Source organism: Hippoglossus stenolepis, chromosome 8 (assembly GCF_022539355.2).
Source record: "Hippoglossus stenolepis isolate QCI-W04-F060 chromosome 8, HSTE1.2, whole genome shotgun sequence".
In the NCBI taxonomy this organism is placed as follows: domain Eukaryota; kingdom Metazoa; phylum Chordata; class Actinopteri; order Pleuronectiformes; family Pleuronectidae; genus Hippoglossus; species Hippoglossus stenolepis.
Window position 1 is genome coordinate 15,619,517 of NC_061490.1, and position 121,896 is coordinate 15,741,412.

Below are 121,896 nucleotides of genomic sequence, written 5' to 3' on the forward strand. Positions count from 1 at the left end.
TGTGGTTTCAATAGGACAGAGAGCAGTGATGGACACACGCAGAGGGAGGAGAGAGAGACTGAGTACTTTAGTAATGTGGTTTGTAACTTCTACTTTTACTTATAACTTCTACAGCCTTTCTGGACTGTAAATTGAATCCTCGGAAAACCTTGTGCACTTTAATACTACAACTAAAGGCTGAGGTTGGGTGGGCATCAAGAGTCTGGACCAAGCTTGCTCACTGAAAACAGGTGGAAGTTATCCAAGAGGTTGAATCAGGCGTGTAGATAGAAAACTGGAATACTGTCATATATTTAGCTCCTTAGGAAAACTAAAGACACCCTGGATACAATTAGAACTTAGTGGAACACAAGCCGTCTCAAAAATGAGGCAGACTTTACTGTGGGACCTCTCAGCCTCCGAGTTGTTATCAGTCACTGTGCGCACGTAACAACTGACTCCATCTAGATGCAGCACCGGTGATCCAATCACCACCATATCACCCCCTTCAGGGGATGTAACACATAAATTCACAAGATGAGATACATATAATCTAAAGTACCCACTATCCTCGACCAATTAATTGCACAATTATTGCAAATCAATCGTGAATACTTGGTCTTACTGTGATTAAAACATTGACACAAATGAAACTTGGTGGAAGGATGTGGGTCAGAGAAGAACCCATTACATTCTGTTGCGGTGTCAGATCCAGAATTTTGTTTCACTTTCTTTAACTTTATGAGAGCGTTTCTCAACATTTTCACCACTTTCCCAGAGAACAATTCATGAATCGTGATGGGGGAAAAAAATCTGGGATCTTTAGGGGACTAATATCTACGAGTCTGTGAAATTTGGTGCAGCTTGATTGAATTTAACCGTTTCAACAAAAGTGAAATTCATTTGATTAAATAGACTGTATAAAATAAAGAATCTGTATGTATAGACATTAGGCTGAAGTGGAAAAATAAACCCTTTCAACTGCTTTTTACTGAAAAGGTTAAAGCAACACTGCATTAGTAGAGTATTTCGTTTTTTAGAATCGTGGGCTGTTGATCATAAAGTGTCATGATTTAAAATGTTACAAGTTAAATGTTTATATGGTACCTTTCATATCTTCTGTATAGTCATCTACTATTAATCAAACATTTTCAACAGGTTTTTCAATGTAATTTGACTGAGGAGTACAATATATTTATTGGCATAGAATTGAACTTTCATTAAACGCATTTGCTAAATTTGAAGTATAGATTATAAAAATGTCTGGTTGATTTTAAACAAAACTGTTGAGCTGCATAAACATTTTCATCCTCAGCAGTAATTAACTGGTTCGTGGTGAACTATGTGGCCAAATCCCAGGTGTATAAAATAATTGAGGCATTCAGAGGTCACAGTCATTATTTATATTCACAACCAAACACAGTCATTATTCCAAAAGGTGCATTTACATATTTTAAGAATAAGAGGGTTTAAGCATTAACACTACAGAAAATGGGGGATATGTATTAAGTCCGTATTACTGCTTCCATTGCACAGTCTGGATTGTTTGAAATATAACTGATACACACCATAAACAGAGACTGGGTGGGATTCGTTTCCAGTCTCAGTGTGATGTGATTTAAAGGTGAATGCTTTCTGATTATGAATGAGAAATATATTTATTTACGTTATGATTGAGAAACGCGGTATATTAATTGAGACCCAGTGGTGGTGGGATAATTGTAGAGTTCAATTTATTCATATTCATTACTCCATAATGTGCTGTATATATAATCTGTGAGAGCCGAGCTGGAGATGCAAACAAGCTCCCAGTGAAATGTTTTAATTGGCCTGTTCTATTTCCATTTCAATAGGATATCCCCTCCCCTCCTCTCCCCCTTTGTCCCCTCCACTTCTCTCAAGTTGTCCTGTCTGATATTTGACATGTTGCCGCTCTCCCTGCTTCCTGTTAATGGATCGTTTAACTCCACAATTTGGAGCCGTACGGTGCGCGGGGAGATAAAGATGAGTGATTGTGAATAAGGGAGTTTGTGTGCCACTGGATGCAGCAGGACAGGGCTAGCGCCGGAAGTTGAAAGAGGAGGAGATGGCAAAATGAAAGGGGAGACATGAAAGGAGTTGAGAAAAAGTTGAGATTTCATGAATACCGCAAGTGGAGCTCTGGCAACTGAGATGAGATGTGCTTGTGATCAGATATCATTCCAGACTGACGCCACCAAAACTGTAACCCAAAGTGATTCTCGGCAAGGCCGTCTTATCACCACTGCAATTCAAACATCAAGGCAGGTTGGGGTTTGAGGGTTTTAAAACTTTGTTAAAATTTAAAGCTATTTTAGACTAGTGTGATATATAATTTGTGACAGTATTCACACTGAGTCACATTGAAAGATTTTCACAGTCGCTCTCGTTAACGGTGAGCAAATCGTGAATCGTGAATACATTCGGGAAATGCAGATAAAACCTGAACCTGAAACACATGAAGAGCATAATCATCCAGCATGATGTAAATCAAGTGATCTGAGAGAAAACTAGGCTCCTGCACTTCCTCTAGGCTCTGTTTACAGCCTTGGGGAAATCTGGCTCATGACGGGAGACTTTGACCAATTACAGGGCAATTCAGAAAGAGGGCGCTTCTATTGGCTGTTAAACTGAGCAGCTGCATGTGCATGTCTCTGCATTGGAACCCCTGCCCTGAATCAATGGCAGATAATCTTACAGGATCGGTCACTATTCCAGCATTGGCAACAACTGTGGACACTTCAAAGCAACCCAAAAAAACGAATTATTAGAAAAAAAGAGAGTTGGACAATAAATGCAATAAAACTTTGGTTATCTGTCACATACATATATGAAGTGCATGTATCTGCTCGTCTAATGGAAGGGGCTCAGGACAGTGAGACGCCATCACAAATTGTTATTACATTATAGTCCTGGGGAGGAGAATAGACTAATTTTCTATAGCGATGCCACCTCCTGCAACTTTAATAATGCATAAACCTGAGCCAGGAAATAAAAACATTGTTACTGCTCATATTTAATTGAAACATCAAGCTTGGGAAGTGATAACTTAAAGCATAAACAAAACAAAAAAGGAATAAAAGTGTTTCATGGATGGGATAATTAAAAAGAGGGGGTGAATTATAAATACAAACAACTAACAACTATTAATGTAAAGACAGAGTTTTCATTTAAGATATTGCAAGAACTACAAAAATGCTGTAAACAAAACCACACAAATTGTTTCTAAAATACACACTTGAATTAATAGCTGTAAACAAAATAAGAGGAAAAGTATGAAAAAAAAAAAAGAAAGTCACAAGAAAAGAAATGACACTAAGAACACAAACCAAAGAAGGGAGAAGTCAATAACCTCATGGAAAAAGCATGGAAGCAGCAACATTCACAACTTCTTAATGCTGGAGTCCCATCATGTCTGCACCACAACTACTTAACAGTCTCTGGTCAGCACAGGAATCATCTCAGTCTGATTGCAGATATTTAGATGCAGATGAAGAGGAAATAGGGGTGTGTGTGTGTGTGTGTGGGGGTGGAAGAGAAGGAGAGATAGATTAAAGTGAACAGGGTGGAGAGGGAAGAAAACCCTGTCCTGTCTCCTGATGCAAAACTCCTCTTCCATAACTTCCCCTGTTTTTGTCTAATATCTATTTCTCATTTATGTATTTCTTTACTTTACATCGACTACTTTTCATTTATTCCATCAATCTATAAACTGCTCTTGTTGAACCCTTTAACCCTCATATTTCTCGCTCCAGCTTTCTCCCCTCATTTTTCCCTCCTTACTGCGATGGATTCCCTCATTTCTCTTCTTTTTTTTTTAACCCTCTGCCCCCTTTGTCATCCCTCTTTCTCCTTCCACCTCGGCTTCTCCTCATTCGTTACCCCCTCTCTCTGTTCGTCTGTGTGTGCCCTGCCATTCACCGTGCTGCCCCGGGCTCAGACATATGGTGCTCTGCTCTCTGCTATTGTCATCCATTAACACAGTTGTCAGTGGAATTACAGGCACATAGCGCAACATGCCAGGCTGTGTTTTTGATTCTGATGCTGGAGACAAAACGAGGCAGCGAAAGACGTCAGGTGTCCTAAAGGCAGAGAAGAGAAATGCGGTGTACTGCAGTTTAAACATTAACCCTCACAAGAAATGTGCCAAATCTATGGTGAGATGACAAAATAAAATATAAATAATGCTGCTTTTAGTGCATTCACTAGCTATCTAAACAATGTATACCAAGTTAATGAAAATGTTCAACTTCACTTTACTGTGATAAAATAATATGCCACATCCAACTGGTATATCAAGTATGTAAATCTCTACTGCAACAGCTACAATGGCTGAACACACAAATAATAGACATCATCGGCATCCGAGAAAGAGGGTCACAATGTTTAAGTGACACTCTGACAAACTGTCCAACGCTCACCGCCCGATGGTCGAGGGTGACAAGGTCTGGTCCTTGACAGAGGACGACAGCTGCTGTCAGCTTAGATTTAAAAAAGCTGCAGTTTTATTGCAAATTCAACAGATGCCAGAGTAATGAAAACATCCATAGAAACCACTCGTTGCATAATCTACTTAAGATGCTTTCAGACATGCACCGAACTGCACAGATCATCCGTATTTTCTCTGGAGGAGGTGCATGTGTGAATGCAAATGTCCGACAGAGACACTCCGCTGTTTCTACAGACTTTTATCTGCCTGGCCTCCTAGTATGAAGTCTGTAGAAATCCATGGGAAGTTAATGTGTGAACACAACGGGGGATCCTCCACTGGATTCACCACGGGCGAGTGGGGGGTTATCACGCTTCTAATGATGAAAAAACAAAAAGAAAAAGAAATATCTCCCGGTGAAAAAGCGGCGTCATACGCGTAGAAGAAACCGACAAAGATGTCAAGAGAGGTTGTGGTGATAAGAGCCAACGACAACAAAATCACATGATCTCTGCAGCGGACTTATTACGTCACTTCCTGCCTCTGTCTGCTGCACCCGGTGGCTCCACCTCTCGTTAATAAATATATTTGTCATTCATAATCAAAACGCATTCACCTTTAAATCACATCCCACTGAGACTGAAAACGACACCAAACTCGTGATGTGCCACTTAACCTACTAGTGACCAGGCTGTTAGCCAACATTTGAAATGGTTTCTTCATAGCCAGCTAGCTACTGTACATTCCTTTTCACAAATGTAAAACTAAGGTTTAAGGTCAATGGCCGTTTCCTGTTTAGCACCAGATCCTGTGACTTCACATTTTAGGTTTTGTGTAGAACAGGACTGGAGGCCCATCCACTTTCAACTCCACCAGCTGGTAGTTCAGTAGGTATTGATTTCCCAGGGGACTCGCCCAATTTCTGGCTTGTTACAAAAAGAGAAAACAAACAATAATAGTTCCTGAAAGCTCTATGAACCTTTGCTCTATGCTCACTGACTGAAAATGACGTCAACACTTGTGCTTTTCTTTCCACATTCAACACCAATCCTTTCACTGCAGCGTCACAGCACAGTGAACACAGCTGCTGCTCAGAACATGTTTTATGGCCTAAGTTTGATTCAGGTGTGCCAGTCAGCGAGCAGTGGAAATGCTACTAATGAATTCAGCTAACTTGCTCATTAGATCCCCCTTACACACACACACACAGACCACTGTAATGTAACTGTTAGTAAAGCTGCTTTAAGTATGATAAACAGTTTGCATATCGATATGATTAAAAGTTTCTTCAAAGTTTGCTTTTACAACATGAATGTACAAAAGGTGTATTTGATCTCATACATCCTGGATTGGTGCTTGAAAGAAATCAAGATGTGGGCTTTGTGTACAACATAAAAAACAAGATGTGGCCACTCTGATTAGACGCCTCTGTCAGATATAAAACTAAAGTTTGCATCTTTTCTGTCAGCAACAGCCTTGATTACCGTCAGCCTGATTAGACTGGATAGAAAAATCACAGCACTCACACTCACACACACATACACGCAGACAAACACACACATGCACGCACAAACTCGCACACACACACACACACTTCTAAGAAGTTCTAATTAAAGTGGTTGTGATGACAGAGCTCTGGGTGTGATGTACAGTATTGCACAGCAGACAGTATCACAACTGTGTGTGCGCGCGTGTGTGTGTGTGTGTGTTCAATTTTCGTATTGCTCATGTTGTGGGGACCTCAATCTTTCACATTACGGGGACCTTTTTCCCTTTGGCGTCAAAAATCAAGTTCCCTTTTTCCAAATCCTTACATTTTAAGGTGAATACATGCTTTAATTGTGGAGTGGGTAGAAGTCATGGTTAAGGTTAGAGTACGTCTGCAGAAAATGAATGTAAGTCAATGTAATGTCCTCTCAAGTCATGGAGGCATGAGTATGAAATACAGACACAAAGAGAGGGAGTGTGAGATAACGGCTCTATAATAATGTGTCCATAGGGAACAGCAGAGCAGAGAGCTGTGACAGCTTGTCCGCCAGCAAACTGTCAGTTACACAAACACACTCATACACACAGACACACATGCACACAACGATTCTAATCAAACCTTACAGTTGTTACATCTGATCCGATGTCAAAGTCCTGTTTAATGATATTTTTACTTTGTTATGTGGTATGCCGTGGAGATGTGGGAATTGTGGATGTTTGTGAGATAATATGAAGCAGCCGAATGGGAAACAGGTTTTTAATGACAACTTGACAGCTGATCTCTAATTTGCAACACAAGAGCACCAATCGGCTGCAGCTGCTGCAACAGCAGTGCTGCAGGATAGATGCCACTTTATGAAAACAGGTAGATGATAAAGTGAGAGGTAGGCAGACAGACAGACAGTCAGGTATGAAGATAGAGAGACAGACAGACATACAGGCAGACAGAGCCTGGGGTGGCGTGTTTGCATCTCTCCTTCATCGTCTGCAGGTTTTGATTCTGTTTGAAGTTTTCCTTTCCTGCGATGGGTTTTGTTAAGTCTTGTCAGATTGTTCTCTCGCTTTTTTTCCCTGAGTTGTCAGGACAAGTAGTCTTTAATCTTCCTTATCTACCATATCTGCAAAGAAAAGACAAATACAGCTCTTTTCCTTTTTTCCGCTCACAATAAGATGACACCCACCGGCTGTGTCCATGTTCCAACAATCTGAGGCTCACTTTGATACCATAGTTGTTAGGGCGGATGTTAAAGAAAGTGACATTTCAGATCTTTAACTGTGTGAGCAGACAGGAGGTATGTGGAGGAGAAAATTAAATCATTATTTTTGTCTTTTACATTATCTCACTCTCAGCTGGGAATTAAATCACACGCAGGCTTTAAAAAAAATTACACATTAAACAAAACAAAGCTGTAGACTGTCGAGTTTGCATATCTAATGGAAGGTTATATTGTTAAGCAAGAGATTTCCGTATCATATATTACATACTTTGCATATAACAACTGTTACAAAGTTTAAGTTCTTTCTTATGAGTGAAAAATGTAACTAGTATAAGTACATATATCATATTGCAGAACATAATATTACTCTTTAACAAGCCTGTAGAAGCAATTATGTTTCTTAGTTTAATACAAATGAGTGTTTGCAAGAGATAACTATCAACATAAGTATACAGCCGAATGGTGGAACCAATATTTCAATGGAATACTAAAGTAAATATACTTTCAGCTGCTGTAAACCACAGTTTAATGAGCACATGTACAAACTAGAATGACCCTCAGTAGAGAGCATAACGCTGCCAATGCCCAAGTCTCCTTAAATTCAATCAAGCTGCACCAAATTACACAAACGTATAGAAATCAGTGAAAATGTCCCAAAAAATCCCCTCGAACAATCGTCAATGTACTAAAAAGAGTTTTAAACTGGTTCTGAAACAGTTTTATTTTAATGCTCTTTGCGACCTAAAGTAAAGGAGACAATCAGGGAGAAAATTGTTTTTTTCTATAAACTATTCTCAATGTCTTTAGTCGGGTCGGAACCACCGGCGAGGTCAGACAAAACCATTTACATTGGGGTTAGTGTATGAACGGTACTCAAACAAAATTTGAATGTTTTCATATTAAAGTTATCAATTACACAGAAACAAAAAGATGCATTACCTCAACGCTATACATCTTTCAATCAGCTGTGTGTCTTTTTTTCACTCCTTCCCAAACCAGATTGAGGTTTTTACGACAGGAGACGGTGGAAACACTACCGCTGTTATCCACAGAGGCGCCAATATCAACGAAAATGAAAAAGTCCTATTTTTAATGGGTTCTTCCCTGAACCATAGCACATCCTTCCACCAAGTTTCATGGTCATCCGTCCAGTAGTTTTTACTTTATCTTGCTTACTAACAAACGGATAGGGATGAAAACATAACCTCCTTTGGCGAAGGTAACTGTTCAATTTTGGTCATCCTTTAAGGTTGTCAAATTGTAGTAGGATGTATTACAGCTGTTAACTGGGTGGACAATAGATCATTCTTTCTTGAACAAACATTACTCATATCATGTTTATATTTGGTTATTTAGTAGTGGACAGTAGAGGAGAGAAAACCGTATGGGGCTCAACTGAAGTGGAAACTACGCAAGTGCAGAGCAGAGAAAAGCGTCATTGAACATCCTAATCTTCAGTGACTTTGTAGGAAAGATCTGGAATCCTTGACCGTTAAAGTTAATCTCATCATAATATGGGTCTATTTTCCAGCTCACAGTTTGCTGACAGAGGAAATCATCATGCTGAGGAGAAACCAAGCGTTCACACTTCAAATTACTGGTGACCCCAAAGCACATACACACACACACACACACACACACACACACACGCGCGCGCGCACACACACACACAATACAAAGACAAGTGCACAATCGCACGCCCACACATTAACAGAGAAAGAGATACAGTAAATGAACAGATGTACAAAGAGCACATGCTGACATGCATATGCAATCATGCAGTCATGAACATGCACATATGGACACAAAACACACAAACACACACTTATGTTCATACCCAAAAACACTACTCTGCAGTTTAGTGCATTTATTATTAGTAAACCTAAAAAGAGTAATATTGAGGAAATGCCCTTCGTGTTTCTTTGAAGGTTTCAGAGTTGACCTTGTGCAGCACGATCAACAAAGGCAGGTTTTCCTTAAAGATACTACGAAGAGTATCTTCATTCACCTACATGTATCTCGCGACCCCTAAACAATTAATATGATAATACTATAAACAGAACAGCTTGTAGATGTTGACATGCTGTAACCTAATTATTTTTCTTATATTCAAATGTAATCCTTACATTTCCACGCTGCCTGCTCACATGCGTAGGAATGTAAATAACCTGATTCATAGCTTGCTTTAGAAACAGTCAACAGGGGTGTTGCAGAACAATTAAGCAGAGCACCACACTCCAGTGTCTGCTAAATGTTTTTGGAGACCTTGTGCAGTCAAACAGGGATTTTGATTTTCCTTTCTAACAATAAGAAGAGCAGTTCTCTTGGAAAGTTTTCTTGGTCTTGCGGACCTCAACTTGACCTCCACCATCCCTGTTATCTGCCATTTCTTCTTTACATTACAATCTGAGGAAGCAGCTCCCTGAAAATGGTTTGCTATCTCCTCCGAGTCTTCTCCTACTTTGTGGGAATCAGCTATGTTATTTTTGTGCTGGGCAGCTGCTTAGATGAGCCCATTGCTTCCGATTGCTGGGACTAGATTCAGAGTATTTATAAAGCGTTCCATCACTATGTCTTTCCAAGTGATGATTGTCAACAAGTCATATTCCTACCAGGCTAATTAAGGTCTGAGACCTTGGTAAAAGTTATCTGACAGCTCCAATCTCCTGCTGTGCCCAACCTTTTGCATGGTGCTCCTTTCCTTATCAAAACAAAAACAATACATTAATCTAATATAATATTGAAAATAATTACTTTATGCCTTTTGAAGATCTGTTCATCTTCTACTCACTTAGCTATTCACAGATATTTTGACTTGGTGTGCCCAAACTCTTTCATGCCCCTGCAGACACAGACACATACAGTATAAGCTTCACACACAGGGGCCGGGCCACTGTAGGAGAGAATGTGGCATAATGGGCGAATTCAGAGGGAAGCAGAGTGCTCTGAAAATCACCGACAATATGGAGAGCTACTTAGTCAAGGTTATTATTGTACACAGTCTGTGCCTGTGTGTGTGAATGTTCCTATGTGCATGTGTGTGTCTCTTGAAAACAATAGGGCAGATATTTTCAGTTATACCAGAGTACAACCATTAGGTGTCTGATAGAAGTGATGACCGGAGATCACAGCGGCTCCAAACCTCTGCCTGGCTTCGCTCAACACCACTCGATGTTATTTTCAACACTTGTGAATGCAGCAATGTAAACTTACATCAAGCACTTACTTATTCCAGTCAATATTCCAGAGTAGAAACATGCATCGTGCTGCCACACATTGATAATGGGGAAGGTGTCCTTGAGCTGATCTAAAATTAACACACAGCACATACATGTCTCAATTTGCATGTTATTTTGTAGAAGAGAACAGAGTGTGTTGCCGTATATAGTTTGTGTTCACATCTTCAATACAACAATGGCATTCAGAGAGACCATTCCTCCACCAAAGCCCAACAGTTCCCTTGTGAATCCACATTTAAATTCACTAGATTCAGAGTTTTGTTTGCCTCTGCACTAAATTGCACACACTCATACATATCAGTCCCCTAAACACAACCTAAACACAACGAAAATGTTGAAAAACCCGCAAATCTTGCAATGTAAAGACAGTGGAGAAAAAAAAAATCTGGAAAAACCACTTGATCCAGATCCACACCAAAATTTAATGGATTTTTCCTTGGGTAATGAGTATTTTTTGTGCAATCCAGTCAACTATCAAACAAAAAAAAAACGCAGATGAAAGCATAACCTCCCTTGCAGAGGTATCGCTTACAGTACAAAAAGGCTTCCCCGACTTTTTGTCGTTATTTAACCAAAATGCTACAACGTAAGAATGACAACCAAAATAAATGCATGAAATCAACATATCAACAACATGTACTACATCTAAAAAAGCATGTGTCTTGTTGATACAATCCTATTTGAGATTTTTAATTGAAAAATGTTGATTCTTGGTAGATGGGATGAAAGATTATACGCCCTACACCTGCCTGGAAATCGTTAACGTGACATTATGTACGAATAAAGCTGGAAATTCAAATGGTTTCAAGTAAATCATATTCTTTAAAAAACATACATGACTATAAGAGCTTATACCCTGAAGTAAAAAGTCAAATTTTTGGGGCTGTAATGACATTCTGTCCATGTATCAAAAGAGTTAATTTTCATAATGGCCAACATCCTGTTTTGAAAAACAACTTATGTGGTCTCCCAGCTTCCCTCCCAATAAACATGTATTGAATATATAATAACCTGCCATAAACTGTGACTATGAATGATGAATACACCCGTGCAATCATTTACAACACAACAGAAGCTCCCTTTAATGCGTTTCTGCTCTGCACTGTAGTACGATTAAATCATAACTCAAGTGTAACAAAACCACTGGAGACGGGGATTCCTTACAGCCTGAGCAAAGACAGGAGTGGCTCTGTGCTAATGGTTTGGATGCACAGTCTACAAATCCCCGCCTGGCGATTTCCTGTTGGCGATCAAATGTTAGAGAGATGATTGATCTCAAGTTCACTCCAACAGCTACGCCGGGAGGGAGCGAGGGGAGGAAAGAGAGCGAGACAAAAGGCTGTGTGGAGAGAGAGAGAGAGAGAGAGAGAGGGTGAGAATGCAGTTGGGGTCGAGAAAGAGAGAGATAAGCAGCATGTGTGAGCCTCTAACCACCAGCTGACACTCTTCATCTGTTGTGTTGTGTCTGCACGGCTGTTTCACCATCGTCGCACTGTGGGTTTGTCTGAATACATCAAAACAGCCAGAAGAACAGAGAGTGAGAGGGAGACAGAGGGGGAAAGAAAGAACGTTTTCTTAGAGAGACTCCGGCATCAGCTTTCTGTCTCACTTTCTCTTTCTTTCATTTCACTCTGTGTAATATAATTTTCACACTCTGTCCTGCTTTTATCCTCTACCCGCATCCATTCCCACTTTCTCTCTCCGTCTCTCTCTCAGCGCCTCCTCTCAGAAGTAGAGTTGGGAGTTGGGAGCAAAAGGCAGGAGACAGACAAGATAAAAGCTGTTTCCTGATTCTTCAGCTCCCAGCTTCTCTGCTGTCAAGCAAGAAGACAGCTAGTCAAGACAGAGAATTTCCTGCTAGATGTAAGCCTGCACAGTGGCTGTCGCTAACAGGCAGACAGGCGGCGGGGGGGAAAGAAAAGAGGAGGAGAAGGACAGACAGGAGGACAGATAAGAGGCAGAAAGACTGGTAAGCAGATATGTAGATGGGGTAATGAGTCAGACGGAGGAGGATCCAGCTCCATGACCCCTTTTCTAAAACGCAGGCAGGGTTTGTGTTTCATATTGAACAAAGATAAACAGAAAGATTTCTCAGGTGGAAAACAGAGATAAAACATGTGTAAAACAAACAACAATAATATTCTGATCTGGTGTCAGGGTCATAAATGCTGATCCACATAGAGATGTATTGATGTAAGAGGGACACAAGATCAGGAAACACTCTCACAGAGACACACACACACAGACACACAAACATTTTAATAGTCATCATGATAGACATCAGGTTAATGCTTCCTTTATGTGATAGTGTCTCTGTCTTTGTCTGTGGCTTGTGTACTGTATGTGCACACACACACACTGGCATACGCACACACACAAACATTTCTACCCTGACTATCTTTCAAAGCGCTGGCCTGAAGCTTGTTGTCTTGTTGCAATTTGTTTGCTTTGTCTGTGGGGGCAGTGTCTCTAACTCTCCGGATACACAGTAGATGAAGTGGAAGCACGGAAATGTTTACAAGCTCACAGAGCAGACTGGTGGTCTGATGACAGTCTGGCTGCAGAGTCACAAAGTTCACTTTAACACCTGTGATGAAGGTTTGCTTCACTTTGCAATGACTGCCCCCAGGAAGAAAATATCTTGCTTCGTGGGAAACATTTCATGACATGGCAATTTAATCTATTTCCACATTTCTTTGTGTTTTCACTGATTTCAGGTTAACCACGCTGACTCATCATGTTATGGTCCTGCATAGGTCTATGCCCTCAATCAAGCTAGGCTGACTTCTTAAGGACCAAGTGTGTGTTTGGCAAAGGTTATACTGGAATGATCTTTTTTTAGAATTGTATTCAACTTTACTGAAAATGAAGTGTTGACAGTTCTAGTTGCTTCCTCCAGTGAGTCATCTAAATGCTCTTCGTCGTGATGCAGCTGCAGGAAGTGCTGACTTAATCAGGGGGTAATGACTCTTTGTTCCAGGAAATGTGTGACAGATTTGAGCCAAGTGGTGACCCAATGTGACGTCACCCATTGGTTTGTGAACTACCCTTCAGAAGCCTTGATTTTTTGGTATTTTGTCCAGCACCATCTTGGGTTTTTGAAGTACCCATGATTGGAGGGGCAGGGGGTGAGCCTGACTGAGGGCTCGATGCCACTGCACTCCCACCTCCACCTGTGACCTGCACACATTGGACGGTACTAGCTGTTAATCACAAGGTATCCACACCCCAATGCATAGCATGCATAGCCTAAGCCTGTTTTATTGGCTATTTTACTCTAAATGGGCCTCTCGCACTCAAACACAGTTCTAAATCACTAAAGCAGAGTGCACATTTTCAAGAAGTCTGTTGCTTTGTGTAATGAGGATGCACCAGACACAACAACAACAGTGGCGACTTGATTCTGCTCTCTCCGCATTTGGTGAGCACTGCCACAACAGCTCTAAAAACAAGCATCCACAGGCATCTGCCTCGCCCGATATTACTTGGACCACAGCGTTTTTTAAACTTTTTCTTACTAAGTTAATATTGTCACCTACTGGCCCGACATGCTTGTTTGACCATTAACAGTCCTTTTTGTGTTCTCGTCCAGACGGAGATATTTTTTTAAATGAAGGTTGTGCGGACAGAGATTTGTTTTCAAAATGGAGAGGAAAATATTCCCCTCAAAAACAATATTACCAGTAGTGTAGACAAGGCAGAAAAGGGTGGAGGCAACAGATATTGTTGCATTTTGGATTATTGCTTAAATACTTGAATTTAGTCAATGACTTTTTCTCTGCCCTTGTCTAGAAACTGTCTGAGAAAAGTGACGGAGGCAGAGTGCATTTATTCAGCCTGATGAACATTCAACACTTGTTTCACATTTATTGCATTTTACGTCCCATCCGTTGCTGCTTCTCTCTCAGTGCTTGCCTTACATAACGATGCATTTTAGCACTGCCACTCTGTTTGATGAGTACACACCTGAGTACACATGTACATGCTGCCTCTGTCACACACAAACAAACACACACATTAAGAGCGAGTCTCACGCTCCTGCTAGCAGATGCCATACAAATACACATCAGTCACGCTGTTCACTTCAATCTCACATGTTCCGCCTTAATTATTCAATAACAATTTCTCAGTTTGGTCATGTGTGGTGACATTGATGGTTTTCTAAAGCACTGCAGAAAAGACAAGCCTACTAAGTGATTTATCTTGTATTCTCTGTCATGGAGATTGTGTCGAGACACTTAAATTCACATTACACCGCCGCACACGCCATTATCAGCAAATTTCCGAGCCTCGCAGGACAAACAAGACCACACAAGTTGATCACAGCATGATACGTGTCGGCACATTCTCTGCCTGATAATGATTTAAATCAGGTTTGATGCCACTTTGAATGATGCCAAACAGTCAGACCAAGCAGTGTGACACATTTCGTGTAAGCCAGGTGCGGTGACAAAAGTCGGTCCACACGGTGAGATTACCTGCTGAGGCTGCTGGCCTGTATTACTCATGCATTAACCTTTCGCGTTTGTCCATGTCGGTCAACGGTCTGACCTCTCTCTCCACGAGAGGAGGCCACACAGTCATTTGTTCTTGTTTAAAATGTTCTTTGACTTTCAGGTGTGTACGGGCTGCCTGCAGCTACTGTACATGAAGACTCTCCTGTAAAACAGAGATAGATATTCTGTCACTGGCCCAAAGTATCAGAAAATGGAAGGGCCAAGAAATGTCTTTGCTTATCCTTAACTTTTTTTTACCAGACAGGACGGCCGGACATGTCCCGTGAGAGCACAGCTTTCCATTCTTTTATGATTTACTTCACTTGACACCAGTGCGTTTTGTTCTGACACTGTGAGCTACAGTTGTCGACATGGAAGAACAGTCTCCCATTAGACCTTGCTGTTCTCTCTCAGTGGAGCTTGCATCATTTCTGTCATCCCCTCTCTTGTGTCTGTCCTATATATTGTGATTTTCTGACTGTGAACTGTCCCTCTCTATCTCTAAACTCTCTGCCTTAAGGATGTGGGCCCTTGTTTTTTTGTGTCTCTCTGTGTACGTGTGTGCGTGCATGCGTAGCTTTGTGTGTGCATGTATGTCATGTATGTGTATCCCCTCCAACCCAGTAGGGGCTTGTATACGAGTCTGGCCCTCTCTGCCTGCCATTTTTATTCCAGCTTTGTGCCTTTGAGCAGCTGTGTGTGTGTGTGTTGAATGTGTGTATGTCTATAACCGGTGCATATGCAAGTGTGTATGAGCCTTTGCACCGTATGTGCATTTGCATACCGTATGTGTATACATGTTTATTGTGTGTGTGTGTGTGTGTGTGTGTGTGTGTGTGTGTGTGTGTGTGTGTGTGTGTGTGTGTGTGTGTGTGTGTGTGTGTGTCTCCTCTCTGCCAACACCCAGCTCCTCTCTGTGTCTATCCATTGTGTATTGTGTTGTGTTCAGTGGCTCTGGGCATTTGGCTGCTATAGAGGACAATGCAGAACGGACAATAGTCGGACAATAGGAAGGATACTCTGTGGGACAGCGGGATGTGGCACCTATCATGTACTTACAGCATCACGAGTTTGAGTGCTCAACTGGTTCTCACGTACCGCCACGCCAAACCCCTCAGCCATTCTCTCTTGTGTATCAGATTAAATGTTCAAAACATGGCATGTCATGATACGTCATTAATTATGCAGCATACTGCAGTGCATAAAAAGCATCCAGTCCAATGCTGACTGGCAGCCTATGCTAGGAGCTATTTAGCCACCTAGCCCCCATGCCCCACACCCCTCCCTCCCTCCTCCTCCAATGAACTACTTGGTCCAGCAGCAGCAGAAGCCAACCAGCACCCTGTATCTAAGATCTATTAGTCAATCTATCTCCATCACTCCATCCATCTCTCTGTCTCAATAAGCCATCAGTGGTTTTGGTTCTGATCCAAATCAATCCTGCTCTGACACTGACCCGAATCATTCATCTCTCCCTGCTGTCTCTCTCTATCTTTCCGCCCCTCTAACAGTAGGAGTGTGTAGCCGGCTGCCAGCTAGCATCAGTCATGTTGTCAGGGTCTGGCTCTGGGGCTGCTGTTGGCTGTGAGGGCAAGCTCTCCAACGACTTTCTCTTCGACTCCTTCCCTAAGCAGCACTGATGCACTGACAGCATTTAGCAGAGTTGGCCTTGTCACATGGTTTTGGAGCAGAATTTTAGACTGTGAAAGCAAAAACCTGAATTATTTCAATGCATGGTATTTGGTACACCTTAAAACCTAAGTAAATACAACTATTAGTATTAAGGTACAGGGTAACAGTTAGAACACTTTAACATGTATTTGAAAGAAACATCAAGAGCAAATGACTACATTAGCTCTGGTTTGGTCTAGTGAACTCACGGATGTACTTGTTTTTCATGTTTACTTTTTTCCATAGGTATTGTTGTAAAGGGTTTATATAAACAAGATATTTATATATATTAATACAGGAGTCAGATATAGCGGCGAAGTGGTGTCATCAGCAAAGAATAAAGTCAGTCTGGGTTCGCATTTATGTTAATTCATGTGCATGTTATGTACATATATGATATGTCTTGTTCGAGAATGCAGCGTTTGTGTCTGTGTGTAAGCTCGCAAAGACGCTGACACAGTTTTTTTCAGGTTAAACAATTCATAATGCTTGGTTTTGCTGTCTTTGCTAGTCCCAAGAAATACTGTATTGCAAAATATATAATGCACTGTTAAGCATGTTTAAATAAAAACGGTGAAATCTGCATTTCAAATAGGACTTTGCTGTCTTTATGTTGTGTTTTAAGTTGATTGCTTTAAAAAAGTTATAATTTCATATTACACAAATGTGCAGGTGTTAATTAGGATTCTGGAGTTTATAATACAAAACATGAGGATTGTTACTTGCTGATGATATGTGTTGATCAAACCTTGTTGAATAGATAGTGTCACTTGACCTTTTGCAGTACTCCTCTACTTGAGTCTTTTTGTGATTCAAGTGGTTGGTTAAGTTTCCCTGCTGGCAGGCAAACTCTTTTTGCTGATGTGGCTGCTATGGTAATGCACAGCGTGAACAGCTGTTTCAGGTTCATAAAGGCACAGACAGTGATATCGCACTGAAAATAAGCTGAGCTTCCTCTTAGAGTCTGGCTGCCTCATACATTATTTTGAGAGGTTAGTGTTTGGTTTTTTTAACATATCGTTGAATCACATAAGTTCATTGTCTTGACCTGTGCGTCAAGCTGTGCGCTTAGTGAAACAGCTGTCAAACTTCTCAGATTCAGAGCCAGAGGGAACATCTGCTTCTTCAACACAATGTTTAGCTAAGTACCCAAACTAACACCGTGTTCGCCGCTCCACAGATCAGAGTCACATTCACTTAGAATTAGATTTAGACTCTGTATAAGCAGCTGCATTGTGTAGTTATGAGATTAATATTTTTCCTTTGCTCTGGATAATCCTCTCTTTTCCTCTCAAGCAACAGACGTCTTTTACCTGCTGTCTACTCTTCAGGGACTCAAAAAAAGGTAAAATTAGGGAAAGATCCCCCCCCCGACACTTACTGTATGTTGTCTCTCTTCCTCATTTGTCCTCTCCATCTCACTCCAGACCTCCACACTGTCCTTTTTTTCTTCCTCCCTCCTTCCTTTTGCTCTTCAAATACAATCTATCTACTCAACACGACGAGCAGTTTACAGCTCTTGCAGGCCTTCAAGATAAAAAAAAAAAAATGCAAAACTATTCTGCTTTCTTAGACGTATTTTCCACCAAAGCTTACCATCTCCTCCAGATTTAATTGGCCCTATAAATAAACCGTTCTGCTGCAGTAGTCGTTTAGAGGGAGAGAAATGGTCGGGAACACACACACACACACAGAGAGGGATGGTGGGATGCGGAGACAGAAAGACAGACAAAGAGTGAGGGTGAGAATTACCACAGTAGATGAATGCAATTCTCTAAGTCTTGCCTGAGCAAAGTTCAGAGAAGTGACTTAGGATGTAGACTGACAGTGAGGGCTTCATCAGAGCAGCTGAGAGAAGGAGGGCGATGCATGCAGGAGAGAGAAAGGATCCGTGTGTGTGGCTCAAGGAGACGGAGGTGACGAAGGAAAACAGATGCAAAGTGAGGAAAAGACCAACTTGTGAAAAAAAAGAGCAAGAGGAAGCAAGATGGAGAAGTCAAATGAATCAAAGAAAAATGAAAAGAAATAATGAACTTAAGTTTGTATTTTGTTGCGACTGCCAAAAATGACACTTTTAGAATAAATCCAGTTCATACTCTTGTGGCCCAAATCTGATTTCAGTGTGAACAGCACAATTCAAGTAGAATCTGATCTTTTCCTATTCAAGCCACTTTCAGAAGTGGTCCAAATCGGATACAGGTTGGACCAATGCAACCGTGAACTGCCAAAACTAAAAATTGGATCTGAAGAATAAATCTGAATAGAGCACTAAGGCTTACAGTGTGAATGTAGCCTGTGTGGTCAACAGTGTGTCTGTTTTCCATGCTGGGCCGGGTCCTACTCCACAACGAGCCAATATAGTGGCAACTATAGAAAATCTTGTCCAATCAGAGATAGTCAAAAAGTAAAAAATGAAAACACATTCAATATGCAGTCCTCGTTCCAATCCAACAAACCCCCACTGCTCCAGCATACAATGATTTCGACTTTTCGTGTTTGCAGTCTATTTGTGTTTGTTTATACTCTTTTTGAGAGTTTATTAAATTAATGTCGCTAGGCCGGTAAAACTGTGAATCTCAGGTACAAAGGAATCTGTACACAAATGACTCATTAAGTAGAAAACCAATAAGCGGAATTTGTGAGCTTTGATGGAGGGTTGAGAAAATAACATAACATAAAGGTATCTTACACACAATGCTAGATATATAGCTGCCTGAATTGCTTCCGCATCACTTACAATCATAAAAATACTCGTGTAATGTAGGAAAAGGAAATGCTAAAGACATATGAGGACATAAGTCAAACAATACAATTTTAAATAGAGTCTGTATGCATGAATATATCAGTTTATCTGTGTGAGACATCTGTATATTTGCATCCATATGTTTATGTAGAAGAAAAATCTGAAAGACAGCAGGAATGACTGGGAGACCTGTGTATGTTTGTGAGTGTGTGAGACAGAAACAGAGAGTATTCATTGTCGTGCAGCGTGTTGACTCTACAGGGATGTGCAGGAACACGCCGTCTAATTAACAGTGTCCTCTCCGTGTTGAGGCTGGTTCCCACAGCCCCAGCAGCCATGATTAAAAGAGACGCTCTCAAAGGACGGGTAGCTCTTCCAATTCACTCCAGATACTTTCGGGATGCCGTCCACACGCAATCAACCATCTCATCTTGACCGGGACGGACGTTCTTTTAACTCTGCGTCTCAATCTGTGGCTGGGCCCTTCTCAAGTACACACACACACACACACACTTTTTCTCTCATCCGACTTTCTCGCTCGGTCCCTTCATCTGTGTGCCGTTTTTTTTTTTTTTTGCCGGTTCCTCGTTTCCTACAAACACTCCTTCCCTTCCCTCCCCTCTCACTTCTCTCACCCTCGCTGTCTGCCAAGGCTTCACATCAAAGCCGATGATTGGTTTCTAACTGTTCAGCAGGCAGTATTTTATCCTGCTTTGTGTGAAGAGACCAAAATAATCAGCATGAATATGGAAAAACCTGCTTCTATGGTAATATCCAGCCCAGTAATATCCATATCAGTCAAACTAACTTGGCTTAATTTGACTTACACACAAACGGATGGCAGCACTTTACTCCAAAGTCCCCTTGGCTTGGAGTCACATTGTAAACACTGCCTTTGACTTGTGTGTATAAATATAGCAACTTGTCAAGGTTGTTGGCTCCGTGTTGAAACTGTCTCTCGTACAGAAAGCAACAATTTACTTAATTTCTGTGAATTTTTTTTTTTTTTTTTGGTAGCACCTCCACCTCATCGTGTAAAGTCTGTTCAGGCTCTTCACCTTGGATTTGACTCCTCCATACACCGACACTACCTCAAGGTTGTTGGCTAAGTGTTGTGAGGCTTTTTTAACAAGTTTCTTCGGCAAGGTCCCCAACTGTAATTTAATAGTTACGTTGAATTAAATTAGTCTTTTGTCCTTGGGCTCAGGTTTTCTGAAAATATGCTCATTCGGGACAAGATATCAAGATTTACATGCCGAGCTTTAGAATCTCTGTCCTTGTATCAGTGCTTTAATGAACCGTGTTGACGTCCACAGGCCTGATTTACATTTCTGAGTCGAGTGGATGATGACAAACATTGACAGTTACACTTAAAACTAATTATTGTGAAAATAGTGTTAAAATGGTAACTGTTAGTTAGCATCTAGCTTGCTTGATTAATAACGATAATATTATTCACCATGCTGTACTCTATGGATGGATGTGCTAGTCTTAGCAATTATGTCAAAATGAATGAATCAGTGTGTAAGATTTAGGTGAAAGGGATCTATTGGCAGAAATTGAATATAAAATAATCCTAGTGATGTTTTCACTAGTGTTTATCATCTAAATTTGTATGAATTGTTGTTTTCTTTACTCTAGAATCGGCCCATTATATTCAAATACTTCATATTTACATCAGGAGTGGGACCTCTCTATGGAGGCTGCCATGTTTTTGACAGTAGTCCAGACTGGAACAACTAAACACCTTTTGAGTTTTTATGACAACTGAAGGTTACCACAGGTTCTATTTCATGTTTGGAAGGGGAGGGGTGATCGGCTGCAACATGCAACTTCACCACTATATATCACTAAATCCTACCTATTAGTTTCTGCTCTGAATTGTTATTTAGAATGTTAATCAACGGCAAATCCCACCTATAGATTTCAACATACAGATGGTACGTAAAGATGGCACACCGTTGAAGCACTGACAGAAGTGTGTAAAACACTTTACAGACGTTGGCCTGTAAAAAAGTGTTGCTACCTGTTACTGTGCTGAAATAAAGCAGCTGCTGACACTTCACATCTGCCACCTGCAGCGTGTCATAGAAGCCTCAGATTAGCAGCAACAGATGACGCATTTCAGTAAATTGCTTCCAGTGTGCTTGGGCTTTAACTTCAATCAAAGTCTCCTGCAAACCTTGGCCTCACTGTTAAGCTATACCCTGGTTTCATAAATTCTATGGGGGAGATGACAAACTGTCTAAAAGGAAGGGAAGGTACCTGCCATTTGGGGTCTTCATTCCAAGAAATAATAAGGTCTGAGTAAGCACATTTAGATACAGCAGTATTAGGAGGAATCCCTATGGCTCAGTGGATTAAGTCTTGTGACATGATATGAATCCTCCCAATTTTTTTCACATTGTCCCTTTTTTCCTGTTGCTCAGTGAAATGAATTGAGCAGAAATGCTCGTATGTAGTAGAAAACACAGGACTCGAACAGATTGAGGGAGAAATGGGGAGGGCGGAAAGAGATATTTCTCCCTCAAAGATTGATAAAAGAGAGATATTTCTGTAACTCCGGGCTAATTCAATGAGTGGAGCCAGATCTCACTGGGGGATTTGCAGCCCAGGCTTCAAAACAATTAGCTGGAGAATGGCAGCCGTTTAAAAGACAAGGAGACGAGGAAATCTTAATACAGCTGTGGGTATTTCCCCATGGAGGAGTCATTTTTACAACCTCCTTACAGAGTGTCTCTTTCTCTCACCCGAATACTGCGAGCCAATCTCCTCTGTCTCGTTTCACACAGAAGACAATTTTCTGAAAGCTGCTGTAGGGAAAAAGGAAGGGGGGAGAGAGGAAGAGAAAAGAACACTGGTGTCGACAGAAAGTGAGGAGGAATATAAAAAAACAAAAAAAAGGAAGATATGAGAGTGTGAGGTCTAAGATGCTGTTAGAGAGAGACGAACGGAGAAAGTTATAGAGACAGAAAGAGGGAGAGAGAGAGAGATAAAAACATGATTGGAGGAAGGGAGTATGGAGACAAGGGAGGCGGCGGAGGGGTGGGAGGTGGGTGGAGGCGAGCTTAAACAGTTAGACAAACACGAATGAAAAGAGACAGAAAGAGAAAGCAACACACCCGTAGAAATAGATAAGGCTCAGCAGAAGTTAGCTTGTTGTTGTCTGGGGAGCTGGAAGATTGAACATCCCTCTCGCTTTATGAGGACTTCCTGCTTACTGGCCTCTGTGTGCCGAGAGCCAATCAGTGAGTGCATCTGTCCGTAGGGGCCCCAATCAGTCAGAGCGCAGAAGAACTAAGTCAGCATGTCCTTGTCGACACAGGTAATCAAAGACACTGTTAAACCTTGACCACTTTTCACATGGTCTTAAGCTGCAGGGTTATTCATGGAGCACTCACAGAGGAGGATGCCTCGGGGTCGTTTAGCCCCATTTTACATGGCTGTAGTAGCTGTGGGCTGAGTTACTGTACTGTAAACCCCTGGACTTCACTAAGGGCCCGTGGCTGCGTTCATGTCGATAAAACTGTACAGTCCACATTAAGAATCCAGTTAATGTGTTAACAGCTTGGCAATGAATAATATAGAGGCATCTTAAAAAGGTGAAAATACGCCTTGAGTAGGACAAATTCAGTCACTCCAGGAAATTAACTGCTCATTAACAGCTTCCCTGTTCAGTACTGTCAGGGGCGCTTTCATACCAGCTTCTTTGGTCCAACCAGAGGAGGCGGCCTTTTTTAGATATTGGACTTTTGGATCAACTGCAGTAAGTGAAAGATATTGTTCACCGAAATATGAAAATTCACTCATTATCTACTCACAACTATGCCGATGGAGGGATGGAGGAAGTGTTTGAGTCCACAAAACACTTTTGGAGTGTTGCAGCCAAATCCAATACAATTAAGGTAACTGTTGATCAATTCTTAAAACGTAGAATATCAACAGAAAGAAAACATAACATGCCTCCATACTGCTCCTGTGGTGTCATCCAAGTGTCCATAAGCACAAAAATTCTAATTAGACATGAAACGGCATCATTTACACCTGTATGTCCGCTACCAGAACTAGCAATGCTACCGCGCACCCTGCGTATGCCCTTGGGCAAGAGCCAGTGAATATGAGTGAATATTCATTTTTCGGTGAACCATCCCTTTTATTTGTCCTGCCTTTGTATTTTGACACATTTTCATGGTTATTATAAATATTATCAATATTTCTCAGTAACAAATGTGTTTTCTGCAAATCCTTCCAGCAGTATACACACACAGCGGTTTAGTTCTGTGCGGTGCAGCAGCCCATGTCATCAGACGACTCCCACTCACACCTCCTCCTCCTCTCAGTATGATAAATGGACTCCTCTATGGAGAGTAAACAATAAAGTCATCCAACCTCAACCCTACCAGTCACTGTCACTTTCAGGGATACACAGTCGCAGGGTTACATGTAGCAGATACACACTTATTAGACATTTAGAAAAATTGCGGTGAAAATATGTGACAATGTCAAACCAGAAGGTGACAATGACCTGGGGCTGACTTTTGAACTGCAGCGTGCATTCAGGAAAAAAATGTCCTTGTAAATGCAGAGCTGACATTTATTTAGACAGCACCTTCACTTCTCCATCTTTCCTGCCTCACAATGCACAAAAGCTTTTAACAGTTTCTGCTGTAAGAGTATTTTAATTCTGACACCAAACCGTTTTTGGTTTTGAAAGAAACATTACATTTTATTGTTGTTGTTGTTTTTACTTGTTAATTACGGGTATCTGATGATACACAGACCCATCATGTGGCCCCCTGGTGGTTAGCTGCAGTATAGGTTATAAATACCGCCTCCTCTTTGTTGGTGGATGGGACATGGGCCAAATTTTGTCAAAGAACAGGTCAAATACATTTTTCTCAAAGAAAGTTTCTGTTATTTTAGGTAGTGCTTATCACACTGATAATTTAAATAGTTTAAATTAATTATTAGATGCTATAAAACTGCCGTGAAATATCATGATTGACAGCTGAGACAGACTTTTAGTTGAGCATGTGTATCGGCGAGACCTTTGACCACGGCTCCCTCCCACAATCACTACTGCACAGACTCAAATGCACAAGATGGCGGTGTTCGTATCCAGAATATTCCAACTTCTTTTCTGGATAGTGTGAGGAAATGAGATGCGTCGTCCGTACAGTCTGTGCTCTGAACATCACCTTAAATACTGAACTTGAGAACTTCCGTTAACCTGCAAACAAATTGAAGGGAGAGTACCACCGCTGTCAGACAACCACTTGTATTCTCACTGTGTATTCTGCATTTAATTCAGGGTTGCTGAATTATTTGCATGTTTAGGTGTCTCTTTCACTGAGGACCAATTAAATGATAAAGCAGTGCTGTTACAGGTTTATGTAAATCCACAGTGCAAGAGGCTTGTATTGATAAATGGCGTGGAATTACAGAACAGCAAATACCTGCGGGTGCTGTACATTATTTTCCCTTTTTTTTTTAATTGATAAGGTAGCAGAGGAAAATTTAGTGTCTTAAGGTGAACGGCAAGTGTTTCTCAAGGGGTGTTATTTTTAAAGAGAAAATAAGGGAGCACAATGAGAGAAGTACAGAGGGGAGGAAGGAGAGGAAGAAGCACATACACTCTAAACTAATGCAGTGCCGCAACAGCTTGTTCTGCTCAGGACACACGTGAAAAATGGAGGCTCTTATTGTGGCAGCCAACATCATTAAAGCTGCATTAAGAAATATTTTTTACATTAACACTGGATCAGATGGCTCCCTGAATCAACGACCCAGTCTGCTCCGCCGCTTTCAGACGCTTTTTCAGCTCAGTCTCTCGCGCTGTCGACCAACTGAACCAAGACACTCCTGGGTCCTGGTATTACATCAGGGACAGATGCTCTCAGCTCAAGAGCTCCCGGGAAGAAGATTCAACATTTAGCAATAAACCAAAAAAGACTTACTGGTGGTGAACCAAACCTGTTGATGTCAACATCAGCCAAAAGTAATAATGATAATCTATAATATATACAACTGTTATAATAACAACAACAGTAGTTATATTAATAATAATATGAAAGAAATCAGTCAAATTCATCTTTCATTTTCTTTATTGTGTGGTTTATGTCTTTTTTCGTAAATTACGCTAAAAATACTAATATATATTAAGCCAATTATTGAGTCAACCAGATATTTACTGCAGCAGCAAGAAATGGAAATTATTCAAGATGCATTGGATTATTTTCTCAATATTTGCATTATTGAAATCGTGAAATCAACAAGTAATTAAAAAAATACATCAAATGACAAATATCATCGTCAGTACCAGTATAACACAACACACCTAATGTCAGGAATATGGACTAATGTTATCTGGGTAGGAAATGAAAATAACAATATGAATGTCACAAAAAGATAGAGATTAAATAAATAGTTTATTAATGGAATGTTACTTAATGGAAAATTACAATCACTCAAAGCTACATTATCTTACTTACAAATAGGTTCTTCCTAAATAACAAGAACTGATTCATACCAAAGCATCTGGAAGTTTCTCTGAAGTGTCATCCACTTAGAAAAGACTGACAAGTACTGCGACAGACAGACAAACCAAAACATACACACACACGCACATAAACACACACAGTCAGCCATGAGTCAGAAAGGCCCCTTGATGTTCTCATCAAGGCTCAGCAGGGACTGACGATTCACTGTCAAGAGACAAATCAGCGCACACAAATACTCTACACACACACACACACACACACACACACACACACACACACACGCACACGCACGCAGGACGGGGAGTGTGATGTCTAAACATTTCCCCCTGAGAGCAGCGCTTCTTTCATCAAGAAGTTAACTGTTTGTGATTCCGTGAGGACGGATTTTCAGAGATACGAGTGTGAACACTTTTGTGTCAGTGCAGAAGCAGACAGCGATTGTTTTCTTGTTTTCTTCATAAATCAGTTCCACATCATTTGAAAGTTTATCAATGACAAAACTATTTGAGGGACAGAAAAAGGCTGAGCTGTAATCACTGAGTAATCAGTCAACGTTTGTTGTTCAACAAGGATGAAACAAGTCTGTAACACAAAACCGGTTGAATGATTTTTGGTTGAGTGGTTTCTTAAGTGCTGTAAACTTCACAGATTTGTGATATCATTCCTGTAACAGTAAATCTTCGGCATTCACACCGACTGCCTCACCAGCTCCTCAGAGGCAAAATCACTTATAAGTCTGCAAGACACGTTGGATCTGAGCCCACAGCCGGGGCCATACATCAGTCTTGGTTATCTCTGAAGGTCTTAGCGTTACTTAATGTCTTACGTCTTTCCTGCTGTATTTTATGACGTTGGTGCAGTTTAGCTGCAACCTGGATCAGACGATCACTGTAGGAACTGTCAAGACCCATCTACAAAACCACCACTGATTTCAGAAGTTGATGCTGCACCCATTTCCCATATTTTAATGTTATTCAACACAGAACAGAATATGTAATTAATTAGTCAGATTGGTGACGTAAAATGATCCTTGAAATTTCAATGTAGCAAAGATGCTGTCAAAGAAAGACCACAGGAAAGCAATGAGGGTTTTAAGGGCACTTTCGCCCCTACCTTGTTGGAGGTGGACCTTCTTTTCAAGATTTAAGAGTGAATAATTTATTGCCAGACAACTCAGTTGTTTGACAACAATCACAGCATAACACATAAAAACAAAACAAAACAAAATCCATAAAAACATTACATACATCTGTTGATGTCAAATACAGAATAAATACAGTAAAAACTAGTATATCCGGTCCTTAGAAATACACTGAAATACACAATACAATAAAATTCAGTGTTAGTTACTGCTTTGCGTTTGTAAAGTGCTGATGCAGGACTGAGGAGCCATTTAGGGATTTGATAGTTCTACAGTAGGTTCTGTTGAGGAAATGGGAAGTCTTAGTTTTGATGGCCCTGAGTCTTTTCCCTGAGGGGAGAGTTATTAAGATGGGGTTGGCAGGGTGCGTAGAGTCCTGTAGTATTTTTAGACCCCTAAGCTGAGTGGAAGGTTCGTATATGTAAGAGATGGGGGTGAGTTTGCAATTGATGATTTTTGAGGCGGTGCAAACGATTCTATCAATGTAAAGTATAGTTAGACACAGCCTACGTACATGTCGGTGATGGCGACAAGACTACGTATGTCACACAAAAGCCTGACGTGCGCTCCCTCAATTGCAAGGTGAAACCAAAACTAACCAGATCAAATGTAATCAGTGTAACAAAGAGATGAGCCTGGGTCTTTTCAAAAAACAACTTATATCACAGGACAAAAAGCGCAGGTGTGATTTCCATTAGCGACCTCACCATCAGTATAAGAATAAAGTTAATACTGGCACCTTCAGATGATCGTGGCTTAGTGCGACACTTTAATAGAACTCCACCAGTGCTAATAGTCAAAGTCAAAGTGGCAGGTTTGAAAAAGGCGGATATTTTCTATGTTACGAATCATTTTGAAAACCTGAAGCCTGTATATTGTTTAGATTCTTCTCTCGCTTTATCTTTAATGGTGTATCTGTCATCAGCAGGGAGCATCAACATGCATTGCCAGCCTCTGCGCTCAGAGAACCTTAGAGATAACAACCTATGCATTGGCTTAACTGCTCCATGATAGGAAACCTCAGCGTTCACCTCTTGTGCTTGAAGTATTTTCACACAGTTGTGTTTGTGATATTAAAAAACGATAAAAAGCATAAAGCTTCAGTGATGCTGCAGGTCAGCTCCTCCATTCATCCCTTCTCTTCATTTCCCACAATGTTTATACAGTGTGTGCGTGTAATTGCCTGTATTTCAGGACTGGTCATAGTGAATGCCTGTGTCTATATTAAGTGCTGTTATCGCAGTGCTTACAGTAAGAGCAGCCTCTGTTTTCACTGAGTACATATCGATGTGATCAGAATCTGCCTGTAAGAACAATAGCATCTTCAATAATGCCCCAAATACCAGTACCACTTTTTTCGAACTATTTTAAAATAGTCCACTTCTATCGCAAGTTGGTATCCATATACTTTTTAATATTAGAATATGTTTAATATTACCATAATTACAATTTGGTTGATAAAAGTGAGATGATTTCACTTTCTCTGACCTATAAGACCTCCTCTCAGGAAATTGCAACATCTCCCATACTACATTATTGTTATTGGTACATGGAGTTTGGTGACCTGCCCACTTTCAACCTGAGCAGAGGTCCAGTCAGGTCTGGGTAATGGTAACCAATTCAATTTTCCATATGAAAAATTGGATTAAAATGTTCTTGTTTGTCAGAACAAGTAAAGATTAAGATTTGGAAGCTTTATTTTCCAATTTCCCATTTTTTTAAAATGCTGGACAGAAATAATAGATAAATAGAAAATCTGAAAGTTTAGAGTCTTCTGCTTCCTAGGTGGGCGGGATCTAAGTGTCCTACTCAACTCACATATGATTGGCTGACGGGTGCTGTAATGCTTTATATATCTTTATATTGTGGTTATTGGCACTTGGCAGCATTGTGCAGTGCCATTTTGTTGAAGCGGATGAGGCCTCATGCACCACTGACCTGGAGGGTGACTCCTGTAGACTTTGTCTCAGACCAAACAGTTCTAAAGTATATTGTCTGTGACGCTCTTGTCAGAGTGCTCTCTACACAGGTGGGCATTTTTTCCGCACCAGCTCAGCGAGGGCAGCATGAGCTTTTGACTTTCATCTTTCCAGCTCGTGAACTGTGACAGTGTGAGTTCCTGTTTCTCTTTCAAGTCCCTCTTGACGAACAAATGAGGAGAATCATTTTTCTTCTGATGACTCCAATCTCTAGAGTTCGACCGATAAACCTTTCAGCCTCTCACAGATATATCGATATCAGCATTTACGTTTGCCAATATGCCGAAATGAAAGTTCTTATAATACTGAATAAAGAATGCGGACATGTATATTTTACATCTATATTTGTATAAAATTTGTATTTTACAAATTATTTGTAATAAAGTTTAAGGTTAAAATGTAAAAATATAAGTCTCAACTACAATTCTTTGTTTGTTTGAGATTTTGAAAACAACATCTTAGGGATCATTGTCAAAATCTTTTTTTTTTTTTTTAAATGTAACAATTCTTCATTTTAATGTCTCAAACTGACCTCTTTTATATATTTTGTTGACTTACATTAACCAAAATGTTTCCAACAATATTCAAACCCAGAGAAATCCACAATTTTAGGCAACGGGACGTTTCATTGCATATCAGCTTTACATGAGGCTTTGCTCGTCTCTCTCTAACTTCCCGGAAATATGATATTTGGCGAAAGGGAAAACTAACTGCTAGCCAGTTAGCCAGACGGCTGCTTATCACTTCCACTGTATTTATTGGTCGCTCGTAATGGATCACAATTATTTATCACCATTTGCTGTGGAACGTGAATAAAACTTTAAACTTTAAACTTTAATACATTACCTCATCCATAAACTGAACTGATCACTACTGCCCAGGTCACGTCATATACTCCCATGATCCCACGCTGCTTCACTACGTCATCAAACTAGGTCCTCGCAGCCAAAGCATATAATATATATATATATATATTGGTTGATGCATCAGAATAAGAAATGTTTTACTCCCAAACAATGGAATCCGTATCAGCCCCTAAAATCCATACACAGTATCTGTCGGGTTCACTGAACTCTGGTTTCGGATCGTTTATGCAGCCATAGCTACAGAGCGGTGGTGCAACAAAATGACTCAACGGGTGAGACTGTCTTCACACTGACAGCAGACGTGGATGAGATGATGCTCTGTGGATTTGTTATCAGCAGCTTGTTTATCCTGGTGAAGCTCTTAAAACTTTCACAAAGACTGAACCAAAAAGCAAGAAATTGCTTTTTCATTTAGATTTTAAAAGTAGCCATGCCATGATTTAATCTTATATTCATATTGATCAGGACTGCAGGACAAAATCATCAGTGTAAGTGGCCTTACTGCTGTATACTGCCTTAGTCAGAAACTCCTGTAGTGAGTAATGGGTATAGAAAAGTGTGTTACAAACATCGTTTTGCCCAGGGCATCACTATGAGCGCACGCACCTCATGGCAGCGAGAGTGATAGAGGAGACAATTGATGAAGATGGGGAAGGAGTTCTTCATCAGATAGAACATTCAGAGGAAACATTTGAAGGTGAGAGTGTGTGCGTTCAGTGAATAAAGCGTTCAGAGAATAAATGTCTCCATTCAAACACAGACTCGCAGTTAAACTGTAAAATCATATCATTTCTCTACACTCCTCCATAAGTCATTCATTTATTCAGCAGGTCTGTTCTGCTTTCAAATAACTGAATCTTATCATTAATTGTCGCTTTTGAAAATGACGAAGCAGAAAGTCCATTGAGTGAAAATCTTCTTGGGCTTTCGGTCACATCTCGTTTTCTACATCAGCAGACAGAGTTTACTCTGTCGTCATGGAGATGGCTCAGATAATATAATATGATTTGTACTACTTTTTTTTTTCTATCTACTTTCATGTACTTTTGTTTTGCCTTTTTTCTCCATTTACTGTATATGAAGCACACTCTTGTCTATAAATGTGTTATACAAACACTGTCTGGCTCAGGTTGACTAAAGGTGAAACAGGCAGCACTCTTTACATTTTAGACAGTCGTGTGTGTGTGTGTGTGTGTGTGTGTGTGTGTGTGTGTGTGTGTGTGTGTGTGTGTGTGTGTGTGTGTGTGTGTGTGCGTGCATGTCTAGCTAAGGAGGAAACTCAGGGAGACAGTTGCCACCACCATTTCAGCACCCAGCAGTAAAGTATTGATCTCTTGTTTCAGCAGCCCTCTCTTTTTCCATCTCCCCCTCATCATTCTTTCTGCTCCTGTCTTCCATCTCTCCCCTCACTCTTTCTCTATCAACCATTTAATTGCCACAGTGTTTTATTTAATTTTCTTTTTATTGTACTTTCCATTTCAATATATTTTACATTTCACCTTGCCCTGACAGTCCATGAAAATCCCTCTTCTTCAATCATTTCTCTTCATCCTGTTCTCGTTTCACTTTTTCAAAGCCTCCCCAGTTCTTTCCCATCCGCTCCTCATTCTATTTTTCCTCTCCTTTCATCCCTTTCTTTCTAATTCCTACAGATGTTAACCTTGTAGCACAGCTTCCTCAGGTTGGAGGCAGAGAACGAGAGAAGCAATGCAGAGCTCAATACCTCCACCCTCAGGTAACAGAGTGAACTATTTTCCTCACAGCTTGACTGTAATAAAATCAAACCTTGATGATTCATGGACTTTTACAGCAGTGCTGTAGAGGGCTGTAAATCATTTTTAAGATATCGTCCTCGTAAACCATGGCATGGAATCATCGTTCCTATGCAGACAGAGATGTATAGCATCGGGACGCCACTTTCATGAGTCTCTGTTGAACACCTGAAGACTTTGAAGAGACCCTAAAACCCTTTTTATTCAAGCTATTATTTTCAATATAGAGATGAAATACAATGCTGTAATCTTCCTGCTGCACAGATTTCAAACTGAAAGCATTTTTTGTAGGTGACAGAGACAGAATAATGAAAAGACACCTGTTAAATAAAAGCAAAAAAAGGAAGAGTGATACAGAACTATTCCTTCAGCGAAGACGCTCAGCGCTCTATGGTCTGTAAAGGCAAATATGCAGTTGTTCAGTAATCTTTAGTAGAGTCAGATTCAGGGTGTGTTTTATCATTTAATATGCACTGTGTTTTCCATAAAACAGGTTAATGCACTGCCTTGAATATAAATAAGGAAAAATGAACATAAATTTAAGGCCCATTTTAAATTGCCTGTTCAAGGCCGGGAAGTTGCATATTTACTCCGCCTCATCATTCTGATTGAACGTAAGGACACGGAATTGGGGGTTCTGTTGTTCCACCTCTATGCCGGCAGCAGAGGTGTAATCAGAGCGGGATCAATGCCTGCAAGGTGGCATGGTGGGACAGACGTCAACATGGTTCCATTACATGTAACACCTCTGTTTTCCGAATGCCTGCATGCTATCTAAGATCACACACTGGGAATGCAATGTGTCGGCTTAATCGCTTCAGCGTAAACAACCGAAGACAGAATAACGAGGGGTTCTCTGCGGTATCCTTTGGAGTGAGGAATTAAACATCACACAAATATCTGCAGCCGAGTGACTGATTGAGACAGAAACAGCAGCACTATTAGAACCCACTTTGAATGATAAATTATTTGGGAACCAACAGAAAAGTTTGGTGTGATCAGTGTTGTAGACCATAAACTCCTTGCTCTTCAGATATTTTAAGAATCCTCACTGGTGTAGCATTAATGCCGGTTTATTTGTCTCAAATTAGGGTTAGAGATTTATTGTACAGGTTTACAATGGTTGATTTACGACCACAAACTGTGGAATCATTTGTGAACAACACAAGGCTTACAGTCTTATTGACCCTACCTATGGGGGCGAAGGAGGAGTAGAGGGAAAAGTCAGAGGGGTTAGAGAGTGCAGAGAAATGAGAGGTAGTAATGGGAATGGACAGGAGGAGGATTTAGAGGAGACAGAATGAGAATGGAGTTAAAGGGAAGAGTGGTGTGGGTAAGAGGAGGAAGGAGGAGAAAGTGTGTGTTGTCAGTCTCGTTGCAGTTTCTGTTCCTTCACTGTCAGCCTCCACCATTTGAAACGGTGAAACTGGCATTTCCCTGGGATAACACATGCATGCACAGACACACACAGACACACACAGAAATTATGTGTGCTTCCAGACACATCCACACAGAGCGAACTTCTCCCTCTACGCCACTCGATGTACAGTAGGTGTGAAAAGAGGAGTAAACCTGAATACACAAGTGAAAAGCCTTAAAATGCTGCAGATCGGAGAGCTCGACATTCAACAGTCATTCATTGAGCCCTGGACGGTATCAAGGTGGTGCCAGATGTATGTTCTGTTTAATGAAAAAACAGTAAAGCAATGCAGAGTCAAATTTATATTCTTATATCTAAATGTATTGCCATTGGTATTTATTTACAGAGTCAAAAAATAAAAGCTACAAATAAGCAGTGCAAATCCCTGCCATTTCAAAACAATGTAGAAAATGTGCTTGGATGTACATTCAGAGGATGAAGGTTTTTAAACTTAACATTTATCATAAAATAAAGGGTAGAAATACAGCTATAGGCAAAGTTTCATTGTTCACATTAAATTTGAGGGAGACGCTCTTTTCTCACTGCAATAAATCCGAGTATTTAAATTTTACAACCCTCATCATTGTCTGACTCTACATGGACATGGAGTCAGACGCTGCTGTATGCTAACCTCCTGTCATCTAAATGATTCAGGTTATATACAGTAGAGCAGCAAATGTCCATATATATCACAATTTACCTTTGCTCAGTTTATAAAGTCTGTATTAAGAGATACAGAAATCCCAGTTGGTTCACATTTAAACAGAGATTTCAGTAAAGGAAAGCTAGCAAGACATTTTATTCGCTTAGCAGTGAGCCATAAATTCTCTACAGTAAAATGACCTTTCATAAAGAAATAATCCTCACTACTTCAAATAGCTAGTATACATAAACACACACACACACAAAATCACGGATAAATACACACGCAATTATAGATACACATTGGGATACAAAGGGATAAACAAACACACACACACACACATAAGTTGTCAAACACACACCTCCACATGGCAGCATATCAAGGGAAGAAAGCTTTTTGTGTTTGAGTGTGTGTGTGTGTGAATTCATCTGTGTATTGTGTGTGTTGAGCCTGTGTTTGTGTAGCAAGTAAAAAAGAACAGCTTCTCGGACAAATCCCGTCGAAATAATCATCCCACCCTGGCCGTCCAGATACCAACACTGTGTCCCATGTGGCTTCATTACTGTTGCTGCTAATTAAGCAGCTCCACATAAACACCATCTTCTGCCTTCAAAACACAGCAGCATCATCACATGTTTCGACTTGATGCATTTGTTGATGCCGACACACAGAAGTATGGCGATACATTATACGCGGTTGATAGTGTATGATATTATGATAGGCTGGGTACATGCTTTAGATTTGTGTTATGAACAAGGGAAGTACGATGTGTTTCATGATCTAGGAAAAATACTTGTTATTGAACTACTGATGATAAATAATATAATCTTTACAAGTACTGTTATTTTGCACAAAAGACATTGGCTGGCGACTAGCTGTCATTCATTTTTTCATTTAGTCATTTTTAACGATCTATGTTTCCAGATTTAACTTCCATCACCACACTGTTGAATTATCAATAATTCACTGAAATGATTATAATATAATAAATAATAGTATAACTTGAATTTCCAATGCTTCTTTAAAACAACCCTGACAAAATACTATAAATCATTAACATGAAGACAGTGGCCCTTGTGTGTTGTACAGCCTGCCGGAAAGAAAACAAAACAATCGGTGCACGTTGATTCAAGATGAATCTTCCACGTGTTTATTCCATAGATCTGTGTTTACTTGCATATTCCTGTCAACTGATCATGTTTGCTGTAACATTATTGTACCACAGCATCATTGTCTCAGTACAAATGATGATCCTGAATAAACACTTCTTATATAGTTGTTAATATCTACCTGGTGCATCATTATCAGGTAAAGCTTCTTGCTTATATTTTATTTATTGACCTGGATATGAAGCAACCGGAGCAGAAACAAATATATAATGGTAGTTGCTAAAAAGATAAGACGGAGCCCTCTCCTCTCCTCGGGTGAAAAAACATTGCAGCAGCGCGGGTCAGATTTCAGCAGCAGCGTAACACTGTTACTGTCAGGTGCAAATAGGGGAAACCCTGCAATATTTCACAGTGCTATTTATAATAATGAAAAACAGGTACAGGTCCTACAAAGAACAAATGGAGATAAATCCATAGTAACATCCTCAACCCCCTCATGTCCGCAGTTATGTAAGGTGCTTGAACTTTGCCTGCATCACTGACTCATATTGAAGCTGCTTATACCCTTTATATTAACATAATGCCCACCTCGTTGTGTGGATAAAAGGAGACTCACAATACATCCGCCGCCTCAGCTGCAGCAGTGGAGACCCCTGGATGGGGATGGATCAGAACAAACAAACAGATCTGCTTTAATTCATTTGAGTCAAAGTGTGTAATTACAAAAGGGCTGAGTGTGAAGAAATCTTTGAATCAGGGTTAATTACAAGCTAAATGCTTTCATAGTCCTTTACGGACAGGACACGCATGCTTTTAAAATCTGTATCTGGCTACATTTGTGTTGGTGCATATAAATACTGCACTTGTCTGCCTGCATTCATACATTATGTCTACACAGCAGTGTGTGTGTGCGCGGTGCATGTGTATGTGTGTGAAATAATGAGCAGGAGATAAAACATAATTGTATGCCGAGATCTTGTGCACTTCAATTTATTCCTCCATTACAGCTCAGAGTTCAACACGGTGCAGAGAGAGGGAAGCCTTTGATTATAAAGCTGTTAAAAACTAGAACACAATGTAAACAACGGCAGACCGCCAGACTGAACTTGTACGTTTTCTTTCATCAAAACCGAATTGATCCCACGATTTGCATACAAAGACGTTTGGCTACAAAATGCCTGGAATGTGCAAATGTTTCAGGCGTTTGTTTGAAGACTGCAGTGTTGCAGTTTCTTCACAGAGTTCTGCTTTCACAACGTGTGAGGTTGATAATGTCAGAGGAGCTGCAGACTGAGAGGAAAGTCGTGATAAAATGCTTCATAACCCCGTGACTAAAAGGACATCTCGCCTCTCTTCTTGTAACCCTTCAAAATCTCCACCCTTCCCCACATTTCCCATTTCCGACCGTTTACCCTTGGGCACCCTCTGAGGTAAGAAAACTGTTGTATCACTATCCTGTTTGGAGAAGTCACAGAAGAGCAGAGTGTGCTGGAGATAAAGGGGGGGAGAGATTATCTGCTCTTGTAGATGAGGTGAACACGAGCATCTCAGCCTCACGTGTTGAACATTCGGTTTTAAGCCCAAATAATTCAGGATATTAGAAGCTTTGGATATTCTGAGTTACACAAGCAAACAAATTAGCATCTTGTGCAGAATTTTGCAGTTTTAATGAGTGCTGGTTTTTCAGTGACAATTATATGGAGCTGACAAGTTGATTGGAGTGTTGTTTGTTCCCTCGTAGAGTTGATTTGAAGCTCTGCTCGGGAGGAAATGTTAAAACTACGTCATGGCCTTAAATAAACTCTAAATGGTACATACATTTGAAATTAACCTTGCGATTAAATCAATATTTCGAAGTTTAATTGATGAGCTAGTTGGCGGATATGAGCTAAAGTATATGTGCATGACATTCATTTGAGTTGCTTTTCTCCGCCAAGCTTCCTGAAACTTCTAGAAATGTCAGAAAGATATCTTGACATTTTTCTCATCACCTCACACTTGTCACTTCGAGAATATTTTATTTTTTTCAGTTGCCTAGTTTAATATATTAGTTCATCCATTGTATGTTCATGCACACATAGGAGGCACTGGTTTTGAAAGGTTTTGCATAGGATTGAATGCAAGTTAATCAAAACACAACAAAAAATGATCTTCTGTGTGTCAAAATTAACAGAAAACAGGAGGAAAAAGGTAATGGAAATTAGTTTTTGCTTTTTGTTTGAAATTTCTTGTCTATTTTAGAAGACGTTATGACATCATACTGTGACACCCCCACTTAAAACTGAGTATGAATTAACGAGTGTCAATGGTGTCACTTCCAGCAGATCAGCATAATGACATGTTTCTGGCTTTTTGTGTGTGTGAGGAGAATATTATTCCCTCATTAACAGCAGTAAAGTGACTGGTGCTGCCACACAGCACCAAGCTGCCCTGCTTCTGGTTCTATAAAATCCAATTGACTTCGATCATGTGGTCACAACATGTAGATTTGGAGATACTTGGAATTTGCTTTGGTAGTTTTTGAACATTTTAGAAGGAATTATTAATCGGGTCTAATCCAGAGTTTAAAGGAATATTAAATTTCTACTCATCAGATTTCTTTACCATAACAATTCTCAACATCCAATAGGGTGATTTGAACAGCATTCTTTTTTTTAGTTAACAACACAAATTCCTCCCTTCGCTCTGAATGTGTGTGAAGGTTAATCTAAATCAGTCACAGTCACTGCTGTAACGTGGCCAAAACAACCCCGTGAGCGTTTCCTCATCCCCTCCCATGGTGCCGGACTTCATCAGAATTTTACACCCCCCCAAAAAAAAAAAATCATCCTCACTAAACCTTCACGCAGCTTTTAATATTCCTCCAGTGAAACCAGATCTGATGGAATCCTTTTAGGTGACGACACCCAACTCACCTATTTCATGGGAGGAGAAACACTGAGGCTACGGATGAAACAGCTAAAATGCTTCTGCGTTCGCAAACCGCTTCCCCTCCACATCACTACTCGTACAGCGAGTGGTGAATGACATTTCCCCAGGCCAGCTGTTAAACATGGTCTGCTTCACATACACACGCGCGCACGCACATACAAAATGCATGCGTATAAAAACAAACTGTCTTGTCCCTCTCAGCTTCTTCTGTCTGTCCAACTCCCACTTGTGCCCTTTAACAATCTGAAGCGAGTCAAACTATTTTAGCTGGCATTAAACTCTGCTGCTGCTCGAATATCTCCAATGTACATCACAACAGGGGTAAACTGCTCGGAGAGTAACCTTCCACATGATATGATTATAACGGAGCTTGAGTTCAATATTTGGTCATGTTTTCTCTAAACTGCGAGGCTGAATGACAGAGGGACGAGAGTCAGAGGTTTAGAGTCAACGTGACATGTGACAGAGTGTGATTCATACTCAACCTGACAACATTGTCAACATGAAGCATGTGCTCACAGGCTGTGAGACACAGGTATTTACAATCAAAGAGGGCACTGGATGACATCCTACACTGTGGTTTGCCCCAAGCACAAGTCCACGAATAAAGATAAAACTTCTTCACCATAATGTTTCACTCATCATATGTATTTTAATGTTTTTCTGCTGTTTTTTGCCGTTATGTTACTTTCCCAACGTTTGTCCAAAACCAATAAATACCAAACTGCAGATATGGTTATTGATTGAGGATCTGATGTAAATGAGGGAGTCGTCCTGAATAGTCTGATAGGCCCAAACACTTATGGCTTATCTTGCAGTCGTGAGTAGGGACCCAGATAGGTGTGTATGTATGTATGCACACAACATGTGTATGTGCATATATATGGATATGTGATTTTTGGCCATTTGTGGGTTAGTCTATGTATATGTATACATATGTGTATTCTGTTGAGTAATATTGCTTTGTGAGGTCAAGAAAATAAATTGTATAGTCCAATTCAAATATTTTGTGATAGTTTTAATAGGGCATTGGAACAATACTCACTGAAGACAATACTCTGTGTATTGTATCCGCCCCTATCAGGTGAAAGTCAATTATTTGATTATAACATCATTTTAACTATAGTTCTCAACACTTTAGGCTCTTTAGCCAAAACTGATTAAAATCATCCCTTTTTATATAACATTTCTATGTCCCTACAATGATAATATGTTCACTAAGAAGAAAAGAGGCACCGAAACATAAGCTGAGGAGAAAAGGTCAATGTTTTCAAACCCGACAGAAGGGACTCCAGAGAGTGGCGTGATTCAGCTATGGGGTTATTTAAAGAATAAGCTTTCAGATATGTCGGAAAACAGGAGGTTACACTATAGTTCTGACAATCATGAGAAGGTTATTCCACTATTAGAAAGGCCTGTGGAGGAGTACAGCTCATTTCTCTATAGGGAAAGATGAGTCTAGTAATACAGCGTGTTGCATTACCCAGAACACAAGTACCATGATCTGATGACATGAGGCTGTAGCTCCCCTAACAGCTGTACAAGCAGATTCTTTTACCAGGGTCCTTGACATTTGGAAGTTTGGTATCATTTATTGCCGTATCCACTCTTTTCCCGTTCTCTCCCGGACTCCAGTCATCCAGCAGGCAGTACATCCTTGCCTCTTTCTCCTCCTCTCTCCCTCAGACGCGTGGAGATGGATGGACAGTGGGTGCAGGAGTCCTTGGCTGAACTGTAGAAGTGCTGACAGGGCGCCAAGCCCTCTAACAGCGCGATGACGCCTCTATCTGTCTCTCCATGATGCACTCTCTCTCTAACACGCGCACATACACGCACGCATACACAACACCATCACAGGTGCATGTCTAAATAGGTACTTGCACACAGACATGCACACTCGCATATTAATGTATGACTGAACATATACACAGAAAGTGCATACTTGGCGTGCCCGTATATCTGCACACAGATTTATGTTTATGTGATGTGCAAATCCACATGAGCAGGCGCTATAGTATGTGCACGAACACACGTGCATGCATGTGCACGTTAGCAGCAAAACGCAAACCATCTCAATCTATCTAGTGATACCTTTATCACCCCGTCCAGTCCCCTATATAATCAGCATCAGTCTCTACTGTCACACACACACACGGCCCTCATAGATACACTCACACACACACACACACACACACACACACACACACACACACACACACACACACACACACACACACACACACACACACACACACACACACACACACACACACACACACACACACACACAGGTCAGCTGAGTGATGTTTCGAGTGTGTATTTCTCCTCTGCTTGTGTTAAAGCGAGTCATCTATCCTTCCACAGCTTCATTACAACCTGCAAGGGCAAACACTATCTCTCGCTCCCTCTGCCTCTCCAGATGGGGAAGAGAGAGACGGAGATATACAGTAGATAGAAAGTGAAATCCCTCCCTCTCTCTCTCTCTCTTTGTACCCCCCACCTTGCTTTTTCTCTCTTGTTCCTCCGTCTCTATATTTATCCTTTGTCTCTTAGATCTCTCACCTTATATCTATGTTTTCAATCACCTAGCCTGGAGCAAGTGTCAGCATGGTTAAGCACCATGGTTAACTCACTAAAAGATGCAGCAACACAAATGCAACAGAGTATAAACAAACAGACAGGTATGGACACAAATATGCAGACCCCCCCCCGTCCAGACATTTCTTCCTGTTTGTTTTTTTACATTAAGAGAAGTCTTAATGCAACAACATGGCCACAAACTGTGAAAGTCCTTTCGACAACCCGTTCCCCTCTGCCCCCCTGTCCCCATCCTCTATCTCTCCCCTCATTTCCCACAGACCTGCCTTTCTCGACTCGCCCACCAGACGACCTCACACTCTCCTCCTAAATCCCAGTCACCCGTCTCCCCCCCGCTCATCCACACACCTGTTCCCTCTTCTCCAATTAGCCCTGCAGTCACCCGATCTCTCTCCGCAACTGCTCCTCATTCAGAATCAACAGTGCAGCTACTTAAACTGCTTTTAAATGGAACTCGTGAGCTTGCGGTTATGACACTGGGAAGTCGCGTGCACAGTATGTTTAGCATTAAAGTTGTTCAGTCATGAGAGCACTGCCGGGCAACAGCAACATGGACGCTGATATGAAAATCACTGGTCGCAGGAAATGCAAGGGCTTAATTGCAAAGGGAAATGATTTGAATATGTTTAACTTATCATCCAAGGAAAAACAAAACCTCAATGGCCTCTGTCATTTCTGGAAAAACATCAGCAAACACTTCTACAACTAGAGAAATTGGAGCTTTCAGCAGATTCTGGGGTTATGCATACCACAAGCGGGGGGTGTTCATATGGATTGATATGAACATGATAAACATTTGAAGCCAGCATTATTCCAGCCTCATCTCCACAGTCTTTGTCAGATTGTCTGCTTTTGTTCGCAGTGTCCCTTGAGTGAAGAATGCTGTTGTCTGTTCCTATTTGTTTGCCTGCCTGCCTAAACTCATGGTTTAAAACCAGGCTTCCTCTAAGCCTGGTTGACTTTCTATATATTCACTGCATCAGCCTGCCTTGTGTGTCTGCATTTGAGTTCTCTGCCTGTGCTGTGCTTCAGCAGTTGTGACAGCGTTCCTGTGCACAAAGCAAGGTCCATAAAGAAATTGTTTTTTGACATTTCTGTTGAACAAAAAAATGACTGGCCTGCAGAGACCCTGCCACATCCCCCTAGAAAGTGGAGGTTATTATAGCTGCCCACTGATGACCAGGTTTTTGGGATAACAGTAAATTAATGTCATATACCGATGTAATGGGTCAGTGGTGGTTAGCACCATCGTGTAGTTTGGGGTTTGCATGTTCTCCCTGTGCCTGTGAAGGGTTTTCTCTGGGTACTCTGGTTTCCTCCCACAGTCCAAAGACATGCAGATCAGGGTAAGGTTAATCTGGGACTCTTAATTGACCATAAGGTGTGAATGTGGAGTTGGAATGTTTTATTTTCTCTGTATATCGGCCCTGTGACACACTAGTTGTTATGGAAGTTTTCTGGAAGCTGGTGCAAGGAGAACTCAGGCAGCAGCTGATGTCTTATGCAGAAGATTTTAATGGAGTCTTGATGCATCAAGGAGACCAGAAGGTGGAACAACATACAAACGCTAACAGAGCAACATGAGCAATTGTCACCCCCAAGTCTGAAGATGTCTCCCACAGCCTCCCAGTATATCTCCCTCACCCTGCGTCACCCATTCTAACAGCACATCAATGAATGGCTGGAATTGCTGTCACTCTCTATGTTACCTGTAGGTGTTCGCATCCTATTGGATAGTAAACTTAATCACATTGTTTCCTTACGTCTTGCCACTGGTGTAATACACAAAAGAGTTGAAGTTGGTGAGAGTTGAAGTTGGTGCCTCTCTGTCTGGGGCAATCTGAGTTAGATAGGAAAGTCCCTAAGCGTAGACGCTACAATGAACTGTTGGTCGCTCCTTTATCTATAACCTAACCTTGGGTACTGTTTAGAGGGAGAAGGGAGTATCTGTGGAATTTAGACAGGCACTATTCTCCTGTACAGATATACAGTAATATACAATATACATAATATATAGTGGCAGATATAGTGTAGTGGCATATATAGTGTAGATGTGTAGATACACAGATTAACGGAGACATGCATATTTAAATATGGAAACAGTCATTTAAAAGGTCATGCTTCTATGGTGAGAGACGGGAGGCAAGACAGAGACATGAAAAAGAAAAGAGAGCTTGTAGAACGCTTCAGTTTTTGAGGCCCTACAGAAATCGTGAATAATACATTGCTAAAACCTCTTATTCTCTAAATTTTAAATGGCTCGCTGTTATCAAAAATAACCTGATCTGTGGAGCATTAGGAGGCTCGCACGCAACACAGTGTGGCTCCTGCTCTATGTTATTGGAAGGAGAAGGCACAGGTCTGTTGTCCAACTTAATCTCATATATCCATCTCTTTCCCATTAACAAAAAACATTACTTATTAAGAGAGAAAAAAACAAGTGAGTTATCTGAATGGCGCATATTCTTTCATGCATTTTTATGATAATCATAATAATAAATGTTTTGACTCATCATAAGAGCATGAAACAGATGCTGTTACTGATCAGTTGATTTAGGTTCTGACTAAACACACAGTCTAACTGGAGCCTCAAATAGAAACACAACATGTGCCTGACTCACCAAAAGGCAGAAGCAGGAGTTAAGCCTTGGACACCCTCTACTGGCTCATACACCAGGCTGATGAAAAGGCTGTGGACACCGTGGGACGTCGACTTGTCTCTTCAGTGGAACAGCCTCCCTGAGGAAGATTATTACAAATTGTCAGAAAACAGGCTCCAGCCACATTCTGGAAGTCTAAAAGAGCAATTTAGATTTTTGTAGGGGAAAACATAGGGAAATGTAGTCCATCAAGAAGTTTAGAGTTAAAACAATTAGTCATAAGTTTCCTATTGATCCCTCCCCAAGGTCTCTTATCCCAACAACCGTAGACAGGCTCATTACTCTAAAAGACAAGCGTATAGACAGTCAGGACTGATAAAGCTGGATCAATGCCACTGATCAGTTCCCATCTCGGTATGGATAAGCACAGAGAACTGGAAGAGACAGAAAGGGCATTCTCATCGAATGGAAGCTTTCAAACCGCCTCTTGGCTTGAACACACCAAGAGTGTGATGTGACTGTCCCTTCTGACAGAGTCCCAGGGAAGAGAGTTAAAAGGGAAACCCAAATCCAATCCATTAGTGAATTAATAATCCCTAAAAGTAAAGTCACTTCTTTAGCCATAGAGTTGAAGGAGCTTTGACAAGACTAACTGTCTATATTAGTCACACCCTGGGCTGTGTGCGGCTGTAATGCTTATTACACACCATCAAACTATGGCTGGATGAAGAAAAATCATACTTTACACTAGAGGGATCAAATATATGGTGGGTTTTGAGGGTGGAACCAGGAGAAAGGATATGTTGTTTCCATTTCAATATGGTTTTTTTTCAGTATGGCCATTGCATCAGATCAAACTCACACTTAACTATATATATACTGTAACATAGAATATATTACATAGAATATATTATTATATTATAAACCTATTTAGAGATTTTTTTTCCTTCTATTATGGATAACACACATATAATTGCGGGAACTGTTGGGTTTCTTGACCTTACTATGTAAAGTACCTTGAGATCATGTATATTATGATTATACAAATAAAATTTAATTTAATTATATATGTAATTTTAAAGGCCGTTAGACGTCTCTATTTTGGGGTTGATAGTTCTTGATAGAGTGGAGCTTATGATTATAACACGTCTTTATCAGCAGATGCTGTTGGCTTCCTCTCTTATTTACTTACAATAACTAATTTAAACCACACAATTTAAGAAAACAAGGACAAACACTTCTTAAAGTGTTGAGAGTATAGATTGTATATAAAGATGGACTCCCACTACAGGGCTAAAATATTCCATATACAAGCACTTTGACTTATAAGTGTGATAAGAACTACCTGGATGACAGAAACAGCCTTTGAGAAAAATGTATTTAATGTATTCTGTGACTTCTTAGTTTGATCCAAGTCTGATCCGTTAACATGGAGAAGGTGGGATCTATGACCTATGCTGCAGCCAGCCACCAGGCGGCAACGGAGACGCTGTGGCTTCACTTTTGAGGAGCTGTCATGTCGTCCATTTTGTCTCAGAGAGAACAAAAAACAATGGAAATTTGAGCTATCTACTGTTGATGGCAACGGAGCAGCTGCTGACAAAGACCAAGTGACTGAAAACAGATAATAAATGGACCTTGAGGTAAACCATTCTTTTCTACTGTTCATTTAATGTGCACGCTACCTCAGGAGAAACACATTCTACTCAACGCACTGCAAATTAACAAAACACATGCGACAAAAAGTCAAAACACCTGAAAATACAGAAACGCGCTGCAAGTTGAGAAAATGACGGAAATGTTTCCAGGGGACCCAAAAAAGGGATGAACCTTGTAAAGTTGTTGAAGTCTGTTACTCATCAGCGGTGATGGAACCTCACAAAGCATTGAACTACAGCCGGGTTCATCACTTTTTTGGGACCCCTGGAAACATTCCCGTTGTAATTTTCGCTATTGTTGTGACTTCTGCAGCGCATATGTCTTCAAATTGATGAAGTTGTTTTCTTTTTTGCACATGATTTTCCTTTTTTGCGAGTGTTGAGTACGTGTTGAGTAGTAAGTAGTAAGTGGATGTACACCTCCTCTCCAAGACCAAACTTGAAGGACTGCAGGTAGAGGAGGAGAGCACCGTACAGAACAGAACAGCCACCGTACTAAGGTCAATCAAATAGGCTTTATTGCATTAACCATTGACTGTATATTAACATGTCACTTTACTAGCCGAGCTAAATGATAGAGATGGATCTAGTCACAGTGTGTTGTGTTACTGCAGAGCTGAATAAAGAGTCTTTGTGTGACTCAGCAGTTGCACTGAGTTCACCTCATGTGGCACCACGGAGACACTCCCTCCTCCACGTCAACGTGCTCACAGGGCGGGTTGTTTGTTTGGCTTCGCTCCCGCACTTCCCCGTCCTCCAGGCCACTGTGCCACAGCATCAACAGACAATGCCACTATCCGGAGTAAACTGCTGAAGTGAACTTCCCTCCACTTCCCGTCTGTGTGCACATCATGGGGGACTCGGACGCGGTCGGGCCCCCGCTGTCTCGCCGGAGAAGGGCGGCGTTCGCGGCGGGGAGAGGCAAGAGTCTGCAGCCGGTGAACGGGAGGTCCGCGGCGGCGTGTCAGAGCCCGGTGACCGTGGGAGCTGCTGGAGCTGGCGGTGGTAGCATGGTGGACAGCGGCGGTTCACAGGAGGCGGCAAAGAGCGAGAAGAGGAGACGGGGGAACGACATGAGTGAGCGGCTGAGGTCAGTGAGGGAAACTTCCAGAAGAGTTGGAGGCGAGGGGCGTTTGTTTGGTGGTGAACGGGCTCATGTGGAAGATAGAGTTAAAGTTACCGTCTGGTGCAGCTGGTGTTGATGGACTTTAGTCCGGGTTAAAGGTCACAGAGACGGGTTAAAGAACCTCTGCTCATTCATTCATACTTTCACTCAGGTAGATCATTTAAAGACTTCAACACTGAAAAATAAATATTCATGGGTAATCTGATATGTTTGTTTTTGGAAAAGTAGGACTCAATTGGCTTTGCTGTTGATCAGGGGCGTATCTTATGGGGGCCACATAAACTGGAGGGAAATGTGGACCAACAAGCTTCTGCTCTTAATGTTTCTGTGTTTCTCTTTCATTCATACTTTCAATCTGGTACATAATTAAAAACTTCTACGCGTTAAAAAACAAGTATTTTTGGCAAACCTACTATTTTGCTAAGGATGGTCTTTATTGGCCTTGTTTCTGATCAGGGGCGCATCTAACAGGGGGCCCCATAAACTGGAGTGAAATGTGGTCCAACAAGCCTCTGCTCATAATATTTCTGTTTTCACTCTTTAATTCAACTACATGGCAGAGTTATAGAAACTTTATCCATTAATCTTTGTGACTAACTCAATGATACGTCTGCATAGTTCAGGTAGGGCATGTTTGTTATCAATCAGGGGCGTATCTTATACAGGCCCCATTAACTGGAGTTTAATCTCCTGAGGCCAGCACTTTGTTCCACTTAACACAGCACAGTATAAGCTGTGAACGCATGTTTATACAGTTCTACCTGAAGTAAAAGAAGTGAGTCTACTGTAGTTTTAATTATTAAAAACAGTCTGCTAAGGCACTTACATGAAACCACAACTAGTGCTGGGTGATATAACAATAATGATCTAAATACAATTCAATCAATACCAATATAGCAAAAGTTCAATATAAATTAATACATTGCTTATACTTTGTGTAAGCACAGTGAAGAGGTATGAAACTTAATGGATGTTTTGCTGTTTATCAAGTGTTTGTCAGTCTGCCCATTAAGAAAACGACAACCTTCACTCAGACGCAAAAACCTGTCTTTAAATTTAAAAGAAATTATGATGTGATATTTATCCTGATAATTGTCAATATGGACTGATCTGAATATTTTTATTTTGATATAAAATTTGGCCATGTCGCCCAGCCCTAACCACAACTCCTACAACTGAGTAAATATGATTCTCCATTCTGTATTATTAACTTTATATTTAGTTTAAGCATGTTTTAAGGTGAAGGTCAGTGTTGGGTTAAAAGTGACCCACGGGCTAAATGTGGCCTTGCAAACATAAATATTTGGCCCTCACAAATGCCCCCACCCCCCTTTATGACATCTTCCCATGTATAGTTATGAAAATGTTGGCAGAATTCAATGAATGAAATAATAAATAAATCTCCTTTGAGTAACTATCTTGCGGCCTATGTAAATCCCAATAGCATTGTAGCAGATAATAATATTATGAATAATTTACGTCTCATACACAAACAGGCTTACAGAAGGGGTGTGGTGATTTAGAACAAAAAGAAAGAAAGAAATGACCTCATTGACAATAACATGCCTGTTATTCCACCCTAAATGAAATAGGTGACTTTTAAACTCTCGGATCACCTGTCACATCCATATCAAGTCACTTGTGCAACTCAAAGAATGCATTTTACATATCAGTATTTCTGGCCTAATGATCGGGATATTCGCTGCTTTGCTTACTAGTGGATAGAATGACTTGGCCTTTGATAAAGTCCTACATTTATCTGTGTTTTGAATATTTGTTATTGCCAAGAGAAATAAACATTAAAAAGTAACTATAAAAATATAACAAAAAAGCAAACAGTGTAAGTCGGCTACTTACTGATCAATAATGAAAAAAGTGCCCCATGGCTGAACCTAATTGTTGACTCCCTTGTCTTCTTCTTCTTCTTCTTCTTCTTCTTCCCAAAGCTGACAGCAACGCAGATGTCAGTTTAGGTCGACAAAAAATAACACCCTCTTCTTTTTTCTCATATTAATCCTTCAATGTGCATACATTATATTCCATGTGTCAAATATAAATAACAAATAAGATCATATTACTTTTGAATGAGTTATGCCTCTGTCTATTGTAGTGGCTGTCACAAGACACAGGAGTCGCTGCTGAGTTCAGCCAGTGGTTACAACAACTACAGAGGAATCCTCAATTGGTGTGTGGTGATGCTGGTAAGACACACGTGTGTGCACACACAAAAACACATACCCACTCACAACAACTTGCATTTTACACAAGGATCTATTTTAGAATTTTCTGAAAACACCTTTTGAACGACGTACTCTCAGTCTCATGTGGTAGTCTGAACAGATGAGGTGATTTGTATATTAGTGCACACGTTTTAAGATTTGCATGTCATTCCAGTTCTCTACAGTTTTAAAATATAGTTGCATCTCACTTCCTCACAAATAGTTGTCTATTTTTAATAGAACTACAACCACCAAGTACGACATAGTGATAGTTTTACTGCAGCAGCACAGGCTTTACAGTGATTCTTATTCAGCAGGAAATTTAATGAAAGCAACCAGTTTGTCCTCATCGTGTCTTTTATACCAAGGAAGTCACATGGATTGAAAAAAAAGATAAAAGTTCCCAAAAATTAAGAATAAGTCCAGATTGTTCAATAAATACCAACTTGTTTTCAAACTGATCTCACTGTGTCTAATTCTGTGTCAAATCTGAGTCTGCTAAGGTGTTGTATTTCAAATAGACTTGTTTTCCGACCTTGTTCTAAAACGCTTCAAATCAGAGCTACAGTAGAGGTAGATCATTCGGGAAAAAGAAAAAAGTATGTTTCATAAGGTGATCAAAATAAAAACAATTAGTTGTTCAAGTTTCTTTTTTTTTGTTGAGAAATCTCATCAAAACCCTTTGGTTCGATCTGTATTATCTCAAAATCCTTGCTCTTCTCGTCTGTGCTGCCTCTGTCGCCTCACTCAGGACCGCTCTGCTCACTAGTGTCCAACATTTTTTGGGCAAACAACTGAACATCACAACCTGAGTTGTCTGATAGGTCACTGAGGCAGGTCAGAGGTCAGGCAGATGATAAAGTTGTAGAGCGCCCTCTGCTGGATCTGAAGGATACCTCTTCATACAGTTTGTTGTGCCAATAGGCTGTGAATTGTGAATTCTTACAGGTCATTACATCTTTTCCCTCACATTCGAACAGATAAAATAAAAAAGTGACAACGCTAATGATTAGCAAGTGTAATGCATGTTAAACTCAACATCTAGTGGGGCTCTCACTCCTCTGTGCTCGGGAGAAGTGACAGAATATAAGAGAATAGGAGAGCAGAGGAGGCTAGCAAAGCCTTTTGTTAATCCAGGCTTTGAACACAGATTTTTTTTTGTGTTCATCGCAGGAGGTTTTCCTTCTTTCTCACTGAACTTCTGTCCAATGCCCAGGCAAAGAGCCTTTGTGCTGGGTAATGAGATATTACAATCCATATAGAGGGAAGGAGAGTGAGGGGGAGAGATAAAAAAAAAAAAGAGAATGGTGGGAGGAGGAGGATGAAGAGGGGGAAAAGTGGGGTGAGCAGAGAAAAGAATGGGATGTACAGTGTGGAGGGAGAGAGAAAAGCATAGACAAGGAGAGGACTGATGTGGAAGGACAAGTTCATTGAATTAAGAGGGAAGAAGTGACAGTGAGAAGAATGAAACATAAAATGAGAACATGGAGTATTTATTGTATGACAAACAAACATATTGAAGTTTAACAGTGATATCTCTAACTTTTGTGTGTTATTCTAGGTGCTGAGTAATGCTCGCCTCTTCTTAGAAAACCTTTTGAGGTGAGTACATCTGGAGTCTTAGTCTCGTCTTTTTCACATAAATTATTACCACTTATTTCAAGAGGCTTCCTGCGCTGCTTAATACCCAGTGTGTCATTTTCAGACAGTGATTACAATGATGTTATGAAATGAAATATGCCATGAAACAGGAAATTTGTGCCAGGGTTGTAAAAATGTTCAAAACTTCTTCCGCCTCTTACGGTTTCCTTTTTGAGACGACCTCTATTCTGACAGTCGCCTTTATTCATTATAGCTATTTTGACACGTCATAATTAATACAAGATCTGCATGCATGACTTCCTGGGTCTCTTAGGAGAGCAGAGACATTGTTAATGTTTCTAGACACTTGTGTTTTGTTCCTGCTATGACAAGTGTCTGCTGTAAGAAAAAGTCCATATGGATAATATCTATATATGCCGTCAATTATAAGCAACTGACCAAATTCAAATTATCCCTCAGACAATCTACCTCAATATTATCTTTTAAAACTCTTTTTAAAACACATTTTTGTATTAAGTGGCTTTTAATTGTTTAATTGTTTTATATTCTATTGCATTTGAGAGTGCAAATAAAATGTATTATTATCTCTTGTATAGTAAAATGCAAACAGGGTGTGTACTGTATCTGCAGTGCATTAAATGGCTTTAAATATCAGTTTCTCAATCCCAACTGCTTACTCATGCATCTTCATTTAGATTTCTCCTTTTTTAAATTTGCTTTTCTTAATTATTTATCTGCTTGTTTGTCAGATACGGTGTACTGGTGGACCCAATTGAGGTGATTTCCTTGTTTCTGAAGGACCCCTACAGCTGGCCAGCAGCGTGCCTGGTAATTGGTAGGTAAACCTATCCCAAATATCAACACTATGGAAAGCAGACAATGCAGTATATTCCTTTGAGGAGGATTTCAGTTAATAATTAATATGAATGATTATTTGATAATGATCAATTTAGCTGGGGTGGAAGACTCACTTCAAAATGTCACCTGCGGTGCAGAGCTGCAGCTTGAAAGGAAGAAAATACTGAAAAGATTTTCTCAAACTGGAACAACCAACCGCAGCAGCAGCCTCAATAAATGATAGGAGAGGCGTGGGAGTCATATGCAGCTTTGTGGAACTGAGTACCAATATGTCTGACAGTGCCCCTAAACAAACCATTTCAAGTGATGTATACCATTGGACCGATTTTAAAGCAGTAAAAACTTTTTTTCCCACATCGTATAGCACAGACGGTGGGATCTGCCTCATTTCAATCGATGCCTTGTTTTAAGACACACAGGGGCACATGCTATATTCAAAGTTCTTCCAGTGTTTATTTTTACGGCATGTTGCAGTGGAAGTCTGCAGTGGTGCAGCTCACAGTGTCTCCAGAGGGACAATCACCTGCTCTATATACTGCACGCTGGTACCGTGCTGCAGAGAGAGGTGGTGAGATAAAAAAGAGAGGGAGAGGGATCGTTGGGGCGGGGAAGGGGGGGCATGGAGAGGCAGAGTTATGGAAGAGAAAATGAAGTGGGTGATTGTGTACAGATCGGGTTGGAGAGAGGGTGAAGAAGCCAGGAATGAAAGGAGAAGGAGAGGGACGAGAAAGGGAATTGATATAAAGTGATGCATTGACACAAGGCAGGAGAAAAGAGACAGAGGGCTGGGTGAGTTATGGTGAATGACAGGTGGGAGTCAGAGCCTGTTAACAGTGACATGGTGAGTGAAGGACCTCATTCCCAGAGGCCACTCATTACTCATATAGGCCCTATTCATGCCTGAAAGATATGCAACAAATCTTCATTAACATTTAAATGACTAGACCTATGTTATATAGGTTCCTCTGTTTGTATTGGTCACTCGTAAAGGATCACGATTATTCATTGCCGCTTAACGTTAATAAAACTTTGAGACATTACCTCATGTGTGAACATGATTTGCTGCTGAGTCACGTCGGATAGGTTTTCACCTGCAATAGTGGTGAAGACAACATCTCCCATGATCCCACGCTGCTTTGACGACATTAAACTAGGTCTTATGGTTTGGGATCCGTAGCGGCCGAAGTTACTGTTTGTCTAACAGGCATCTCTTTTGATTTGATCACAAGTTGACCGCTCTCAGTACATGTATGAATGCACCCAGGACGCACTAACATCATATTCACTCATTCAGTAGTAGTGTGAGCTGCATGTGGCCACATTCTTTCAGCCGTGTGAACACAAATATGTCCCGGACCACTCACTCAGCTGACGTCCTCTGATCCGCTACAGTTTAACAATGAACCGTAAATATTGTTTAAATTCTCCGTGTTTCCCACAGGTCATATTGATTTGTTTGTGGCCACAATATCAACATTGACTGCCACATATTGATTTTCATTTTTTTTTTTACTATTTCAAATGAGTAAAATCTTATTTCACTGTAGAGCTGAGCACAGCATATTGATTCACTCAGCCTCTTGTTGCTCTCTCTCTCTGTGTCTCTCACACACACACACACATTGAGATCAGACCCGTCTGTCATAGTCAGATGGGCTAAAAGCAAGAAAGATTTGGTCTTTGCAAACAGAAAAGATGAATGTGTTTATTTACATATAAAGTGAGGAAGTGAGATCTGATCACAAGGGATTCCTAGAGACGCATGTTGATGCCAGCTGTGAACAGGGCCTCTGATCAAGTGGGTATCATTTGCAAAGGAAGCTGGCCTGTGAATGACCATTCGACTAAATGTATTTTACTCTAATGTAAGGTTTTACACTACATCATAAGTGTGCTGCTTTAGGAATGTCAGCCAAAGGCTCCTCTGCAGATACCTAGTGTACAGTTTATGGGCATTGAACAGGTGCTAAATGGTGCTGTTTGTTTCAGTTTGATGCATGAGTGGGTCAAATAGCTGGTGTTTGTCAAAGATGCTGAGCAGGCCTGTTTCCAAAAGAGATTTAAAAAAGCACATTAGAAACAGCACGCTGTGAAATTCTTCTCATCTCTGTGCTTTAGTGAGTTGAGTCTTTGTGTCTGATGAACACACCCACCCCCCTCCATCCTGGATGACAAGTTGAGACCACTCCCCTAAAACTTGTGTCAAAGATTTAATGACCATATTTTCAATGGAGGAACGAGTGACACAATGTTAAGCAGTAACAGTTTAATATTTCCTGATGCTCCAAATTACATATTCATTTAATATACATCGCTGTCCCTGTGTTAAAAGCCACCTGGATAAAATAATTAATGTGAGGAAAGTAATAATTACTTTTATAATAATAATAATAACTATTTGTACAGCACTTATCTAAACGAGGTTACAAAGTGCTTCACACACAAACAAGTACAGGAAGCTGATCTCTTAACTGTATGAGTTTTATCATAAGGTGCTAAGGGTAATGTAAAAAGTAATTTTTGCCTTGATACAGAATCTCGTGTAACTATATTGAGAATCTTTTCAGAAAACAAGTGAAGAAAACTAACTAATTGTAAATGATGGCAGGTTGAATAAGATTCTTTTCACTTGTGCATGATGAGCCAGTTTAGTGCACTGTCACAAAAAAGTGTTGTTTCTTTGAGGCCTTTGACTGAACCATTAAAGACACTGATTTGGAATCATAATGCTGCTGGGTGGTTTCATTGATGACAGGATAATGTGCACGAATCAAAAACCTTGTCAGTTTACACATCTGTGCTCTCTACATTAGATGGATTGACATGCTAATGCTCTGATTAGGGTCTTAAAATGGAACAATTGCTGCAATTATGCGAGGCTCAGTCTAGTCTAGTCAGGGTAATGAGCAGTTGACATATCAGTGGTTTCTTCAAGTTTGTTCAGCAATGAGTTTCCGTGCAATTTAACCTGATACTGCTGCAGGATACAAAGGAAAAACTAACATGCAACTCAGCCAAATTCACACCTCACTGAATCAGGGTTTGTGGCCACAACTGATGCATAATAAAGTGTTTATTGAAGAAAGAAACTGGGCGGTCCAAAACGTATTGAACTATTTTTGGGCCAATATTAACCACTGCTTTGTGGATATTGTCGCTGATAGTAACAAAACAACTTCTCTCTTCACTCTCTGCTTGGGTGTTGAGAAAAAGGCAGTTGAAAAGCCAAAACCAGTGCTGCAGGTTCATGACTAAACAAGTAGAATTATGTTGAGCTCCAGTCTTTTGCAGTTATGATTCTAAATGCCTATCAATTCATAATCAAACTAGGAGGGAACTCAGTAGAGTCTATACCTCTGCCAAGGCCTAACAGTCCCCTTATGAAACCACATTTAAATTCATTAGATCAAAATCTTCTGGATCTGCACCAAACTGCACACAGTCATAAATATCAGTCTCCTAAACTTTAAAGAAAGTGAAAAAGAATTCCTGGGGCCGCTCCCCTCATTCGGATCTGCACCAAAATTCCGTGGGTTCTCCCTTGGGTCACGCCCCACCCCTCCACAGCTACCCAACCGGTTGAGTAGTTTTTGGAATTGTAGACGACAACATAACCTCCTTGGCTGTTGTAAAGAATACCGCCTATTTCTATATTCACATGAAAAGCTTGTCAATATTGCTTTGTGAGATGTACGTTTTCACATTATCTAAACTGTCAAAATTGTGTTCGACATGTGGAGGAAACAGAACAGTTTGGAGACAAAAGAGGAACAACACACAACATAGTGTTGCTGCAATCACAGTTGTCCCAGGAAATTGGGAGCCTGCTCTTGAAATTCAGCTCTTGTCTCAACTGTTACATTTCCGACGACACCCTTTTTTACCTCAATTTCATGATTTAGTAGCAATTTTATCGGCCCAGCAGGTAGAGCGGGTCATCCTCTAACCACAATCTCAGCGGTTCGATCCCAGTCTACCCCATTCCGAAGTGTCTTTTGGCAAAATACTGAACACTAAATCGCCCCTCTGGCTGTACCAACAGTGTGTGAGGGATGTGTGATAGAGAAGGGGGGGTGAACTGTAAATGGCTTTAAGTGGTCATCAAGATGAGGAGAAAAGCTCTATATACATGCAGAGCACTTACCATTTACAATTTTACACACACTCAAACATGAGTAGTATTAAGACTGATGCAGACCTCTAGAGAAAAAGTTTCAGTGTCGGTCATCCCGCTGGAACCCAACAGAAGTGACTGTACGAAGACATAAAGTGTTTTTGATAAACTGACACGAGACTCTCTTTGTGTTTTTGACAGTGTCCAACGTGTTCACTCTGGTGGCTCTGTACACAGAGCGGCAGCTGTCGAAGGTGAGTGGAGAAACCCTTGTTGCACTTTAATACCAAAGCGCTGTGGATTTGAGATGAACTGTTGAATTCAGAGCTTTCCTCCAACACCCAGGAGGGATTATGTCTCTAAAACTGACTGACCTTCCCCGACTGCATCTGCATATGTTAAATGGGAAATTAGTTTCACCATCTGTATTTAGGACATATTCAGTTATGCTCTGTCTGCTTGGCATGCACATGGAACATTATGAGCCTTTTAAAACTTTACTAGGCCACATAACTCTAAATGTAGTTCTGTTTTACTCCAGCTCTCAAAGGCTGGGTAAACAAATGCTTGAAAGTGTTTTATGTTTTGCTGATGTATTCTAAAGCAGGACATCTGACTGGTTTTTAAGATTTAACATAAAACCTCCTGCTGCCCCCTCTCTCATTTTCTACTCAGAGTTCATTCAGTGAACCTGTGGGATTTCTGGTCCACTGCATTAACATGGCAGTCATTCTAACATTCCCCGCTGCAGTGATCCTGTTGGTCCCCTCCGTGACCCCAGGTAAAGTGTTTCTCGCTGTTATTAAAATACCGCCTCTGACTGCTCGCTGCAAACGACTCTGCATAACCAAGACAGGGACTGTGACCGTAGCACCTATTATGCAGCTGCGCCATTATCTATTCATTGGTGGTTTACAATGTACCCATGGGTATAAAACAGAAAATAATGTGATTGTAATGAAGATTAAGAGCACATTCCCGTCCCTGCCCTTCAGAGAAACAGTTGACCAGTTAGTGCAGTAAAAGACACGTCTTGTACAGAGACGTAATTGGAATCGGTTAGTGGTAATGGAGCAGTTGGTCATGACTGGATTATTTCCAGCTGGCGGAGAGGAGAGGAGAAGAGAGGATAGGAGAGGAAAGGAGAGGAGAGGAGAGGCTCATTCAAAGGTCACCTTCTTCTGTCCTCATCAGGCTACATGACGACACAAAGTATGGCCCCCTCCACAAACCATGCATTTCACTAAGATACTGTACACTACATGATTACCTCCACCATGAAAGTTCTGTTTTCATCGACATTTGTTTATTGAGCAGCTGCTGAACGGATCGGGGTAGAAACCATTACATCTTGGTGTGGATTCAGATCAGGGGTCAGATCCAGGAATTTCTTTACACTTTCTTTAACATTGAGAAATAGAGCATTTTACACCATTTGCCTTGATTTATCTGAAAATCATTCATGGATATTGATGAAATGAATCTATGAGTGTGAGAAATTTGGTGCAGATCAAGATAAGTGAATTGAAATGTGGTTTCATAAGGAGACTGTTTCCTTTTAGTTCAATATATAATGACTTATAAAAAATACTTTGAGGCACTTACTCAGAACATTAAAGGTGCGGTGCTTATTTAAAAAACGACTCCCATTAAAACTACTTGAGATATCTTACTTTCAACAGAAAATGCCACTGTCATGCTAAAAGCGATTTTTTTCACCCCCTAATGTCCTCACTTGTAAATTATTTCACTGCCAAAATCGCAAACTTTACCACAATCATAAGACAGATATTGATTTACAGGTGTGATCAGGCACATATTTTAGTGTTAATTTAGAGAGATCTCCCATTTTGGTAAACTCTCCTCTTCCTTTACCTCTCCTCTCCTCTCCTCTCCTCTCCTCTCCTCTCCTCTCCTCTCCTCTCATATGTTCTCTCACCGGGAGGTGAAGGAGTAAAGGAGTCAGTCCATCTGTCTGTCTGTTCTCTCTGCGCTGCTGTTCACACAGGAAGGGCAATTACAGAGGGCAGGTGTGTGTATGCACAGGTGTGTGTGGGTGTGGGAATAGTCCCTGAGTATGTGACTAGTATTCATACATAGTATATATGAAGCAGAGATACTGATATCAATGTTCATTTTAAATCATGTTACGTTTCTTTTGAGGAACACTGTATTGGTGAAACAGAACTGTTCTCTGCTTCCATTATTTCATTATTTCCTCTTTCTATGATGTTTCTTCATGGGGCAAGTCTGGTGCGTGGAATGTGTTTTGCAAGACATTGTAAAACACACTGTAACACTCTGTTCATTGAACAGTAGCAGTATCCTTAGAGGTAACACATGAAGACATTGACATAGAGAGCAACAATTCAAAATGAAGGAAAATAATTGTGGGACAAGAAATGGACTCAACAAGTTTTATGCCTCTGTACTGACGGCGGAGGAGGCTCTGTGTTTTCGTCTGTTCATCCCAGTCTTGTGAACGCGATATCTCAAATACTCGGTTCAACTCAAGGATGAACTGACTGGATCTGGTTGGTCCAAGGTCAAAGCCACGGTGACCGCAGAAAACATGTTTTTGGCCTCTTGAACATTATAGATTAAATGAGAAATGTCAGTCAGTGCCAATGTCATTTGAATTTCTCATCTTAAATTCCAAACTGGATACTCCTCCATATTGTACAGTTGAGGTGTGAGGTGTTATCTTGGCATCTGAGGTATGTGCAGTAGGAATCATGTTGCCAGATGGAGCTGAGCCTGGTTGGTCTGACAGTGGAACCACTTTGAACTTTTTACACCAATCTCCTTTGTGTCTTTTAGTAGAAAATTAAGCATGTTGATTTTAAGTCAGTGAATCATCATTACAGTCACAATACAAAAAACACAAAGTCAACCAGGCAGAATTTATTAAAATCCCTGACAAACTAAATAATTGTGGTGGATGATAATTGGCTCTTGTGTGTTTATTATCACTGTGTTCAGTAACTCTCTGGTGGCCACATTGAGCCAAAGAGACAGATGGTTAAGGGATGAGATCTGCTGTGGTCTGATATCAGGTGTGTTTGACCTGCACCTCACCCTGCAGGCAACCGTTTTTTATTCATGTGTGCGTTTGTTCACAGGTATGATTTTGTTAGTGCATGTATGTTGGTGTGTGTTTTCCACATGATCCGTTTGGAGGGAACCTACTCAGTTGGTGTGTGTGTGTGTGTGTGTGTGTGTGTGTGTGTGTGTGTGTGTGTGTGTGTGTGTGTGTGTGTGTGTGTGTGTGTGTGTGTGTGTGTGTGTGTGTGTGTGTGTGTGTGTGTGCGCGCTCAAGATTCTCAAAATATGCTTATTAATCTCCTTCTAATCAGTTTTCCCTTATCAACCAATAAACACTGGCACGCACACACAAACACACAGTGGTAAACAACTAGCTCTCACTGCTCTATTACTTTGAGTTGAGTTCATTTATTTTACTGGGCTTGTTGAGCTGTTTGTTCAAGATCAAATGACGACCTCTCTTTCCCTCCATTTTTCATTTTTTAAGTCCTCCTTTCTCTCCATTTGTTTTTCTCTTGCTTTCCATCCTGCCCCAGTCTCTCCTGTCATCCTTCATCTCTCATTGTTTCTTCACTTTCTTCTTCTCTTTCCATCTATCCCTTCCTCTGGACTATTTTTTGCCCTCCATTGTCTTTCCCTTATTTCCTCTCCTCATCTCTTTGTACATCCTCGCAGTGTATCCGCTTGTTTTTGCACTACAGCCTCATCCATAACACAATTTAAATGTGTCTTCCTCTCTCTACTCTCCCCTCAGTTGGAGGCGCGTTCGCAATGGGTGTTTACACCATTCTCTTCCTGAAGCTCTACTCCTACAAGGACGTCAACATGTGGTGCAGAGAGTTGAGTTCTGTCAAGGCCAAGAAGCTGGCCAGGTCGCTGTCTTGTAAGTCACACAAACACACCCGCATAAACACACCCGCATAAGCACACCCGCATAAACAACCCCGCATAAGCACGCACGCAAGCACGCGCACACGCACGCACACGCACACACACACAGTAGCTTCTGTGAATCTCCCTCAGCCAGAGGATCCTCCATGTTCCCTGATCATGCGGTTACAGTGACATCTTATGGCAGAATTTAGAAACAGCAGCTCTCAGATTTAATAAAAAAATGTTTTTTAGCAAATGGGACAATTGAAATTTTAATAGAATAAGATTTTAGATAAATTGACAGCTGACTACATTTTTTTTTCTATTGAATGGTTAATGGTATTTAAAGGTCATTGTTTTTCTCTCTATTTGTATGTAATGAGCCATAAAATGAAATGAAGTGTCACTATATGAAGCATATGTGTGTATGTATGATTCATCCCACAGGTCCCACACCACAGAATTTCAACAGAGGTGACCAAATGGTGTGTTATCCTGGCAACCTCACCATCAGAGGTACTGCAGCTTTCTAGCTTTCTTTTTCACAGCTGCTATTTTGACATTGAATAGTTGGTAACGCAGGGATAACCTGTTGTTTCATGTCAAACTGGCGGCTGTCATAAAGGTCTACAGGTCGTGTTTCTGTCATGTATCACTGCCTCTCTGTCATGTTTCATTTTGCCACATTTATCATCACACTGACCTCCTCTCTGTCTCTCCAGACATGTATTATTTCGTCTTTGCTCCGACTCTGTGCTACGAGCTCAACTTCCCTCGCTCTCCCACGATTCGCATGGGTTTCCTGCTGAGGAGATTGTCTGAAATGGTGAGGAAATGTCTCAAATCAGCAACAGCCCCCCAAAAACACCTACATTCACTGAAGCGATATGTTCAAGGCAAAAAAAGGAGTTCATGCAAACTGTCTCTGTTCTAATTTTCTGTCTCATGTTGTTATATACGCTTCTCTGTTTTTTTACCAGATTTTCGTTGTTGACAATTTATCTGTTAAAAAACGTTACTCACTTTATGAATCTGTGTCTTTCTCCCCAGCTGTTCTTCACCCAGATGTTAGTTGGTCTCACGCAGCAGGTACAGTCAAACCAAAACTGATGTATGATGATATAGTCTGAATTAAACTTCAATGAAAGTCCCTATGTTCCCTGACTACCATTTAAACAACCATGGACAATAACTCGGATTAAAACCTTGCATTGTTTATTTTGTCTTCTTTCTCTCTTTCAGTGGATGATTCCCGTCATTAAAAGCTCCATGAAACCACTGGAGGTGAGAGAGGGAATGACAGTGGAGCTGAGACTGCACAGAATATCATGGGATTGGGTTGTTTTCAGATGCAAAGTGCTGCTGTGCATCATTTGTTAACCTATGGGTCTCTCCTCTCCTCTTTTCTCCACCAGGACATGGATCTGTCCATAATGACTGAGAGACTCCTGCGACTAGCTGTGAATAAAAACCCAACACATGCATCGACATTACCACAACCTTTGTTTCATTTTGTTTGTTTGAATTTAAATTTAAAATAACATACATTTCCTGTGGAAGATCATGTTAAAACATGATAAAAACTACTCCACAGTCATATTTTTTCCGAAATGAAGGATTGCATTGGTTACACACTGCATCCTGCACACAATCATGTATATGATGACTGGTTGAGAATGTGGGGAAGAAATTGTTAGCATGAGGCTTTTATTTGTACGTTTATCCTCTCCTAAATGTCTCTCAGTCACAGTTTTATATTCTCATACATCCTCCAGGTTCCTAATCACCTGCTGTGGCTCATGTTTTTCTACTGGTTCTTCCACTCGTCTATGAACTTCAGTGCCGAGCTGCTGTGCTTTGGAGACAGAGAGTTTTACAGGGACTGGTGGTACGTTTGTGCGACTGTGTTTGTGAGGTGTGCTGCCTGGGTTTGTTCTGCTCAGGGTCACTGCACGCACTGCTTTTCACTTGTAAATGGTAAATGTCTCTATTTATATAGCGCTTTTCAAGTCTTGATGACCACTCAAAGCGCTTTACAGTGTAGTTTTTCCATTTACCCAGTCATACAGTGCAGCACTTTATCACACATCACTCACACACTGTGCAGTAGAAGGGATGTGCATGCAGACAATTCAGTAACTAAATGTTTTGTGAAACTTTAAATGTAATAATTTTACCAAAAGATTTAATTTGTGACGCATCCTTTTATTATTGTACATTTGCTGATTAAAGTAAATGTCATCACTTAGTGTACTTGAGGATAATTTCCTCTTTTCCCATGTGACAATACAGTTTTTAGCCTTTTTCATATCCATCAACAGCCACTGACCCGTTATTTAGACCCTGTAGTGCTTCATCACTCTTATTTGCTGACTCCTCTTTCAGGAACTCTGAGACTGTGACATATTTCTGGCAAAACTGGAACATCCCTGTACACAAGTGGTGTCTACGGTGGGTTACTCGCACACTAACACATCGAGGGGGAGAGACGAAATTTATCAAAGTGAACGCTGGAGGTTTGATCAAGGGAGAAAAGACTTAAGCAGTCAGGGCTGATGTATGTGGGGGACCGATTCATCAGGCTGTGAGAGAGTAAATGGAAGTTATAAATACAGTGTTCACAGCCAGGCACATAAGTAAATAAAAGGCTTTTTAGGGACTACTTACTTTGACTTCCTGTCAGTTAACAAGACACTTCAATATTTTAGATGGCAGCAAAATAAAATGGTAAATGACTGATGAACTCTTTTCTACTATTTGTGTCGGAGTAGTACTTTTTTTTTTCTGCCCTTATTTGAGTGTGGATACCTGACCCAAGCCAGGCCGGCTTCAGACCAACATTTTTAAACTATATTTGGCTGGGCTGATTTTTTTAAACTTTCCGATCCCTTTTAATGACCCCCAGGGGGTTATCTATACTATGCAGCCACGGCCCCTTTCAACCTTGACAACATAACGAGGGGGCTAAGTGCCAAATAGATTCTCATTTATACCACATCACTTTTATTTCTTATTGTGTATGGCAGTTCATTCTTTACATGAGTCTGTCTGATTTAAATATAAAAATAAATATATGTTGGGTTTGGGTCAGAGTCAGTTAGTTTCCTCTCGGGCTTGAACAGGCTCTGACAGAAAAATGCAGCCCAAGCTGCGCTCTAGTCCACATTCCCATTTTGAGTTGCTTCTATAAATTATATTCATGATTGATCATTCTGCCAAGTATTTTCTTGACTAATCATTTTGTCAATAAAATGACAACATTTTCTTTTAGCGCCTTGTTAATAAAATGACGGATAATAGTAAAAAAAAAACTACATAATCATCAAATATGATGGGAAAGTGAATATCAGTGGGTTTTGGACTAAGTGAAACAGAAAGCTTGAAAAATAAACTAATCAATTGATAGATTAATAATTTCAGTTCTTCGCTGTGCATCAACGTGTTTGATAATCCGTCTCTCTGCCTGTGTTTCAGCCACTTTTACAAGCCGCTGCTGAGGAGAGGATTTAATAAAATGATCAGCCAATCAGCTGTCTTCTTCTTGTCGGCTTTCTTCCACGAGGTAAGAGCTGAGGAACATAACAGCTTTCAGTGATGATCTACTGTAGACTAGTCTCAGACTTAAGTAACCTCTACCTGATATTAGAGTTTTAGTCTCCCCCTCCATCAGATCTCTAAAATGCCCCTGTTCTGTTTCCTGTCTGTCTCTGTGTGTCAGTACCTGGTGAGTGTTCCTCTCAGGATGTTCCGACTCTGGGCCTTCATGGGCATGATGGTGCAGGTAAGACCCAACACCTCATTGAGCTGATGTTAAACTTACAGCGCAAACCTTTTAAGGACATTATATTTAAAAGTGTTTTCTTGTTTCTAATATTACTTTTTAACATCTGAAAGGTTAACAGTAGGTATAGATGGGTTGGAGGTTGTAAGACATTGATTAAATAGTTCATTAGTGCAGCTCAATCATATGTGTTGTGGATGATGTTCCTGTGGGATATTTTAAAAGGTGTTCTCAGTGTTTGGCCTTGGCTCCACTATCATTAAGGTAATTAATGGCCTCAGTGGCAGTGCAGGGCATGTTTGATGTATCGTGGGGGAATATGGTGGAACAATATGTAATACTGTATAAGTGCCTCTTGTTCTTTGCTGACTGTGTTCGTTTTTTAATCACGTGTGCTGAGTCATACACCGCAGACAAGAGGAATCTGGACACTCCGACTGTAATTAGTCATTAAAAGAAACACAATCACCCACTGTGTTTATTTAATTAGCTTTTTTTTATTGACTCATCAGCTTCCATTCGCCTGGTTTGTCGGGCGCTTCCTGCGTGGTAACTACGGCAACGCTGCAGTGTGGATGTCCATCATCCTCGGTCAGCCATTCGCCGTCTTGATGTACGTCCATGACTATTATGTCATGCAGCACAGTCAGGAGGCTAACTGATGCGCACGCACACACGCGCACACGCACACACAAACAAACAACGTGCAGCATCTTTGTCTCACTCTTCTTCTGCCTGTATCTCATAAATACGACTTGTCTGCGGTACAGAAAATGAATACTGTCGTCTGCATGTCAGGATGAGCTGATCAAGTCTGCTGCAGTATGATCATGATAACAGCATGTTTACATTTGACCCCTTGGCTTTGGTTTCTCCCTGCTGGGAACAATCGCTCATGGGAAGTGGACTGTAGAGAAATGTGTACCTGAAACACTATTGTACAGTAACAACATAAAACTGCAGCTTGTTACTCAGGTGACCTTTCTTCCAGCGCCTTGTTAAGTTGCCAGTTTAGGCTGTAATTTCAGTTTATTGGATAATTTATTGTATTTGATTCTGCAACAATAGCAACGTGCAGCATTATTTATTGACCGTAAATGTTTCTTCCCTTTAGGGCTCTTTGGTGCCTATCGCTGAATTTGATAAAAAATGTAAAGTTGACAACATTTTGCAAGTGCCTTGTTGGAAGTTATTTCCTACATTTATGAAACCACTGTTACTTTATTTGTTTGTCAGCCAAATTGCCCTAATCTGTCTATTCTGCTAGAAGAACATTACAAAGAATAATGAATGTATGTTGATTTTAATTGGATTATTTGAATATTCTGTTTTACTTTGTCAATTATGACAACAGCCAGCATTACTGTACCTCTGTTTTGTTTTTTGTTTTATACCTGATGTGCCATGACAATAATACAACACATATGCAATCACTTCTTTTTAAAGTCTGAAAAACAGATCATATGCAAAATAAATGAACTTGTGTTTTATTTCAATTACTGCCATTCTCCTATTATCAAAATCAAGTCTCTGTTGATGGAGGATCTGAATGAATCCGTACACATCTCACAGCAGGCACTGATTCAGCTCCACACATTTCTACAAAATAATCCCATCCTGTGACATTCATTTAAAACATTTTTACCTCAAAAACACGTAACTTCAGCCAAACCGTGACACACATTTAATCTCCTAAATGATCTCAAAGTGTCTTTTACACTTTCGTTCACACTTTTTTTTTTATATGAGTTCACATTAATTTGGTCAGTTTAAAGTCAGTTTGGACAAGAACATCTGCTAAAAGCCAAAATCGTAAACACACCACGTGAATGACATTTCACATGTCTCTGTGTCGTCTCCACACACGGTCACTACTCATTCTCTGATGCTCCGTGGTTCAGTCAAACATGCTGCTCACCACGTCTTAAATCATTAGTCTCTGAATGTGGTACTCAATGGGCTGGAAATCAAACTGAAGACGTTGGGATTTTCACACTCTTTCTACTGGACATCCAGGGTCACGTAATCATGTCCCAGACGTGTCGGTGTGACTGTGCGAGGAGATTCGTCACTTAGACAGGACTGTGAACCTGCCTCTTATCAGGTTGACAGTGAATTAAACAGCGAGTCTGAGGCAAATCACACTTTTTGTGTAGGCGTGTGTGTACCTGCTCTGGAAGTGTGACATTTGGTTAAACAATCGTCTGCGAGGATTACAGCGTAGATGTGACAGGAGACGTGGCTTTGCAGGATACACAGAACGATATAGAGACGTCGCTCTCGCTAAAAGTGTAAGAACGTCTTTTTTTTCTAATCCAAAAAAGGAATTTAAACACTAGTTGAGTTCTGTGTGTCAAAGCAGTTTGGGACCATGGACTGAATCTAAAAATGGACGTAGCCTCTTGGTCCGGAAAGTGAAGCCAATGTGAAAGTGCCTGAAACCTGCATTCTCTCAAATGACCTGCAGGGGGTGCAAAATAAGTCAGTTTCTATAAAAATGAGATAATTAAGCAACTTCTCTCTTAGTTTGTAACGTGTGATTGACAGCTACTAGCGTCCAATGGGTGCAGGACACAGGTGTAGGTAGGCGTACAGTGTCCTCGATCTCTCACCTCCACCCCTGCTCCTCCAAATATGGTTACTTCAAAAAACCAAGATGGCAGTTCACAAACCAATGGGTGACGTCAGGACAGGTTTTAAACTTCCTGGGACCTTAAAGGATATCGACACTCATGTAAACAAGCTCATGGCCGTACATTGACTGTATCTGAATTAATTTATTTTGTAAACACGAAAGACACAGCATTCTCAGCTGTGATGCACCTGAAGTGATGTTCTTCAGTCTCACTCTGCTGAGCATAAATACTCTGAAGTGGTTGGTCGGTGCTTTACAAAGAGAAGTGGAGGACGTGCATCTCAATAAGTGCGTTACTATCCATACAAGCGATCAATTCATCTAAATCTCCAATCACTCCTATCACACGCTGAAGAAGGTGGCCGCCGCCGCCGCCAGAAAGCGCTGCTTTTCCTACGGGACGACCGTAAATCTACATCCATCCCTCCTCCTCTTTCCAGACAAGTAAACCACGAGAGGACAAAAAGAGACGAAACCCTGTCATGTCTCATCCGTCATCAGTAGTCAGACTGTTCCTGACATAAACAAAGCTTTCCAGTTCCCCTGCTTGGACTGAGTCACACACTGATTCGCCGTCTTTGTTCTCGCACACACACACAAACATGTCACATAATGTGCCATGCATCACTTTGACACCTATACATACAGACACTCACTCTGTCTCCATACCTTCTCTTATCTAATTGTTGCTTTCACACCTCCCCCACTTTCTCTCTCGCTCTCTCCTCTCCTCTAAGTCCTCATCCTGCTCCTCCTCTTTGAGCGTTGTCCTCCTCGGTAACAGGTTGATCCATGGCTCTCCTCCTGACATCCGTTATTCCGGATCTCTCCGAGGAGCGCTGACGGCCCATGAGTGATGATGATCCTCCACACAGGAAACCAGGAGACACAAGCCCGTCTCATTCTGCAAAGATGGATGAAGCGTAGGGCCCAGAGACGCGTTATAAAGAGACAGACTCCCCCCCGCCGTACATTTGAAAACAACATTCAGTCAGGTGCGTGTGTATTTACACATGTGTTAAACTAATACACAAAGCCTATTCTGAAGAGCACTTTAAAGGAGACAAATGACTGGTATTTAGCATTGGAGTTGGATTTACAAGCGTACACTTCACATATAGATATAAATCCATATCCAGATTTTTTTTTGCATTTGTGTTTATTTTGCTTGTCAAGATTTGACAATGAACCACACTATGAACATTTCTGTATGTCTGATGGTGTCCGGCAGCAGGAATCAGTTTGCTTTAAGGTCATATTTTCCTTTAATGCATTAAGATCTTTCTTGTTCTGTCAATTCGTCCACAATGGAAATAACTCCAGCGTTACCATAGTAATCAGATTACTATGGTAACGCTCTTCCTCAGTCTGTGATTTTTGTGCAGAGCTCAGGCAGCCAGTGGAGATTTTAATCCAGCAGCCTGAAGGAGGTTTAATCACGTTGAGGGAAGTGATTACCCCCATTAAGACCATGTTGCCTGTCTTGATTTATTTTCCACTTTTAGCAGGAACAAGTGTCGGATGAAAAGAACATCTGATCACTTGTTAGACGCGTGTCGTCGACGTCGAGGCTCAGCAGAGTGAGATGAAAAGCTCTGGTCGGGTTCAAGATTTCGTGTTTCGAGTTTATTTTTGATTTATCACCATAGTCTTCATATTTATTTACTTTTTTTTTTTTTTGCTTTGCTGGTTTATGATTAGGTTTGTAGAAATATGAGGTGTTTCAGTGTGAAGACTCGCGTGTCACAAGTGTGAGTTATGTTGTTTTAAAGCCGGCACACAAACGCTTTCTGTCTTCATCTTCCAGTTCAATTTCACATATCACTCTTCATTCATATCCACATTTATAATAAGAAACAGACCAAATCCTTCCTTCCTGATCTAAGACACCTCACTTTCTAGTGTTTTCTTCATAAAAAAGGGAAGAGATTTATAGAAGCACCAACAACACTCTCAGTTAATCTTTACAAATAATTTAAAGATTAATTTATTCTTCATCATTAAAACTAAAAAAATCTGTATTGACTAAAAATGATGGTGTTAGATGCTTGTGAGAGATAGATTGATAAAAGTGTAAAGTTTGACAAGTTCATTTTAAAAGCTGCTATTTGGAGCTGATTGTGAAAATGTATTTATGTGTGATGACGTCAGCGACTCGTGGACCAAAATTAGTTTTGTTCCAACTTGAGATGGTGTTCACAGGAATTTTCCCAGTGGAACAAATTGTTCCTATTAGTTTGACACCGGATGAATGCATCATAAGACAAGGTATTGATGTTCAGATAGATAGATAGATAGATAGATAGATAGATAGATAGATCGACAGACAATTGAATAGATACAAAATAAATACTTGATGTCCGTTCATCTTCACCTAGAATCACTTGCACACTTGATCTATTGAACATGTCTCTCGTAATTTAGAATATAGCACATTATGTATTATTCCACAATGGTTACACCACAACCCTAGTTCCATGAGAGGTACTGAGCCCACACCCCCAATAAGTTGGTGCATGTTCCCACACTTACGATTATAGGGCCTGTGGTACAATATCATACAGAATTTGTTTGCTCCACAATATCTAGAAGAATTTCAGCCTTTACAACAATCTAATCAGTTAAAAAAAACATATATATGTTTATATATAGAGATATATATATATATCCATCATTTGTGTGTAACAGTGGTCTTTTAATTAATAATAAATCAATAATTTCATATTTTAGTGAAGATCGCTACTACATATCATGAATGAGTTGTGCTTCTGATGTTGTGTCCCCGAGTATATTTGGTATTTGGATCTATGTTTTGCGTGTGTGCTCCAACATTGGTGTGTGTTCATACTGTACATTTGTGTGCATGTGTGTGTGTGTGTGTGTGTCACAGCAGAATGTAAACACATCCTTAGACTTCCTGTCTCGAGCCCAAACTGAGGGAAGATTTAGAGAGAGAGAGGGAGGGAGGAAGGGGAATCAGAAGGACAGTCATTGAAAGGAGAGTGAGACCGAAAATGATGCTTAAGGGGGGAGAAAGAGAAGGAGAGCAGAAGGAGGAGGAGAAAGACACACTGAAAGGAGTGAGACCTGCAACGATAGAAGAAGATACATCTGAGGAAGTTTGAGAAATCAAACGAGAAAACAGAACGCTGAGTGAGACAAAGTGACAGAAATGACAGGGAGAGCTCTGGATGCACAGATCTGAAGAAGAAGAAGAAGAGGAAGAGTTGATTGCTACATCAAACTGATATGACTGAAAGAGGAGACATGACTGACACCCTAACGAGGGAGAAGAAAGTCAGACAGGGGAGCCACTGATGTACCTGGATGTTCGGAGGTGATGCCAGGGTGCAAAGGTCACTGAGGTTTGAAGCGTCCACTTGGAGAAGATGCAGCGTCACCTGGCCCGGACACTGAAAGAGGATTTTTAGACTGGGACGGATGATACAGACACCGCAACTACATCCAAGTCCAGAGTTAATCTACTGGTTTGACTATTTTTCTCCAGAGGTAAGTTGTCTTCCACACTGGATGAATGGTGGCGGCAAAGTGTTTTTAAATAGAAAGTAAAAGAAATCAGGTCTCATATTCATGTTTCATCCCGGAAACCAGACTAATCACAAGGTTAAATAAAAAAAATATAATGTCAAAATTCAATTAAACAAAGGCCTGGCTCAGTGTACAAAACATTATAGGTGTACATGAGTGTGCAAAAGTATCCTTTAATTAGATTTTCCAAAAATGGATTTCTTTCTATAAGTGAATGTTAAGGAAAGTTACCCGGCTGCGCTCCAGACCGTGCTTGTGATATATATTTCACACCAGAGCACAAGGAACGGCTCCTCTCAACTGTAAATGCAAGTACAACTATCCCTAATTTTAGAGTTGCAGCAACAGCTACATTTTTCCATCTGCCTCCAGGGGTTCTGTGAAAAGCTATAATTTGATGCAGGACAGCGTGAGATCTATGAACCAGCGTCCCATCCTGTCTCTCTCCCTTTATACATATCTCCGTCTTTCGCACAATCCGAGGCACACACACACACACACACGCACACAAACGGGGCTCCCACGCTGCTGGAATTTATTTGGACAGTGTTATTTGTGATCTGCCTGCGGGCCCTCTGCTCTCCTTTCAGTCTCCCTTTATAACCATTACATCACCACTGTCTTTGATGCTGGAGGAGCAACAATAGGGAAGAAGCAGTGATGCATTAGATTATCAAACAACTGAGGTTATATAAAACCTGTTTTCTCCTGATCTGCTTTTTTAATTAGTGCCTCTGCTCAGAGTTTGTTCAAGGATTTACAGCAAATTGAAAGATGTTCCTTTTAAAAGCTTGAATTATTGTGTTTTGTCGGTGGATATGTGAAAAAGGATCAGTTCCCAAGAGACAAGTCAGGTTCAATGGTTCATAGATAAAAAAATCACCAAGCCTATATTTGCCTGTATTTTGGTTTCATCATATTAACTAAAAGAGATTTTTCAGGCCATCGCTTCAGCAAAATTATCAACTTTTTCAAAAAGTTATGGAAGAATGATTCCCCACTCTCCCTCTTTATGCTACTTCATGAATGAAGGTTTTGCTCAAGCCCAGTACTGCTTTAAATTAAATGCACACCTCAGACTGTTGATAAAGATAGACAACATGACTGCTCCCCAAAAGTAAAGCCAAAGCCTCTTGATTGCCTCCTGGTGGCTGGCTGCAGTATGAGCCATAAATCCCATCAAATACATTTTCCTCAAATATGTTTTTTGTAATTTCATGATATAAGTGTTCATTTATTCTGATAGGTTTGGTTTTATTTAGTTATGTGCTGCTATACGAGACCTTGCTGCCACTGCTCCGTCTCCTAATCTCTACGGCGCCAACTCCAGTTCTAAATGCTCAAGATGGCAGCGTTTGTATATGCAGGCTTCATTTCTGAATATTGGGAGGAAGTGGCGACATCCATCTTTACAGTCTATGGCTTACACATATTAGCTTAGCGTGTTAGCATGTTAACACAGACAGCAGAGGCAAATAACTATTTAGTTTTGCAGGTCATAAACCAAAGTGCTGAATAAAAACAATGGACCTCATGGTGGAGCCGGGGGGAAAGGTAAGTGACCACCAAGTTATTACAATTTGATCTGAAGTCGAGGGGGCATGACTGTACAGACCTTTATGATTATCCATCTAATAATTATGGATATATGTCATAACCACAGACGTCAGCCTCATGGTGGCACAAGAGTAAAGGTCAGGGGATCACCAGAGATGTTATGATAAAACTTAGGGCTAAAAAGAACAGAGTCTGTAGCTTTGTCTATTTAGGTCAGCGTATAAAATACATCAATGAAAAGAAGTGAAATCCATTACTTGTCCTTGTCATTTGTTTCTGAGCACATGAAATAAGTGGTTTAATACACAATTCCCTCGGAGCAGCGCTCATAACACTCGTTAGCGTCGTTAATGATGATGAACTGGCTCCAGTACACTGAATAATATCAGGGGATATTACTGTGAAAACAGCCATTTATTTTCTTCAGTGGTCTTAATGTTGTGTGGCCAGACTGGTCGTGGTAATGCAGATGAATCACATTATTCACGCCTCAGCCTCAGCTGAGCAAGTGATTCTCATTAGCCTGAATAGACGACATTTTTCATCAGCCGCATGATTATTTTGCTGCGAGAGATTAGTTGTGAATCATGAGTATAAACACAACACAATATGCTCGGCTTCTCCTCAGACCTTTTCAGTCTGGGACTCACGAGCAATTAAACTACAGTCCAGCACAATGTTCCTCCTTACACTCACCTGAACACTTTTTTATATTCACTCCAAGTGTTTTTTTTTTGCATCTCCTCAGTGTTTTCAAATGATTCTGTTCCTTATGTGAGTCTTCAGATCAACTCATTTTAAATTTAACCAATGAAGTAAAACCAATGATCTATATCTATAAAAAACTATAAACCAAACTGGTACCAACAGGTAGAATCAGTATGAAAAATATTTATAGATATAATATAATATAATACATTTTAAAGTACAATAAGAGAACACACAACGTGAAAAATACCACTCAAAAAAACAGACTAGCATTAAAATAAAAATAATAATAAAAATGTTTTATCCAATTTAAATTAAAATGTATTTGTATAAAGTTTTTCTATTTGTATTTTCTATTTTGAAATTCTAATGTATTAATTCTTCATTCACCCTAAAGGCTCTGTCCTAATATGACCTCTGACCTCTGTATGATCTGTGTCAGCTGATGAGGAAACACCTCAATGGACAATATGCATTTCATATGAGTTAAATGTATAATATCTTTTCTCTGACCACATTCCCATGAGTCACATGCAGTGACTGACTGCCCCCTGCTGTCTATAAGTAGAGGAATCCGATTCATATTTGCACCTATCCTCCCCACATCTGAAAACACCATACGGATCAGGTCAGATACTCAAGTGTCTGAATGTGTGATGTCATAACAGCAGGATTCTGATTGTGCTCTGTACGGCATAATCACCAAACTGTTAAAACACGACACGTGAAGAAAAGTTGTGACGTGAAGCGACATGTGAAACGACAAAATTGCGAAACATCCCGAAACTACCAGTTCCACTTTGTTTATATCCAATTACCAAAAGAATTCACCATCTCTCGCGGAGGTAAATAAACACATCTCAGGCTATCGCTGAGATCAGGATGGAGTCACACAGACACTGTAGGCATGACTAAACAATTAGATAATAATTAAACAGTGTAAATAAATCAGACACTGGAAAAACAAGGCTCTGTCAGTGTGGCCGTGCCAACAGCAACAGCCACAGTGTGGTCAGAGACTGGAGCGGGAGAGAGGACGACAGGGCAGGACAGTGGATGGTTATGAATGTTGGTGGATCAGCAAACAAATAAGAGAAAGAAAGACTCATACGAATGACACATTAGATTTTAAGCAAATTTTACAGTAAAAAGATTATATGTAGCTGAAATTATATATATATGGTTTACATTACATCCACAGCTGATTGCAGTAGGTGCAGGAGCATATGTGGCAATGTGAAGAACTGTGTGTGACGTGTCTCCCTAATGCTAGCTGGGATAGCCTCCAACTCCTGCAATAAAATGCAAACTTCATATTGTATATAACAGCCATCCATCCATTATCTATACCACTTAGCCTTTGAGGGTCGACGGGGGAGCTGGAGGATATTGGATGAAAGACGGTATAGAGACCATGCAGGGAGATGCATGGGGGATAATGCAAACTCCACACAGAAAGACCTGGGCCGAACCTCCTTCCTGTGAGGCTCCAGTGCTAACCCCCACACCACCGTGCCGCCGTTAGCAAACAACATGGTAAAGTACATTTTTAATGTATTAAAGCCACTGTTTCATTTTGTCTGACAGTTTATGCACCAGCTCCATCATCATCATCTCCGTTATCACCTACGTGCATCATCATCAGCATCAGCATCATCAGCATCATCTGCATCATCCCCATTATGATGGACTTCAACAGCACTGAGTCCTGGGTGTTCGTCAACACTTCATTCCCCCTCCTGCCTGTCATAACCAGTCCCACTAACAGGAGTGGCATGGAAGCATATCTTCAGAGACTGGCTCATTTAGACGAGGGTCTCTACAACGACTTCTACGGCTTCTGGATCACACTCATGGTCATAAACTCTCTCATATTCCTGGTAGGAAAGGTTATATATATTAAGTCTCTTTGGTTTTATACATACTCATCCACATAGCAAACTTGTTTTGGCCCACATCTGGACCACAAACAACGTGGAATGATTGCAATAGGGAGTTCAACTCCTGTTTGCCAGATCTGGGCCACAAGTAAGCCATAGCCATACTGCATGTCAACCAAAGGTGCCAAAGGTGGCCCGAATTAGTTTTTGACCATTTACCACATGGGCCACTTTAGGGTCACATCCAGTTTACATCTTGCGGAGAGCACCGCATGTTTGCCAAAAAAAGCCCCACATTTGTTTTGGGATATTTGGGCCACAGTTGATGTTGCTATTGCTAATGTTTGGGCCACAAGAAGGACAGATGTGCTGCATCAGTGGCCCACATCTGTCTCTCCTGTTCCTCTCGTCCTCTCGTCTCCAGGTAGGCATGGTGCTCAACGTGGTGGCACTGTATGTGTTCTGCTTCCGCACCAAGCAGAGGACCACCTCCGTGATCTACACCATCAACCTGGCGGTGACGGACCTCCTGGTGAATCTCTCCCTGCCCACTCGCATCCTGCTCTACTACAGCGGAGGAGCCTGTCTCACCTGCTCCTACCTGCACATCTTCAGCTACTTTGTCAACATGTACTGCAGCATCTTGTTTCTCACCTGCATATGTGTCGACCGCTACCTTGCCATCGTGCAGGTGGGTTCTGTGTGTATGTTGTGTTTTCGGACACCTTTATCGTCTCTTTCCAGGAATCCAAAAGTACTTCATTTCTTGTGACCTTGCAGGTTGAAGCCTCCCGTCGGTGGAGGAACTCCAGCGTGGCCAAATGTGTGTGTGTCTCTGTCTGGCTCTTTGCCATCGTGGTCACCTACTCCTTCCTCTCCACCGCTTTCCAGCACACGGGCTGCTGCCTGTCCAAGCTCCTCTTTCTCACCATCACTGAGTTCTTCCTACCCCTCGTCATCATCGTGGTCTTCACCGTGAGGATCATGTGGGCCCTTGCCGACCGTCGTCTGATGCAGCAGAGCAGGTACACACGCTGTTAGGGAAAGAAATGAAAAAAGAATACCAGAATTTATATTGTCCTGTATTTGATTATATTAGCTGCTTTTGATTTAATAAAATATGGCAGACTAATCAAAGTACTCGGGGGAACTTTAAGCTGACGGGATGTCGTGGTGGTGGTTTTAACTGTGTTTTGTCAGGGAGAGGAGGAAGAGGGCCGTCCAGCTGCTGACCACAGTGCTGATCATCTTCACCGTGTGCTTCACACCCTTCCACATTAGACAGGTGGGTGAGCAACAGGTATCACACATTGTTACCTCTGCCCAGGAGGATTGTTTTTGTCTGCCTTCGTTTATCAGTTCGTAGGATTGCGCAAAAACTACTTGACTGATTTCCATTGAAACTTGGTAGAAAGATGTCATATATGTCAGGGGGGACAAAAAACATTATGTTTGATTTCCCAGGGAATAATTCACAGATCTTGATCGAACTAAATCAGGCATCTTTGGGGACTGATATTCATGAGTGTGTGCAATTTGGTGCAGATCCAAGTAATACCCTGGATCAAGTGAATTTTAATGTGGTTTCATAAGCTGGGCCTTAGTGGAGGTATATGTGCTGTCTGAGGCATCATCACTTTTTCTTATGAAATGAACATTATTGTCAAATGTAATTTTGTGTGTGTTGTAGGTGGTGGTGTACTTCAACCCTGACATGCCTCATCATGTCATCGTCTATCACTTGACCGTCACTCTCAGTAGTTTGAATAGCTGCATGGATCCTGTCGTCTACTGCTTCGTTACAAATAACTTCCAGGTAAGACTGTCGCTCATTCTCATCCTTCCTCTCTTCCACCTGATCCATCCATCCTTGCCTGTATCCCTCCATCACGCACCTATTCCTATATTTACTTAATCGATTCACTGAATGATGATCACGGCCCTTTTCTCCAACCAGTCCACGATGAGACATCTGTTCCGTCGTGCAGAGCCTGAGCAGACCAGCGGCGACATCATCAGCATGCAGCGCAGCTCCAAGGCCTCGGGACTGATGGCCAACGCCATCGCTAATAACATGATCATGATGACCAAGATCCCTGCTCCGCTACCTAGGGACACTGAGGGGAAGATACACACAGTGTAAATCCCCTTTCGCGTGGGGTGAGGAAAGAACTGATGATAAGAGATGACACAGTCGATGGCTGATAAGGCTGGACTCTGCCCGGACTGGCCAGTGATAACAGTATAATGGTAAAATGGTATTAAAGTGTTAGTGAGAGCTCAGGATTAGGAACGGCACTTACCTATCCATAAAAGGGGAGATGGGGCCTATACTGCAACAGAGCTGGTTCTGCAACCTCTTTACTTTTTCAACTACACAAAACATGTTATTGACAAGAGACAAATTTAGTCTGTAACTTATCGTCGTGTCAGTAAAATCTCCCCATTACTTTCCAGTTGTGAGTCTCAAAAATAAAATAAAGCTGACTTATGTGTGTTGTTATTTGTACGAAGCAGTCATGTGACTGAACGGTCCATGCGTGACGTAAAATTCATCTACAGTTGTTTGTGTTGTATAGTAAAAACGTCACTTTAGGGGGGGATTTTCTGATTTCATTGTCTTTTTCGTGTACAGATACAAATAAATGCTGATGATATCTAAATACTGTCTCCTTCAATGAAGACGTACATTACAATTCAGACAACTCGTTTCTTCATCCAACCCGAGAAATCTAAATTGATCAAGGAAATCCAGAAACTAGAGACAGCTCCCTTTCAAAGTAAAAGTTCAGGAGGCTCAAGGTCTCATTTGATCATCATGTCATAAAGTCGTCAAAGTGATTCTAATTATTATCATCATCGGTTCTATCTCCTCCATCTGTGCATAGTCAGTCAGTTAAAGCGGATGTAAGTTTATACTGAGTTCTCTGCAGAGGTAAAAAGTTTAGGCTGCATGAATATTTTTTGGGAAACTGTCACAATTCATATCATTCTTGTCTTCGTCCTCTTTTTTAAAAGGAAAACTTCCACATCACAAACTGTCTCCTTCTCCTTTCTACTCCTAATGTAAAACAGAAATACTGGCAACTTCAAATTAGAGACATTTATTTTATACACAAAGAAAGAAACATTCAGAATTAAAGACACACGCAACATTTGCAAAACAGTGCTCACAGCATTCCCAGTTTCCCAGCATTCCCAATTTCCAGTTCATATTTGATATTTTAATATCTCACATAAGAGTGGAACCTGTATAATTATCGCATTGCAATAAATAAAATGAATAATAAATACACTTCTTTAACCGTAATGTGGCAAATATTCACATCGTTTTTCGTAAAGGTAAACGAACTGTAAGTTCTGTGCAATAACAACAAAATATTTCCTATTGTGCACGTGTGTTTGTCTATCTATAGTTATGAGGGACAATTTTGGTTCAATACCATCATTGTGAGGACATTTTGGCTGGTCCTCACAAATTCAATGGGCTGTTTGAGGGTTACGACTTGGTTTTAGAGTTAGGGTTAGAATTAGGTTTAGGTCGGGGTTAGGGTAAGGGTTTAGTTGCATGTGTGTGTGTGTGTGTTTGCAGATTAATGAATAGAAAGCAGGTAGTTCTGCAGAAGAGGTGGTAGAGGCAGTTTGTCAGTTTGATTCTGCCTCTGTTCCCCTAAAAGGTGACGAATGGACAGTCCACATAGAGGCATCAGGGCAGGAGGGTCACCTGAGAATGGAAGAAAAGGAAAAGTTTTCCAGGATGAGTTTCATAAGAACCAAGTTGGACGAGTTGTTGCTGTAGTAATTGTTTTTATGATGACTGGACTCACGTGTGGCACCGTTCAGGTAGCGCAGTCGTATGCTGGCCCCCCCTCTCACGCTGCTCACCGCTGGGAACAGCTCAACCCCACGAGGAAGGTCTTTAAACGCCTCGCCGAGGAAGCTGCCATCAACAACGAATCCCAGGGTCCCGGCATCGGCGTCCAGGACCAGCAGGACCCGCTCAGGGATGGGGAGAGGGGCCTCCACCGGATCTTTTTTGTCTGAAGTGTGTGGCTTCAAATCAGAGGGACACCTCCTCATCTTCTCTGGGTAAAGTCCCACACTGTGTCCACCATGCCAGAGCTGATTGGTTTTGAGTTCCCAGCCCCAGGACTGTTCATCCCCACCCACCAGGACGTTGTACCCCACGGCCTGCAGAAGACAGTCCCGCCTGGAGACGCCCATGACGGCGTGACTCCCTCTGTGGTCCGGGTTCCACAGCACCTCCCAGACGTGAAGGCCGCCTGTCACCCCCACCTCCGCTCTCACCCCGTCGCTGCTCAGCTCCACAGGCCAACGCGTGACCTGCTGCTTGCAGGCGGAGAGCAGGAGGTGAGGAGAGCGGTGGACTGAGCTCCAGTGTGAGCGGCTGTCTCCCGGGGCGACTGGGGAAAAGGACAGGGTGATGGCGAGGCGAGACGAGATGGGGACGGAGAGGGGAGGGAAGGCTGAGGAAGAGGAGGGAGGGCTTTGAGCTGCTCTGCTGCACAGCAACGCAGACAGGGAGAGACCCATCGGTGCAAAGAGTCGACAGAGATGGAGGGTTACTGCTGAGTGTTGTCAGGGGAGAACTGGGGAGAAGACAACAAACAAAACATTCATTTATACACAGAAAAATACATGCATATCATCAATTCTATAAAAGATCTGTTGGTGAACTTAAATGAGTTTGATTTATTTATGGTAAAAAATACCCAGAAAAACTGAACCAAATTGTGCTTGATTGGTGCTAAAAGAACTTAAAAACATAAAAATACAAAAGTCTGACATCTGCTAATTGATACATGTAATGTGTATAACATGTCATACATGTAGAGATAAAGTGCAGCAGAATAGTGGGAGGTGGGGTAGAGTCAAAATGACTGAAAACCAGTGGAAAACATAGTGTGGTGGTGTGGTAGAATCAAGTTGAATAGAGAAAAACATGTAAGACTCAAATAAGAGTGGTGCTAAATAACCAGTATGAAGAAGTAGAGTTGAAAGAATTACTTGATGAAAGAGTTCATTGACCATTTTAATTCACTTTTAACGTTTGAAAAAAAATGTACATTCATAAGAAACTATTTTCATAACCGATTATTGATTTAATTCATATTTAAAGCAGCGATACCAAATTATCACTTTAGCCTTTTCAATGTCAGTATGATGATGGACTGAAGTCGAATGGAAGATGTTATATAGGCCAGTAAAACAGGTACTCATATCTTTTCCTTAAGAAAAAGTACTAATATCAATCTGTCAAAATTCTCCATGACAGGTTTTATGTTTAAAATTTTTTTTTAAAAATATCCACTGTTAAGGAAAAAACAAATCAATGCTCTTTTTTGATTACAAATGTTTTAACATCGAAGCAGTATTTTAATGCTGTCACCCAGGTGAAGCAAATTCAATGTATTTTATATACTTTTATATACACAGGTTAAAATCTACAGGTCTTTAAATCACAATAAATCTAATTTAAGCCAAATCAGTGTTTCCCTCTATAAATATAGTGGAGTTATCCCTCTGCGTTAGAGAACCTCTATGGAGATGAGGTCACATAGAGAAATGTGTCAATAAGTCAGAATAGACATCAGGTCATTAGAAACAACAAAAGGTTCATAAATCTGTTTCCTCGTGTCTCACCTGCTGATCAGATGAATCCTTCCCTGTGGTGGTTTGAGCGGAGCTGACATCTTCTCTCTGTGAGCATCAGAGTTTATTAGACTCTTATCATCAGGCTCCTACGTCTTATCTCCGCTCGGTAACGCAACCAGTGTGTGCGGGGTGACGACCTCCGTGACGGGAACAGCGCAGTCCATCACTCCAGACTGACGCCATCCAGAGCCGAGGAGACAAGGACGACAGGTTCCATGACGCGTTACAGTGTAAACAAACAAATGTCGGTTCCATCCAGAATCTGTCTCTATCTCATCTCGGTTTTTACTCTCTGCTCGTTCCACTTTTTATCGCGTTCTGTAGTGAACATAAACAAAAATGGCGAAACACAAGAAGAGAATCAGACTCGGGCTTTTTATCAGTAAGAAGATGAAAACACAGTAGAATCCGAAGCGGCTCATTATTCCACGGAGCGCATGCGCCGGAGGAGAAGCCCTGCACCGTGGCTGACAGGCAACATTAAAGGGATAGTTCACCCAAAACTGACAATTCACTCCTCATCTAGTCACCACTGTGCGGATGGAGGGGTGGGTGAAGTGTTTGAGTCCACAAAACACTGCTGGAGTTTTAGGGGTAAACAGCATTGCAGCCAAATCCGATACAATTGAAGTAAATGGTTTTTCAAATATAAAAATAAAAAGCAACAGAAAAGAAACATAAAATGCTCCTGTGGTGTCATCCAAGTGTCTGTAAGTCATACACGACTAGAAACGGTGTCATTTACAACATGTTTTTTGCCTAAATGTCATGTTGAGCAGATGTATTGGAAGGATGTGTACATCCCCTGATCTCTACTGCACAGACCCAAATGCGCAAGATGGCGGTGTTCGTCTCCAGGATATTTTGACTTCATTTCTGAATAGTATAAGAGGAAGTGGAGACACGTCATCCATCTTTATCAGCAACAATTGATTCGTGCATATAGTATTGAGAAACTAAATACCCAATAGCTTACTTGAAAAGTTCCCATTTGGAACGAGAAGGAAACATGAAACTTATTTCTGACAAGTTAAAACAAAGAAATGTTCTGTCAATCAGTTAATTTAATAATTTAATTTTGTTTCAACTCAAAAATGAATGTTTATTCAAACTTGAATTAAAGACAAAGGCTTTAGGTGTGCACAAAAGCTGATTTATGTATTTAGTTGGTTGCTCCTGGTGGCCAAGAGGTTATAAACAATATGATCCCAGTTATGAAGCACTGACAGTAATTTTTCAACTGGCACCCTCCCATATCTGTAACATTAAAACCTATGAACCTCCACAGAACACATTGTATGAGCACAACTACGGTCGGTCCCTGTTAGGAAATGAATTAGCGTAAGGAAAGAAGTCTGTGTGACATTGAAGACAACCCATGCAACCCTCAAGATAAGATATTCCACCTTCCCTATGTATTTTGTTAATGCGTATTAAACAAGGCTAATGCATCCAATCTGTCTTATCTTGTTGAGGCCACAGTACTGCAGCACGCTCTTTTTGCCTGTAAGACAGTCCTAAGGGCCTCAAACCCCAATGATATAGTAGAAAGTGGGTCAAATCATGTTGTATTTTGCAGGGAGGTACAGAGAATTTGATTATGGTCTGGCTTTTTATTCGTTTAAACTACTGAGTTGTATTAATTTCGCAGTCATACATGATGAATATTAGATTTATATTTGCAGAATAAACAGGAATATGAGTAATGAATCATTTAAGGATTTTAAAATCAACACATACAAACACACACTTTCTTTACTGGATTGAATCAGACTTCTTTTGACTTCTGGTGTCTGCTTTGTATTTTAAAACCTTCTGGACACGTTGACTGTTGAGGCAGATAAGTGACCTTATGCCATAAATGCTTCACACACTGTAAGGATTGTTTAATGTCAACACATACTTTAACTTGTTGGCACTGGCAGCTGACTTGGAATGCAACTATTCCCAGTCTGGGTTTACAAGATGCCAGCCATTCATAGCAACCAGAACCTTCATTTTTAAACTATAACATTTGTGAATCACTAGCAAATTTAAGTGAATGACAATAAATGGCCTTCCTCAGTTTGGCCATACCATTGTAAAAACAGATTATCCCTTGAATCATTGTGATTTGTACAGTGCAAAAGAAAAACTTAATATTTTCCACTTCACCCAAATCCCACAGAAACACAATCATAAAAGCTTATTTTCTAATAAATTGATATCAAAACACAAATACTCCCAAAGATTTACAACAAATCACTCACTGAGTAAAACTTTTTTACCCAAAGAACTGAGTGATTTATTCCACATGACCTTGTTTCCTCTGTGCCATTTTGGTTTGGATACAAATATTTCAGCTGACAGACGTAATCTTAACATGTTGGCACCAACTCCCGACCTAGATTAAAAACAGAAAACAAAAAGAAAAACAGACTCAGATATTACTGACTTTAAATCACAATTATTTGGTAACTGGTAGACTTGTGCTAATAATCAGTGGCAAGTTTGACTTGAATATGATTTAAAAAGAATGAAAGAATTTTTTGGACTGAGACGCACTGATATGTTTGATATGTTTGATACTCCCAAACAACTATTAGTTCTTAAACCAACCCACAATCACACTGGTGACAGATTTCAACATTTATCTCTACACAGTTTTTGTCTTTGCTGCTGATATTGAATATTCTTTATTTATTTATTTTTAATTTAGTGCTGTCTCTCACCAGTAGTGTTCCTCTTGTAGTAAATCCCCCCAGCAAGTAAAACAACAAGACCCAGCAGCAGCCCTGCAGTCCCAACAGCAAACTTTTTCCTCTCGGACTCAGACATGGGGTCTGAAAACACATTTATCACAAACACACATTTACACTCATTTACACATGTACAAGCCTTATACATTAAATGTATTTCTTTTTGTTTATTCATAAGCTTGAAGACGTTTTGCTCTGGTGACATTAAAGTTAGTCCAATCCTCCCCTGCCTCTCTCTTACCCCAGTCATAAAGTTGTGGATCCTTAAAGCTGACGTGCTCCACCATACAGGTAATTTTCTCTCCCATTCTGGGCGTATACTCCAGATGGGAGTGGATGTGGTACAGCCAGTTCCCGTTGGCCAGCTCGTCAGTGGACGTCACATCAGATGTTGCATTCTTTCCGTCCCTCAGCCATGTCACTCGGATTTGTTTGGGATAAAAGTTGTACACGTTGCAGACGAGGACTCTTGGATGTCTGCCGCTCTCTGCCTTAGCTGAACTCAGTCTGACATAGGGCTTGACTGGAGGAAACACCCACAGATCTTTAATCAATCGTCTTGTTATGCAGGGAAGAACATAGGGTAACACATTGGGATTCAGGGTTGACCTACAATTGTTGTGTTAGTTAGGACATAAAGTACATTGTTAAATAGTTACTGGTTAATGTCTTAGAGAAAATACATAATTTCCAAGTTAAGTTATTAACTAATCCATAATCCATAATTTGTGCTAAATTGTGTTTGAAATACAATTCAACATTCAAATCATAATTTTTGATTTACATCAACATTTAACAGCTTTTGTAAAGTTTCAGATCAAATATATCGACCGTATTCCATACTGTGTCTTATTCTTCACACTAAATAGGTCACATAGGAGCAGGTTAACATCACGTTATCATTGTTTGGAGTTGTGACACTACTGCTGAGCAGGTAGTGGGTTTTTAGAGATAAAGCTAAAAACAGCTGCCAATGAAAACCTTAATAGTCAAATTGCGCGTTGGAAAGGCCACCAAATGAGCTCAAAAAAACTCCTTAAGGCTGAAAAATTCCTGAGGAAAACTGCCATTTCAGCTGATGTGGAAATACCAAGAATATTTCTGCTTTTATAGTTTCCCCTTTATATGTGTGCACAATGAAAGTCAAAGCGTTGCATTTATTGTACGATTTACTCTGAAGCACAGATATTTCTAACATGCAGTGAGGTCAAGGAACAAAATAAATACTTTATTTTACAAAAAAGTACATATTTTGTGCCTCTAAAAGTGTCACTGCCATCTGTAGAATTGATTCTTGAAACACAAAGTTGCTATTCTCTAATTTCTTCTTGCATGTAATAATTTGTCCTACTCTAGGTACTTGGTACGTATTTTATTGATACCACATACACAATACATAGGTTGTAATTTGCAGTATTTAATCTGAAGCATTACCAAAGTTTCAACTCTCAAATTACCTGGTGTTGAAAGGTCTTCCGATTTTGATATGTGGCTTCTGCATTTCTCAATATCCTTTTCCTTTTTTTTCAAAAAATATGGGTTGTTAAGGTAGTGTACAACTTCCTTCATGTATTCGATGTAGCTGGTATAGTTTCCCAAGGAGCTGTTGTACTGGCCAATAAGCCTCTTATTAAAGTAGACTTGTTCCAGATACACAACTTCATGCTTGGATATAAGTTGGCAACGAATGAACCCATGCATGAAGAAAGCATCTGCAACATAAAGGCAGTAAGCATTAGATAAGGTGGAGAGTCACTTGAATCGAAAACCCGAAATTGCCAAATTAACCATAAATTAAAAAAATCAACAAATGAAAAAACATATACAGTTTGGTGAGGGTAAGCGTAATTTAGCCTATGTATTTGTCAATGTTATTACACATTTATTTATTCCTCACTAACATAAAATTAAAGAAATACATAAATGAATAAATGTAGAAATAAATAAATAAATATATGTAGAAATAAATAAATGAATGTAAGATAACAAATAATTACACAAATGCAGAAATACATAAATCTTTTTTGGGGATTATTTTACTCAAACTAATTTTACATGTTCATTTAATTATTTATTTATTTATTTTAAATTTTGGCAATTTCGGTCCTTCACAGGTGTCGTTCCTGACACATTCTTGCAGACAGTGTTTTGTAATTCAAAACAAAACAATAATAAGAATTATCTTTTAAAATTGTATTGCTGATTACAACAGTTTCATTCATTTTTAAGAAATCTGACAGTGGTGGAAATGAACAAATTGGCCAATAACAGGTATTCAGGTACTGAATTTAAGAATGATTCCCAGTTATAGTTGAACTTTACTTTAGTGCGTTCATGTGCTTTGAAGTCGGAATGTGAAAAAAACCTGGACGTTGCAAACAAAATGTGTTGAATATGAGTTTACAGCATTTACACATTGATACATTATTCCATTATGTACATGATAACGAAGAGCAAAAACAAGGATCAGGTGTAACAGGCATATAAAGAATTTAAAACATATGCACATTAATCGTAAAAACATCTGTATGGACTGAAAAGTCTGGAGTTGTGAGAGATGGACATGTTGTTGACAAGCGACAAAAGTGTAACATTGACTCGTTCACATTAAAAGCGACTATTAACGGCCAATTGTTCAGTGTTGTTGTTTGGTTTATAAATGAGGTCATCAGCGACTCGTGGACCAAAATCTTCGCAGATTTTCGGAGTTGTTGTTCCGACTTGAGGTGGCGTCCACATGTGAAACCACGTAAACTCACAAATAATACTGGAATGAGCCGGTACGTGATTCGGTTCAGTCTATTATTAGTCCAGGTTGTTATTGTGTTAAATAATACTATTAGTACCTAAGTTCAAAAGCTTAATAACCTGCAGAAAACAGGAAGTTCAACTACCTGCTGGAGCCAATTCAGTATAATTAGGTCACTTTCAGGTCATTTCACTGAACACCTTTTAGCAGTTAAGGATTTGTATCTGTCATGTCAAAATTCAGCTTTGAACAACAACAACACAACTAAACCTTGATAGACTCAATGTTACTCACCTGCTATTGGAAACAACAGGAATACGCACAGAAGTGAAGAGAAGCTGCGAATATTCATGGTATCAAATCATAAAAGACGAAGGGGGTAAATTCCAGTCTCACACTAGAAACATGAGGAACTGAAATTGCTGCACAGGGACAGCCAAGCGTGTAATTACTGTAAACAGGTGTGGTGCAAATGGAGCCACCTGTTTTTATGTATCTATGGTAATTTTGTACAAACATTTTGTACAACCAGGACGCTATCATTAAAAAAATGTCTACACTTTTCCCAGATTGAGCACTGCTTGTTTATTGATTTATTTATTATGTGACCTCAGTATTGAGAGATTAGTCAATTAATTCTAAAAGTGAGAATGGACATTTTTGAATGTATTGTCAGAATCTGTAAAAATATTTTTTTAAAGCTTTTGCACAATATAAAAAAAGTACATACAGTGGATATTACTTTATCATAACCCACAAGAATTCCACACAATGAACCTGGTGAAGGATCATTTGTGTTGGAAGTGAAAAATAGAAGTGTGAACTTTTTTGCATTGTATATAGGAACATTAGTGAGACACTGATCTGCAGTCTAGAGCAAATCATTTAATACCGTCACACAGCACCTATTGTGGGTTTTGACCATTTCCTTCACTCTCATTGATCCATGTCCACACCTACATGTCGTTCAGGTCCAGAGAACCGAGAACGTCTGTTAATTTACACTTCGCTCTTCCTCATTTGAACTGAATGCACGTTTCAGAACTGAATGTGGAATTGTGTGGAGGAACAAACTGTCTCAGAGCAAATGAATTAAATCTCACATTGTCACATACAGTGTCAAGTTTATTGGAATCCACAAATACATTTTCAAATATTGCAAATACACACTCACTCACTTTCAATGCAATTAATAATGTTAAACAATATAAATTCAAACGACGGGATTCAAATTCAGGTTTTTATGAAGTTTTGCATGTTGAGAAGTTCTACTTTTAATATAAAGGATTCAAATTCAGTTTCTGGTGACCTACAGTATATTTCTGCACTTGGACCTGTATAAACTGACTCAATATTTTGTAGCTAGTCTAGGACAAGTTAAATTAAACTATCTTATGAGTTCATCATATTTTTGCATGTAGAGTTTAAGATGTAAAGTAATCAAGTTATCAGATAAATGTATTGGTGTAAAACTCGTAATATTACCCTCTGAAATATACAGGAGTAGAGATATACAGTGAGAGAAAATACAGTATCTTTTAAGAATGAGAAATTAGTATCCATGGTGTCCTTTGACAAACAGAAATGTACCACCTGCTACCCCCAATAAGCCAAGAGTCAGGCCGACTCCACAGAAAACATCTGCTCCATGACTTTGATGACTAAAATCAGCTTCTGTAAAGGAAAGTGAGAAAATATTCATCATTTCAGACACAAGGATGTAATTTCGAGCAAATAATTGAATCACTTTTATACAAGATTGCACAGTCACCCCAGATTCTTGTTTTAGGCCTCTCGAGGGCCGAGTGCTCCACAGTACAACTGTAAATGTCCCCCTCGCCCGGTGTGAAGGTCAAGGTGGAGAACTGGTGGAAGGTCTGATCATTATTGGGGTAATATCGACTGAGTGACACCCCCTCCGACACCGGACGATCATTTTTAGTCCAGCTGACTTCGATGTAAGGTGGGAAAAAATTATTCACGAAGCAGATGAGGCTGTTTTCAACTCCTAACTGAACGTCCTCTGCAGGGTAGATGATACTCTCAGGGGGGTCTTTAGTGGGTTCAAAACAAATAAAATCAGCATTTTTCTGGATCACCTCATTACAAAGATTAATGTTAATTTACCTTTTTTCACACAGTATATCCCTTACCTTTCTCTTCTGATGCACTTTGCTCCTCTGCTTTGCAGTATGTAAGAGCTACTGAACACGCTTTATATCCTCTGTTGATAATTTTATGTACAAGTAAGTCACCAATTATTTCTCTTGGGTCCGGCACGATAAATGTGGGCACGGTGAATACAAACTCCTTTCTGTCAAAATCTATGTACACAATCTCTTCACCATCAAATTCTTTGTGCGCCTCAGTGCTACCATTTTCAAAGCAGCCCAAAACAGTGACAGCTTCATGGGCAACTGAAAAAGAAAGTGAGAATGAGGGAAAGTATTGCTATAAAGTTACACTTAGGAAAAGCTACAGTGTAGATTCTGTTTAAAGGGGCTTCTTCTTTAAAGGCATTTTTATTTGTAACAAAAGTTTAAAGTAAACCCTCAGCAATTAATGTTTCCACAACTCTACTATTAATCTTGTAAGAACAGAGTAGTAAATTCATTCTTACTTTGTGAACAGGTGCAGAAGTTGTTGAGTGTCAGGATTTACACCATGTTTTTCGCCTAAATGCCGCGTGTGCATCACAGCCCTCATTTTTTCTGGTAGATTGGTTTTAATTAGTTGATGCGATAAAAAAGTCATGATTGACTCATGATTGGTTGAGCGGATGTATTGGAAGGATGTGTACATCCCCTGATCTCTACTGCACAGACCCAAATGCGCAAGATGGCGGTGTTCGTATCCTGGATATTTTGACTTCATTTCTGAATAGTATAGGAGGAAGTGGAGACACGTCATCCATCTTTATCAGCAACAATTGATGAGTGCATATAGTATTGAGAAACTAAATACCCAATAGCTTACTTGAAAAGTTCCTATTTGGAACCAGAAGGAAACATGAAACTTATTTCTGACAAGTTAAAACAAAGAAATGTTCTGTCAATCAGTTAATTTAATAATTTAATTTTGTTTCAACTCAAAAATGAATGTTTATTCAAACTTGAATTAAAGACAAAGGCTTTAGGTGTGCACAAAAGCTGATTTATGTATTTAGTTGGTTGCTCCTGGTGGCCAAGAGGTTATAAACAATATGATCCCAGTTATGAAGCACTGACAGTAATTTTTCAACTGGCACCCTCCCATATCTGTAACATTAAAACCTATGAACCTCCACAGAACACATTATATGAGCACAACTACGGTCGGTCCCTGTTAGGAAATGAATTAGCGTAAGGAAAGAAGTCTGTGTGACATTGAAGACAACCCATGCAACCCTCAAGATAAGATATTCCACCTTCCCTATTTATTTTGTTAATGCGTATTAAACAAGGCTAATGCATCCAATCTGTCTTATCTTGTTGAGGCCACAGTACTGCAGCACTCTCTTCTTGCCTGTAAGACAGTCCTAAGGGCCTCAAACCCCAATGATATAGTAGAAAGTGGGTCAAATCATGTTGTATTTTGCAGGGAGGTACAGAGAAATCAGTGATTTGATTATGGTCTGGCTTTTTATTCTTTTAAACTACTGAGTTGTATTAATTTCACAGTCATACATGATGATGTTGTGCAATAATGCATTAAACGTGATACCATAAAATGGTGTGCCTTTCGGCATTCAATAAATCTGGTTATCAAAATAAAATATTAAATATTAAAGGGGACATAGCATGCCCATTTTACCACAAGTTGATATGGTTCCTTGGGGTCTTAATGAAATGTCTGTAACATACTTTGGTCAAAATACCACAAGGATCATTTAAAACAGCACCCTTTTTACCCTGTATAAAACAGCCCTCCACAGAGTGACCTGTTTTGAGTGCCTGTTCCTTTAAATGCTAATGAGCCAGCTCCCCCCTCCCCCCTCTCCCCCCATGATTTTAAACGATATAAATTACATATTTTATATGATATAAATTATCAAATATGCATCCCATACTTTGTATTCCCCTTCTGTTGTCCTGGAGTTTTAATTTTCCCAATCACATAATTAAATGTCCCCCTCTGCCCATCCACTACAAGCACACAAGCAGACAGACAGAGAGAAGAGAGAGGGGTGGGGGGGCTATGAAGACCATCATTTACCCCCGAACCCCGACATTCAACGGGTACAACAACAAGCGGAGAAAGCAGAATCGCGGGCTGACCTTATATATACAGTCTATGGGGCTGACCAGCGCGGAGAAATGCACGTCCCGTGTGACCAGCCAGGCGGCTGCGCGCTTGAGAAAGGCGCTGCGCTGCCTCGCAGCGGCGCTTCCGCGTCCGGTGTAACCCGGCGTAACAAGTGGGGGGGCTCTGTGTGTTTGTGCCAGTGTTACAGTAGTACTGAACACTGCGGAAGTCTTCCACACTGCTGGCTGTGTGGCGTTGACACAAATTCCAGCTCACGCATGGGAGAGCGAGTGGTCGCGCCCGAGCAACTGCTGCAGCCTCCCAGTCCCAACGATCCAGACAAATGCCACATGTGAGTGAATCGCGGGCTGACCAGCGTGGAGAAATGCTCATCCCGTGTGAACAGCCAGGCGGCTGCGTGCTTGGGAATGGCGCTGCGCTGCCTCGCAGCCTCGCTGCGTCCGGTGTAAACCCGGCGTAACGAGTGTGGGGGGACGGGGGGGGATGAGGTGGGCGGTGGGCCAAGGCCATGTAGGGAGTCTTCCAGTGCCTTGTTACGACACAAAACCCAGGAAGCTCAATCGAGTCACTCAAGCATGACGTTTCTGACTTAGAGGAACCATAACAAAACGCGCGAGTGTTTTTTTCCCAGAGTTTTTGGGTTGGTAGACATGCCAGATACCCACATTAACGTGTAGAAGCACTAACAAAGTGGAATTTGCATGCTATTTCCCCTTTAATATTCTATTATTAATATTAAATAATAACTTTAATTGATTAAAGTTACCTCGGGGCACCACCCTTCAAAGGAAAGGAAAAGATAGCCAATTTATTGATTAAGTCTCATAAAAGTACTAACTACAAATTTGGAACTCTGATTAACAATTAAATTAATAACTATAACCAAAATTACCATATAGATAGTTAGCTAAGTTGAAGGATATGGAGTTCTTGACAGTGTAGAGGTTGGCATAATTCACTTATGCAACATTAATGAAAAAACATTTGTGAAAGGAAAACATTTATTATGAATATAATAAAGTATAAAAACACAAATTACTAATGGTGTACTTACTAAACAAAGATAGGTATGTGAGTATGCATGTGTGTGTGTCTGTGTGAGTCAGCGTGCTTTCAAAATGGCGGCTGGCCAAAATGATAACACCCTCCCCCCCCTATTGGAATGTTTACGACATGTAGCGGGGGTCAGAGCTAATTAGGTGAAGATTTATGCCTGTGTCTGTGTTTGTGCCAAGTTAGAGAAATAGTGTAGAGTGAAATGCACAGAAAGACTGTGAAGGGCATAACAAACTAACATTACTTTAACAACTTATAACCAAAATATCACAACACAAATCAAACTTATAAACATCACACAGAATCGAATAAACAGTCTTGCTTAGCCTAGTATAATTATTAAGCCCAGTTGTGTTACCCATCCGTGGAAAGGGGAAAAAGAGTTGCTGTGCAGTTTGCAGTTTTGTGAAGTCGTCTTGCTGGTTTGTGGCTCCTGCCTTGGTGATTCTGTTGAGCTGTGTAGCTCAGTTGCTGGTTGAAGTTTTCCTGCAGGACATCGCATTGCTGCTAGGAGGTTGGTAGAGCTTGGGTCAACACATACAAACACACACTTTCTTTACTGGATTGAATCAGACTTCTGTTGACTTCTGGTGTCTGCTTTGTATTTTAAAACCTGCTGGACACGTTGACTGTTGAGGCAGATAAGTGGCAGCTGACTTGGAATGCAACTATCCCCAGTCTGGGTTTACAAGATGCCAGCCATTCATAGCAACCAGAATCACTTTCTCAAACCTAAATTATAACATTTGTGAATCACTAGCAAATTTAACTGAATGACAATAAATGGCCTTCCTCAGTTTGGCCATACCATTGTAAAAACAGATTATCCCTTGAATCATTGTGATTTGTACAGTGCAAAAGAAAAACGTAATATTTTCCACTTCACCCAAATCCCACAGAAACACAATCATAAAAGCTTATTTTCTAATAATTTGATATCAAAACACAAATACTCCCGAAGATTTACAACAAATCACTCATTGAGTAAAACTTTTTTACCCAAAGAACTGAGTGATTTATTCCACATGACCTTGTTTCCTCTGTGCCATTTTGGTTTGGATACAAATATTTCAGCTGACAGACGTAATCTTAACCCGTTGGCACCAACTCCCGACCTAGATTAAAAACAGAAAACAAAAAGAAAAACAGACTCAGATATTACTGACTTTAAATCACAATTATTTGGTAACTGGTAGACTTGTGCAAATAATCAGTGGCAAGTTTGACTTGAATATGATTTAAAAAGAATGAAAGTAATTTTTTTGACTGAGACACACTGATATGTATGATATGTTAGATACTCCCTAACAACTGTTGGGACATGGAATTTGTGAAACAAAGTTCGGCCTATATGTGCAGTCAAAAGCCTGAAGCCGCATGTCCCTTTGTTCTGGAGAAAACCAGACCCTCCAGAACTCAGTCTCCCAGGGGGCCTCAACGTCACACAGAGGTGTGAAAACCCCCCAGGGACACAAGTTTCAACTCCTATTTGTCACTCTGGGCCCCATGACCTGTGAGGTCACCGGGCCAATATAAGGCCTGTTCCCCCTCTCTTCTATCTCTTTTCTACAATCCCTCCGAGGGAAGAAGGCTGTCCAGCCTCTTCCCATTCACCTCTTCGAGAGGAGCACACCGGCCCTTCCACGAATCCTCTCAGAGGAGAAGGGTAGCAGTCCAGCTCACTCTTTCATCTCAAATCAACTTCATGGAGGAGAGTTGCAGCTTCCAGCTCATCTCACCAAGGAAACCTCCTCGCAATCCAAGCTCTACCAACCTCTAAGCCGCGACGCAATGTCCTGCAGGAGAACTTCAAACAGCAACTGAGCTGCACAGTCCAACAGAACCACGAAGGCAGGAGCCACAAACCAGCAAGACGACTTCACAGAACTGCGAACTGCACAGCAACTTCTTTTTTCCCCTTTCCACGGACGGGTAACACACCTGGGCTTAATAATTATACTAGGCTAAGCAAAGACTGTTTATTCGATTCTGTGTGATGTTTATAAGTTTGATTTGTGTTGCTGTGATATTGTGGTTACAAGTTATTTGAAAGTTAATGTTAGTTATGCTCTTCAGTCTTTCCTTGCATGCATCTAGTAACTTTCTCTAATTTGGCACACACACAGACACACGCATATCGCAGCACCTAATTATCTCTGACCCCCGCTACATGTCGTAAACATTCCAATAGGGGGGGAAGGGTGTTATCTTCGAAGTGGCCAGCCGCCATTTTGGAAGCACACAGACACACAGACACACACATGCATACTCACATACCTATCTTTGTTTAGTAAGTACACCGTTAGTAATTTGTGTTTTTATACTTTATTATATTCATAATAAATGTTTTTCTTTCACAAATGTTTTTTTATTAATGTTGCATAAGTGAATTTTGCCAACCTCTACACTGTCAAGAACTCTATATCCTTCAACTTAGCGAACTATCTATATGGTAATTTTGGTTATAGTTATTAATTTAATTGTTAATCAGAGTTCCAAATTTGTAGTTAGTACTTTTATGAGACTTAATCAATAAATTGGCTATCTTTTCCCTTCCTTTGAAGGGTGGTGCCCCGAGGTAACTTTAATCAATTAAAGTTATGATTTAATATTAATATTTTTAATATTAATATTCAATATTTTATTTTGATAACCAAATTTATTGAATGCCGAAAGGCACACCATTTTATGGTATCACGTTTAATGCATTATTGCAAAACACAACTATTAGTTCTTAAACCAACCCACAATCACACTGGTGACAGATTTCAACATTTATCTCTACACAGTTTTTGTCTTCGCTGCTGATATTGAATATTCTTTATTTATTTCTTGTTAATTTAGTGCTGTCTCTCACCAGTAGTGTTCCTCTTGTAGTAAATCCCCCCAGCAAGTAAAACAACAAGACCCAGCAGCAGCCCTGCAGTCCCAACAGCAAACTTTTTCCTCTCGGACTCAGACATGGGGTCTGAAAACACATTTATCACAAACACACATTTACACTCATTTACACATGTACAAGCCTTATACATTAAATGTATTTGTTTTTGTTTATTCATGAGCTTGAAGACGTTTTGCTCTGGTGACATTAAAGTTAGTCCAATCCTCCCCTGCCTCTCTCTTACCCCAGTCATAAAGTTGTGGATCCTTAAAGCTGACGTGCTCCACCATACAGGTAATTTTCTCTCTCAGTCTGGGCGTATACTCCAGATGGGAGTGGATGTGGTAGAGCCAGTTCCCGTTGGCCAGCTTGTCAGTGGACGTCACATCAGATGTTGCATTCTTTCCGTCCCTCAGCCATGTCACTCTGATTTGTTTGGGATAAAAGTTGTACACGTTGCAGACGAGGACTCTCTGATGTCTGCCGCTCTCTGCCTTAGCTGAACTCAGTCTGACATAGGGCTTGACTGGAGGAAACACCCACAGATCTTTAATCAATCGTCTTGTTATGCAGGGAAGAACATAGGGTAACACATTGGGATTCAGGGTTGACCTACAATTGCTGTGTTAGTTAGGACATAAAGTACATTGTTAAATAGTTACTGGTTAATGTCTTAGAGAAAATCCATAATTTTCAAGTTAAGTTATTAACTAATCCATAATCCATAATTTGTGCTAAATTGTGTTTGAAATACAATTCAACATTCAAATCATAATTTTTGATTTACATCAACATTTAACAGCTTTTGTAAAGTTTCAGATCAAATATATCGACTGTATTCCATATTGTCTCTTATTCTTCACACTAAATAGGTCACATAGGAGCAGGTTAACATCACGTTATCATTGTTTGGAGTTGTGACACTACTGCTGAGCAGGTAGTGGGTTTTTAGAGATAAAGCTAAAAACAGCTGCCAATGAAAACCTTAATAGTCAAATTGCACGTTGGAAAGGCCACCAAATGAGCTCAAAAAAACTCCTTAAGGCTGAAAAACTCCTGAGAAAAACTGCCATTTCAGCTGATGTGGAAATACCAAGAATATTTCTGCTTTTATAGTTTCCCCTTTTTATGTGTGCACAATGAAAGTCAAAGCGCTGCATTTATTGTAGCATTTGGTTAGGTTATCATAATTAGACACTTCCCTCTCTGTCTGAATACGATTTACTCTGAAGCACAGATATTTCTAACATGCAGTGAGGTCAAGGAACAAAATAAATACTTTATTTTACAAAAAAGTACACATTTTGTGCCTCTAAAAGTGTCACTGCCATTTGTAGAATTGATTCTTGAAACACAAAGTTGCTATTCTCTAATTTCTTCTTGCATGTAATTATTTGTCCTACTCTAGGTACTTGGTACGTATTTTATTGATACCACATACACAATACATAGGTTGTAATTTGCAGTATTTAATCTGAAGCATTACCAAAGTTTCAACTCTCAAATTACCTGGTGTTGAAAGGACTTCCATTTTTGGTAAGTGGCTTCTGCATTTCTCAATATCCTTTTCCTTTTTTTTCAAAAAAGATGGGTCGTTAAGGTAGTGTACAACTTCCTTCATGTATTCGACGTAGCTGGTATAGTTTCCCAAGGAGCTGTTGTACTGGACAATAAGCCTCTTATTAAAGTAGACTTGTTCCAGATACACAACTTCATGCTTGGATATAAGTTGGCAACGAATGAACCCATGCACGAAGAAAGCATCTGCAACATAAAGGCAGTAAGCATTAGATAAGGTGGAGAGTCACTTGAATCGAAAACCCAAAATTGCCAAATTAACCATAAATTAAAAAAATCAACAAATGAAAAAACATATACAGTTTGGTGAGGGTAAGCGTATGTATTTGTCAATGTTATTACACATTTATTTATTCCTCACTAACATAAAATTAAAGAAATACATAAATGAATAAATGTAGAAATAAATAAATGAATGTAAGATAACAAATAATTACACAAATGCAGAAATACATAAATCTTTTTTGGGGATTATTTTACTCAAACTAACTATTTATTTATTTATTTAGAATCTTGGCAATTTCGGTCCTTCACAGGTGTCGTTCCTGACACATTCTTGCAGACAGTGTTTTGTAATTCAAAACAAAACAATAACAGGTATTCAGGTACTGAATTTAAGAATGATTCCCAGTTATAGTTGAACTTTACTTTAGTGTTTTAATTTTATGTTACTTTATGTGTAAACTACAGTTGTAAAGTCGTTCAGACTTTGATGTGCTTTGAAGTTGGAATGTGAAAAAAACCTGGACGTTGCAAACAAAATGTGTTGAATATGAGTTTACAGCATTTACACATTGATACATTATTCCATTATGTACATGATAACGAAGAGCAAAAACAAGGATCAGGTGTAACAGGCATATAAAGAATTTAAAACATATGCACATTAATCGTAAAAACATCTGTATGGACTGAAAAGTCTGGAGTTGTGAGAGATGGACATGTTGTTGACAAGCGACAAAAGTGTAACATTGACTCGTTCACATTAAAAGCGACTATTAACGTCCAATTGTTCAGTGTTGTTGTTTGGTTTATAAGTGAGGTCATCAGCGACTCGTGGACCAAAATCTTCGCAGATTTTCGGAGTTGTTGTTCCGACTTGAGGTGGCGTCCACATGTGAAACCACATAAACTCACAAATAATACTGGAATGAGCCGGTACATGATTCGGTTCAGTCTATTATTAGTCCAGGTTGTTATTGTGTTAGATAATACTATTAGTACCTAAGTTCAAAAGCTTAATAACCTGCAGAAAACAGGAAGTTCAACTACCTGCTGGAGCCAATTCAGTATAATTACACTTTCACTTTCAGGTCATTTCACTGAACACCTTTTAGCAGCTAAACCTTGATAGACTCAATGTTACTCACCTGCTATTGGAAACAACAGGAATACACACAGAAGTGAAGAGAAGCTGCGAACATTCATGGTATCAAGTCATAAAAGACGAAGGGAGAAGTAAATTCCAGTCTCACAATAGAAACATGAGGAAGTGAAATTGCTGCACAGGGACAGCCCAGCGTGTAATTACTGTAAACAGGTGTGGTGCAAATGGAGCCACCTGTTTTTATGTATCTATGGTAATTTTGTACAAACATTTTGTACAACCACGACGCTATCATTAAAAAAATGTCTACACTTTTCCCAGATTGAGCACTGCTTGTTTATTGATTTATTTATTATGTGACCTCAGTATTGATAGATTAGTCAATTAATTCTAAAAGTGAGAATGGACATTTTTGAATGTATTGTCAGAATCTGTAAAAATATTTTTTTAAAGCTTTTGCACAATATAAAAAAAGTACATACAGTGGATATTACTGTATCAAAACCCACAAGAATTCCACACAATGAACCTGGTGAAGGATCATTTGTGTTGGAAGTGAAAAATAGAAGTGTGAACTTTTTTGCATTGTATATAGGAACATTAGTGAGACACTGATCTGCAGTCTAGAGCAAATCATTTAATACCGTCACACAGCACCTATTGTGGGTTTTGACCATTTCCTTCACTCTCATTGATCCATGTCCACACCTACATGTCGTTCAGGTCCAGAGAACCGAGAACGTCTGTTAATTTACACTTCGCTCTTCCTCATTTGAACTGAATGCGCGTTTCAGAACTGAATGTGGAATTGTGTGGAGGAACAAACTGTCTCAGAGCAAATGAATTAAATCTCACATTGTCACATACAGTGTCAAGTTTTTTGGAATCCACAAATACATTTTCAAATATGCAAATACACACTCACTCACTTTCAATGCAATTAATAATGTTAAACAATATAAATTCAAACGACGGGATTCAAATTCAGGTTTTTATGGAATTTTGCATGTTGAGAAGTTCTACTTTTAACATAAAGGATTCAAATTCAGTTTCTGGTGACCTACAGTATATTTCTGCATTTGGACCTGTATAAACTGACTCAATATTTTGTAGCTAGTCTAGGACAAGTTAAATTAAACTATCTTATGAGTTCATCATATGTTTGCATGTAGAGTTTAAGATGTAAAGTAATCAAGTTATCAGATAAATGTATTGGTGTAAAACTCGTAATATTACCCTCTGAAATATACAGGAGTAGAGATATACAGTGAGAGAAAATACAGTATCTTTTAAGAATGAGAAATTAGTATCCATGGTGTCCTTTGACAAACAGAAATGTACCACCTGCTACCCCCAATAAGCCAAGAGTCAGGCCGACTCCACAGAAAACATCTGCTCCATGACTTTGATGACTAAAATCAGCTTCTGTAAAGGAAAGTGAGAAAATATTCATCATTTCAGGGATGTAATTTCAAGGATGTAATTTCGAGCAAATAATTGAATCACTTTTATACAAGATTGCACAGTCACCCCAGATTCTTGTTTTAGGCCTCTCGAGGGCCAAGTGCTCCACAGTACAACTGTAAATGTCCCCCTCGCCCGGTGTGAAGATCAAGGTGGAGAACTGGTGGAAGGTCTGATCATTATTGGGGTAATATCGACTGAGTGACACCCCCTCCGACACCGGACGATCATTTTTAGTCCAGCTGACTTCGATGTAAGGTGGGAAAAAATTATTCACGAAGCAGATGAGGCTGTTTTCAACTCCTAACTGAACGTCCTCTGCAGGGTAGATGATACTCTCAGGGGGTCTTTAGTGGGTTCAAAACAAATAAAATCAGCATTTTTCTGGATCACCTCATTACAAAGATTAATGTTAATTTACCTTTTTTCACACAGTATATCCCTTACCTTTCTCTTCTGATGCACTTTGCTCCTCTGCTTTGCAGTATGTAAGAGCTACTCTACACGCTTTATATCCTTTTTTGATAATTTTATGTACAAGTAAGTCACCAATTATTTCTCTTGGGTCCGGCACGATAAATGTGGGCACGGTGAATACAAACTCCTTTCTGTCAAAATCTATGTACACAATCTCTTCACCATCAAATTCTTCGTGCAACTCAGTGCTACCATTTTCAAAGCAGCCCAAAACAGTGACAGCTTCATGGGCAACTGAAAAAGAAAGTGAGAATGAGGGAAAGTATTGCTATAAAGTTACACTTAGGAAAAGCTACAGTGTAGATTCTGTTTAAAGGGGCTTCTTCTTTAAAGGCATTTTTATTTGTAACAAAAGTTTAAAGTAAACCCTCAGCAATTAATGTTTCCACAACTCTACTATTAATCTTGTAAGAACAGAGTAGTAAATTAATTCTTACTTTGTGAACAGGTGCAGAAGTTGTTGAGTGTCAGGATTATAACAGCAGAGCAGAGAGCAGAGAGGGAGAACGCCATCGTTGAAGACTCTCAGCAAGAAACGACTTTCAATCTTTATTCATGTTTCCTGTAACCGCCTTCCAACACAATCATATGTAGCAGATCACGTGATAAACAAAGTTACGACAGAAAGTAATTGAGTGCTGGTGGCTGCACAGGGAGGCCACTGCCCAAAGGTAGGCTGGTCTACCAAGAGACTATCCCTTTTACAGACAGGTGTGTCTAACCAGCAGTCCCCTTGTTAAAGGGATAGTTCATCGAATAATGAAAATTGGAACCGAAACTGTGTCATTTACACCAGGTTTTTAGCCTAAATGTCCTCTGTGATCCACGCGTAAGTGTGGCTCTAGAGGAGGATAACAGAGGATATTTAGGCTAAAAACATGGTGAAAATGACACCACAGGAGCAGTATGGAGGCATTTCATGTTTTTTTTCTTTTGTTTTTTTTAATGGTTAAAAAAATCGGTCACCATTGACTTCAATTGTATTGGATTTGGCTGCAACACTGTTTACCCCTGAAACTCCGAAAGGGTTTGTGGACTCAAACACTTTCACCCACCCCTCCATCGGCATAGAGGGGAGTAGATAATGATTGACTTTACATTTTTGGGTGAACTGTCCCTTTAAGACCTGGCCATGCTGGTATGTGTCTGATGTGGCTACATGTGACAGAGAATCCCAAATCTGAAAGAGTGCATTATTGTTTTGTGTGTAGCCTTAACAACTGTTCTCAAGGAGATCATTAGAAATACCAACATGTAAACAAACCAGTCGATTCAAAAACATTTTTTTATTACAGTTACAATGTTGGAAGAAAAAAAGCTTTTTAAAAGAAAAAAGAAACTGACAGGCCTATCACTGACAAATATAACCCAAATCCCTGTCGCAAGATTGTGGATCTGTGGTGAAAAATGTTTCTACATTTTTTATTTTTCCTTACACTTAAGTACTATTATCCTTACACATTGCATGTTACTTATTATTACTGACTGATGCCTATTTTTGACTCTTGCTGCTGTAATAGTGCAAATTTCCCCGTTGAGGGACTAATAAATGATTATCTTATCTTATTTTATCAAAATGATTAGATAATTTAACAATATATCACCTCTCAGGGCCCTAAAGTCCCGATTTATTATTATTATATAAAATAATCATCAAGTTTATGGGCTCCTTGCTTGTCTGTTGACTCAATAAATTAGAAGCTGAAAGAAACTTTCCTCTGGCCGGCAGGTGGCGCTGAGGGTCCGCGGATGTCAGCGGTGCTGCGTGTGGAGGAAGCCGCCTGTCGGTGCTGTTTCTGGGGCCTGAGGCTCAGAGGAGCGGGGCCGTCCTCCTCCATGACTCTGGACAGTCGATGACAAAATCCACCGAGCGGCCAAAGGGCTGGTGATGCACGACAGCACCGAGCACACTGCGCTCTTCCCCGGCGTGAAACACCCAGGAACGCTGCGGCTGCCGGACATGGGGCGGGACCTCCTTTGTGGAATTAACCGTGTGTGCGCCCATGTGTCCGGTCAGTGAGTTTGGAAAAAGCCGAAGATTTGGTTTCTACTTAGTTTTTTTTTTCATTTAACCTGCGTTCACACACATCTGCAGCGATGCGGGCTGCGGACCGGAGCAGCGCCGGAGCCGCGGTAGTTCTCTGCCTTTTGGGATACCTCGCCTCCGAAGCCGCCGCCAAAACGCTACCGGAGGACTCGGCCACCGAAGGTAAAAGTGCGTTTTCACACGTTGGCCGGGAAAAGGAGCTGGTTGGCTGCTGTTAGCGGCGGCTAATGGTGCCGCTAGCTCCTGGGATGCTGATGTGACCTGAACTTAGCTTAGCGTTAGCGAGTTAGCCCCCACACACACACACACACAGAGGGAGCAGGAGAACTTCACCACCTCTCAGGGGTTTGTATTAAAATCTGTATTCATCCTCCTGGACACTATTTAAAACCAATGTGTGCTGTTGGTTTAGTTACTGTAGTTAAATGTGTTGTTAGTGAGTGAGGACATCCTGTTGTCGAGGAGCAGCTGCTGTGATTTGTCTTCTTTTTGAGCTGTTATGTTTCAGTAAACACACTTTCTCTCTCTTTCTATCCAACAAGCATCACTGGTCAACATCTACAGGACATATACACTTCATCTAGTCTGCAGAGCTTGCACTGCTTAACATGTTGGCCTGATGCATGTTGGACTCCAGGTGGTTTTAATAATAATAATAATAATAATAATAAAATTAGTTTATATGGCACTTCTTTTGACAGCAGAGCCAGAAAAGTAAAGATGAGAGAAATAACAGTCAGCGGGATGCAATGTGACAAGGAGGCCAGACAACCACGTTTAGGTGGTGTTCAAATCAAATGAATAAATATGGAGCTGTGTCATAGGAAAACTTGAACACATAAAAGCAGTAATATGACAATAAAAATAAATGGGACAACGTAAAATGAGAAGGCGAAAAGCAAACGATAAAAACACAACATCACATGAAAGCAACTTTTTAAAAAGGGGTTTTAAGAAGTGGATTTAAAAGAAGTCACTGTCTCTGTGAACCTTTTCTCCTCAGGTAGGTTGTTTCAATAGCAATAAAACAAAAGTCCAATATATGTTGATATATTGCTTATACGTTGTGCACAGTGAGGAGGTATAACACATCATTTGATCTACCTCAGATTTGAAAAAAATGTGTTTTTAATTAAAGAAGAGCTGAAAACCTCAACCTTCTCTCTGGAGCAAACTGAGACTTTAAACTGAGAAGAAGCAATAATGGGACATTTAATGACTCATACAATTTCTATCTTATTAACATTTGTGAGAATTATAAATTGTAGAGTAGCAGCAAATTATTATTTTCCATCTTTAATTGGGGGTATTGATCATCTGATTTATAAAAAGTCATCATATAGTTACAAATGCTTGCCATAATCTTCCAGACATCTGATATCTTTACATAGTTTAAACCGTCTTAAAGCAGTTTCAAAGAGGCAATGTTTGGGGATTTGTGCATCACAAATGAATTCAGAAATTAATTGATTATAAAAATCAGTTGCTAATGTAATTATCTACTGATCCTCATCTGAATATTCTTACGTTTTGGTGTTGATTTGGGTTCCTGATGTTTTATATACCATATAGAATTTGAGTGACAAATAATCTGCCGAGTAATTGCTTCTAAAAAATAAGTTGCAACCATAAAATGCACGAAACATAGTCACAACTTAAGTTAGAAATAAAGTAAGATGACAAGGGCGTTGTGATGAAAACAGAGATGTGATAAGTGAACATATTCTCTTCCCCTCGGTGAGGTCTGCACACCAACTTTTTGAAGATCTGAGCGGATCTGTTTTCAGAGGGTATCCCGTCACCGCAGCAGCAGACACATGCAGCGTTTCATAGCCACCGCGAATCAGGATAATCTGCAGGAATCTCCTTCAGTGAATCGCTTCAAAGACGACTCTGTCGAGAGGAGCTGCTGAAGTGGAACCACATCTGTTTTATCCATCACTTTTATCTCTGTCACAAGCTCTCATACTCGGCCGTCTGTCTTCGCCATTTTTGGCCAACCCACATTTTGTCCTCGTGCCGCAACTGTGTTTACAGTGGGAGTATGAATGTAAACACGGAGTAACTGTCTCTGTAAATTGGAAAATAGTTGGAAAATACAACAATGAGCACCTATTGTCTCTAAAATTAATGTGGCTACTTAGACCCTTACTTAGTTTTATATTTTATAAGAAGTTCATGACTTTTTGAAATAGTTAATGTCTGGAGGCTTGTCAACAGGCATGATAATCAGCTAAATACACTAGAACCTCTGTGTAATGTTGAAAAAACAAAACAAGATATAATTTCTGGAGAATCCATGAGATTGCAATGTTTTGAAGTCCGTCCCGGCCTCTGCCTGCTCCCTGTTTTCCATTTCTTTCTCTCAGCTCCCCTGGTTTGCCCCAGAGTGACCTTCACTTGTTCCCAAGAGAAGGGGGGTGTGTTCGGGTCGATACCGAGGATTTCTCCTGGTCTGTCCAGCAGACTGTATGGATGACTGGAGCCAGACAGACAATCTACCCGCAGATATAGATCTCACTCACATTACTGCTGCCCATAATAGGCATGGCGTTGCCTCTCCAACAGGCAAACATTTGCTGAAGCTGTGCAAGGGCTGCCGGGAAGCAGACCAATCAAATCATATTGTCATCAGCTAGCCTGGCTTAATTTTAATCATGAGATGCTGGTGTAAGGGCCAACGGCAGCCCGCTTTGACGAGGATCCACCAGGTCACGAGAAGGCACTGAGTTTAGGGGCCGTGTCAACTTGCTCCTTAGCCGAAGAGCAGAACCACTAATGTTAAATAGAGCGGTATATAGACTGGAGTTAACTGAGGTAAGATGGAGAGCGTCCATTTGCTCTTAAGCCTGGTGATGTAACCTAATTGCCGACTCCCCTGCTGAGTTAATGGAATTGACCACTGCTATCTAATCTTGCTTTTAATCCAGGTGAGAGAAAATAGCAGGCCAGACGCCTATTGATAGCTATTGATATTGTTTGTGATTGGCAGCGCTTTAACAGACAGTTGTGTGTCTTCTTTTATTTTTGCCTTATTTTGCCTTTGCACCTGTTTCTTGCTGTGACACGTTCAGGAGTCCCGTCCCTTATTCCTGCTGGTGATTCATACTATGTCTATTCACATCTATTTTTATTCGTCAGATCGTCGCATTGAAAATCAGACGTTTGATAGTCATCTGAATGGTAAACAAATGGCTCCAGTCATTGTGTTTTTCTTCTGCTGCGGCTGAACGAGTTATTAAATCCAGAAGCATAAACAACAGACTGTTGGCGCCTTAGGTTTAAAAGGCATGCGTGATTGTAGTTCTCGTAATGATGAACGCTGAACTGGATTGCTTTGTTTTTGTGGTGCTCAAAATGATGAATTGATTGTTTGCTCGACAGCAGGGATGGATCATGTTGTCTTTAGTGCCCGACCCATTCTTCAATCTTAGGGCCAAAGCTTATACCAATTGTACTTTACATGCTGTGTTTATAAATAATTTTAGATAAGGGAAATAATGGGCTTGTCATTAACTTTCCAATAATGTGTTTCACAAACAAGGCAGCAATTAACCGTGAAGACATTGCTTGACTCTGCACCACTGTCTGCTCTGTGATGTGTACTCTGCTCCATGTGCTGCAGACAGTGCTGACAGTATTGTAAACAGTGGGGTCTGAGCGTGTGCTGCAAGATAAACTATACGAGGATGCTATTTCTAAATGACCCCAAGCATATTCTTCTGCATTGTAAGGTTTGTGTTGGACAACATATGTCAATATATCTGTGATAGTCCGATACCAGCTAGCGGATCTAATCTTATGTGAGATGGTAAAATACAGAAAATACTTAGTGAATCGTTTTGTAATTGATTTACTTCATTACTCAAACAACTCTCTAGTGTTATTTTATTCCAGACTCCCCCAGCGCAGTGTGTCTGCTTCTTTGTCACATGGTTTCTGGCTCCTCTCGTGCTCGACCATGTGTTTCGGCCTCAGATGGTGAAATTGCCTCTTTTGCTGTCACACTCTTCTTTGGTAATGTTTCCTTTTACATGTCCTGTGTTTTTCCAGATAATTTTACTCTGAACCTTCATCACAATTTCCTAAAACTTAACTGGTACTGAGTTGTAGATCACTGGGATATTCTCCACGATGGCGCATGCAATGTATTTCTAATTATCAAATCTTGGAGTAACTGCTGAATCAAGGAAATTTAATAGCATTCAGTGTTTTGTTTTTTGTTTATCATCAGTTTTAAATTTAAAACAAAGGAATTTCCAATCCAATTAAAAATGAAAGCAGTTAATTAAACCAATATGCTGCTTAAATGTGAAAGCTAGTAAAAAAGCATTTACATAATACGAAGCAGATTTCTAATGTAGGGCTGTTCAAAGTGAAGAAGACTTGAAGTTAGGACTTGAAATAGTTGTTAGTCTTTCTCAGAAACTCAGAAGAATATCACTTTCAGTTTATTTCATATTTTCACTTTCCCAACCTCTTAAAAACTCTTTAAATAGAAGATACTCAATAACTGTAGCAACTGATAGGTTCTCTGTTTCCCTTATTATCAGCTCCAAATTGCACAGGCTGTTCTTGGACACATCTGTGTAATTCAGAGCTAAAACCTGCTACTATTTGGCTGGACTGCAACAACGAGGTCAGCCCCTGAAATGTAAATGCTAGTGGCCGAGTGATGGAGTTGCACCCCTGTTTGGCCGGCTGAGCAATGGAGTTCCCTCATTGTCCATAACGATATTGCGTACTTTACATAAAAACTGCAATTTTAAGCTGTGTCCTTTAGTGTTGTTTCAGTTTCTTGTGCCACATTAGTAATCTCCTCTGAGACAAGCTGACCTCTTGGAACAGTTCTACTTTCTCTGATGATAGAAACTCTCCCTGGTTCACAAATTCTCCTTCTGTGTACGTGTATGAGCTATCACATATAACATAATATCGCTATCATATGATGGTATAATTTAAATCTTCTAGCAAACATAAAAACACCTTTTCTTCTTCTTCTACAGCTTGTAAACTGTGTTTGATTAATTTCATTATATGAACCTTTAGTTTTTTCACTGGCATCACTTTCACCTCCATCAACTTGTGACTGATTTTAATGAGCAGCGAGCACAAGTGGAACTACACCTTTGATGCTCAGTGTTGTGTACAAGCAAGCTTTCCACTTAGCCTTGTGTGCAGAAAGCATCTGTCTCCCCCCCCCCCGTTTGGAAGAACACCAAAGCCCTTCACACACCCAGTGGAGGCCGGCCATTCCATGCATTTCCAGTTTATCACAGCTCACTTTCACGAGGGCAGAAATGCTTCTTCTCCGTCTAACTTCTGATTTATACACTGACTATGAATTAATTCAAGCTGTAGTGGGGCTGAAGAACATACACACACCGGTTCTTTTTCCTCACTGCTTCCTCCTCTTGTGTATTCCTACTCTCATACAAACACACAACCACCCTGCTGCTTTGACTGCTGTTGTCCGAGATAATTGGTCTGCGATTGCAGCGTCGGTCAGGCTGAACTCTCTTTGATGCCTTTATCCTCCATATGGTACTTGTACTCACACAGATAAGGGTAAAAATAGTGAGAAGCAGCTATGGAGTTACTGGTTTAGCTGCAGAATCGAAGTCTTTCATCGTTATTCAGGCCAACCATCTTCTCTCCAGTGTGTCGGAGCACAGAGAAGACTCTGAGCTTGTTTAACAATGATGTCACCACAGTACTGATTTATTGGATGAGGACTGGGAGGGGACTGTTGCATTTGAGTGTGCATGTCTGGAGTCTCCCAGGGGAGTTCTTCTAAAGTGAGCACAGCTGGTACCCCTAAGAACATATCAGTGGGAGTGGGACAGGAAGTGAGGTCAGGGTCTCTGCAGCGCGCACACACACCAGATCCTAATGCAGTGGGGAGTTTCTGTCAAGGGGAAATCCAGCTTTAGTTTTCTCTGCTATGACAGTAATAAAGAGGAGGAATGAAGTGAAGGGTCAGAGTGCATCTTTACACCAGACCTTTTAGGGTAATGATGTGTTTCGTTTGCGGCCGACACGTCGCTTCGCCAAACCTCACTGCCTACAAAACACAACATAACTTCCTGCCAGGCAAAGGTATCATTTTGTGCACCGCTCAGTTTTTTAGGTGGAGCCTGCACTCGGGCTGAACTCTTACCAGATATTGTCAGAGTGGTTCCTCGCTTACCGCAGGATCTCTGAGTGGGGGGAAGGGGATTAGCCTTGCCGGCGGTATGTATGTGTTAGCGCGTGTGTCACGGAGGGTGGGGTTACAAGAAAGAGGTACAACCAAATTCAGTGAGTATGGGGGAGGTGGGTATGTTTAGGTCAAGGGAGATGGAGGTGACTACTCTTTCAGCCTTAATTGAAAGGTCACCATGGGTCAGTCGGCAGTCAATCATAAGCGGGGCCCACAAATGTCATGTGTCCAGGAACAGAAACGACATGGGTCTTGGTTGTTCTTGAATAATAATGTTTTTGTACCAAGTTTGTTTTTTATCATACCTTTGGGATATGAAGCTGAAATAGATGGCTTGTTTGTTTTTCAGCTTGTGATGAGCAGCGCCAGTGAGCTGCCAGTTTCTTTACAAAACTGCTTTTAGCTTCGCAGGGTGGTTAGTAGATGCATTGTTTGGCACTGCAATGTTAGGCAGTCTCAAACAAAAGCTATTCTGAGAGAAATGTAGTGAAATATTTGGATGGATGACAGTTGATTTAGAGTTATAGTGATTAAAGACAACGTACCTGAAATCCCTAATAGTGTCTGAAATTTAGGACCAAATTCTCCCAGATTGACTCCTTCGACACCCCACGTAAACAAACAAACAAATCAGACTATGACATGTAATTATGCAGAATACACAAAGTAGTGTAAACATTTGATCTAAAAACAGCATGTCAGCCTTCTTTTCCTTGGCTGCAGCTATTGTATTGAACCATATTCTGTGACCGGTGTAAAGTCTGGCTCTGTTGATACATCTTTTTGTGGTTCTTCTGTCTCTTAAGAAAAGGTGAGAGGAATGCCAAGTGCTGTTTTTAAATTCCAAGGTGAAGATCAACAGAAGCAGAATGAACGTCACATTTTTGCTGACCCTGGCTTTAAATAAACACCTTGAAATTCTTTTTGACATTCAACTAAAATATGCAGCAGTGTTTCCTATTAATTACCTAATGTATCCTATTTCATAATGGACCTACACGACTTTATCTTTAGCTAAACAATACATTAGACCTCTAATGTATTGTTTAGCCCCATAGCTTCTCTGTAGGTCTGCGTGCAAACAGATAAAAGCGGGAGAGTTGTGCAATTGGAAGATATGAGTTGATGACATGTTAAGTTCTCTAACTTTGGATAGAACTAGCAATTATTTTTGTGTTTTGTCTAAAATGTTAGAAAACAGTTTAAATGGCCCAAATATATTTTTACTAGTATATTTTACCAGTTTACTGTCACATAACAAAGAAAGCAGCAAATCCTCACTCTTGTAAAATAACCCAACCAACTTATGATCCAGACAGTTACAGGTTAATTTCCTGTTGATTGACTTATAAATATACATTTATAGTCATAGTTAGTATTTGATTCTTTCTGTTTAAATCATAGCATAACACTGCATTTGTTGCACATCTAACAAACAATTTGTACAGTCACTTTTTGTTTATTAGACCCTTTTGAGTAACATGGAATGAACGTAGTCCACAGCTCCTCTGTGAGCCGTTCTTCAATCAACAGGCAGTCTGTGTAAGATTTTATTTTCCTCATCTCCATTAGAGGAGGTGTCCTGATGTACAGTTGTTTTTCCTCTCTGGTCCAAGGCTTCTTTGACAGAGGGAAATGGTCCATTGTTTTAGAGGGGAAGTGCCATGGGCAAGAGTCCAGGAAATGGTCAGATGGCTGTCTATTTGTGATTGGCCGGGATTCGGAATGTCATATCTGTGGATTTAGAGGCAAAGGGCCTGGCACCAAAACAGAACCCAGTGAAATAGATGGCTGTAATTATAACACCGCTGTGTTTTATGTCTAAACATCACTGCCTGTCATGGTGGCTCTGAATTTATCTGCAGTGTTTTTCCCTCTCCTCGCCAGCACAAACTGATTCTGTATACGTGGCTCAGTAAACGCTCTGTTTGTTCACAGAGGTGACTCTGAAGGTTCACCTGAGCGATGCCAGCACTCACCAGCCCCTGGGAGGAGCCGCTATTCAGCTCTTCGCCAACCACACGTCTGTAACCACGGAAACCTCATCAGCTGATGGCAACACCTACCTGCGCTTCCCCTACCGCCTTGGGACACCACTGGTCGTCACTGCAACTAAACAGGGATATGTGCCAAACTCTGTGCCCTGGACTCCCTCTAGATTACCTGGTAGGTCTGTGGGTGTGTGTCTGTGTGTTAATGTGTTTCTATGTTTGTGAGTGAGAGAGGGATTGATGGATATTTTAGGACAGACACAGACGGGATGTTATGAAATACCCACATTTAGAATGGCCCTGCTGGCTTGCAGGTTATTGATTTCCATGTGTTCTGTCCTCTCTGTGTGAGTGTATATATGTGTGTGTGTGTGCGTATGAAAGTGAAATAAAAATTGTGCGACTTTGTGCCAGGTGTTGGATCTAATGATAAGTGGTCTGCTCCATTACTAATTTATTACAATAGATGCCATAACCCAGCAAGGGGGATGCTTAAGCCTCCTTTTCAGGAACACACACTCTCATATACAAAGTACCTCCCACGAGGCTAGCGTACAGTGTGTCTGTGTGTCTGGGAGTGTGTGCGTGTGTGTATGTTGCAGTCGGTGGGGGCACTCAAGTAGGGTGGTTATCATAAGCCAACGGAACGGCGGCCAATTGGATTATCACGCTTACCAGCTCTGAACAATGGAGGAGTGAAAGGAAGGAAGGGAGAGGAAAGAAATGCAGTTTGCTGGGTCAGACTTGTGTCCCGCACAGCAGACAGGATGAAAGCTGGACTATTAAAAATGCATAAAGATGGTTTAATGACTTGTTATGTCGGATAGTGATCTCTCTCTCTCTGAAGTGGCCCGGTAGATAGCAAATTGTTTCTTATCTGATTGTGAATGTTTGTGGTTAGTTGATGCAGTGTGTACATGTGTGTTAAGTGTGTGGTTCTGTTTGTGTTCCAGTGTTTTCCTCCATCAGCCTGGACCTGCTCCCAGAAAGAGCTGCTACTCTGATGGTGTATGAAGATGTGGTGGAGATTGTGTCAAGCCTACAAGGTAAATACAGAGTTTACTGGAGATACCAACTAGCCACAATGTGTGTGCGTGCGCGTGCGTGTGTGTGTGTGTTTTGGACTACTTTCCCATTCACTGTCATGTCAACATGCTATTTTAAAGCTGTTTCCAGACATAAACTCCAGAAAATGTCTTGAAAGTTAGGTCATTTTCTGGATTTGCCTTTCACGTATGAGGAAGAACAATTTTACTTTCTTGATTCTTGTTGTTCTGGGTTTGTACCCTCATGGTTGAATGCACTTATTGTAAGTCACTTTGGATAAAAGCGTCAGCTAAATGAAATATAATGTAATGTAATGAACGTATCAGGAATTTGTCCGGGTCATATGCGTTCACAAAAACAGCAACAGGCGATAAGTAGCATCTGGGTAGAGCCTGTTGGAGGCAGAACATGACGTATACATTGAGCTACGATAATCAAATGTACAGCATATTGACACGAGTACAATCTCCTGCAGCTTTCCTCATATGTGCAAGGCAAACTGGAAAAGGTCTAGATCCAAATTTCCTGGGGTTTGACTTCATGCAGGTGAACGTCTTTTATTCACAGCACATAGACACCGGCGTCGGATCTTATCGCCAAGAGCTCTCGAATCTTGTCTGTCCAAGTTGACGTCTTCGTCGACATCCACGTGTATGGCACCTCTTTTTCACTGCATGTCTGAAGGCAGCTTATGATCAGATATACTAAGATGGCAAACATTTAACCTGGCTAACATCTGCATTTTAATGACTTTAGACTCTTAGTCTTTTGAAAATCTGATTTTCACCCATTCACCCTGCCCAACAATCAGAATGAATACTGATATATTTATATACTGGTTTTTAATAAAAAGTTGAGATAATTGAACTCTATATTAAAAAGCCTATTGTTAAGTGAGATCTCATAGATTAGATTCTGAAAAATCCACCCTCCTCCATCCAAACACCCACACACACACATACAAATATACATTAAGAGTCTGTCTTTGTTAGTCAGTCTCTTTGTTAAGGTAATTATATTAGATAAGGCTTTCTCACTGAGGCAAAATCAATTTGGTCGTTTCGTCTGCTCGGTCTTTTGTGTGTCTCGGGAGTAATTTAACACGTCAGCTGTGTTGTCTTACAAAGAAACATCGGACACAACACATAAATACACAGACGCCATTAACACGTAAAATCTCTTGCCTACAGTAAATGCCTGAGCGGAGCATTATGTAGGCTCTCTGTTCGACACACTCTGTTTGTCATGATGCTGTGAAGTTAGGCACCCAGGGGGGTCATAAACTTGGCGTGTGGCACGAGGAGAGAGAATAAAAGAGGGGGGCCGAACGGGAGGAGGAGGAGGATGATGCAGTATGTGCTGGGAAGTGAGGTTGTGGGTGGAGTAGTTGGAGAGAATAAGGGAGAAAGGGGGATGGGCTGCACAGTGTCCAACAGAAGGAGGAACAGATGAGGTGAAAGAAAAGTGGAGGGAAAGAACCAGAGGAGTTGAGGAAGCGATCACACAAAGAACAGAAACTTGGTGATTTTCTTTCACCAACACAACCACAGAGGGAAAATTACACCTGAATTTGATGAACAAGAACAAACATCAAAGTTAACAGATCCGGTCGTTGTGCAGAGCCATACTTCATGTAGAGTTTGAACTAGAAACACAAGCACTGCGAACATTCATATACAGCTGGATCTGTGTCTCACTGCTCAGGAATGTGTGCTCGGCACAGTCGGACCACAATGACATCACCTTGCTGAGTCCAGCTACACGCAGATTTGACTGTTTATTGCTCTTCATCCATAATTTGTTAATGTCGAACAGAGACTGGTCTCATGCAGGGATGTAGAAAAGTGAAAAAGAAACATTTAATGGCTTGGCAAAATATCAAAAAAGAGGCATCACAGTGGCTGAGAGAACAACACATTATATTTACTGCATTGATCCAGAGTAACGTCCATTAAGCCTGATTTGGTAGTAAATTTATGAAAACACATTTGGGAAAGACGAGGAGTAGAAAATTGCTGTGTAATGTGTTTACTGTTTATGGGAAGTTTGGGAATTTGAGTTCAGATTTCTCCATTAAATTTAACAGGGAAACTGAAATAGAACGTTAAGTTTGCAGCGGCTGTAGCTCAGGAGGAACGTCCTCGGGCAAGAAATGGACGGCAGTGCTGGCAGAGTGTGAATGGTGTGTGATAGAGTTCTATATATAGAAGCCCTGTATGATTGTGTGTGTGTGAAAGGGTGACTGTATATTGTAAAATAAAACACTGAGTGGACTAGAATAGCCAGCAAGAAAAGTGATAAATCATTCTTGAATATCTTGCACACCAATCAGTTTAGAGAAGTAACTATTGTTAGTTATTTAGAATCCAAAGAACATCTGTTTAGTGTATGTATATATATATATATATATATTTTCATACCATCACATAGGTTTGAAAAGGTTGCGAATACAAGCGGCCGAAATTAGTGTTCTCCGTCGGCTGGGCTCTGGGTGAGGAGTTCAGACATCTGGGGGGATCTCAGAGGGAAAGGGGACGGTTGAGGTGGTTCAGGCCTCTAGTCAGGATGCCTCCTGGGCGCCTTCCTTCGGAGGTTTACCGGGCACACCCAACCAAGGGAGAGGGATTTCTGGGATACCCTATTTGGCCAGCTACATCCATGATCCGGGCCCAGATAAGCGGAAGATGATGGATGGATGGACATATTTTTAGAGGGAATTTTATGCCTACATTAGAGAGCGCTTAGAAGAGATGACAGGAAAATATAAAACTGTGGTCTTCCTAGGTCAGCAGAGCTATGTCAAACATTGAAAGACAAATTGAAGGAAAAAAAGATCATGTCTTGGGAGTTTTGGTCTAAGATGCAAAACAATGAATTGCCATGCTCCCTGTTTGTTTTCGACTGTTTTTCGACTACTTTGTTTTATGTTTAAAAAAATAAATAAATGAAACAACACTATAAATTATTGATGTCAATGGTTTTCTGATATCTGTGCATTTCTGTTACTCCACAGGTTTTAGACGTCAGCCCAACGTTCACTTCCAGCGCAGAGCTCTGAGTCTTCCTGCCAACACTTCCTATGCCAACCTGACCGCTCTGCTCACCGTGGCCAGCTCCCCTTCACACATCCAGCACTTCCCTCACCTGCAGGTCCTCGGTGGCAACGGCACAGGTGAGGCTGCAACTGGCAAAACAGCACAAAGCAGTTTTAAGACTCCACATTAGTCGGGCGTTGTTGACAGTGGGGAGAAGACTACTGGGAGGGGATGCGGAGTGAAGAGTAGAAGCAGAGGTACATCAGAGAGACGCTACCCTGGAGAGGCCTCTATTTCTGACCTCCTGAAACACAATAACCCCTGTGTGTGCTCTCTATTATAACACAACACCCATGTCTGCACGCTTTCAGGCATCCTGTTTGGGTGCGTCTTTGTATGTGTGTCGTATGATTTTTGTGTGTCCTTCAGCTTGAATACCTCCTCAAAAGCTCCCCCTCCCCACAGCGTGCGTCTTCTCTCATCTCCCTCCAGGCAGCACCGACATACTTGTGCTTTGTGACACTTTCCAACCTTGGTCACTCTCTTTTTTCACTCACCAGCACATTTCCTTCTATCCTGTCTGTCCTTTGTTTTCTTTCCTGTCTGTCTTTCCCCTGACAACTCTCCTTTATCTAAGCTGTTTTATGTTGCTCCCCGCCCCCCGCTGCCCACTTCGTTTCCCTGCTCCCCCTCCTTTTCCCTGCTCCCCCTCCTATGCACCTTACTCCTACTCTGGCTCCTTTTTGGTACATGTTTCTCCCTCTTACACTCTCCCTGCTTCACTCACAGGAGCTGAGAAGAAGTTTGAGTTGACTCCCGTGGCAGCCATCTCTGTTCATCTACTGGCCAGTGACGGTGTGGAGCTGCAGGTGACTGAGCCAATCACGGTGTCTGTGCCCCTGCCGGCTGACAGCGGCCTGAAGGAAAATGATCACATCCCTGCTTGGAGATTTGACCCGCGCTTGGGTATGTACTGACACAAACACCAAAGCTTCTTCTGACTGTCTGAGCACTAATAATAATTTCTCCTCTACATATGTGTTTGTATCACTCTTTATGAAGAACAAAGTGAACTGTTGTGAGCGTGCAATGCAGTAAATTATTAACTACAGTAATGAGGCCTGCTTTCCATGGGTAAATGATTTGTAAAAATTGGAAAAAATAGGAGCATTAACTCGAACCACGAGAACATTAACACAGTGAATAAATTTATTCATAAGGTCACAGGAAACAAATGACCAAAATACGGCACCACATTAATCTGCAAATTAAAACATGAGTACTGCTACACATCACAAGATTGGACCGTGGATGCCTAATCTTCTCAAACTCAGTTTAATCTTGAGAGCATACAAGTTTGTAGTCTTATAGCAGAGCCCCCTCAAGCCTCTCTGGACCCAGAGCTTTATTTCAACAGTCCTAAATCTGTGTTGTCAGACATCCTGCACCACGACACGCCCAGCTCCTATTGGACAGGCTGAGCTGAAAGACAGCGATTAGATCATCAGTCCAGTGAGATGTGTCTGCACTACAAAGCCTCACGCTCTGTGTACATTAGTGTTACATTTCCCCATCTACTGTTTCTCCACTTTACAGTCGTGCTGTACGAGTGCAGGGCCTATTAAAATTCTTCTGGTGAAACAAAAAAGTGCCGCGTTGTTTGATCCAGAGTGGAAAAGATTAGTTGTGTAATCGTCTTGTAGTTCAAAAGTAAAATGTGGCGCAATTTTGGCAATCAAATATTTTTTTTAAACCTGCAGTAAGTCATTTTTGGGGACATTTTTGGGGACATTTAGTGCAGAACTATTGATATGTTGTCAGCATTTCTGTTTAAATGACAAGTTTGTTGTAACGCAGTTGCTTATTAAAAAGTTTTAATTAAATGTGGCAGATATGGAGCAAACATACAGTACACACATACAGTAAGTTGCGTGACCAATGTCCAATCTTCTTTTAGCTCTGGTTGTGGTCACTACCAGCTTGTGAAGTAAATATCCACTATTTTCACAAGACCTTGACTGAGTTATTTTCTGATCATAACCAATCTGACAAATATACTGTACAAGGAAATCCCTTTTTACATGGAACAATTCTAAATATGTTGTCTTCAAGTTGAAGGGGGAGCTGAATGAGGCAGAGAACAGTTGTAACAGAGTGGACTGAAGTATACCCCTGCATGCCTCATAAATGTCTTCCACTTTAAACATGTTTAATCCCCAACATCTAACTCTCCAAATACCCCCTTATAATATTCCTGCTAAGAAAGCAAAGCTTTATCGGGCCAATGGTTTGTTTAAAATCTCAACCATGGTTTCTCTTGTGATGGTTTTTAAGGATTCCAGGGCTTAGTTTAAACGTAAGAACTTTCAGAGCTTATAAAAAGGGCTTTGATAAAATCTGAAAGAACACACACACACACACACACACACACACACACACACACACACACACACACACACACACACACACACACACACACACACACACACACACACACACACACTTGTATTTCCACAACAGAAGCTATCTCTGGACCCCTCTCCGGGCCACATCTCATGTTCCTTAGCAACCCACCAAATAAGTTACACAACAGAAAGTCCTGACTCCTGATTTGAGATTATTCACTGTGTGTGGGTGTGATATGTGTTAAACTGAGGATAAAAAACACTCTCAAAGAAGGAACTTTGATATCTGTCTGGTGCCCTTTTGGAGGAAAACCTCAGGCTGATAAAAAGCTTCCTCACAAAGAAGCCAGTTTTGTTTACAAAGTGCACACATGGACCACACACACGCACACAAAAACCAGTTTCTCTTGTATAACTGACAACTTCTCAAACATCAGGTGAGCATTGGGCTGAATGATGTCATATTTAGACAGATCAAGTTCTTATGTGTTATTCATAAACAGACACACCTTCATGCTGAGAGGAGTCTGATGATGCAAATGAGGGAAGAGCCGACTGCTATCTGTGAATGATGCAAGTGCTGAAGTAAAAAGTCCCATCGTCAGCTGTGTTGACTTTGCATGAATGGCCTTGAAGCAGAAGTCATATGCAAACTGTATTGACATTATAGATGTTTGCAATGTGTCTGAGCAGTTGTCAGACTGTCAGCACTGTATTGTATGGAAGCGTGGGAACAGAGTCATTAAATGTCATGATTAAACAGGTCAGTCGCACAGAGACAGCCCCCTGTGGAAAAGACAGAACCAGAGTGACTCTGGGCAGAGCTGGGCTATGTGCGTGCAGGCCTGCGATGCTGAGTCACACAGCTTCTCTTGTTTCTCCCTGCCTCTGTTTCTTTTGCCTTTTCCCTTATCTCTCCTTCCATTTGTCCACTCTTGCTTCCTTGTTTTTTCCCCCTCTTCCCTTTCCTTACGTATTTGTCTTTCTTTGAATATCCTCTCCTTCTTGTTTTGTTTCCTCCCTCTTGAAGATTGATGCTGACTCCTGACTTCTTCTTGTGCAACTACAAATAAACATAGGAACAAAGTAGCTGTCACCGTGCTAACCCTGAGACTTTAAGAGGAGGGGCAGGGTAAAGACACAACTGAATGCTTCCTCTTGGTGCAGATTTACTGTGAACCGATCAGTCAGTGCTTTTGGCTTTGTTGTGGTTTTTGGCACTGGCATGGTTGGAGCTGCCATTGTGTTCCTGTTCATTGGCTCCCAGTGATATTTGACAGAAAGCGCTGCCTCCCTGTGGAAAGGTACTGCCACAACACTCTCTCCTCTCTAACAGTCATGAGCTTGAATCAGCGGTTTCTCAGATGCATATCAGGGCATCTCCAGGTTGGGTCTAAAATTGTGTCTCAAAAAGCATTAACTTCAGTTTCAGCAAAACCAAATTATGGGCTGTTGGGGGAAGTTATAAAGTACAAGTGGGATTGTGGTTTTTTTGGTGTATGGGTGTGGTGGTGGGAGATGGGGAGTGGTTCAGTTAGCACCACCACAAGACCTGTAGCATGGAAGGAAGCTCATAGTCTTGCAATGGGCAAGTTCAGGAAAAACCTAATTAAATTAGATGGATTAATCATTTAATCTATTTTCAAATGCTTAACTGGATTCATGTAGCATTAATTTGGTTAATTAAATTATAATGAATGATATTCAGCTGGGTATTTAGTTACAGATATTATACGTACTAGTTACCTCCACAAAGGAAGTATTGTTTTTGTTATATGTTTGTTAGTTCGCAGAATTGGGCAAAAACTTCTCAAGCGAATTTCTTTGGAATTTTGTGGAGGGATGAGCCATGATGTAAGAGAACCCATTAGAGATCTGAGTCAGGGGGAAGGGCCAGGATTTTATTCAGTCGGTCAAATAACTGCCTGTATAAGAGCGCTCGGGTTATGATGTGCTGGGAAGAAGTGGGCCATGGAACAGGATGTGTTGTAGTTGTTGTTATGGATGAAACATGGTGTGAACATGGCTGTAGCCACTAAAGTGGTTGTCAAGTAACTTAAAAGGGTTTAGTAACAGCACCAGATACAGAAAATTTGATATTATAATAATCATTTTTAGCCATAATCACCGTGACAATTTTTTTCCATCCTACTGTGTTAGGTCTGATAATAAAACTGGTTTTTAATATATATATATATACATATATATATTTTAATATGGTATTAAATGTCATTCTGTGTGGTGGTGTAAGTGTGTTTTTGTTTTTTAAGTGTTAGATTCAACCAACCCTGCAGTGACCCTGTTAATTGAGTTTACCTCTGTCACATTACTGAATAGTTTGGCCTTAAACGTAACTAGTTTACGTAGATAAATGAAGTAAAGTGGAGAGCTGCTTTGTCTTTATTGAGTTACTGAGAGTCAGGCGGGATGTTCCTGCAGGTCATGTCAGTTGTCTTCACACAGTGAGCCTGGTGCTGACACAGAATAAATGTAGAGAATTTGATTTCAAGCACTGATAGTGCATGTCTGTGTGTGTTTGCAGGCGCCTGGATAAAGAGCAGTTGGGGTCATGTGCAGAAGGAGGGCAACCAGCTCAGTCTGACCTACATTGCTCCTCAGCTAGGATATTGGGTGGCCGCCATGTCGCCACTGCACTCAGGTGATAAACCACTTTGACACAGATTTTATTTAAAAAAAAACAAAAACATAAATGAAACCAAACATACCTCTTGGCATGTCACGTTCACAAGTGCTCACAATGATGTATACTGTGAGAAGACAATCTTGCAGACACTTTCATATTCTCCTTCCTACAGATCCATTGGTTGCGAAGGATATCAGCACATACCACACTGTGTTTCTACTGGCCATACTGGGAGGCATGGCTCTCATTCTGCTTTGCCTGCTGTGCCTTCTGTTGTACTACTGCAGGTTTGCGAAACAACCTTTCTACAGAAATATGTTGCATCTTTAAGACTGTCAGAGATTCATCAGATTTGTCCCTAAATGAAGGAGATTTACTATTTTGACAGTGACAAGACTGAACAATAATGAGTCAGGTCTTCTGACTGGTTATTTGGAAAATTTGAATGAACTTAGGTTTTATTTCAGCCTTAATACTATGGTTGTTGTAGATAATGTGCTTAAACAACTGCACAGGAACCGCCATCACATTAGTGATAGTATCGCTTGTAATAGCAGGGACCAGAGCATTGCTCATACATAACGTCACTGAAACTAAGATGTAGGCGCTAGGTTTGTTTTGAATCAATTGTTCTTGTTTCTGCAAAATACAAAAACAAACATTAACATAATGAAAAGGTTTAAACTCTCAGGCTCATTCCTTTTTATACATTACCTATTCTTCATCAAGATTCCCATGGAAATCAAAGTTGTGCATAGTACGTCATGCTGCTGTTTGTTCTGGTTGCAGCACAAATGGTGTAATGCAGATTTTAGCTCATTTAAAGCAGACTGGTACTTAGTTAGTTTGGTAACTGTGCTGTTCTGCAAATATAAGCACTCAAGGAAGGTTTTCATCTGATTTGTGTTCCATTTAAAAAAAAAAGCTCATTTTTTAAAAATTAATTGTTAAAATGTTTGTTTATGGAAGAAGCTGATTCCTCTAATTTATTCATAAACCTCTGCTCTTATTCTGTGTTGTGCAGGCGTCGTTGCTTGAAGCCTCGAGTGTCTCGACGCACGTTCACGTTGTCCTCCGGTCTGGACAGTAGTAAGAGGGACCAAGCCACCTCCATGTCCCACCTCAACCTCATCAGCAATGAGGTCTGTCTGACATTCAGATAACGGTTCATTCACTAATGTGTAATGTAAATATCAAATGGAGGGCGTACCTTTAGAATAGAGACCTGGATGGCTTGGTTCAAACTCCTTATGTTGGCGCATGTGTGTCAAGAAGAGTGACAAAATCCCACCTGGTTCCAGGGAGGGGCTGTATTGACTCTGGCTTTTTCTCAAGCCTTTGGTTGGCAGAAGAAGCCCCTATGGATATTTAAAAAACTGTCTATCTGTTCCTCTCCTGTGATTAAATTACACTTTCCTTGATTTGAATAAATAATGTTTTCTATGTGAATATTTAAATAGTTTCTTACTGTTTTTTTAAGGTGCAGCTGGAGCTTGTTTCTACAGCAACTGAGCCTGACATGACCACACCGATGCTGAAGCCTTTCTCATATGAGCATCAAGACAATCAGCGTCAGCACAGCTTAATACATCACAGCAAACACAGCCGCTCTTCTCTCGGCAACAGCCACCAGGGCTCATCTCTTGGCAACCTGACGCCTCGCAGCAGAGACTACCGGCAGTCTGTGGAGACGTTCCAATTAAAGGCCGGACTTTCATCCGGGACAGACCGGGGCTACCGCCAATCATACACCTCCGTCTGCTCGTCCAGCAATCCGATTTCCGATGCATTTTCGTCAGCACATCATGGTCAGGTGTCAGCTAACCTGCTGAGCAATATTGGGATTGTTGATTGTATCTCCCCTTCCTCTCCTCCCCACTCCCCCATTAGAGTGGAGGGAGTTGAGTGCAGGGCTCCTGACTACCTTCTGTCCCGGTCTGTGGACCACCTGGAGCGCCCGAGCCCCCCTTTGCTCTCCCGTCCAGGACAGCTGCTCTGCTGTGGATCTGTGGACCTCCTGAGTGGGGGAGAAGGATACCCGAGGGTGCGCCCCACACTGGTGATCCCAGCACACTACATGCGCCTTCCTGGGGAGCACCCACTATCCGGTCAGGCCCTCTTGTTGCAGACTGACCAACAGAGTGACCTGGAGACCATCCAGGCAGAGCTCAATGCCTCACATTCCCAGCAGCCCCTTGGACAAACCTCCACAGACTGCTCGCCAGGTCCCAGGAAGCAGGGTGACCGAGGGGGGCGTGGCCTAACTGAGTCTCTGTCTATTCCAGGAGCTCTAGGCGAAACATCTCTAGTGGAAATAAACAGTGAGGACACCTTGTTGGCTGAAAAGACTTTAATGGAGCTCAGAGGAGGAAAGCCTCTTCTTCACCCACGAGCCTGGTTTGTCTCACTGGATGGACGCTCCAATGCTCACATTCGCCACTCCTACATCGACCTCCAGCGGGCGGGGTGCCAAAACAACATGCCAGTGTCAGGAGGTCAGCAAGGCAGGAGGCATGGCAACGGCAACGATGCCAGTCTGGACTCTGGCGTGGACCTGAACGAGCCGAGAGCGGGGCGCAGGGGGAGAGACGTAGTGCGGAAGGAAAGAAGGATTGAGAAAGACAGGTCGAAGAGCACAACACCAGCCATGACCTACACTCAGCTGGTGTATGTGGATGATCTGGATCGAGGAGGCAGCGAGGAGGAGACATCCAGTTGCAGCCCTCAGGACATCAAAACAGGACCTGTTCTGTCAGACAAAGCAGAGGGTCAAACAGGAGAACTGGGTCAGGGGGATGTGGAGGAGAAAGGAGTAGAGGGGGTACACATACAAGAGCAACCCCCATCACTTTCCTCTTCTTCTCCTTCTTCTCCTCCTGCTTCGCCTCCTGTTTCTCCTCCTGTTTCTCCTCCTCCTCCTCTGCCAAAACCAGACGGAGTGACTTTCCGGTCTGAACACACGCTGATGTCAGTATCTCCAGATGATGATGTACCGCAGGAGGACGGCGAGGAGGAGAAGAAGAGTCCATGGCAGAAGAGAGAGGAACGACCCCTGCTGTCCTTCAACCTGAAATGATCCACAGAATGGCCCCTTAAAGGATAGGTTCACATGTTTTTAAGTTTTTAAATAACTCACACGCCCACATTGAAAGTTGTTTGATGGATGATGTAATTGTTCATACTTTCCATTCTGGCCCTGAAGAAATCATAATCTTCAATGACAATCCAAAGTCCTTGTTCTTTCTGATTCTGAAATTCAGTACTTTATTATTCTCAATAGGAAACAGATGGGTTAAAAGTTACACATCATTTAAAAAAACTAATTACACACGGCAAAAGTCTAATAATACTAATTTGCTTGAAACTTAAACTAGGGCCATGCTCTATTTACAATTTCAAACTGTGAGGAATATCACAAACATTTTTTTGAAGTGAACCTATCCTTAGACCACGACTCCCCCTCTGCCCAGACTACAACGTGAAGGACATGACCATTTTCAAAATGAAACTCTTTGTCCTTTTTAATAGCACTGAGAGAATATTTCAGCACTGGCCCTCTGGACCTGAAGGGGGCGACTCCGATCCTTCATGAACTTCCATCTTCCCTTCAGGAAGTGACCACTGTCCACTTTGTCATTCTCGCCACACACTACATAGACAGTCCACTTTTCAAGCTTGATGTACACACAACCTGAGAAGGGCAAATAGACTTTGATGGCAAGAAATGAGAATATTTTATGCACAACAAAATATGCCTTTTTTTTTTTTATAAATAGCCTTGCGAGTGTAAATGACCTGTAGAAACAAATGATGGGTGGTTCTCACAAAGACTACAGGAACCTTTTATTTTTTTTCTTGAGCCATATTGGCCTCAGTCCACTGGTAAAACCTGGGAACACACTACCCTCATTGAAAGCAAGATTATAGCCCATATTTAGAAATCATTCGGACTGATTTTTTCGAATTGTGGAGCAGCTTTTCACAGTTGGTTTGGAAATGAACTCGTCATGATGTTTTCCTGGGTTTAGTGCGAGCAGCTGCTGTTGGATGCACCTGCACAACGATCAGCCCTGAAATCCTGTACTTTGAATGGTTTTGAATATGTCGCTAGAATTGAATCTAGTTAAAGAAAACTGTACGGGTGTTTACATGATCTCCACAGGGGGATGACGTTTTTGGACTGAAGAAATGAAACCACTATCCTGCTTCTACAGCGTAATCAGATAATGTGACACACCACTACGCCGGTGGGTGAGGATCTAAGACCACTACGAAACTGTAGCTCTACCCAGAGTGATTGTGAGGTGTATTAATATGAAGGGTTTTTGTATTTAGTGAACCACTGACTGGCATATTTTTGTTTGCTCTGATGGCTATGCATCACTTTTATACGTCTGCTTGAGATGCCTTTTTTGTCATTTTAATCACTATGATTTTATTTGCCAACATGAAGTATTTTATCCAAAAATAGGCTCTTTTATTGTTTAATCTTCAAATATTTTAAGGGCTTTTCTTCTTCACCTGCCTTATTGTTGGTTACAAAAACAGACACACACACTAGTATGTACCTTTGACCTGAAACCAAACTGTTTTTCGCTTAATTTCACCTTAATTTTTACCATTTCCTGATGTTCCAAGTGCCTTTTGAACAACCTGATTCAACCTTATTCATTTCTCACCTTTTTTTGCCTTCAGCTTTCCTCCACTACCTCAGCCCTCCCTTTCTCTCCCTCTTGTGAAAGAAAGCATGCAGTAAAACTTTCCTCCGCACTACAAGCTACACTGCAGACATCTCAGTAAAATGTCTACCAGCTGCTGCAACAGTAAAAATCCTCTACAGCAATCAACGAGGCAGCGATTTCTCTTTTTCAGCGTAGCACAAGACACATAAAGCTAAGTGTGACTGTACGTGAAGCTAATCTGCAGGTCATTTCGATGCATCTTCTTTATTTTTGTGTTCCTGGAGGGGGTGAATGTTTGTGTAAATGTTTTATGCGTGTGGTGGTAGTGTCCATCTGCGATGCTGCCGGCTGTGAGTTTGTGTTGTCGGAATGCGTGTCCACGTGAGAGTGCTAACAAATAATCAACAGACATCCACTCAAGAATCATAGTCATAGCAATCAGAGAGTGTATAGTTCTTTCCTTTCCTCTACCCGGTCAAAATGTTGCGTGAGTCGATGTGAATGAACTCTTCTCTCCCACAGCAACCTCCGCTCCGAGGGTGGAGTTGCAGGACAGCAATCCTGAGTGTGTAAATCGGTTGCTTGCATTATATTTGAAGCCTATTATTCTGAATAAACAGCCAAACTGGAAGATTCTGTGTGTCTGTGTTTCTATACTTAAACAAATATGTCGGGGTCATCTTCAGGCTGAGGACGAATACCGTGTTACAAAAAAACGACATAAATCGAAGGGACTGTGAAGATGAGAGACGTCCACAGCGATGTCAAAGTGATGATGGGATGTTTCCAAACGGGCACAAAATGACCACAAGGTGACCAAACCACAACAAACGATGCAGGCAGTGTGGTAGGGGTGGGGGTTATACTGTTAAAGGGATAGTTCACCTAAAAATGAACATTCACTCATCTACTCGCCTCTATGCAGATGGAGGGGTGGGTGAGAATCCAATACATTTGAAGTAACTGGTGACCGATTCTTAAACGTCCTCTGATATCCAGCCGCATTTAAGCATTGGATCATAGTGAAGATTTAGGCTAAAAACATGGTGTAAATGACCTCGTTTCGAGTTGATTTTGAATGTCGGGGCTTACGGACACTTGGATGACACCACAGGAGCAGTTTGGAGGCATTTTATGTTTTTCTTTTTTCACGTTACGTTTGAAGAATTAGATTTAGATTTAGAATTAGATTTGGCTGCAACGCTTTT

The 121,896-nt window shown here is 40.7% G+C and overlaps 7 protein-coding genes across 9 annotated transcripts; 3 read left to right on the top strand and 4 right to left on the bottom strand.

Moving 5' to 3' along the window:
• Positions 1–45,160: 45,160 nt before the first annotated feature.
• Positions 45,161–63,611, top strand: dgat1b (diacylglycerol O-acyltransferase 1b). Its single transcript, XM_035164432.1, has 17 exons — positions 45,161–45,587; positions 47,734–47,824; positions 49,404–49,444; positions 50,194–50,279; positions 54,618–54,670; positions 55,092–55,197; positions 58,216–58,344; positions 58,782–58,850; positions 59,057–59,160; positions 59,385–59,423; positions 59,577–59,618; positions 59,750–59,794; positions 60,110–60,222; positions 60,720–60,785; positions 61,809–61,896; positions 62,053–62,115; positions 62,628–63,611. The coding sequence occupies exons 1-17, from the start codon at positions 45,349–45,351 to the stop codon at positions 62,775–62,777; spliced, it is 1,524 nt and encodes a 507-aa protein (XP_035020323.1). The 5' UTR covers positions 45,161–45,348; the 3' UTR covers positions 62,778–63,611.
• Positions 63,612–67,727: 4,116 nt separating this feature from the next.
• On the top strand, positions 67,728–75,190 carry gpr20 (G protein-coupled receptor 20). Of its 2 annotated transcripts, none has more exons than XM_035162927.1 (7): positions 67,728–68,260; positions 71,922–72,100; positions 72,869–73,135; positions 73,225–73,469; positions 73,645–73,729; positions 74,135–74,260; positions 74,402–75,190. In XM_035162927.1, exons 2-7 carry the CDS (start codon positions 72,098–72,100, stop codon positions 74,585–74,587), a joined length of 912 nt encoding a protein of 303 aa, XP_035018818.1. In that variant the 5' UTR covers positions 67,728–68,260; positions 71,922–72,097; the 3' UTR covers positions 74,588–75,190. The 2 variants fall into 2 exon arrangements, with proteins under 2 accessions (XP_035018818.1, XP_035018816.1); XM_035162925.1 differs by lacking the exon at positions 71,922–72,100 and adding an exon at positions 72,152–72,444.
• A 342-nt stretch (positions 75,191–75,532) lies between these two features.
• On the bottom strand, positions 75,533–78,619 carry si:ch1073-228j22.2 (SPRY domain-containing SOCS box protein 1). Its single transcript, XM_035164145.2, has 3 exons — positions 78,109–78,619; positions 76,272–77,054; positions 75,533–76,168 (listed from the first exon to the last, which is right to left on the bottom strand). Exons 2-3 carry the CDS (start codon positions 76,996–76,998, stop codon positions 76,038–76,040), a joined length of 858 nt encoding a protein of 285 aa, XP_035020036.1. The 5' UTR covers positions 76,999–77,054; positions 78,109–78,619; the 3' UTR covers positions 75,533–76,037.
• A 640-nt stretch (positions 78,620–79,259) lies between these two features.
• Positions 79,260–83,998, bottom strand: LOC118114266 (HLA class II histocompatibility antigen, DQ beta 2 chain-like). The gene is made up of 5 exons (XM_035164616.2): positions 83,902–83,998; positions 82,316–82,570; positions 81,100–81,381; positions 80,832–80,942; positions 79,260–80,503 (listed from the first exon to the last, which is right to left on the bottom strand). The coding sequence occupies exons 1-5, from the start codon at positions 83,957–83,959 to the stop codon at positions 80,478–80,480; spliced, it is 732 nt and encodes a 243-aa protein (XP_035020507.1). The 5' UTR covers positions 83,960–83,998; the 3' UTR covers positions 79,260–80,477.
• An 841-nt stretch (positions 83,999–84,839) lies between these two features.
• LOC118113657 (H-2 class II histocompatibility antigen, A-U alpha chain) lies at positions 84,840–97,305 on the bottom strand. The gene is made up of 4 exons (XM_047340873.1): positions 97,073–97,305; positions 96,606–96,869; positions 85,379–85,660; positions 84,840–85,281 (listed from the first exon to the last, which is right to left on the bottom strand). The coding sequence occupies exons 1-4, from the start codon at positions 97,146–97,148 to the stop codon at positions 85,160–85,162; spliced, it is 744 nt and encodes a 247-aa protein (XP_047196829.1). The 5' UTR covers positions 97,149–97,305; the 3' UTR covers positions 84,840–85,159.
• Positions 89,654–95,988, bottom strand: LOC118113658 (H-2 class II histocompatibility antigen, E-S beta chain-like). The gene is made up of 5 exons (XM_035163582.2): positions 94,738–95,988; positions 93,299–93,553; positions 92,034–92,315; positions 91,766–91,876; positions 89,654–90,023 (listed from the first exon to the last, which is right to left on the bottom strand). Exons 1-5 carry the CDS (start codon positions 94,793–94,795, stop codon positions 89,998–90,000), a joined length of 732 nt encoding a protein of 243 aa, XP_035019473.1. The 5' UTR covers positions 94,796–95,988; the 3' UTR covers positions 89,654–89,997.
• A 1,063-nt stretch (positions 97,306–98,368) lies between the features above and the next one.
• Positions 98,369–121,319, top strand: fam171a1 (family with sequence similarity 171 member A1). Of its 2 annotated transcripts, none has more exons than XM_035163579.2 (9): positions 98,369–98,844; positions 106,823–107,050; positions 107,829–107,921; positions 110,936–111,094; positions 111,747–111,923; positions 115,905–116,021; positions 116,179–116,293; positions 117,031–117,148; positions 117,487–121,319. In XM_035163579.2, exons 1-9 carry the CDS (start codon positions 98,733–98,735, stop codon positions 119,080–119,082), a joined length of 2,715 nt encoding a protein of 904 aa, XP_035019470.1. In that variant the 5' UTR covers positions 98,369–98,732; the 3' UTR covers positions 119,083–121,319. The 2 variants fall into 2 exon arrangements, with proteins under 2 accessions (XP_035019470.1, XP_035019471.1); XM_035163580.2 differs by having other exon boundaries at positions 117,493–121,319.
• The last annotated feature ends 577 nt before the right edge of the window (positions 121,320–121,896 follow it).

Bases quoted from the DNA above. Each gene is read 5' to 3' on its own strand.
- dgat1b (XM_035164432.1), top strand. From the start codon at position 45,349: ATGGGGGACTCGGACGCGGTCGGGCCCCCGCTGTCTCGCCGGAGAAGG. The intron at 54,671-55,091 runs GTGAGTGGAGAA...TTTTCTACTCAG, and splicing joins CAGAGCGGCAGCTGTCGAAG to AGTTCATTCAGTGAACCTGT. The intron at 59,795-60,109 runs GTGAATAAAAAC...TACATCCTCCAG, and splicing joins AGAGACTCCTGCGACTAGCT to GTTCCTAATCACCTGCTGTG.
- gpr20 (XM_035162925.1), top strand. From the start codon at position 72,247: ATGATGGACTTCAACAGCACTGAGTCCTGGGTGTTCGTCAACACTTCA. The intron at 72,445-72,868 runs GTAGGAAAGGTT...TCTCGTCTCCAG, and splicing joins TAAACTCTCTCATATTCCTG to GTAGGCATGGTGCTCAACGT. The intron at 73,730-74,134 runs GTGGGTGAGCAA...TGTGTGTTGTAG, and splicing joins CACCCTTCCACATTAGACAG to GTGGTGGTGTACTTCAACCC.
- si:ch1073-228j22.2 (XM_035164145.2), bottom strand. From the start codon at position 76,998: ATGGGTCTCTCCCTGTCTGCGTTGCTGTGCAGCAGAGCAGCTCAAAGC. The intron at 76,169-76,271 runs GTGAGTCCAGTC...TTCCATTCTCAG, and splicing joins CTACCTGAACGGTGCCACAC to GTGACCCTCCTGCCCTGATG.
- LOC118114266 (XM_035164616.2), bottom strand. From the start codon at position 83,959: ATGAATATTCGCAGCTTCTCTTCACTTCTGTGCGTATTCCTGTTGTTT. The intron at 82,571-83,901 runs GTGAGTAACATT...TTTATGTTGCAG, and splicing joins CCTGTTGTTTCCAATAGCAG to ATGCTTTCTTCATGCATGGG. The intron at 80,504-80,831 runs GTGAGAGACAGC...TTTTTAATCTAG, and splicing joins CTACAAGAGGAACACTACTG to GTCGGGAGTTGGTGCCAACA.
- LOC118113658 (XM_035163582.2), bottom strand. From the start codon at position 94,795: ATGAATGTTCGCAGCTTCTCTTCACTTCTGTGTGTATTCCTGTTGTTT. The intron at 93,554-94,737 runs GTGAGTAACATT...TTTATGTTGCAG, and splicing joins CCTGTTGTTTCCAATAGCAG to ATGCTTTCTTCGTGCATGGG. The intron at 92,316-93,298 runs GTAATTTGAGAG...TGTTTCCTCCAG, and splicing joins GGAAGTCCTTTCAACACCAG to TCAAGCCCTATGTCAGACTG.
- LOC118113657 (XM_047340873.1), bottom strand. From the start codon at position 97,148: ATGGCGTTCTCCCTCTCTGCTCTCTGCTCTGCTGTTATAATCCTGACA. The intron at 96,870-97,072 runs GTAAGAATTAAT...TTTCTTTTTCAG, and splicing joins CTTCTGCACCTGTTCACAAA to TTGCCCATGAAGCTGTCACT. The intron at 85,661-96,605 runs GTAAGGGATATA...AACCCACTAAAG, and splicing joins AAGTGCATCAGAAGAGAAAG to ACCCCCCTGAGAGTATCATC.
- fam171a1 (XM_035163579.2), top strand. From the start codon at position 98,733: ATGCGGGCTGCGGACCGGAGCAGCGCCGGAGCCGCGGTAGTTCTCTGC. The intron at 107,922-110,935 runs GTAAATACAGAG...GTTACTCCACAG, and splicing joins GATTGTGTCAAGCCTACAAG to GTTTTAGACGTCAGCCCAAC. The intron at 116,294-117,030 runs GTTTGCGAAACA...TGTGTTGTGCAG, and splicing joins CTTCTGTTGTACTACTGCAG to GCGTCGTTGCTTGAAGCCTC.